General features: G+C 43.8%; 6 protein-coding genes and 1 pseudogene across 21 annotated transcripts; 3 read left to right on the top strand and 4 right to left on the bottom strand.

The window, feature by feature from the left end:
- Window positions 1-13,574: 13,574 nt before the first annotated feature.
- Window positions 13,575-16,954, bottom strand: LOC110495673 (deleted in lymphocytic leukemia 7). Its single transcript, XM_036952032.1, has 2 exons — window positions 16,133-16,954; window positions 13,575-14,127 (listed from the first exon to the last, which is right to left on the bottom strand). The coding sequence occupies exons 1-2, from the start codon at window positions 16,421-16,423 to the stop codon at window positions 13,921-13,923; spliced, it is 498 nt and encodes a 165-aa protein (XP_036807927.1). The 5' UTR covers window positions 16,424-16,954; the 3' UTR covers window positions 13,575-13,920.
- A 435-nt stretch (window positions 16,955-17,389) lies between these two features.
- On the bottom strand, window positions 17,390-22,683 carry gucy1b2 (guanylate cyclase 1, soluble, beta 2). Of its 3 annotated transcripts, none has more exons than XM_021571035.2 (15): window positions 22,002-22,683; window positions 21,820-21,914; window positions 21,236-21,396; window positions 21,025-21,124; window positions 20,750-20,955; window positions 20,424-20,538; window positions 20,207-20,310; window positions 19,887-20,103; window positions 19,593-19,789; window positions 19,387-19,510; window positions 19,068-19,216; window positions 18,786-18,932; window positions 18,514-18,668; window positions 18,228-18,415; window positions 17,390-18,048 (listed from the first exon to the last, which is right to left on the bottom strand). In XM_021571035.2, the coding sequence occupies exons 2-15, from the start codon at window positions 21,884-21,886 to the stop codon at window positions 17,876-17,878; spliced, it is 2,103 nt and encodes a 700-aa protein (XP_021426710.1). In that variant the 5' UTR covers window positions 21,887-21,914; window positions 22,002-22,683; the 3' UTR covers window positions 17,390-17,875. The 3 variants fall into 3 exon arrangements, with proteins under 3 accessions (XP_021426710.1, XP_021426711.1, XP_021426713.1); XM_021571036.2 differs by having other exon boundaries at window positions 20,783-20,955; XM_021571038.2 differs by lacking the exons at window positions 21,820-21,914; window positions 22,002-22,683 and having other exon boundaries at window positions 21,020-21,124; window positions 21,236-21,387.
- Window positions 22,684-33,418: 10,735 nt separating this feature from the next.
- Window positions 33,419-58,882, top strand: LOC110495671 (probable ubiquitin carboxyl-terminal hydrolase FAF-X). Of its 6 annotated transcripts, none has more exons than XM_021571030.2 (43): window positions 33,419-33,635; window positions 36,959-37,216; window positions 37,396-37,633; window positions 37,742-37,854; window positions 38,014-38,232; window positions 38,368-38,483; window positions 38,565-38,816; window positions 39,162-39,300; window positions 39,543-39,695; window positions 39,924-40,235; window positions 40,424-40,560; window positions 40,695-40,919; window positions 41,077-41,190; window positions 41,385-41,613; window positions 41,818-42,125; window positions 42,258-42,498; window positions 42,674-42,823; window positions 42,905-43,025; window positions 43,200-43,330; window positions 43,410-43,688; window positions 44,078-44,110; window positions 45,258-45,383; window positions 45,491-45,649; window positions 45,783-45,949; window positions 46,229-46,337; window positions 46,563-46,709; window positions 46,851-46,997; window positions 47,125-47,332; window positions 47,699-47,919; window positions 48,179-48,375; window positions 48,518-48,691; window positions 50,133-50,274; window positions 50,415-50,618; window positions 50,779-51,225; window positions 51,366-51,634; window positions 51,776-52,001; window positions 54,741-54,870; window positions 54,964-55,149; window positions 55,386-55,606; window positions 55,687-55,932; window positions 56,109-56,330; window positions 56,431-56,532; window positions 56,637-58,882. In XM_021571030.2, exons 2-43 carry the CDS (start codon window positions 37,118-37,120, stop codon window positions 56,796-56,798), a joined length of 7,821 nt encoding a protein of 2,606 aa, XP_021426705.2. In that variant the 5' UTR covers window positions 33,419-33,635; window positions 36,959-37,117; the 3' UTR covers window positions 56,799-58,882. The 6 variants fall into 6 exon arrangements, with proteins under 6 accessions (XP_021426705.2, XP_021426706.2, XP_021426704.2 ...); XM_021571031.2 differs by having other exon boundaries at window positions 37,390-37,633; window positions 56,109-56,321; XM_021571029.2 differs by having other exon boundaries at window positions 37,390-37,633.
- Window positions 58,883-61,606: 2,724 nt separating this feature from the next.
- Window positions 61,607-76,381, top strand: LOC110495669 (ATP-dependent RNA helicase DDX3X). 5 transcript variants are annotated; one of them, XM_021571020.2, is made up of 18 exons: window positions 61,607-61,938; window positions 65,745-65,796; window positions 66,506-66,556; window positions 67,130-67,177; window positions 68,204-68,528; window positions 68,664-68,771; window positions 68,960-69,059; window positions 69,300-69,435; window positions 69,576-69,772; window positions 70,106-70,266; window positions 70,725-70,869; window positions 71,114-71,258; window positions 72,256-72,306; window positions 73,157-73,338; window positions 73,568-73,685; window positions 73,796-73,949; window positions 74,052-74,182; window positions 74,344-76,381. In XM_021571020.2, the coding sequence occupies exons 1-18, from the start codon at window positions 61,894-61,896 to the stop codon at window positions 74,427-74,429; spliced, it is 2,235 nt and encodes a 744-aa protein (XP_021426695.1). In that variant the 5' UTR covers window positions 61,607-61,893; the 3' UTR covers window positions 74,430-76,381. The 5 variants fall into 5 exon arrangements, with proteins under 5 accessions (XP_021426695.1, XP_021426698.1, XP_021426696.1 ...); XM_021571023.2 differs by lacking the exon at window positions 67,130-67,177; XM_021571021.2 differs by lacking the exon at window positions 72,256-72,306.
- Window positions 76,382-77,045: 664 nt separating this feature from the next.
- LOC110495670 (dTDP-D-glucose 4,6-dehydratase) lies at window positions 77,046-92,095 on the bottom strand. Of its 4 annotated transcripts, XM_036952029.1 has the most exons (13): window positions 91,986-92,095; window positions 91,408-91,532; window positions 91,221-91,287; window positions 90,497-90,565; window positions 79,555-79,645; window positions 79,283-79,425; window positions 78,993-79,091; window positions 78,836-78,895; window positions 78,530-78,573; window positions 78,250-78,415; window positions 78,112-78,167; window positions 77,863-77,960; window positions 77,046-77,760 (listed from the first exon to the last, which is right to left on the bottom strand). In XM_036952029.1, exons 2-13 carry the CDS (start codon window positions 91,452-91,454, stop codon window positions 77,669-77,671), a joined length of 1,032 nt encoding a protein of 343 aa, XP_036807924.1. In that variant the 5' UTR covers window positions 91,455-91,532; window positions 91,986-92,095; the 3' UTR covers window positions 77,046-77,668. The 4 variants fall into 4 exon arrangements, with proteins under 4 accessions (XP_036807924.1, XP_021426701.1, XP_021426703.1 ...); XM_021571026.2 differs by lacking the exon at window positions 91,986-92,095 and having other exon boundaries at window positions 91,408-91,809; XM_021571028.2 differs by lacking the exons at window positions 78,836-78,895; window positions 91,986-92,095 and having other exon boundaries at window positions 91,408-91,809.
- On the top strand, window positions 91,961-97,392 carry LOC110497063 (integral membrane protein GPR180-like). Of its 2 annotated transcripts, none has more exons than XM_036952027.1 (9): window positions 91,961-92,203; window positions 92,838-92,987; window positions 93,272-93,472; window positions 94,114-94,294; window positions 94,458-94,507; window positions 94,619-94,776; window positions 95,014-95,205; window positions 95,319-95,396; window positions 95,515-97,392. In XM_036952027.1, exons 1-9 carry the CDS (start codon window positions 92,065-92,067, stop codon window positions 95,665-95,667), a joined length of 1,302 nt encoding a protein of 433 aa, XP_036807922.1. In that variant the 5' UTR covers window positions 91,961-92,064; the 3' UTR covers window positions 95,668-97,392. The 2 variants fall into 2 exon arrangements, with proteins under 2 accessions (XP_036807922.1, XP_036807923.1); XM_036952028.1 differs by having other exon boundaries at window positions 92,074-92,203; window positions 92,845-92,987.
- A 1,774-nt stretch (window positions 97,393-99,166) lies between these two features.
- On the bottom strand, window positions 99,167-106,603 carry LOC110495668 (annotated as a pseudogene).
- Window positions 106,604-111,491: the final 4,888 nt, after the last annotated feature.

The following is a 111,491-nucleotide window of genomic DNA, read 5'->3' as shown; positions in this document are numbered from 1 at the left end:
TTAGTGATTTCAGATATGAAGGGGCTGGATAGGTTTAAGCAATATGGTAAGGATTTTATTAGTCTTCCAAATGGACTTGGGTAACTTCCACCATGTTGCTTACAACTATCCACTTCCCTCAGATCTACAAACACCATACGGTGGAACTACAGATGTAGGATCTTAATTTGAGCCAGAAAATAATCTTGCAGCATCAGGACATTTGAATTATTATGTGGATTATAATTAATAGACATTTTTTTGTAGGGGTTGATACATTCATTGGAAGGGAAAATCAATTTAACAGTGTAAATGACAAACTTCAGAATACTTTTTAAACCTCAAATACACCACAAGTTTTAAATCCCCCCCTGCATTGCAGGAAAGTTCTCTTGCAACAGGCTGATCCATTTAAGATCCTACATCTGTAGGGAGAGAAGGTTCTAGAGATTATTTTAGGACTGGGCTTAACAGTATCTGTGCAGTAGCAGTAGCCCAACCCGTCAATGCAACACAAGACAGGACACAGAATCCAGATCCAGGGTTGTGATCACCAGACACCACAGCATAAACAAAAATGGCCGACAAACGCGATGTACAGAAATAAAGCCAGAACAAGTTGTCACCAGGTCTTAACTCTTTAAGTTTGGGGAATGCCCAGCAAGTGCAGTGTGGGGCTGTGAGAGGCGATATGGGGAATAACGTGTGTCTGTGTGTTGATACTGAGAACATTGTCAGGTTTTAAAAGTAGTCTCACATCTATGTAGTCCAAACCAAACCTTAGTTTTAATTATGGTTATAAACCTGTAGTTAGTCTGCAGGTATTCTGTTATGAGTACATTTTTATGGGCCAATTAGGTTAGTTTTTTCAGTACTAGTTTTCTGTTACTTCATGTGGAAATGTACGTAAATAATAACTCTATAAAACACAAAGATCAGTGGCTTAGGGTCAACATCGTCCTATCCCCATTCCTCCCTGTGTGGGAGTGGCTGTTTGATGCAGCAAGAGTGTTTCTCCCAGGCCGTTGGTAGGGAAAGACAAAGACACACACACACACACACACACACACACACACACACACACACACACACACACACACACACACACACACACACACACACACACACACACACACACACACACACACACACACACACACACACACAGACAGTACAGTGTCTGTAATGACAGCAGCTGCTCCCTGCCTGCATAACCAAGGTGCCGGAGCAAACGACAGCAAATGCCTGAAATTCTGACTTCTGGAATATTCCCTCGTTCAGCCAACGCTCCACCCTGTCGAAGTAATCTGACACATGGCGCAAGTTTGGGCATGCCTTAGTGGCATTAGTTGTGTGTGTGTGTGTATGTGTGTGTGTTGGTACATCAATACCTATGCAACCATACTGTGTGTCGACAGACATCCAAGAAGGATAACATGCCAGAGAGAGAGAAAGAGTATGTGAGAGAGAGGGAGAGAGAGAGAGAGAGAGAGAGCGAGAAAGAAAGAAAGAAAGAAAGAAAGAAAGAAAGAGAGAGTGAGAGAAAAAGAGACAGGAAGCAAAAGAAAGACAGGGAGAGAGTGTGGTTGAGAATAATAAGAGAGAGAAAAATCTTTATTGAGAGTGTAAGAGACAGAAAGAGACAGAGAGTCAGTCTAATGTTCTGTTAGCGTGTTCCATTTGCACCCAGTCCACAGTGCCCCTCTGTCCCCCTATAACCCATGCTCCCTATTAGCATGGTGGTCCTACAGAGGAGAAAGCTGGTTATTCAGAGATCCAGGCCACAGACAACATCAGAACAGGGCTCTGTATAAATAGAGGGGAGCCACTGGCCTCTGGAGAGGACCATTGCCACCATCGCGTGACTCTGAACACAGTCCTGAGAGGCCCAACAGTCACGATCTGCCCTCAGGGGTGAACCCCAACTTGTATGAATTGAGGAGAAGTATGAATCGTGGCTTGCCTGGTTTCCTGAGAGTCTTTTCCATTTCTGTTTGGGCCAACTCGTTGTTGAATGTAGAAGCAGTCAGGCAGCCTGGATAGGTAAATGGCTACACCGAATATAGACACTTAAAAAGAAAGAAAGAGAGAGAAAATTAAGAGATAGAAAGAGAGACTGATTGACAGAGGTAGTCTGTGTTGTCTTAAGAGAAATGGGTGCAGAGAGAGGAGAAAGAGAGAGATGAAAGCCTACCATCTCCTGGCTGCTGTCCAGACAATGATGTCATGTTTAATGACCTCACCATGCAGTGTCATCATCGCCCCCCTTGTGCACCACTTTAGGTGCACCACAGCCCAAAGTGTCTGTCTCTTAACCACCGATATTACTGTACTACCACACGTCTCCATTGCCCAACACCTTGTGTAATGCCCACTAATCTTAATGTCTTCAATGGCATGGCCTATTAACTTGGTGTGAGCTAATTTGCTTGTTTACCCCAAGGCTAGGGAAAGGCAACCATGTGATCAGGGTAGCTTTGAAGTAATTCTATTACAATATCTCTGAAGAGCACTAACACCATGGGTGAGTGGATCATTCACTGTACATGGAGGCGTAGGTGGACGCTCTCCACCTCTCTCTCTCTCTCTCTACCTCTCTATCTCTCTCTCTCTCTCTGACGCTGGCCCAATGTCTTCATCTTCAGGGAAAGCTAGTAACGCACCGTGACAGTAGCTGTCTGAGAGGAACTACTGGAGGCCTTCCTTTTCATATTCTCTTAAAAAAATTGCGTATTTTTTCTCTCTCTCTCTTTATGTCTGCGAGAGAACTAAGGGAGTCTTTATCCTGAGAGTCGGTTAGAGAGGCTGGGAACTCCAAATATAGAAATAGAACTAATAGAAGTGTACACAGTTCTAAAATCCATATGATTGTTAATTTAAGTGTTTTAAGCACCTTTTTAAATAGCAAATAAACCAAATTCATAGCAATATTATTATAGCCATATAGCCTACAGCTCAACTAGAAAACAAACCATTTCCACAGTACAGCAGTCTGTTGATCTGTGTAGCCAGCCTGATGCTGCTGCTGCTGCTGGTTTCTAGTGGATGATGGAGTTGTAGTAGAAGTTAATTAAAGGACAGGCGTCATTCCCTCCCTCCATCCCTCACACCGCTCAGTCCTGTGGGCGCCAGGGAAATAACAGGCCTCTCTCTCTCTTCACTGCTCTCAGAGCCCAGGGCCTCGTCTCAATCCCGAAAGTCACTCCCTTTCCTCCTATGCCCTCTATTCTCCGTCACTTCCCTTCAAGTAAGTTAGCGATAGGTCCACCTAGCTGAGGCTATATTGCAATTCACCTATTTGGTTTAGCCAGATCTGTGACAAGAAGTGAACAAGGGCAGAGAGCAGAGTAGAGGGGGAAACTCTTTGGCAATAAAAGGCATGCAGCCCTTGGGCGGCTCCATTGGCCAGTGCCCCAAAAAGTGGCAGACAGGTCACAAACTCCCCTAGACAACCCTCCCCACTGCCCACCCCGCAACAAAAGAGCCAGCATCACCATATTCCTCTGGGATTGGGCGTGTCCAGAGAAGGGAAAAACAACAGTTGAATCTGAGTGCTGTTAAACTCCACATTCACCCTGATTATAATCTCTGGTTTTGCTGTTTGTTTGTTTTCAAACCCACAAAGGTTTACATTAGGAGCTCTGAAGTGTGGAAAATGCCTGCCAAGACCAAGACAGAGCTAAAAGAATAACCCACCAAAACATCCCTGCACGGTTGATGACCTGTCTTCTTGAGATGCAAGTGGAAAAGCAACTTTGAATTGATAACCATTCAAATGAATGTCAGGTGGAAAAACATACAGATGTAGTTTACTTTTCTAAGTCCTCCTCTGGATTGTAAGCTCCCCTTTGGCAGGAGAAAGTCATGATGTCATCACAGGGTATTCCCTTCTTCACTCTACCAAATATAGGCAGGAAGAATGGCCTACTGTAGTTTTAGGAAAGTGTGTGTGTGTGCATTCATAACGATGGGCCCGTGGCTAATGTCACCTCAACATTCTGCCAAGGAATGAATGGAAAGCATGAATGGAATGTCTGGTATTCCCTAAATCATCACAGAGGTAGTTTCTCTCTCATACCTAAAGACTGGTATGTTTTTCTGACCCCCAACCTTCACAGTAATTGTTTTGTAGAACTGGCTGATGTTTGTGGAACTATTTCCATTATTTTTTATTTTGTTTCATGATGGATCAAAGGTATGTGACTTGTGACTTGTAGTAAAGAACAGAACACATTTCCTTTGATATTTCCTTGGGAAAAGCAGGCCAGCGTCAATTTGTGACTTACAAACAAAAAAGAAATGAATGCTGACATAAGCCCTCAGCACGTTTCCAAAAGGCTTGGTGAGTTACAGTACGTTAAGGTTTCCATGTTTCCTTAGCATTTAAAGTAACTGTGGAGGGAAAATCAAACTTATAAAAGTTCATATTCTGTTAATTCATTCCCAAATAATGTTGTTGACTTTTCCTATACTCATATTTGTGGCAAAAGCATAAATTGGAGAAAAAAACACTTAAAATCTCCACCTCAAACAGAACATTTAAAAAATGCTTGCTATTTCCTCATATAACATGATGTCATGTTGGCTCATTGGCTGAGCCGGCCAATCAGTGGTTTACTCGCGTAAGTATTATATAAATATTTAACGACCGGTATACGCCCACACCATTCTGTTGTTGGGGTACGCCCACACCATTCAAACACATAAAATCTTTAAACATACTTCATTCCAATTGTTTGAAAGGAAAACGATTTCACTCATATTGTAGTTCGTTGCATAGAAATCTGGAAACACTGAACAGTTACTTTATGGAGAGAACGTCATCAAAGATGGGCCTTGTTAGATGAACTATCTCACGCTACATTTTACAAACTGCCTCTGTAATTATTGTTTTCCACAAACTCTTCCATGTCTCTTCTTACATAAACTGTTCTCAACCGCAATTACAACTTGCAGCAAACATATCCAAAAGCCTCTGAGGAGAGCGGCAGGGAGAAATTAGAAACCTAGAATACGACACTGTTAGCAAACAGCCACATATAAAATAAAATCAGTAAGTAGTCTGGGCCTCTTGGAAGACATGTTACCGATTAAGTCTCACGTCACCTAAGAGCAACAGGTCACAACACCCTGTCTGTATATCAGTGGTGTGTGTGTGTGTGTGTGTGTGTGTGTGTGTGTGTGTGTGTGTGTGTGTGTGCGCACATGTGTGTATGAGTGGTTATTGGGGTCTCAGGGAGTCACATTAACCTGCAATGTCTAAATGAAACATGACCCACACATCCTGCCGTTCATTCCGACTGTCTCCATTTGCGTCGCAGTCTGGGGTCTTTAAGCCTGTATTTCTCCATTCATTCCTCAACCTCAAAATTCATTACTGACTGTCTCACGTTCCTGACCGCAAGAACGTAAGACAGTCAAACAAGAAAACAATCACCTCAGCATTCTGATGAGGTCATTCCCAACAAGTAACAGCTCCCGGTGTGATGACACAGAGCCACAAAGCATCCCAGGAATGTCCTCGCCCAAATAGACTGAACTAAAATGTAAACGCAACATGTAACCATTTCAAAGATTTTACTGAGTTACAGTTCATACGAGGAAATCAGTCAATTGAGAAAAAAAATGTTTTGGCTCTAATCTATGGATTTCACTTGACTGGGAATACAGATAGATACCTTAAATGAATGGTCCTCAGGATCTGGTCACAAGAGGCACCTGTGTAATGATCATGCTGTTTAATCAGCTTCTTGATATGCCACACCTGTCAGGTGGATGGATTCTCTTGGCAAAGTTTGAGAGAAATAAGGTTTTTGTGCGTATGGAACATTTCTGGGATCTTTTATTTCAGCTTATGAAACATGGGACCAACACTTTACATGCTGCGTTTATATTTTTGTTCAGTGTATACAGTGGGGCAAAAAAGTATTTAGTCAGCCACCAATTGTGCAAGTTCTCCCACTTAAAAAGATGAGAGAGGCCTGTAATATTCATCATAGATACACTTCAACTATGACAGACAAAATGAGAGAAAAAAAATCCAGAAAATCACATTGTAGGATTTTTTTATGAATTTATTTGCAAATTATGGTGGAAAATAAGTATTTGGTCAATAACAAAAGTTTATCTCAATACTTTGTTATATACCCTTTGTTGGCAATGACAGAGGTCAAATGTTTTCTGTAAGTCTTCACAAGGTTTTCACACACTGTTGCTGGTATTTTGGCCCATCCCTCCATGCAGATCACCTCTAGAGCAGTGATGTTTTGGGGCTGTTGCTGGGCAACACGGACTTTCAACTCCCTCCAAAGATTTTCTATGGGGTTGAGATCTGGAGACTGGCTAGGCCACTCCAGGACCTTGAAATGCTTCTTACGAAGCCACTCCTTCGTTGCCCGGGCAGTGTGTTTGAGATCATTGTCATGCTGAAAGACCCAGCCACGTTTAATCTTCAATGCCCTTGCTGATGGAAGGAGGTTGTCACTCAAAATCTCACCATACATGGCCCCATTCATTCTTTCCTTTACACGGATCAGTCGTCCTGGTCCCTTTGCAGAAAAACAGCCCCAAAGCATGATGTTTCCACCCCCATGCTTCACAGTAGGTATGGTGTTCTTTGGATGCAACTCAGCATTCTTTGTCCTCCAAACACGACGAGTTGAGTTTTTACCAAAAAGTTATATTTTGGTTTCATCTGACCATATGACATTCTCCCAATCTTCTTCTGGATCATCCAAATGCTCTCTAGCAAACTTCAGACGGGCCTGGACATGTACTGGCTTAAGCAGGGGGACACGTCTGGCACTGCAGGATTTGAGTCCCTGGCGGCGTAGTGTGTTACTGATGGTAGGCTTTGTTACTTTGGTCCCAGCTCTCTGCAGGTCATTTACTAGGTCCCCCCGTGTGGTTCTGAGATTTTTGCTCACCGTTCTTGTGATCATTTTGACACCACGGGGTGACATCTTGCGTGGAGCCCCAGATCGAGGGAGATTATCAGTGGTCTTGTATGTCTTCCATTTCCTAATAATTGCTCCCACAGTTGATTTCTTCAAACCAAGCTGCTTACCTATTGCAGATTCAGTCTTCCCAGCCTGGTGCAGGTCTACAATTTTGTTTCTGGTGTATTTTGACAGCTCTTTGGTCTTGGCCATAGTGGAGTTTGGAGTGTGACTGTTTGAGGTTGTGGACAGGTGTCTTTTATACTGATAACAAGTTCAAACAGGTGCCATTAATACAGGTAACGAGTGGAGGACAGAGGAGCCTCTTAAAGAAGAAGTTACAGGTCTGCGAGAGCCAGAAATCTTGCTTGTTTGTAGGTGACCAAATACTTATTTTCCACCATAATTTGCAAATACATTCATTAAAAATCCTACAATGTGATTTTCTAATTTTGTCTGTCATAGTTGAAGTGCACCTATGATGAAAATTACAGGCCTCTCTCATCTTTTTAAGTGGGAGAACTTGCACAATTGGTGGCTGACTAAATACTTTTTTGACCCACTGTATATGGTACAATTAAGCGTGGTTAGTTAGCACTGTTGTCTAAATTAGTTTAACTCACCCCTTCCTGGTGTATATACTGTGAATGTCTGAATGAGCATCCTTTGTGACAAACACACTGGGAGAGAAATTACATTCAGTCTGTGGCAGACAAAGAGAAGGGAAAATGTTTATCTGCTAATATAGGGTAGTAGTGTTGGTATGATGTCCCAAGCCGGGCTTCATACACATTGACTCAGGTTGACCTAAAAACCATGTGTGTGCGTGTGCATGTGCGTGTGTTTGTGTGTGTGTGTGTGTGTGTGTGTGTGTGTGTGTGCATTTGAAGGTTCTTTTGAGGTCTGAGGTTTTAATGGGAATGCCGCTGTAATTCACCCTGATCCCCAGAGTCTGAAATGATTCATGAGTCTAAAAACAGCTAATGAGATAAATACCGTCTATCAGTCTGCCTCAGTTTATCCTTCCCACTGCACTCTACAGAACAGGATGACATCATCACGTCTCAGACTGAGAGAACTGACATTGATTATCTCCCTGGATGGCTGCTCTTTTATTCCCCAGTCATACATTTCATTGGTTCCTTTTACAACAGTTCAACATGGTTTTCAAATCGATATGGGTGTTCTGAAGCAATTCAATGCTTATCAAAACAGAAGATGAGCCATGAGTGTATATTATAGAACTAATGTGATGAATACTGGACCTATATTGTCATAGCATTTATTCCACTCATTATATAGGATGATATCATCGCTTTGCAGACTGACTGAGTGATAAGAAAATGTATCATCTCACTGAATTTTAATCTGCTGAATGAGACAATGAGACTCTGATTGGAAAATTGGATCGTGTGACAGGCATTGTAGTGCAGAGAGTGAGTTTTCCCACAGGTGGACCGGGGTCTACTGGTGGACCGGGTCTGGTCTCCTGTGTCACAGATGTCTTTTGGGTCAGCATAGAAATCAATTATGTTGTAAGGTCACAAAGAAAATCAGGATTGCAGCAAAGGTTCATGATTGCAGCGACCTTAACGTTGCTGGATCCTTAAACACAGAGACACACATTGAGGCTTCTTGTCACGTATTCATCCGTTGACATGGAAATCTCTTGTAAGCGTATAACGTTGTCATGACAACACAGATACTAGGCTCAGTATCGGTAGGTAAGGATAGTGTTGAGAGAGCTGAGAGGTCAGAAGTGAAGTGACGAGTGATCGACTCATCATCTCGTCCCCAGTGGTGTGTTTTGTCTGTTGTGCAGTAGTAGACTAAACAAAGACTGAGACCAGCGAGTCCCTAGAGACATGGGGTGGGAGTTTGTTCAAGGCAGGGATCTGTTCTTGCAGTTGCTTTGGGAAAACAAAGTGCTATAAGAGTTCTAAAGTTTTGCTTGGCTAGCAATGGTAGTGTACTCGACTAAAAATAAGGAACTACTACTGTTAATACACTACAACAAAAGGAACCCCCCCACCCCCCAGTGAAACTTGACTCACTGATTCCCTTGTAGTCTATTCTAAATCCTCATCTAAATGTACCGTCTCTAGCTGATTCATGTCCATTAGATGTTTCCCCTCAACAGGGCCAAAGTCCTAAGCGATATAAGCATCAGCAGCATAAGCGGTTGCTCAGGGCCCCTGGGGTCTCCACTTACTATTGAATTGCATATCACCCTGCATACCACTGCTGGCTTGCTTTTGAAGCTAAGCAGGGTTGGTCCTGGTCAGTTCCTGGATTGGGAGACCAGATGCTGCTGGAAGTGGTGTTGGAGGGCCAGTAGGAGGCACTCTTTCCTCTGGTCTAAAAAAAATATCCCAATGCCCCAGGGCAGTGATTGGGGACACTGCCCTGTGTAGGTGCCGTCTTTCAGATGGGACGTTAAACGGGTGTCCTGACTCTCTGAGGTCATTAAAGATCCCATGGCACTTATCCTAAGAGATGGGGTGTTAACCCCGATGTCCTGGCTAAATTCCTAATCTGGCCCTCAAACCATCACGGTCACCTAATAATCCCCAGTTTACAATTGGCTCATTCATCCTCCTCCTCTCCCCTGTATCTATTCCCCAGGTCGTTGCTGCAAATGAGAACTTGTTCTCAGTCAACTTACCTGGTAAAATAATGGATAAATAAATAAAAAATATTCTAAGAATACTAGAATACAGCAGATGCAATTTTGAAATGTAGTTGTGCATCAGCAGTTTTTCTCTTGCTACTGTATGTCAGTCACTCCATTAGTCATGTCAGCTAACAATGATTTGAATGGTATCTGAACTTGTCGTAAGTCATGGCCGAATACCGACCGGGGACACAGGGCACGTGCCCATGGGCCCTGACCTCCAGGAGGCCCCATTCATTTTGTTAGTCATTCTCACTCAGATATCATGTTAACATGGCATAAGTCATTAAAAAAAATGTGGAATTGAAGGAAATTTGCTTTAAAACTGCAACCATTTCTTTCCACTTCATGGCAAATGGGTAGAATTGTATGAAATTTGTCATAAAAATGCTATGTTTTCTCTCCGCCCCATGGCAAATGGTTAGAATTGCATGTCATCTGTTATAAAACTGCAACATTTTCTCTACACCCATGGCAAAATGGGTAGAATTGCAAGAAATTAAATCTAAAACTTACCAAATCTCGCTTAGGGCCCACAAAAGGCTAGAGCCGGCCCTGCCCCTCAATAAGTGAAGGTGAGACTGACAGACTGATGACGTCAGGGTGTTCTGTATCTGTATGAGGTCATCATGAAACCTGGAGGCGGTTTGGGTTTTATGGATTTCTGCCCTGTCATGCTCCGTCCACTTCCATCTGACATGATCAATATCTAATGAGAATGAATGTGATTCCTTCCATCTGACATGATCAAGATCTAATGAGAATGAATGTGACTCTTTCCATCTGACATAATCCAGACCTAATGAGAATGAATGTGACTCTTTCCATTTGACATAATCCAGATCTAATGAGAATGAATGTGACTCTTTCCATCTGACATAATCCAGACCTAATGAGAATGAATGTGACTCTTTCCATTTGACATAATCCAGATCTAATGAGAATGAATGTGACTCCTTCCATCTGACATAATCCAGATCTAATGAGAATGAATGTGACTCCTTCCATTTGACATAATCCAGATCTAATGAGAATGAATGTGACTCCTTCCATTTGACCAAATCCAGATCTAATGAGAATGAATGTGACTCCTTCCTAAAAGTGTACACTGACTCTGTACTAGCCTTACTACCCTCTAGCTAGAGATAGGGAGAGAGGTGAGAGAGAGATGAAAAGAGAGCTAGATGAGAGAGAGAGATGGAAAGAGAGAGATGGAGGAAGAGAGACAGAGAGAGAGAGAAAGAGAGAGCGAGTGAGAGAGATTAGAAGAGACAGAGATGGAAAGAGATGGAGGGAGAGAGAGAGAGATGAAGAGATGGAGCCCTTTAAATTTAATTGAAAGACAACCCAATTCTGGTATTTTTTGCACTAATTGTGCAAAAAAACAGATATTTTCACATCAGCTCTTTTTCAGAGCTGATCTGATTAGTCAAAAGACCAATTAGTGAGAATTGAATTGGGTACCTTTGTGAACAGCACCTTAGAGGAGTGATGGAAGAAGGGGAGAGATGTCTGGGGGGTTGGGGTGTGCAGCTGATCAAATGACCATCTCTAGGTTATAAATCAAATCCTTATTAAGTCTCTCTGGAGGGTACACACAAGCAGGCACGTCATTTCTTTGACTGCTTCTGTGGGGTAAAGAGCAGATCCCAATCAGTCACATATTCACACATGCCAAAGTCACCCTGCTAGAATGACATCATGGACGAAAACCCACTAGTCAATTCAGTCCCCCACCCACGCATATATTTACACACACACACACACACACACACACACACACACACACACACACACACACACACACACACACACACACACACACACACACACACACACACACTCTGTGTGCAGCAACCATGGCAACCAACATCTAAGCCATGACATCACCCTTCCCACCCCAGGAGAGGAGAAGGTGACTCGTGACTTGTCTGATTTCACTCAGCTAGACGTAGAAACTCGATAACGGTACCAAAACTGTCAGGATGCTTCAACAACCCTCTATGTGGTTTACAGTGCTAACACTAAACTACCCAACCAATCAGCTGTCAGGGCCTACCTAGACCCATATCAGACCAAGGGGGGAAATTCCCTCTGACCACCACCTACCGCCAACTGTTTAGCACCTCCACAGTCCTATGCTGTTGTGGGACTGATTCTTGAACCTACAGTTTTCCCACAATGGTGAGTCACTGCATGGCTCTCCCGCTATCACACAGGTGCTGTCTGGAACCATTCAAATGGACATAGACACAGTATACACACATCACATCACTCCATACAGGTGCAGGGTTTAGAGAATATCATTTGAAAATAAAGGATCATTTTTGTAATACTCCAGAGTTGCAGTAAAGACTGGATCAGAGTTCAGAAGGCTGTCATAACCTATTAGTCAAATACATAGTGTACATAAAGACAACACACGTACACAGAACATTAACGTCATTTAGCAGACGCTCTTAATAACCAGAGCGATTAGGGTGAAGTGCCTTGCTCAAGGGCACATTGTTCACCCTGTTGATGGCTCGGGGATTCCAACCAGCAATCATTTGGTTACTGGCCCAATGCTCTTAACCACTAGGCTACCTGCCAGGCTACATTGTCTTCAATTAGCCACAACTGGTGATAAATGAAATTCAGATTACAGACGATGACTCAATGGATGAATTAATTATTGAATGAATCATCTTGCACTTTATCTAGAACTCCTAGGAAACAATGGAGACATGCTAGAGTGGAACGAGTGGGATGGGGGTCCATACATCCTGGGACAACCTCTAAAGCCAGACTGCAGACTGCTCCAGACACCCACGCACCACATGGTGGGCTCTGGCCCGAGCCCTGACTCCTGACTCAGCCGTCTAGGACCGTCTGAGACCCTGAGAACAGGATGTGTCACAAGCTTAGAGTTCTGTATGTGCCTGTGTAATGGAGTCCACCCGTGAACAGCCGACCCGGTATTAGAACTCGCGTTCACAACTATATTTGATAGGGCTGTCAACTAACTTGCTTTAATGCAGTATCTACAGTGGGGCAAAAAAAGTATTTAGTCAGCCACCAATTGTGCAAATTCTCCCACTTAAAAAGATGAGAGAGGCCTGTAATTTTCATCATAGGTACACTTCAACTATGACAGACAAAATGAGAAAAAAAATCCAGAAAATCACATTGTAGGATTGTTTATGAATTTATTTGTAAATTATGGTCTCCAGATCTCAACCCCATAGAAAATCTTTGGAGGGAGTTGAACTCCGTGTTGCCCAGCAACAGCCCCAAAACACCACTGCTCTAGAGGAGATCTGCATGGAGGAATGGGCCAAAATACCAGCAACAGTGTGTGAAAACCTTGTGAAGACTTACAGAAAACGTTTGACCTCTGTCATTGCCAACAAAGGGTATATAACAAAGTATTGAGATAAACTTTTGTTATTGACCAAATACTTATTTTCCACCATAATTTGCAAATAAATTCATTAAAAATCCTACAATGTGATTTTCTGGATTTTTTCTCTCTCATTTTGTCTGTCATAGTCCCTCTCTCCCGCTCATCTTTTTAAGGGGGAGAACTTGCACGATTGGTGGCTGACTAAATACTTTTTTGCCCCACTGTATCTACAGTGGTACTATAAAAAACCTGTCTAACTATAAAACATTTTAAAACATTTTACAACTTGTAGCCTCTTATTTCTTAAGAGCAATGCTCTTCAATCCTGGTCCTGGGATCCACAAAGTCTAAACAAGGGCTATAGGGCTTGATGTATAGTAAATGAGTTGAATCAGGTGCTTTAGTGCTGGGCTAGCACAAAATACCAAGATAATGGATTTGAACTACTTCCTTGATAAATACCGCCATCTGGTGACAACAGCTATAGTGTGCGGGCATGCCCATCCTTCTCATTCATCCACATAGCCCTTTTAGTCACGCCTTGTCTTAAAGGTCAGATCTAAACATATATCCACGGAAATGTGAAGTAACAACATCATACAACGATTCAATCAATGTTTATTACCCAATTAAACATAATTATACTTTGTAAAGGCCAACCCACCGTGGGCAGGTCTACAGTACACAACTGTTGGGAACTGGAATTACTGGTAGGTTTTTCAAACTGACAGAAACTTCAGGCCTTTAAGGAGGATTTGTATAAAACACTTTGCATAACACACATGTTTGTCCCAGTATCATTTCTTCTGACATTCCTTTTTACAAAGGAGGCCTACATAGTTGCACCTCCAATAATTTGAAATAAAATAAATTATTTAAAATGTACATTCAAGTAAACAATAGGCTATCAACCCTGAGATTAGGTAAAGTGAGATATTAGCTATTCAGATTTCAGGGAAGCTCAGATATATCTCTTCAAGCGTGCGTGATGTCTGAACGGCCACGGGATGGTTCACGTTGATGAGAGAAGACACCAGACTGTCCACCATGGCTTTTAAACAGTCCTGCAGATCTCTAAGGTCCCGGTCCTTCTGACAGTCAGAGTCCCTCACTGCCATGCGCACACAGATGTTCCTCAGCTCTATGCTTTCCTAGGTGGAGAGAGTAGAGGCACAGATAGAACAATTCCACTCAGTACCAAATATGGTGATGAGAGGAAACCCAGTGGCCGGCAGTGGGAGTAGATGGAGCGAGATGGATTTTGGCTGATGAAACCAAATCTCATACAATTTCCAAAACTAAAATCTATAACAAACAGAATGGATTGAGTTTTGTAGACTTTACACTTTGTCAAAGTTTTAAAAATGGTGTTGTTTAGGAGTGCAAGGGAGACTTGAGTTCTTGCACACGCACATTTCACAGAGTAGACATTCCCTAACGGAAATATGCAAATAAATGCTAGATTGAGCCAATAGGTTCTCACTAGCTCGTGCTTGGCTCTGTTCACCGCCTTGTTTGTTTTGCCCACTATAGTTTATTTGCTCCCATTGGAAACGACAGGCTCTGGTCTATCTTGTGTTAGTTATAAAACCTATTTGGTAGAGGCGTCCGCATACATAGGTTCGGTTTGCTCCTAGCAGAACTCGGCTAGGCGAACATCTCTGCTCGCATACTCCCGAAGACCTTTGTTTGAAAAAAATGAAAAAGCGGCAATATTACTATTGTTTGTCGCTCGTCTCATCATAGCAACAACAGAGCCAGTACAGTTCCTCAAAATAGCTTCAATTAATTAAGGTAAATCAAGAAATCTGTAACATATTGACATTTTTTTTAATGTCTATTTACATCTAGATGTTTGGTGCAGTACTTCTCTATTGAAGTAATGTGCATGAAAACTAGTCAGACTAGACTGATGGGCTCTTGCCACAGATGATTTGTTTACATCGCAGTTTAGGATAACTAATGTGGACTAATCCATATGAACATTTGTTAACTAATAAAGTAAGAGAAGCAATGTTTCCTCAAAATGTTTATTTCACTGAGCAAATTTCAACTTCCAGCTCGAGTTTACTGTGAACACTGAGGCTGTACCCGCTTTAAGTTACAGTTTCAGACAGTGTTCAAGTTGGCTACTGTGGCTATTTGATCATAATATAGGCCTACCAGTGTGGCCTACCATCAAAAACAACTCAGAAAATGCATTCCATAACATTTGAACCTGGAAATGGCTGTTCTATCATTCAGCCTACAGTAGTAGCCAATGTGTTGTGTTCAATGTAGGCCAACATTCCATGAGACCTTTGAAGAAGAAAAAAAATCTGGGTTTGACATTATCCTGTTTATCCACTTGTCCTTTAGACAAGGAGGTGACTGAAAATGTTCTTGTTGTTTGATGCAAGAAACCACTTTACAAAATGAAATGCATTATTATTACCATACCATTATTATTACAGAATCGGCTCTAGATTTGCTTTTAAATATGTCTAGAAATGTACACGTTTTGTGCTCTTGTAGGAAGCAATCACTTTGTGGCTGTGGTAACTAGTGACGACCGTTTAGAAACTCTGGTAAGAGCAGAAAAGGAATGTTGTTTGTACACTCTTTGTTTGTTCTTTCTATATTTGACATTTTGAATGGCTTTACAATACAAAACATAAAGGTTAGGATAACGTACGTGTCAGGTTAGGATTATTAACGGTTAAAGTTAAGAAAAGGGTTAGGCTTAGCTACAATTGTCAACAACTGTTGTCCCGACATAAAATAAACGGCCACAGACCAATGGCTAGCATCAATTGGTGTAACTTGATATCAAGAAACACCTATATCAGAAAACGCCCCTAATTGCGGTCTGCAATTATACCCTTCACGAAAAAAAAAAAAAAAACGTCACAAAAACGTCGTCATAATATATCCGTGAACTGTTTCGACTGGGAAGCTTTTACGTCTAGCCAACATGAGTCAGTCATAACAAATGCAGTTTCTTTTTAACATATACAAAATATTTTGATATTCATACAATATTGTTTTCTCATTCATAATCATTATTCTAATCTCTAGCCTATCAACCAAATAGAAAGATATCAAACTTTTTGTCAAATTATGCAAACCATCACTCACCAAAAAATTAGAATTTCATATAAGGGATAAAACACTCACTTTAGGGTGCAGAAATGTCCTCAGATCCTGAAACAAACTATGACTGATTTCTTCCTCGACTGTGAGTATTTGGGTTAGAATATCGATTAGCTGCGTAATGACACTTTCACGCGCCTTTTCTGCTATTGTGCGGGCCGCTGCTGACGAGTCGTGGATGGTTGTCACTTGTTTTTCTAGTCCAAGTTTACTGGGCCTACTGATCGCTGTTTGGTGAGAGCGCACATTCTGTAGCAACTTCAGTGCTTCTGTTTGGTGCTCCATGGGACTGTACTGCAACGTTGCTGTCTCCATTTGGGCCTCTCTCTGTGTCGCTGCCTGTAGCGCGATTGCACCTAGGTGCGCTTAAAAGTCACAAGAGTCTCCACCTCTCCCACTCACGCGTCAATTGTTGTGCTATCGCTGGTATTTGTGGTAATTAAAATGTTAATGACAGCCACTTTCCCAACATACACACACACACATAGACACACACACACCACATGACACTTTTTCTCAACTGTTATCTGTTTACTTTAGTCAGCGAAAAGGACCACAGGGAGTTGGAAAATTAGGAACCAGACCTAAACTAAACACGTCTAACTGTACAAGGTTTAGGCTATATAAGATCCCACATCAACACCTCCTTATGCAGATTACAGTTACTGTGTACTCATGATTAGCATCTGGAAAGGCTGAGAGGAGAGAAAGGAGATGTTCCTTGCTGTTGTCTAGCAGACCCCAAACTATAAAAAATGAAATGTAACCTTTATTTAACTAGGCAAGCCAGTTAAGAACAAATTCTTATTTACAATGACGGCCTACCCCGGCCAAACCCGGATGACGCTAGGCCAAATGTGCACCGCCCTATGGGACTCCCAATCACGCCGGATGTGATACAGCTTGGAATTGAACCAGGGACTGTAGTGACGCCACTTGCACTGAGCCTTAGACCGCTGTGCCACTCGGGATCCCAAAATGACAGCATCTCTATTCAATAGATCCGTCTCTCTGCTATCTTTCTGCTATCGAATACAAGCCTGGGGGGCATGTATTAGCTATGGCAGAGTTCTGGTGTTGACAGCAGCTGCACGTGAAGCTTGTCTTTTCTATAATGGCTGCTACCTTTCCTCGTCTCTTATTTCATTTACACTCATTTGAAGGCTCAGGAAAGTGCTAATGAGGGAAAGGCAATGATGCACCGACAAGGTGTCCCCACCCCATGGCAACCCCAGGTGTCCCCACCCCATGGCAACCCCAGGTGTCCCCACCCCATGGCAACCCCAGGTGTCACCACCCCATGGCAAACCCAGGTGTCCCCCAGCAGGCGGCAGTCACCACAACAACACAGAGCTCATCCAGGAGTCTCCCACAGATTGAATCAACCTAGTTAGAATATCTAAAGATCATCATGTTAATGTGGTTACAATGTTGCATCAACGTGGAGACCATTGGATCATCAACAAAAATTTGAGATACCGATTTATTACTTTCTGTCTACAGTATTTATAAAACTTCCCACTGGGCACACAGTGGTTGAATCAACGTTGTTTCCACGTCATTTCAATGAAATTACATTGAACCAGCATTGAATAGACATTGAATTGACATCTGTGCCCAGTGGGTTAGCAAGCATGTGTAGAAACATTGTTGATTCTTTGGAAACTGTCAGAACTAGCATGCCTTTGTGGAGTTCAACATTTCATTTCCTAAATGGTCTCAGATTTTCAAATGATATGCTTCCAAATGGAGTCCAACTCCACATACTTAGAGCAGTCGGCAGAATCGTGAGTTCACGTCGTTGAGGTGGCCCTTTTGAAAAGGTGTAGTGTCTCCCAGAAAAGGTGTGTCTTCGTTGGTGAGGTCACCCGAAGAAGAAGCAGATGCCATGGTTTGGCCATTCGTTTCTTCCTTTCTCACACTGTCTGGTTCTTCTGTGTCTAAATGGGACAAGAAAACCTCCTTTATCTGCCTGTATCGTATGAAAATTAATCTTTCATATCTTCTGATATGTAATGAAGGCTGTATAACTCGTCCAATAATAAACACATTTTGTTGTTTAATAACCTTTTTTTTCTCCCTACTAGCTAGCAATTTGAACAAACCCAAATTGCCTAACCTCTCTCGCTCTCTCCCGCCCCCTGCTGGTTGTCTCTGTACACGCAGGGCTCTCCTGTCCCTCTGGCCATGATGGTGTCCTCAGACACACACAGGTTCTGCAGCAGGAAGTAGGTGGTCATCAGGCCTTTCCCCTTCACCTGGATCTCTCCTCTTTCCAGGATGTCAAAGCCCTTATCTTCCAGCGCACTGCAGATAGGTATAGTTAGAGAGAATCAGAACCATTAGAACTAAGTTCTTCGGCCAACTATATTGGCAAATCTGAATGGGAGCCATGTTGGCACTACCTGTATGTGAAGGGGCTGAGGTGTATGTGGTCAGGCACTCCGTGACTCTCCATGCGGGAGGCAGTGTTGACCGTATCTCCAAACAGGCAGTATCGAGGCATCTTGTCCCCTACCACACCAGCCAGCACTGGACCTGTGTGCAGACCCACCCGAATCTAGCACACGCACACCACACACACACACACACACACACACACACACACACACAGTCACTTTAAATCACAATTCCATAGCTTCATTAAAGAACAGCTCATTTTGGACTATAAAGTCACCTGGATGGGTTGCCCAGTGATAGGGTTGGTCACCTCCCGGGCAGCGATACGCATACCCAGGGCAAAGTTGGCCACCCGCTCTGCATGACTGTCAGCTGGAATGGGAACCCCACCCACCACCATGTAGGCGTCTCCAATAGTCTCCACCTGGAAGAGCCGAGGCATTCATAGCACTCATTGAAAGGTTGGCTGCATCTCAAGAATTGTCCTTCCCTTATCTCCTCTCCTTCATTCAACCTTTCATTTACCCCTTCATGTACCTCTCTCCTTCTCTCTGTATACCTTGTACACGTCATGGACGCTGGTAAGGCGGTCGAACTTGGAGTACATAGAGTTGAGCATGTTGACGATCTGGATGGGCTCGCAGGCAGCACAGATATTGGTGAAGGTGACCACATCACTGAACAGGATGGTGCACACCTGGAACTCACCTGAAATAGAGGGAGAAAGGGGAAGCAGAGATGTTTGTAACGGCCACACTTTTCATCACACAGGTCTTCTAGCTCATTTGAACAGTAGAACAAAATGAAAGGCAGCAGATATGCTGGCCCTGTCTGGAGGACCAGGTAGATATGGAATTAGGCAGACATTGCCATCGTACCTGCTTCCACCCTCTTGCCCTCCTTCAGCTGGTTGGCTACGTGGCGAGGCAACATGGCGTAGAGCAGAGTCTCCGTCTTCTTCTTCTCCGCCTCGAGGTGACGTGAGAGGATCCTCAGCTCCTCCTATGAAATTAAAACATGATAGACAAAGAGGATGAGAAAACAGTGAGATGAGAAACAGACAAAGAAGGAGAGATGTATGTGCCTTTTTGCGCTCCAGCTGATTGGACAGCTCCATCTCGGCCAGACGCTGTTGGTTAAGCAGGATGAGGTCCCGGGTGGTGTCGTGCTGTGCGATGTCGGAGATGTGCAGACCCCTCTCCTCCAACTCCTGCAGGCTGCGCAGCTTCGGGGAGCACAGGTACACCATACAGCCCAGAGACTCCATCCACACCATCTGACCTGGGTACAGGGGAGTTATTCAGTGATACCATGGACACAATGCAGAGTCAACCTGCATAATCAGACATCGGATCCGAGAAGGGGAGTTTGACTGAACCTCTGAGTTTGAGCATGGACTGATGCTGAGAGGCCAGAGGCACCATCTCCCGTCTGGTCTTCAGGACAAACTGGCTGTTGATGAACTTCCTGATGCTCTCGATGTTGAAGGTCACCTGCGGATGGACAATGCTGAAGTACTCATCCAGACGGCTGTCCATCGTCTGCAGCCCAGGGACAAACTTCTGGATGTTAATCCCAGTCTGCTTCACCTTGAGCTGGGCACACATAGAGAAGAGTACTGGTAACAATGTACCAATAGGACTAATAGCTGCTTAATTATTGTTTTGCATAAACTTAGAAAGATACAAGTTGCCTTACCTGTTTATCAAAGACAATGTGGAAAGGGAAGGCATTGCAGAATGCTTGTTCCTCCATCCACAGCTTATCTGGGTAGCAGGGTGTGAACGACTTCAGAAGGTTCTCTGTGGCGGGGGCACAGAAGAATCGTTCTCATTAGATGTTCTCATATCTACATGAAAGCGTCCAACAAACTTTGCTTTTGGAGTGAACACTTCAAGTAGAGAAAGAGCCCGACCTTTTCCAAACATGACAACGCTCCTAACCATATCCCAGCGTGATCTTTTCCCAGCAGGGCAGTGGGGCAGACTGGCACACCTGGCTCTCATCCTCTCCAATGCCTCTGCCTGATGCTGTTACCAGACCAGAGGAATACACCAGAGATCTCACAATAAACCCATAGAGGCCACAGTGTCTGCTGGGTGTAGACTACTTTACTCTTATTTTTTTTACCCTCTAGACCTCATTCTACTTTCATTCCATTATAAACATCTAATACTTAAACACTGCTACTTGACTCTTGTTTTGAATCATGACAAATTTAAATAAAAATAAACTTCTCACCCTCCTATCAATCTCCTCATCCTCCTTGGTTACCTCCTTCTTTTCTCTTTGGGGCCGGAAATCCCTCTTTGATCCTCGGCTCCTCTGAGAGACCAGGAAGACCACATGCTCTTTCTTCCCTGTGCGCTCGTCCTCCTCTGATTGGTTAAGGATGGTCATGCTCACTTCGCTGTCAAAGAAGTCTTTGGCCACCGCCTCAATGATGCCTGCACAGAGAGAAAAGAGATAACCTCCTTAGATTAACGGTACACTTTAGGTATGGATGATTACCGTACCTGGCACAATGTGATATAGGCCTTTCCTGTCCGAGTAGTAATGAAGCAACATCCTCCCATCATCGTTCTTCTCCACACGGAACGAGGGAGCGTTCATCTCCTGGAAGAAGGATATTTATTGCCTACATCACCTTTTTTTAAATATCTGGGCTCTAATGGATTTAAATATGTAGTAGTTGATCCATTGTAGAGGCCGTAAAGAGAAGGTCACCTGGTAGGAGAGAGCCAGGTAGCTGTGAAGGGCATCCAGGTTCTCAATGAATTCCACCAGGTTCCCCCCTAGCGTACGCAGCATGGTGTCGTACCCCGCCATCTTACAGAAGCTGAAGAAGTACTCCCCGAAAAGCTTCAGCACCACCTCAGAAGGCATGTCTGTGGCCACAACACCACCACATCATCATCATTGTCATCACTATATCATCACCAACTGTCAAACTAAATGGTGCCTATCTCTCCCCTTAGTTTGGGACTGTAGACTGTCCCGTAATTCTAACCCTGACACCGTGTCATGTCCACAGGCTCTGGGGTGACCCCTCGGGTACAGGACACCTGGGCCACACTTGGGTCACCTGTGCCACACCTGGAGGGCCTCAGCAGGGACATTGTTAACACCTGACCTCACCTGGAGGGCCTCAGCAGGGACGTTGTTAACACCTGGCCAAACACACCCCCTTCCCCGAGGAGGTAGACACTCCTAACCACTGATATAAGGGTATCAAAAACACTGACCTGTGTTTCTGGTTCAAGATTAAACACTGTTATAGAATTGTAAAGAACGTAGAGACTGGTACTTACCCAGCATAGTACATGCTTCCTGCACCAGACGCAGAGTTATGACATCATCGTATATCTCATAAGTCATGAACGTGTCCTGGACCTCTGCCAGGGTCCTGAAGAGATAGAGAGAATTGGCATACTCATGTCCTGAATCGTTTCAAATTTACATCAATAGTTACTTAGTACACAAAATACCAGACCTCAGTTTCTCCCATGTTTCTTCACCAAATTTCTCAATTACCAGAGATTTCAGACAGGTGTTTATGAATCCGTACTGCGAACACAAACAGCGAAGAAGAAGAGAGCGATATGAGATATCATAGTTGTCTAAAGCAAAACTAGAATGACTTGATGTTAAAATCAACAGACATACTCACCATCTCTCTGGTATCTCTCTGTCCTCGTCCTCCTGGTTTGTACTCTCTATGTACAGAACCCCTAACTCCTCTCTCTCTCTCTCTCACACACACACACACACACACACACACACACACACACACACAAACACACACGATTACACTGCCACCATATGGTGAGAATTAGACATTACATGGCATCCAGTCCCATCTTCTTGTTGCATGAATCCTATCTTCAATTCTTCCAATTATTTTATTATTCTCAATGTGTATTCTTTCTCTTGGTAGTTGATCAAATCAGTAGAGGCTGCTGAGGGGAGGACAGCTCATAATAATGTCTGGAACTGAGTGAATGGAATGACATCAAACACATGGAAACCACACGTTTGATGTATTTGATACCATTCTGCCTATTTCTGCTCCAGCAATTACCACAAGCCTGTCTTCCCCAATTAAGGTGCCACCAACCTCCTGTGGATACAATATACACTGAGTGTACAACATATTACATAAAATGATCAAGTGAATCCAGGTGAAAGCTATGTTCTTTTCTTGACGTAATCTGTTAAATCCACTTCAATCAGTGTAGATGAAGGGGAGGAGACAGGTTAAAGAAGGATTTTTAAGCCTTGAGATAATTGAGACATGGATTGTGCATGTGTGCAAGACAAAAGATGTAAGTGCCTTTGAACGGGAGATGGTAGTAGGTGCCAGGCACACTGGTTTGTGTCATGATCTGCAACGATGCAGGGTTTTTCACGCCCAAAAGTTTACCATCTGTATCAGGAATGGTCCACTACCAGAAGGACATCCACCCAACTTAACCCAACTGTGGTAAGTATGAAGTCAACATGGGCCAGCATCCATGTAGAACGCTTTCGACACCTTGTAGAGTCCATACCCCGACAAATTGAGGCTGTTCTGAAGGCAAAAGGGGGTGCAACTCAATAGTATGTGTTCCTAATGTTTTGTAGGTCTGTATATCAGTAGTATAGAACACACACAGTTGCCTGAACTGTTATTGGTTGGAAGTCCTTGTCCATCGTCCTAAAATAGTGTCCAGGTCAATGTTACAGGCTGCATGTGAGATTAAGGGTTAACAGCCTCATTAGGAATTTGGTCTATTTTAAGTAAATAACTGCATTTCAGTCTTTGGATGCAAAAGGAAGCTATTTTATTTTTCTAATATATTATGACTTGACATAGTCTGCAAAAACCATAAACAGTTTAGACGTCTGTCTTTTCCGAGCGTTTCCATGACTGAACACACAGATTAGGCCCTGCATTTTGTAGTGTCAATATCAACTACACTGTTGTGTTTTGAATCCCAACGCTTTCAAATAAACAATTATGATTGCGCTGCCTATGCTTTCCCACGAGCTATAAATGCTGTTGTTCCCCCAATACATTTTTACAAGTGTCACAACACATCACGTGTAACACAAGACAAGACAAAACAAGACAAGACACTAAATTGTAAAAACTTCCTACTTCCTGGTGTGCTTTCCAAAAAACATATGGCTCCCTAAAATAAAGTGTGAACTGACGCAAAGTTACTTTGATCGTTGCTGTAAAAGGTGGATTAGTGCTCAGGATCAAAGTAACGTTCATGTTCAGTTTGTCGGGAAATTTCCAGACCCCTCAAGGAGGGTCAAATGTCAAGGTGATTTGGAATCAAACAAACATTGATTTTTAGTGAACCAACTCCTTTTTTTAAACTAACATAAAATTGCTCTGACATTACGTCACAGCAATTTTCATTTTACAATGATCATAACAGTTGGCAGTATTTCCTGTTCGTCTTTAATTCAATGTACTTTTCCAAAAGAAATCCCCTCCTTCAGTAAAGTGCTTATGCGCGGTGTGTAACCAGAGACAGTAGAGAAATCCTTCCCAGACCATCTCTGGTGTAACTCCAGGAAGTGAAGAACCAATAGCCTACAGCTGATTCAAGTGCAGCATTGCCAAAGGTGAAGCAGGTAAGACCTTGAACGTTTATTTCTTTAAATACTGAGTTTGTACGATCGACAACAAATCACAGCCATTCTCAACGCTTTTTGTGTTATATGGGTTTTGTAATCAGCGTGAGTCATTTGACATGGAGGGCAACGCAATGACAATGGTGTAACTGATAAGGTAGAGATACTAAAACACGGCGAAAATACAGTTTAGAGCATGGAGGCTTTTCAGTTGTAATTCGAGTAACACTTCAACTACAGCAGAACATACGGTATAAACTTATACTATATTTACTGTCTTGTTCTACACAGGGATGTTGTGTGAAAGCGCACTCTGGGGCATGGATCACCATGAAGACTTGGCGAGAGAACTCACTCCTGCTCACGCGTCCCTATCAGAGCCAACGTCAGACCGGGGTAGTTTCTACCCTCATCTCTCCGAATGCGCCAACATCGAGGTTGATGGCAGGGAAAATATGGAAAACCATACAATGAAAGAGGCGGTGAAACATAGATCGGCTCATCAAGAAAATGGACTGGTCCCAGGAGACCAACTAGTGAGGAATATGGCATCACCCCATTCTACAGAGCGATTTGGACCAACAGGGAGAGGGAAGTCATCGGGAGCCGGACGGACACTGGTACCCTGTCAGATTTCATCTCCCAAGTCTCTCGCAGAGTCGCACTAAAAACTATGTAGTGTAAAGCTTGCCTCTTCATTCTCCATGGACATATTTAACAGTGGCTTATGGAACAATGTTATTTATTTTGTATGTCATTTCACTATCCTTCATAACCTATGCTTTTTCGCTGACACGGTCGCCAGTTGTACGGTGTTTCCTCCGACACAATGGTGGGGCTGGCTTTCGGCGAGCAGTGTGTCAAGTAGCAGTGTGGCTTGTCAGGGTCGTGTTTCGGAGGACGCATAACTTTCGACCTTCGCCTCTCAGGAGTAGGTACGGGAGTTGTAGCGATGCGACAAGACTGTAACTACCAATTGGATATCACGAACATGTGGAGAACAAGTGGTAAAAAGTACAAAAAAAATTACAATAACCTGCGCTTGACATCCTGTTCAACCCTTCCTGTGAATTAAATAGCCCTATAGGCCTATTGCTTATTGCATTTGTTTGATTGAAGGATGTTCATTTATTGACTAAATGTGCAGTGTTTATACATTGTTCCTTCAACTATTTATTATTGATGGAGACGAAGCCAGCCTTAAAATTCACCATCACTGGAACACTGTAACAGAATGGCATGGAATGAATCCTGTACTCTATTCTGTGTTGATGTTATTAACCAATAGGGATAGAATAGGCCTGCACTTGTTTCTTATCATTATTCCTTTCCATTCAATGTAGGTCCATTCCAGATAGTGAAGATAGATATTTAGGTCTATGAAATATCTATCTAGGTCTATGAAAATACTGTAGATGTTAGTTACCATAACTGCCCTCAGATCCAGGTTCATAAGGAAGCACTTACGAGAGTAAAATGTAGTTGTACATTTATGTTCAGTCATTTTACTTAGAAACAGAACACCATATTTTGCTAAAATTTTCTGAAAGTAGCTGTTGTCACTCCACCAGAAAACAAGTCTCGACTATTCAATGATTACTACCATTCATATGGGCACAACATACAGTGCCTTCAGAAACTATTCATAGCCCTTGACTTATTTCCCATTTTGTTGTATTTCTATTTATTAGGGATCCCCATTAGCTGCTGTACTTTAAAGGGCCAGCCCTGCTGCCCTGTTCTGAGCCAACTGTCATTTTCACCTGACCACACGACTAAACAGTAGTCTAGGTGCGCCAAAACTAGAGCCTGTAGGACCTGCCTTGATGATAGTGTTGTTAAGAAGGCAGAGCAGTGCTTTATTATGGACAGACTTCTCCCCATTTTAGCTACTGTTGTAAACTGTTTTGACCATGACAGTTTACAATCCAGGGTTACTCCAAGCAGTTTAGTCACCTCAACTTGCTCAATTTCCACATTACTCATTACAAGACGTAGTTGAGGTTTAAGGTTTAGTGAATGATTTGTTCCAAATACAATGCTTTTAGTTTTAGAAATATTTAGGACTAGCTTATTCCTTGCTACAAATTTTAAAACTAACTGCAGCTCTTTGTTAAGTGTTGCAGTCATTTCAGTTGCTGTAGTAGCTGACGTGTATAGTGTTGAGTCATCCGCATACATAGACACACTGGCCTTACTCAAAGCCAGTGGCATGTCGTTAGTAAAGATTGAAAAAAGCAAGGGGCCTAAACAGCTACCCCGTGGAATTCATGATTCTACCTTGATTGTGCTTGAGAGGCTTCCATTAAAGAACACCCTCTGTGTTCTGTTAGACAAGTAACTCTTTATCCACATTATAGCAGGGGGTGTAAAGCCATAACACATACGCTTTTCCAGCAGCAGACTCAAAAGCTGCACTGAAGTCTAACAAGACAGCCCCCACGATCATTTTATCATCAATTTCTTTCAGCCAATCATCAGTAATTTGTGTAAGCAATGTGCTTGTTGAGTGTCCTTCCCTATAAGTGTGCTGAAAGTCTGCTGTCAAAGTCTGTTGCCTGAATTCAAAATTGATTAAATATATTTATATAATGACAAAGTGAAAACATGTTTTTAGAAATTCTTGAAAATTAAGTACAGAAATATCTAATTCACGTAAGTATTCACATCCTTGAGTCACCTTTGGCAGTGATTACAACTGTGAGTCTTTCTGGGTAAGTGTCAAATAGCTTTGCACACCTGGATTGTACAGTATTTGCCCATTATATTTTTTTTAATTCTTCAAGCTCTGTCAAGTTGGTTGTTGATCATTGTTAGACAGCCATTTTCAAGTCTTGCCATAGATTTTCAAGCCGATTTTAAGTCAAAACTGTAATTAGGCCACTTAGGATCATTCAATGTCATCTTGGTAAGCAACTCCAGCGTATATTTGGCCTTGTGTTTTAGGTTATCCATAAAACCATGCATGAAAATATGAAGATAATACTAAGTGGTGTGTTGTGTTGGATTTGCCCAAACATAACGCTTTGTATTCAAGACATAAAGTTAATGTATTTGCCACATTTTTTGCAGTTGTACTTTTTTGCCTTATTGCAAACAGGATGCATGTTTTGGAATATTTTTATTCTGTAATGGCTTCCATCTTTTCATTCTGTCATTTGGGTTAGTAGTGTAGAGTAACTACAATGTTGTTGATCCATTCTCAGATTTCTCCTATCACAGCCATTGAACTCTGTAACTACAGTGCCTTGCGAAAGTATTCGGCCCCCTTGAACTTTGCGACCTTTTGCCACATTTCAGGCTTCAAACATAAAGATATAAAACTGTATTTTTTTGTGAAGAATCAACAACAAGTGGGACACAATCATGAAGTGGAACGACATTTATTGGATATTTTAAACTTTTTTAACAAATCAAAAACTGAAAAATTGGGCGTGCAAAATTATTCAGCCCCTTTACTTTCAGTGCAGCAAACTCTCTCCAGAAGTTCAGTGAGGATCTCTGAATGATCCAATGTTGACCTAAATGACTAATGATGATAAATACAATCCACCTGTGTGTAATCAAGTCTCCGTATAATTGCACCTGCACTGTGATAGTCTCAGAGGTCTGTTAAAAGCACAGAGAGCATCAGGAAGAACAAGGAACACACCAGGCAGGTCCGAGATACTGTTGTGAAGAAGTTTAAAGCAGGATTTGGATACAAAAAGATTTCCCAAGCTTTAAACATCCCAAGGAGCACTGTGCAAGCGATAAAATTTAAATGGAAGGAGTATCAGACCACTGCAAATCTACCAAGACCTGGCCGTCCCTCTAAACTTTCAGCTCATACAAGGAGAAGACTGATCAGAGATGCAGCCAAGAGGCCCATGATCACTCTGGATGAACTGCAGAGATCTACAGCTGAGGTGGGAGACTCTGTCCATAGGACAACAATCAGTTGTATATTTCACAAATCTGGCCTTTATGGAAGAGTGGCAATAAGAAAGCCATTTCTTAAAGATATCCATAAAAAGTGTCGTTTAAAGTTTGCCACAAGCCACCTGGGAGACACACCAAACATGTGGAAGAAGGTGCTCTGGTCAGATGAAACCAAAATTGAACTTTTTGGCAACAATGCAAAACGTTATGTTTGGCGTAAAAGCAACACAGCTCATCACCCTGAACACACCATCCCCACTGTCAAACATGGTGGTGGCAGCATCATGGTTTGGGCCTGCTTTTCTTCAGCAGGGACAGGGAAGATGGTTAAAATTGATGGGAAGATGGATGGAGCCAAATACAGGACCATTCTGGAAGAAAACCTGATGGAGTCTGCAAAATACCTGAAACTGGGACGGAGATTTGTCTTCCAACAAGACAATGATCCAAAATATAAAGCAAAATCTACAATGGAATGGTTCAAAAATAAACATATCCAGGTGTTAGAATGGCCAAGTCAAAGTCCAGACCTGAATCCAATCGAGAATCTGTGGAAAGAACTGAAAACTGCTGTTCACAAATGCTCTCCATCCAACCTCACTGAGCTCGAGCTGTTTTGCAAGGAGGAATGGGAAAAAATGTCAGTCTCTCGATGTGCAAAACTGATAGAGACATACCCCAAGCGACTTACAGCTGTAATCGCAGCAAAAGGTGGCGCTACAAAGTATTAACTTAAGGGGGCTGAATAATTTTGCACGCCCAATTTTTCAGTTTTTGATTTGTTAAAAAAGTTTGAAATATCCAATAAATGTCGTTCCACTTCATGATTGTGTCCCACTTGTTGTTGATTCTTCACAAAAAAATACAGTTTTATATCTTTATGTTTGAAGCCTGAAATGTGGCAAAAGGTCGCAAAGTTCAAGGGGGCCGAATACTTTCGCAAGGCACTGTATTTTAATGTCACCATTAGCCTCATGGTCAGATCACTGAGAGATTTCTTTCCTCTCTGGCAACTGAGTTAGAAAGGAGTCCTGTATATTTGCAGTGACTGGATGTATTGATACAGCATCCAAAGTGTAATTAATAACTTCACCATGCTCAAAGGGATATTCAATGTCTGCTTTTTTAAATTTTTACCAATCTACCAATAGGTCAAATCAAATCCAATCAAGCTTTATTTATACAGCACATTTCAGACATGGAATGCAATGCAATGTGCTTTACAGGTAAAAAAAAAAAATAATGACACCCAACTGAACAACCAAAAAGAACCCTAAGGAAAAGCAAAGCTAAAAATATATATTTTAAATATGTCCACAGTTTTGCCCCCCCTCAGGTTCTCTGGCAGGCTATTCCAGTGGCTTGGGGCATAATAACTAAAGGCTGTCTCTCCATGCATCTTAGTCCAAGGATTTGGGATAGTTAAAAGGCCAGTGAAAGAGGACCTGAGGGACCAACTGGGTAAATAACTTAACAGCATGTCTGACATGTATTGGGGTGCACAACCGTGGATTGATTTAAAAACCACTGGAAGAATCTTAAAATGTACCCTAAAACTCACAGGCAGCCAGTGCAGAGACCTTAAAACCGGTGATATGTGTTCTCTCCATCTGGTCTTTGTCAGTACCCATGCTGTAGCATTCTGTATGTTTTGCAGTTGGCCAATGGCTTTTTTGGGTAGACCAGACAGAAGAGCATGAATTAAAATGTGCGACTAGATTCTCTCTTTGTGATTTGGCTCCAACAATAAGTACCTTGATCTTATGATGATTTAGCTGGAGGACGTTGTGAGCTATCCAAGTATTTAATCACTAATACAGTCTAATAATTTATCCTTGGAGCTAAAATCCTTTTGTGACACACAAAATAAAGTTGCATATCATCTGCGTAGCAGTGGAAATCAATGCTGTGCTTTCTGATAATGCTGCCAAGGGGTAACATATATAAACTGAACAGTACCGGACCCAAAATCAAACCATGTGGAAGGCACATGTGATATGAATTTTTATGTTACAAAAAAACACTTGACTGGTTAAATAGATCCTAAAACAATTTAGAACTGGACCGGAGAAGCCAACCCACCTCTCTAGTCTTTCCAGAAGAACATCATGGTCAACAGTGTCAAATGCAGCACCTTATTCTAAGAGTACAAGGACAGAAAGTTGTTTGGCATCTGTGTTGGCTCTCAGATCATTTACCACTTTAACTAAGACTGTCTCTGTGCTGTGGTGGGCATAAAAACACAGATTAGAATTGTTCAAAAATACAGTTGGCACTTAAAAAAGCATTTAGCTGTTCGAACACTAATTTCACCAGAATTTTGCTTAAGAATGGAAAGTTGGAGATTTGCCCCAAAATTGCTAAGAGTTGAATAATAGACAACTTTTCTTCAGAAGGGGTTTCACCCTAACAGTTTTTAGTGCAGTGGGGAAAGTGCCTGTGAACAGGGAGTGATTAACTATAGCTTGCACTTCTTCAGATATGCAATTGAAAACGGTTGTGAAGAAGGTGGTGGGGATAGGATCGAGAAGGCAGGTAGAAGGCTTAAGTTGTGATATCACTTTCCTGAGCATGTCTGTGTCAACCAGGGAAAATAAATCCATAGTGCCTTTGCTTGGTAGGCTAGGGCACGTCATCAAACTTCTAATCAGATCTTGCTTGACTGATACCAAGCCTAATGTTATCTAATCTTATCTCTGAAATACGCTGCAAACTCATTACATTTGGATGTGGAGGAAAGTGCTGCTCTTATTGAAGTCTCCCCCCGGACTACAGCTTTTCATGCTCTATCAGAAAAGGAAAAAGTGGAGGGGGACAGCCTCTATTTTCAGTAATGCTCTCAGCTGCTCTTATTGAAGTCTCCCCCCGGACTACAGCTTTTCATGCTCTATCAGTAAAGGAAAAAGTGGAGGGGGACAGCCTCTATTTTCAGTAATGCTCTCAGCTGCTCTTATTGAAGTCTCCCCCCGGACTACAGCTTTTCATGCTCTATCAGAAAAGGAAAAAGTGGAGGGGGACAGCCTCTATTTTCAGTAATGCTCTCAGCTGTAAGGACTTTTCGTTTGGCGACTTTGGGTTTTTTGAGCATCATGCTATACTGTTTAAATGTCAGCCACCATTGCTGGCCATAAGACTCAATAGGCCACCAAAGCACTGCCCCACTTTCTTTACTGATTTATCTGAACTCTTGTCTATTGGTCTTGAGAACTATGATAAAATCAATCAATTTTTTATTTTACCTTTATTTAACTAGGCAAGTCAGTTAAGAACAAATTCTTATTTTCAATGACAGCCTAGGAACAGTGTTCAGGGGCAGAACTTGGATGGGCTTACTCTGTGTGTAATAATATTGTTTAACATGATTTGTAAGAGACTGCATCTCAGTGCTAGAGGCGTCACTACATACACCCTGGTTCGAATGCAAGCTGTATCACAACCGGCCGTGATTGGGAGTCCCATAGGGCGGTGCACAATTGGCCGCACTGTCTGGGTTTGGCCGGTGTAGGCCATCATTGTAAATAAGAATTAGTTCTTAGCTGACTTGCCTAGTTAAATAAAACATACAATTATCTGTTTGGTCCCTCAGTCAAGCATTGAATTTTAAACACAGATTCAACCACAAAGACCAGGGAAGTTTTCCAATGCCTCGCAAAGAAGGGCACCTGGCCACTCTTCATCTATCAGCGAATATCTGTGGACCGACCAAGGTCCACTGTCACCCAGGAGCCTGTGTCCATGACATCGACTCCCTCCTGCCCACGGTTCTGGCCAACTACTCCAATATTGACACCATCGTCACTCACATAGGTTTTAACGACCTGGTAGTGCTCCAGTTCTCCTTGTCAGAATAAGCAACAGAGGACTTGGAAATCATATCATCCTTGGAAATCATCCTGCAGAAAAGGCACTATGGTTATTGTGAGTAACCTAACTGATGTTCCTTTAACTCTGCCTTCTAGTGAGTTGATACAAACTGTTATCTGATAAAATGTGGTTGTAATGTTAATAATTTGTTTTTTATTCCATTGGTCACCTCGAGGCAGGTGGCATGGTAGCCTAGTGGTTAGAGCGTTGGGGAGATTAGTACCTTGTCAGCTCGGGGGTTTGAACTTGCAACCTTCTGGTTACTAGTCCAACGCTCTAACCACTAGGCTACCCTGCCGCCCCAATGCCATCTGCCTCGAGGTGACCAATGGAATAAAAAACAAATTATTAACATTACAACCACGTTTTATCAGAATGGTAGGAGATAACAGTTTGTATCAACTCACTAGAAGGCGGAGTTAAAGGAACATCAATTAGGTTACTCACAATAACCATTGTGCCTTTTCTGCAGGAGTTGATATGATTTCCAAGTCCTCTGTTGCTTATTCTGACATGGAGAACTGGAGCACTACCAGGTCGTTAAAACCTATGTGAGTGACGATGGTGTCAATATTGGAGTAGTTGGCCAGAACCGTGGGCAGGAGGGAGTCGATGTCATGGACACAGGCTCCTGGGTGACAGTGGACCTTGGTCGGTCCACAGATACTCGCTGATAGATGAAGAGTGGCCAGGTGCCCTTCTTTGCGAGCCATTGGAAACTTCCCTGGTCTTTGTGGTTGAATCTGTGTTTAAAATTCAATGCTTGACTGAGGGACCAAACAGATAATTGTATGTTTTATTTAACTAGGCAAGTCAGCTAAGAACTAATTCTTATTTACAATGATGGCCTACACCGGCCAAACCCAGACAGCTCGGCCAATTGTGCACCGCCCTATGGGACTCCCAATCACGGCCGGTTGTGATACAGCTTGCATTCGAACCAGGGTGTATGTAGTGACGCCTCTAGCACTGAGATGCAGTGTCTTAAAAATCATGTTAAACAATATTATTACACACAGAGTAAGCCCATCCAAGTTATTATGTGACTTGTTAAGCACATTTTTACTCCTGAAATTATTTAGGCTTGCCATAACAAAGATGATGAATACTTATTGACTCAAGACATTTCAGCTTTTAAATTGTATTAATTAGTAAAATAAATTCTAATAACATAATTCCACGTGGACATGATTGGGTATTGTGTGTATGCCAGTGACACAAAATCTCAATTCAATACATTTTAAATTCAGGCTGTAACACAACAAAATGTGGGAAAAGTCAAGGGGTGTGAATCACTTTAATTGTTAAACGTTACCTTAATGGGCTTGTTCGACATTGGCGCTGACAGTGCAGGCGACTACAGACTGACTGATCTACAAGGAACTTTACATCGTAAATAACGGCTCATTATAATTTGTAGATCAGTCAGCAAGTCACAATTGTTGATCCTCTCGAACACGGCCTCGTCAGCTGCGCTTACCACGGACTGGCTGGGAAAACTGTGCTAGACTACAGTAGAGGGGGGGTTGATGGTGACGCAGGAAAAACACCCAAGTACAGACAAAAAAATAAGCAAGGAAGAGAGATCATATTAGCAGATCTGGATGCATGTATGAAAATAGTATGTAACACACGTTGACACTTAGCGGAACCCAGAATAGAAAGATTCATAGACAGGACAAGTCAACTCAAGGAAGTTGCATCAAATTTTGGGGTAAGTAACATTGGGTAGCTAGCAACAATGGTGCTAACTGGCTAGTATAGCTAGATAACGACATATCTGAGTAATCATTAACAATGCAACGTTATAGCGGTCTAGTTACAAGGTGTAACGTTACACATATGCTTTTCATTGGATAAAGAGGCGAGAGTAATAGCAAGCAAGGTGCCTGACATCGGCAGAATGAATGCTGAAATGCCGGTTTGTTTCTGTATGTAACGTTGGCTAGTTAAGTTGGCTGTTATTTTTGGCTGTGGCAAAATGGCTGACGTTTCCCATACCAACCTGTTAATTGTTTGGATTTTGAAATATAACGGTTTCCACATAGCTAGTTCAAGGTCAGTCTCAACCAGACAAGATGTTGGCTAACTTCTTGGACTAGTGGTGTTGACAGATATGGGCTGGTGTTTGATCAACAACCTACCAATGCACACAGACTGTTGATTGTTGTGGCGACGGCAGCGCCATTAGCTAACGTTAACTAGCATGTTAGCGCTACTACCGATGTTGAGTAAGAAGGCCCTTGCAATGCTTGTCAGTAGCTAACTAACATTACGGGCCTTGTCTAACGTTATGCATTAGTTATCGTCCAGGCTCCTGTTGCATTAAGTTATTTTTCACATCAATTAACCGTGTTCCAGGCAGTGTTTGCAGGCTTGTTATTTTCGCATTGTTTGAAATATTTGGCTAATGCTTTTTAAATCTAGCAAGTGTAGTTAGCTACGTTAGTTGTTGGCTGATGCTGGCTAGTTAGCGGTCTCTCATATCTAAAATACATCATACAATGTGTCAGTAACACTTATTTTGAGATTGAGTTTGCTGTAATTAAATCAAGTTTTCCTTATACTCCAGCCCCCAAATTACTTGATTTAATTAGTTAGCTGCACAATGTTACTCAATGACGTGTCCTCACAGAAAGAGGTTCTGGTGAGGATAGCGGATCGTGATAAGAATGATTAGCAAGCCTAGGACCAAGTACATTTTTATTCACACACATCATGCAAGCAACCTTGTCATTTGTCGTTACATAAATGTTTTCCTTTGTGCCAAGCTCCTTGTAAACCAACGGCTGTCACAAGGAATGTCTTGACAGTTTGATGCAGACAGACATGTCTCCAAAACTGAAGGTGTAGCCAAGGGTAGTCTTCAAAGCCCGACTGTAGTTGCCTCTGCCTAGTGTCGGTTTTTGAGACCAGCCAAGGTAGGGGCTGGCATTTTATCTATTGACAAAGAATCGATTTTAGTTATTTGCAAGCAAGGCATTGTCAATATGTAATTGTTGACGATTTTTAGGCCTGGTAATATGCTTACTTTGTGCATTTCCGTATACAAATGACTTCATTCCACCTAAAAGGTTTGCGTTTCCTCAGTCCTGCCCTAGCTAGGCTCACTTCAAGTTTTACTCAAGTCAGCAAAACTAAGCCTTGACCATGATGACCTGAATATTTGCCGCAAACACACTGCCATGGCAGCTGTACCAGGTGTAATTACTATATTTTCAGTAAGCTGAAAACCAGTGTTTCTCAACCCCTACATTTTAGTTTTAACCCTAAACGTGCACCACTGATTCAGTTATTCAACTAATCATCAAGCCTTTGACTAATTAAATCAGGTGTGCCGGTTTATGGTTAGAACACAAATGTGGAACGTCTGGGGGTGCTGAGGAGAGGGTTTACCCTGGTTTATGGCCCGGTCAGGTGCTTTCTCAAGACTCAAGGTTTCTTTTCATCTGATTGGTTCCTCAACCGTTCTTGCTCCTTGGGTCATTGATTCCGATTGGCTTGTTAACTTCCATTCACATTGTAGATGTCAGCTGTAGCCTACTCCTGCCGGCTTGCCTGATGATGCTTGAGGTAGAAGTCGGCCCAAACCACAGATCTAGGATCAGATTCCCCTTCCCTGATACTAACCTCTTCCATTAGATGGAAGCGGATACATCTGAAGACGGGAAACTGAAGACAGCCAATAATAAACCTGTAAACTGAGCCCAGAGGATCGTAACTCAGCTGGAGACTGTCTTAATGTGTCTCAAGACTTCCAGTGTCTCACAACTAGACACACAGAACTTTCCTACCCAGAAACCCTAGCCCCTTATCTTAATGTTACCTCATAGGCACTTGAGTGGATTGAAGGAGCCTCAGCCTAACAACAGGTTTAGGGCCTATCTCTTCCATCCTGACTCATAGTGATTTAAGATGTTTTGCTTTGTCACTCTGCTATTGTGTAAGGTCAATATTCTATACAGACTCACTTATGTTATAGTGCAGTGTTTCCCAACTCCAGTCCAGTACCCCCCAACATCGCACATTTTTCTTATAGGCCTGGATAAAATCCCCTGATTCCACTCATTGAGGGCTTGATGATTAGTTGACAAGTTGAATCAGGTGTGCATGTCTGGGGCTCCAACAAAAATGTGTTCTGTTGGGGCTACTGGAGGACTGGAGTTGTGAAACACTGTTATAGTACTGGGACACATTGTTGGACTACCACAACTTTATGTCAGTGGCACTGACAGCCAAGCATAGATGGCCTGATTTCAATCCAATATGCTATTATTAATCATTTTGGGCAATTATTAAGAATACATTGTTTGTCAGTAAGCACACAATGGCTTGTTCTCCTTGTTCAATTGTTCTTGTTTAGTTATTGTATTAGGCTTGGCTAATATAGCCAGGTGATATCTTGAAACCTCAATATCCCATGCATGTTTTGCTGTAGTGAGATGTGAGTAACCTAGGAGCTGCAGTTTGTTGGGGTAGGGTTAGGGTAGGGTCATGCTCTGTGTGACCAATCAACAGTTTGCCAGTAGCTGTATACTGTCTTGCACAGTCTAGATATCTCTGAACCAGTTCGACAGAGACTATTAATAGGCCAGTGTGGCGTATGGTTGATAGTCCTGTGCTGTCTGCAGCACAGCTAAACTGGAAATAGGAGAGGTGATGGCAGTGTGGGGCGGGGGGTTCTGTCTGTCGGTATTAGGGCTAGGGTGTGTGTGTCTGTATGTCATAATTCCACCCCGTTGTCAAGCATGTGTATTAGCATTTTAATGTCTAGACCCAGATAGTGGCAGAATGAGAGTCATTTGAATTGGTCTCGCTTAGTTGTCTTGCAAACATACTGTGGAATCATGGCCTTTGGATGCACCTGTGTTGTTTCTCAGCTATTTTTACACCTCAACAGTGGTCTGAAGTTGACCATGTGATGTTCACTAGATTGTACACAGATTAGCTGAAATGCACATGCCTCAGTCCCAAATGCATGTGAAAAATGGGGCATCAACCATTCTAAATCTCTCTCCCCCTGTCTCTGTCCCACAGGTTCTGCGATGGTCTCTGCAACCCTCCCTGAGCCTCAGCAGCCGGAGCGTTCCCTCTCAGCCGGCCTCTGGTTCTCCTTCCCTACCCAGGCAGTGATTCCCCTCCAGGCCAGGGCCTCCTAAAGTGGACAAGACTGCCAAGATCTGCCCCGTGTCGATCATGACGGTCACCACCCGTGGCTCCCCCGTGGGGGGCAATGATAGCCAGGGCCAGGCACCCGCTGATTCTCAGAGCCAGCCCCCACCCACACAGGCCCAGGTGAGTGTCGGGGTGATGTGTGTCTGTCTATGGATAGTTCCCCAATTATCAGTGAACAAGGTTACCTGCATATCACCTGTATGTCTGCGTGAAGTTGACTGACTAATATGGAGCGATCTGCAATGCCATATGCTTTCGTACTTACTTACTTTTAATATTAATGTGTGTGCTAGTTGCAGACGGTGTCCCCCAACCCGTCGACCACAGAGCCGTCTCCTGTGAGCCCACCGGCGGCGGAGGAGGAGCAGGGCCAAGGAGACTCTGCCCCTGCTCTGGAGGAGGAGGAGCCTGCCTTCCCTCACACTGACCTGGCCAAGCTGGACGACATGATCAACAGGCCCCGATGGGTAGTCCCAGTCCTGCCAAAGGGGGAATTAGAAGTTCTACTTGAAGCTGCTATAGACTTATGTAAAAAAGGTGTGTCCATCATCGTATACAATATACATCCATATAGGACATCTTTTTCATTTGTCTTCTATTGATCTCTCTTTGTTTTCTGCCTTTAATCGTTGCCTCTTTCTGCAGGGCTTGATGTGAAGTGTGAGGCGTGCCAGAGGTTTTTCAGGGACGGCCTGACCATCTCCTTCACTAAGATCCTCACAGACGAGGCTGTCAGCGGGTGGAAGTTTGAGATCCATGTAAGGGCCTCGTGTGTGTGTGTGTGTGTGTGTGTGTGTGTGTGTGTGTGTGTGTGTGTGTGTGTGTGTGTGTGTGTGTGTGTGTGTGTGTGTGTGTGTGTGCGCACACACACTAGCACTTCCTGTTTGAACTACAACTGATTGTCCTTCCTTCCACAGAGGTGTATCATCACCAACACACACCGGCTGGTGGAGCTGTGTGTGACCAAGCTTCCTCAGGACTGGTTCCCCTTACTGGAGCTACTAGCCACAGCCACCAACCCCCACTGCAAGTTCCACATCTACAACGGCACGCGGCCCTCTGAGACCATCCCCGCCGGGGCCACGCTGGCCGACGACGAGCTCTTCGCCCGCCCACCCGACCCTCGCTCACCCAAGGTAGGCCCCAACTCACCCTCGCTCACTCAGGATTCCTCGCTTGATACAGTATATCCAAGTTTTCAACATGAATAAAGCTGTCGCCAGTGATTAGCCGTTCATTGTTTTCTCTCTCCCTCTTCCTCTCTCTCTCAGGGCTGGTTGGTGGACCTGATTAATAAGTTTGGCACGCTGAACGGGTTTCAGACTCTACACGACCGCTTCATGAGCGGACAGGCACTCAACGTGCAGATCATCGCTGCCCTCATCAAGTATGTTAGCGCAGATGGACCAATGTAAGGGACTTGTAAGGGACGTGTGCATGTCCTAACCCATGTATGTCTTCCCTCCAGGCCGTTCGGCCAGTGCTATGAGTTCCTGACCTTGCACACAGTGAAGAAGTACTTCCTGCCAGTGATCGAGATGGTTCCTCAGTTCCTGGAGAATCTGACGGACGAGGAGCTGAAGAAGGAGGCCAAGAACGAGGCCAAGAACGATGCCTTGTCCATGATCATCAAGTCCCTGAAGAACCTGGCCTCCAGGGTGCCTGGTCAGGAGGAGACCGTCAAGAACTTGGAGATATTTAGGTTGAAAATGATCCTTAGGTGAGATTCCTTCAGTTGTTTTCTTTTTAGGTTGTTATTGTATAGAATTAAAATTCACATTGGGGTTTGAGCACCTCGTGTGATGAGTGTTTTGGCCAGTCAACTGCTGTTTTATTATTATGGGAAAACTCCACCCAAAAACTGTTTTGATATTTCTTTCATTAGTCCATTGTTGACATGCAAAACATTTTTCAAGATGTGTAACTTTCAAAATACAGCTGGTATTTTTCTGACATGTAAAACATTTTGGGACTCTGTCAACAATGGACTAATGAAATAAATACCAAAAAATAGCTTTTGGGTGGAATTTTCAATAAGATGGTTATGCTTTTAATTTGTCCCCAGGTTATTGCAGATTTCCTCGTTCAACGGCAAGATGAACGCTCTGAATGAGGTCAACAAGGTCATCTCCAGCGTGTCCTACTATACGCATCGGCATGGCAACCCCGAGGAGGAGGAGTGGCTGACGGCAGAACGCATGGCGGTGAGTCACCACAGTTACTCCTTATGAATGATAATGGACTGGATTTGTATAGAGCTTTTAAATTGCTCATCAGAGTTTAATAGTCAATTCCAGTTCAATTCCTGTCAGTGGAATTGGACATGGAATTTCTCCACAGGAATGCTAATTTATTTTGATTTATTTAGCCAGGTAGGCAAGTTGAGAACAAGTTCTCATTTACACCTGCTATGCCTGATGTTTGTCTTCCTCTCCCTTTCTCTCAGGAGTGGATCCAGCAGAACCACATCCTGTCCATCGTGCTGAGGGACAGCCTCCACCAGCCTCAGTACGTAGAGAAACTAGAGAAGATACTCCGCTTCGTCATCAAAGAGAAAGCCCTCACCATGCAGGACCTGGACAACATCTGGGCAGCGCAGGTACTGAATTAAAGTGTCATGGGAAAATGGGTCTCAGCAATATGGGGATGGATCCATCTTGAATTTTAATGTAATTCCTATTCATTGAACCTATACAGGTTATTCTCATTTGTGAAAAATATATATTTTGCAAGAGAGACCTTTTCCTTTATAAAAAAGGAATGCGTAGGGGAAGGGGTTGTTTTTAGAACCATGCCTAAGTGTCTTCTGTGTCCGTTTCTATGTCAGGCTGGTAAGCACGAAGCCATAGTGAAGAACGTCCATGACCTTCTGGCCAAACTGGCCTGGGACTTCTCTCCAGAGCAGCTCGACCATCTCTTTGATTGCTTCAAGGAGAGTTGGACGAATGCGAGTAAGAAGCAGCGTGAGAAGCTGCTGGAGCTGATCCGTCGTCTGGCGGAGGACGATAAGGATGGAGTGATGGCCCACAAGGTGCTCAACCTGCTGTGGAACCTGGCTCACAGTGACGACGTCCCCGTGGACATCATGGACCAGGCCCTCAGCGCACACATCAAGATACTGGACTACAGCTGCTCTCAGGTAAAACTACTGTTACTGCTACTGGGTTGTATTAGGCACCGAACGAAAGAAAACAGACGGAAACTGGGACGTTCTTCCTGAACTTGTCAAATGAGAATCTCTTGTTTTTTGTTTTCTGTTGCAAAATGTTTTGCTTACGATGGTCCCTAATGACTAGGACCCTGCTCTGTGCTTCTGTGTTCCAACAGGACAGAGACACCCAGAAGATCCAGTGGATAGACCGCTTCATCGAGGAGCTGCGCACCAACGACAAGTGGGTCATACCAGCCCTGAAGCAGATCAGAGAGATCTGCAGCCTGTTTGGGGAAGCTCCTCAGAACCTCAGGTAACGAAAGACTCTCTCCACCTCCCTGTCTCTCTCCCTTTCTCTCTCGCTCTCCTCATCTCTTTTTCCCATTGAGTCATAGCTTGTGATGAAATATTACACTTCTCTCCTTCCCTTTCCTCTTCCCCATACAGTCAGACCCAGAGGAGTCCTCATGTGTTCTATCGTCATGACCTGATCAACCAGCTGCAGCACAACCATGCCCTGGTCACTCTGGTGGCTGAGAACCTGTCTGCCTACATGGAGACCATGAGACCGTTCTCCAAAGCTGAACACGCAGACTTTGACCCTCAGACGGTCAGAGTGGGAAGTCGCTACAGTCATGTTCAGGAGGTCCAGGAGAGGCTCAACTTCCTGAGGTAAGGCAGGCGGCTGCCTCCAGGCATCTCTGGATGAAAACAATGACCCTTGACTGCTTTTCTGGGCGGCGAGGCATTTCTCAGTCTGTGGGAATGAAAGTGGCCATTCTGAGTCGTCTGTTAGTGTCTAACTGCTGTGAACCATCTTGTTCTCCAGGTTCCTGTTGAAGGACGGACAGTTGTGGCTATGTGCTCCTCAGGCCAAGCAGATCTGGAGGTGTCTGGCTGAGAGCGCTGTCTTCCTGTGTGACCGGGAGGCGTGCTTCAAATGGTACGTACACATTTGTTTAGACCAGCCTTTGATGTATATTAAATATGATTTCCCTTTTTAATTATTCCAGGTTAGTTCAACTCAAATGTTATTGGTAGCACTTCACTTAAAGCATGCTGGGATCATACTTTATCATTTGTTATAAGCAAGTATGAGCCTTTATAATGTCTTTATACTGTCTTTTCCAACTCTAGGTACTCTAAGCTAATGGGAGATGAGCCAGACCTGGACCCGGACATCAACAAGGACTTCTTTGAGAACAATGTTCTGCAGCTGGACCCGTCCCTGCTCACGGAGAACGGCATGAAGTGCTTCGAGAGGTTCTTCAAGGCTGTCAACTGCCGCGAGGGCAAACTGGTGGCCAAACGCAGGGCCTACATGATGGATGACCTGGAGCTCATAGGACTGGACTACCTCTGGAGGGTGAGTGTTAAACAGCTTATCAGTGTTCGAAAGCTTTCTGAACACACTGTATAACCTGGAGCTCATAGGACTGGACTACCTTGGGAGGCATTTGAGTTAAAACTCCTCTTATCGCTGTTAAAAGCTTTTATAGACACCAATCTGGTTCCTGAATTAACCCTGGAGGAGGATAGTGCACAAAACCGCTTTGCATTGTTCTACCAGGTGGTGATCCAGGGTACTGATGACATCGCCAGCCGAGCCATCGACCTGCTGAAGGAGATCTACACCAACCTGGGGCCCAAGCTGCAGGTCAACCAGGTGGAGATCCACGAGGACTTCATCCAGTTGTGTTTTGACCGTCTGAAGGCGTCGTATGACACGCTGTGTGTCCTGGACGGGGACAAGGACAGCATCAACTGTGCCCGGCAGGAGGCCATCCGCATGGTTCGCGTGCTCACCGTGCTCAAGGAGTACATCAACGAATGTGACAGTGACTACCACGAGGAGAGGTCCATACTGCCCATGTCCAGGTAGGAGAGAGGCTCACACAGACTCACACCAACACACACTTGTGAAAGCGAGGTCTAACTAAGTTTGTCAGAGTCTCAGCGCCAATATTTTGACTGACCAATCCCTCTCTTTCTCCCCTTTCTCTCTCTCAGGGCGTTCCGGGGGAAGCACATCACGTTGATCGTGCGTTTCCCTAACCAGGGTCGTCAGGTGGATGACCTGGACATCTGGTCTCACACCAATGACACCATCGGCTCGGTGCGCCGCGGCATCCTCACACGCATCAAGGCCAACGCCACGCACACCAAGATAGAGCTCTTCATTGGCGGGGAGGTTGTCGACCCAGCGGATGACAGGAAGCTGATTGGACAGCTCAACCTCAAGGACAAAGCAGTGAGCTAGTCATTTCGTAATCAATGGCCCATGCACTGGTTTTGAATTAGGGCTTAGTTCCGATGTGTTTAAATACAATTTGACTCCCTCCTGGAATCACTAATCTACTAGGATTAGATGATGAAAGCACAGTGTATCTGTTAGCGTTTGGTTCAAATCGGTATTTTGTGTGTAGTTGATCACAGCCAAGCTGACCCAGGTGAGTGCCACCGTGCCCTCCAGTCCTGACAGCTCCTCAGACTCCTCCACCGGCTCACCCAGTAACCATGGCAACCACTTCAGCGAAGGGCCCAACCCAGAGGTGGAGGGCTGCCTGCCTGGAGTGGTAAGACACACACACACCTTTCCTCACGTGAGAAATGTCAAATGTGTCATCTTCTCCTGAGTAACGTCTTGCTCTCTGTAGATCATGTCTCTCCACCTGCGCTACATCTCGTTCCTGTGGCAGGTAGCAGACCTGGGCTGTACCCTCAACATGCCTCTGCTGCGAGATGGAGCCAGGCTCCTCATGAAGCTTATGCCTCCAGGTACACTGTCTTTCTCTCTCACGCTCTCATTCTTTCTCATTATAGCTTGCTGTCCTTCTGTGGCCCCAAAACAGCATCTCTCATCCTTCCTCTGCGTCTCTCTCTTTCTCTCTCTTATTGTGGTTTGAAATGATTTGTCCTGACTGACTGATGTTCTGGTTGAGCTGTGTGTAGACAACGGTACCGTGGAGAACCTGCGCGCTATCTGTCTGGATCATGCCAAGCTGGGAGAGAACAGCCTGAGCCCCACACTGGACTCCCGCTTCTTTGGCCCCTCGCCCTCACAAGTCCTCTACCTCACTGAGGTTGGTAACACGTGATCGATTCATTACCCCTTACACTCTTCACATCCTCCTGCCACGTTTGATTGGATTGATTCCCCAGGTGGTGTATGCATTGGTGATGCCGGCCAGCGGCACCCTCGGCGAGGACGCCAGCGACTTCCAGTACAACTTCCTGAAGAGCGGCGGCCTCCCACTCGTACTGAGTATGCTCACCAGGAACAACTTCCTGCCGTCGGCCGACATGGAGACGCGGCGGGGGGCGTACCTCAATGCCCTGAAGATCGCCAAGCTACTGCTGACCGCCGTGGGGTTCGGACACGTCAAAGCTGTGGCCGAGGCCTGCCAGCCCGTAGTGGAGGGGACCAGCCCCGCATCGCCGGTAAATAATATGCGGGGAAAACCTTGTATTACTACAGCTTAGACGAGTGCAGAACAATGACAGGACTAGAGGTCGACCGATTAATCGGAATGGCCGATTAATTAGGGCCGATTTCAAGTTTTCATAACAATCGGAAATCTGTATTTTTGAGCAACGATTTTGCCAATTAAATTTTTATACATTTAATTTAAAAAAACATTTTTTATACCTTTTATTTAACTAGGCAAGTCAGTTAAGAACACATTCCTAGGAACGGTGGGTTAACTGCCTTGTTCAGGGGCAGAACGACAGATTTTCACCTTGTCGGCTCGGGGTATCCAATCTTGCAACCTTAGAGTTAACTAGTTCAACGCTCTAACCACATGTCTCTCATTGCACTCCACGAGGAGGCTGCCTGTTACGCGAATGCAGTAGAAGCCAAGGTAAGTTGCAAGCTAGCATTAAACTTATCTTATAAAAAACAACCAATCATAATGACTAGTTATAACTACACATGGTTGATGATATTACTAGTTTATCTAGTGAGTCCTGCGTTGCATATAATCGATGCAACGCTGGGGGATGATTTAACAAAAGCGCATTTGCGAAAAAAGAACAATCGTTGGACGACTGTACCTAACCATAAACACCAATGCCTTTCTTAAAATCAATACACAGAAGTATATATTTTTAAACCTGCATATTTAGCTAAAAGAAATCCAGGTTAGCAGGCAATATTAACCAGGTGAAATTGTGTCACTTCTCTTGCGTTCATTGCATGCAGAGTCAGGGTATATGCAACAGTTTGGGCAGCCTGGCTCATTGCGAACTAATTTGCCAGAATTTTACGTAATTATGACATAACATTGAAGGTTGTGCAATGTAACAGGAATATTTAGACTTAGGGATGCCACCCGTTAGATAAAATACCGAACGGTTCCGTATTTCACTGAAATAATAAACCTTTTGTTTTCGAAATGATCGTTTCCGGATTCGACCATATTAATGACCAGAGGCTCGTATTTCAGTGTGTTATGTTATAATTAAGTCTATGATTTGATTGAGCAGTCTGACTGAGCGGTGGTAGGCAGCAGCAGGCTCGTAAGCATTCATTCTAACAGCACTTTCGTGCGTTTTGCCAGCAGCTCTTCACAAGCACAGCGCTGTTTATGACTTCAAGCCTATCAGCCTAATGGCTGGTGTAACTGATGTGAAATGGCTAGCTAGTTAGCGGGGTAGTTATTACACTTTGTTTTTGCATTATTTAAACCAATTTGAACATGTTTCATTATTTATTTGAGGCTAAATAGATTTTTATTGATGTACTATATTAAGTTAAAATAAGTGTTCATTCAGTATTGTTTTTAAAAAAATTGTCAGATTAATCGGTATCTGCTTTTTTTTGTTCCTCCAATAATCGGTATCGGCGTTGAAAAATCCTAATCGGTCGACCTCTAAGCAGGACCCTTGTTACCAGACCCTGTATGGACAGACCATGATCACCTCAACGTACCTTCATTGTGTATTTGAATGAGTCTGAATATGACTGGTGTTCTCAATCCACTGTTTTTTGATTTTGTTCCTCTCTAGATCAACCAGGCGACCCACGACCAGGCCCTGGTCCTCCAGAGTGCTCTACAGAATATCCCGAACCCCGCCTCTGAGTGCATGCTCCGCAACGTGGCCATACGACTGGCCCAACAGATCTCTGACGAGGTGAGACGGCCCGTCTATTGAGACGAGTGCTTACACGTGTTCAACCGGGAAACAACGGCAAGTCAAAAAGAGTAAGACCGTAAACGTCTGCTCACTTTTTTTGGCAGTCTCTGCCCCCGAACTCCCAGAACTTCTTCCAAGCATCCAAGTACATCCCAGACCTCTGTGTGATCCGGGCGGTGCAGAAGATTGTGTGGGCTTCAGGCTGTGGCACGGTACAGCTGGTCTTCAGCTCTAATGAAGAGATCAGTCAGATCTATGAGAAGGTAAAACCATTTCTAAACTGAGATGGTGTGTGCTTGGTTCTTAAAGTGTGTATCGCAGACTTCTAGGGGTTTGTATGGAGAGTTTCTGTGTCTTCTATAAACTCACAGCGGTGTGTGTTCATCACCTCTACAGACGAACGCGGGTAAGGAGCCGGACGGGGAGGATGAGATGGTGTGCTGTGAGGCACTGGAGATCATGACCCTGTGTTTTGCCCTGCTGCCCACCGCTCTGGACACTCTCAGTAAGGAGAAGGCCTGGCAGACTTACATCATAGACCTGCTACTGCACTGCCACAGCAAGTATGTCTGCATCTGGCTGTTAATCTATGTCTGTGTTGTGGATCTGTTCATTCAGGGCATTTCCTGGACACAGACTAATCCTGGACTGAAAAGCATTTTCAATGGATTCTCCATTGAGTTTAGTATAGGACTAGGCTTAATCTGTGTCGGGAAAACCGCCTCTTGGTGTTCAAACTTAATCTCACAAAAACAAGCCGATATAAAACTGTCATCAGACTATGTTAAAAGCACCTTTTGACAGAGAAATCAACCTGTTGTCATCTTCCTGTCTGTCTCCAGGTCAGTTCGTCAGATGGCTCAGGAACAGTTCTTCCTCATGGCCACTAGGTGCTGTATGGGACACAGACCCCTCCTCTTCTTCATCACCCTCCTCTTCACCGTTTTAGGGGTGCGTATCCTTCCATCTCCCATCTCTTCCCTCTCCCCTACTGACACAATAGTTATTCTTCAGCTCTGGGTAGAAGTTGCCCTTAAGGACAGACCTCGGATCAGTTTACCATCTCTCAATCCCAGCTTTCATAATTAGAAGAGGAAATGTAACCCACTGAAACCTTCACCCCACTCCATTGGGACCCCTTGTTGTTGTAACACGTATCCTTCCTCTCTCCTCCAGAGCACGGCAAAGGAGAGGGCGAAGCACGCAGGGGACTACTTTACGCTGCTGAGGCACCTGCTGAACTACGCCTACAACAGCAACATCAACCTGCCCAACGCTGAGGCGCTGCTCAACAATGAGATCGACTGGCTCAAGAAGATCAGGGTATTGGACAAGAGAAGTCTTTTCATTGTTAGAAAATTAAATGCAGTTTAATATGATGTAGTTTAGAGAAGACCTAAGATGGGCTTTCATATCTCTCATAAATATTACCGCTAAATGGCAGTTTGGTGTTTTTACCGTTAGGATGAGGTGAAGCGGACAGGAGAGACGGGGGTGGAGGAGACCATTCTAGAAGGTCACCTGGGGGTCACCAAGGAGCTGCTGGCCTTCCAGACACCAGAGAAGAAGTACTACATTGGCTGTGAGAATGGCGGTGCCAACCTCATAAAAGTGGGTCATTATGTTGTTTATGAAATCCAGTATGGTTGCCAAATAGTTCACTCAATATAGTCACAGGACAAGCCACCATAAGATTATGCTTTGTCCATTCTGTTAATTCACCCCACTCTTTCTCCAGGAGTTGATAGATGACTTCATCTTCCCGGCGTCTAATGTGTACCTGCAGTACGTGAAGAGTGGGGAGTTCCCAACGGAGCAGGCCATCCCTGTCTGTAGCAGCCCCGCCTCCATCAACGCCGGCTTCGAGTTGCTGGTGGCTCTGCCGGTCGGCTGTGTCCGGAACCTCAAGCAGATCGTTGATACACTCACAGATATGTACTACCTAGGTACAACAACTATACACTCACATATGTACTACCTAGGTACAACAACTATACACTCATAGATATGTACTACCTAGGTACAACAACTATACACTCACAGATATGTACTACATAGTCACACCAACTATACACTCACAGATATGTACTACCTAGGTACAACTACTATACACTCACAGATATGTACTACATAGTCACTTAATCTGAAATTCCTAATTATTATTTATCTCATATATTCCTCTCTATACTGGTAAATTGTACCTCTCCCCAATGAATTATACATGTTTTTCTGATATTCATTGTTGTGTTGATCATATATGTGGAATGGATAAACGTTGAACAACTCCCTCTCCTTCTCTCCCTGTCTCTCAGGTTGTGAGGCTCTGACAGAGTGGGAATACCTCCCCCCAGTGGGGCCGCGGCCCACCAAAGGCTTTGTGGGGCTGAAGAATGCGGGGGCCACCTGCTACATGAACTCGGTCATCCAGCAGCTCTACATGATCCCGCCCATCCGTAACGGTGTCCTGGCCGTGGAGGGCACCGGCACCGACGTGGACGATGAACTGTCCGGGGACGAGAAGCAGGAGAACGAGGTGACTGGACTGACTGGGAATCAATCGAAACTATATTCACTCTTCAGATTGAATAATTGCAAAATGGCTCGCTTAAAGCTACAATCTGAGATGCTTTTTATGGCAGCCCCAACCCTTGGTATAGAGCTAAGGGACTAGGGAAATGAAATCCCTCTGAAGTTCATATTACCAAGTGTTTACGGATGTTGTGTAGAGGATCCAAGATGTACAATTTGAACTTAAATAATCCATCCGGTGTATTGTTACTTTCCCTCCTCAGACTAATGCAGACGGAACGGTGCGGGACGAGGTGTTCCCCTACCAACACCAGTTTGACGACAAGCCCTCGCTGAGTAAGTCGGAGGACAGGAAGGAGTACAACATTGGGGTGCTACGCCACCTACAGGTCATCTTTGGTCACCTGGCCTCCTCCCGACTGCAGTACTACGTACCCCGAGGCTTCTGGAAACAGTTCAGGTGAGCTAACGATAGCAGGCTGAGGTAAAACAATGAAATGTCAAGGAATGTAGTGGTATACAGATTACAAGCTGTTTATTTTGAAACCAATTTCACACAAACGGTCTTGGAAGAGCTATCTCTATTGATCTCTCTCCTGTAGGTTATGGGGTGAGCCGGTGAATCTGCGAGAGCAGCACGATGCCCTGGAGTTCTTCAACTCTTTAGTGGACAGTCTGGATGAGGCTCTGAAGGCCATGGGCCACTCCTCCATGCTCAGCAAGGTGCTGGGAGGCTCCTTTGCCGACCAGAAAATCTGCCGTGACTGCCCACACAGGTGAGTGATTTTCATCCACTTACTAACACTGGTGGAACCGAATGAACGACCACTCATCCTCCAGATTTTATTATGCAAATATTCTAAAACCTGCATAAAGAAAATATGTGCATTTTCCCACCAGTGTGGTATTCTCACCAGTGTGGTATTCTCACCAGTGTGGTATTCTCACCAGTGTGGTATTCTCACCAGTGTGGTATTCTCACCAGTGTGGTATTCCCACCAGTGTGGTATTCTCACCAGTGTGGTATTCTCACCAGTGTGGTATTCTCACCAGTGTGGTATTCTCACCAGTGTGGTATTCTCACCAGTGTGGTATTCCCACCAGTGTGGTATTCCCACCAGTGTGGTATTCCCACCAGTGTGGTATTCTCACCAGTGTGGTATTCTCACCAGTGTGGTATTCCCACCAGTGTGGTATTCCCACCAGTGTGGTATTCCCACCAGTGTGGTATTCCCACCAGTGTGGTATTCCCACCAGTGTGGTATTCCCACCAGTGTGGTATTCCCACCAGTGTGGTATTCTCACCAGTGTGGTATTCTCACCAGTGTGGTATTCCCACCAGTGTGGTATTCCCACCAGTGTGGTATTCCCACCAGTGTGGTATTCTCACCAGTGTGGTATTCTCACCAGTGTGGTATTCTCACCAGTGTGGTATTCCCACCAGTGTGGTATTCCCACCAGTGTGGTATTCCCACCAAATGGACTTAAAAATATAAAAAATGAGTGCGCGATGACGTAGTGCACACAAAATGTACTTTTTCGCATAACTTCTCGTGTATCGAATAAAAATCTGAAGTGCAATGTGTTTCTATTGGATTTTCCACTCAACCAATAGTTTTGTCACAAAAACGGTTGTGTTAAGTAGACAATGTGCCTACTCTGGTCTTAACATGTGCGCTCTAGCTAACATCTGAGTCAGTGTGGGTCGGCTAGTCTACATGATGACATTATTATGGATTTTTTTAATTTGTCAAACAGCAGTCATGTATTGATCATCATGTCACCAGAATAAGACCCATGATATTTATTGGAAAGGAGCGTCAAGCTCTCCACCTTTAATCTGTAGCCTAATAAACTGCATGGTTTCCTGAACTGTAGTGGGAGGACCCACACCGTGTCATCGCATGACTCCAAGTTTACTTCCATATGATGATTATTATATAAATGTTTGCGCATAAAAGCGTTTCCACCGCCATTTCTCGCATAATACATTTTTAACAAAGATCCCACCATGTTAAACGAACAAATGATCTGTGTCTCCTTTTATAAAATTGTACTGAAACTAGCTGTTGTGATCATTTAAAAAAAAAAAGTCTATATATAAGATATGACTACTCTCGGAAACGTGGTTAGTGACACAAAATGGCACCACATAGTTCTCAGTTATCACAGGCCTGAAATCTAATAAGTGAAACTGTTCCACCATCTTGTTCCCAGGTATGAATGTGAGGAGTCCTTCACCACGTTGAACGTGGACATCAGGAACCACCAGAACCTGCTGGACTCTATGGAGCAGTACGTCAAAGGAGACCTGCTGGAGGGAGCCAACGCATACCACTGTGAGAAGTGTAACAAGAAGGTACCTCACTCTTCTCCTGTCCTTCATCATTCCTGTTGAGTACTCAGTCCTTTGTTTTCATTCCATTGCAAAATAGCAGTGTCGATATGGATAGATACTTTAGGATGACATTTCTTACTGTTTTGTTTTATCCACTACAGGTGGACACAGTGAAGCGTCTGCTGATCAAGAAGCTTCCTCCAGTGCTGGCCATCCAGCTGAAAAGGTTTGACTACGACTGGGAGAGGGAGTGTGCCATCAAGTTCAACGACTACTTTGAGTTCCCCAGGGAGCTGGACATGGAGCCCTACACTGTGGCCGGGGTGGCCAAGCTGGAGGGAGATGACGGCAACCCGGAGAGCCAGGTAGATTACTTTTATATCAAATTTTATTTGTGTATTAGAGCTCTATAACCATGGCCTGAACCCTGAAAGAGTAAACAGAAGCAGCATTGGCAAGGAAACTCATCATTAGTCCAAACATTGTCTCTAGTCAGTCACTCCTCCCTCCTTCTTTCCCTCTCAGATGATCATGCAGAACGAACCATCGGAACCCGACCCGCCAGGCTGCAGTTCTAAGTACCGCCTGGTGGGGGTGCTGGTGCATTCGGGCCAGGCCAGCGGCGGCCACTACTACTCCTATATCAGCCAGCGAGACGGTGGCACCGGCGGTAGCGCCGACAGCGGGCAGAAGGAGCGCTGGTACAAGTTTGACGACGGTGACGTGACGGAGTGCAAGATGGACGACGACGAGGAGATGAAGAGCCAGTGCTTCGGGGGGGAGTACATGGGAGAGGTGTTTGACCACATGATGAAGAAGATGTCCTACAGGAGGCAGAAGAGATGGTGGAACGCCTACATCCTGTTCTATGAGAGGATGGACGCGGCAGGGGGAGGGGCCGCAGTGGAGGCAGACGGAGAGCTGGCCAGGTGCATCTCAGAGCTGACTGTGTCTCCCACTACACCACGACAGGTGGGGATCAGGACTGTGTGTGTGTGATAGTGTGTATTTGTGATAAAGTGCAGAGGCGAGAACCTGTGGGTGTGAATGAGTCTGTTTGTGTGTATAATGACGTAATGCTCATAACCGTACTAATGAATTCCCCCTCCCAGGTGACGATGCCGGGGGCCATTGAATGCAGTGTGAGGAAGCAGAACGTCCAGTTCATGCACAGCCGTATGCAGTACAGCTTGGAGTACTTCCAGTTCGTCAAGAAGCTGCTGACCTGCAACAGCGTCTACCTCAACCCTCCCCCGGGTCAGGACCACCTGCTGCCAGAGGCAGAGGAGATAGCCATGATCAGCATCCAGCTAGCAGCTAGGTTCCTCTTCAGCACTGGGTTTCACACCAAGAAAGTAGTCCGGGGGCCCGCCGGTGACTGGTGAGTGGGTTGTCTGTGAGAGGGAGAAAGTGTGTGCCTTCTTTATACTGCAAGACAGCCTTGTAACTCTCTTTCCCTCGTCTCTCTCCTTTTCCCTCTTTCTGTCTCCTCCCTCCCTCACCTTCTCTCCCTCTCTCTCAGGTATGACGCCCTGTGCATCCTGCTGCGCCACAGTAAGAACGTCCGCTGCTGGTTTGCCCACAACGTTCTGTTTGCGTACCCCACGCGCTTCTCTGAGTACCTGCTGGAGTGTCCCAGTGCTGAGGTCCGGGGGGCCTTCGCCAAACTCATCGTCTTCATCGCCCATTTCTCCCTGGCGGACGGGCCATGCCCCGCCCCCGCCAGCTCCCCTGACGGGTCCACACAGGTATGGAGGGAGTGAGAGATGGAGGGAAAGAGTAGAGAAGGTGTGTGTGTGTGTGGTGTGATGTAATACTAATTACCATACTTGGTATTCACATCTCAAAAAATATAAATGAACTTACCACAATCAATTTCAATAGAAAGTTAGCAAAAAATAAGATTCTGCATCCATGTAGAGGTAAATACTTGTCTATTTATGGAAAAATCACATTGATTAACTCTTTGGTCCTATCACAGTTTACTTACTTACTAATGGCACTGCCTACTCCAGATGACTAGTTTTTAAAAATCATATGAGCAAATATTTAATTTTATTTGGAATGCTAAGCCAGACACAATTAAACGTACCTATTTATGTAATGAATATCACTTTGGGGGGCTAAAATGATTTAAATATTAACACTTTAAACCTCTCTTCACTTATGTATAAGTTATACTTAAACCCAAAATGGTTCTCCAGTAGATTAAGGCTCATCCTTTGTTAAAAAATTGATACAGATTTATACAGATTACACATTTTATTTTTGTATGAATTGAAAATTAAATTTTGTTTAAAGTATTGCCCTTTGTTAAACAAGCCATTAGAGGTCGACCAATTAATCGGAATGGCCGATTAATTGGGGCTGATTTCAAGTTTTCATAACAATTTTTGGGCGCCGATTTGCCAATGTTAATTTAAAAAAAAAAATTATATACCTTTTATTTAACTAGGCAAGTCAGTTAAGAACACGTTCTTATTTTCAATGACGGCCTAGGAACGGTGGGTTAACGGCCTCGTTCAGGGGCAGAACGACAGATTTTTACATTGTCAGCTCGGGGGATCCAATCTTGCAACCTTACAGTTAACTAGTCCAACGCAATAACGACCTGCCTCTCTCTCGTTGCACTCCACAAGGAGACTTGCCTGTTACGCGAATGCAGTAAGCCAAGATAAGTTGCTAGCTAGCATTACATTTATCTTATAAAAAACAATCAATCATAATCACTAGTTAACTACACATGGTTGATGATATTACTAGATATTATCTAGCGTGTCCTGCGTTGCATATAATCTGACTGAGCATACAAGCATATGTATCTGACTGAGCGGTGGTAGGCAGAAGCAGGCGCGTAAACATTCATTCAAACAGCACTTTCGTGCGTTTTGCCAGCAGCTCTTCGTTGTGCGTCAAGCATTGCGCTGTTTATGACTTCAAGCCTATCAACTCCCGAGATGAGGCTGGTGTAACCGAAGTGAAATGGCTAGCTAGTTAACGCGCGCTAATAGCATTTCAAACGTCACTCGCTCTGAGCCTTCTAGTAGTTGTTCCCCTTGCTCTGCATGGGTAACGCTGCTTCGAGGGTGGCTGTTGTGTTGCTGGTTCGAGCCCAAGGAGGAGCGAGGAGAGGGACGGAAACTATACTGTTACACTGGCAATACTAAAGTGCCTATAAGAACATCTAATAGTCAAAGGTTAATGAAATACAAATGGTATAGAGGGAAATAGTCCTATAAGTGCTATAATAACTACAATCTAAAACGTCTTACCTGGGAATATTGAAGACTCATGTTAAAAGGAACTACCAGCTTTCATATGTTCTGAGCAAGGAACTGAAACGTTAGCTTTCTTACATGGCACATATTGCACTTTTACTTTCTTCTCCAACACTTTGTTTTTGCAATATTTAAACCAAATTGAACATGTTTCATTATTTATTTGAGGCTAAATGTATTTTAACTTAATATAATACATCAATAAAATCAGTGTTCATTCAGTATTGTTGTAATTGTCATTATTACAAATAGTTTTTTTTTTTAATCGGCCGATTTATCGGTATCGGCTTTTTTGGTCCTCCAATAATCGGTATCGACGTTGAAAAATCATAATCGTTCGACCTCTAAGCCATGCAAAGCTAGTTACAATTTCAGTTTTATCCTCCAGAAAAGATAGAACAAATGTTATGGTTAAACAAATATTCTGATTATTAAAAAAATAAATAATAATCTTTATGGAAAAAATGAAATGTTTAAAAATGGTGTTATATTTATTAATGATATTATGATTAGAAACAGAACACTTAATTGTTTTTACATTTAAATGTATATAAAATTCTTGCCACCAACAGAATGCTATAAATATGGGGCATACAACAATCTCAGCTCTGTAGATTTTGCTGCGAACAGTTAATTTTATTCTGGTATTTCCCCAATGTAGCTTGTTTCTGGTCACAGGTTCACGGAATGGTTAAAAAATCATAACGTGCAATTAAAATTAACTTTACAAATAGCAGTGTTTGGCGATTTGGAAAGCCGTAGTCACTAAATAATATAATACTTGTGGGAAAGGTTTTCATCTTTAGCTCACAATCTGTGGATACTATACGTTTTAGAAAGGTTAAAAAACGTATGTAAAACAGCACAATTCAAAAATATATGGCATATGGAAACCAAACGAGGATGGTCTAGGGTGATAGGTGGGATGGGCTGAGAGTGGCTGAGGAGCGGGATTAAAGAGTTTATGGTTGGTAATGTATCGTTATGTGACTGCTTTATATAAAAGTCCCATGGATGCTAAGTGTATGTACATATATGTAGCAGAAAAGCTGTAAAAAAAAAAAATATATATATATATATATATGTGTGTGTGTGTGTGTGTGTATATATGTGTGTGTGTATATATATATATATATATATATATATATATATATATATATATATATATATATATATATATGACCTGTAACCTTTGACCTCCTGCATCAGGGCTGTGATAACCTGAGTCTGAGTGATCACCTGTTGAGGGCAGTGTTGAACCTGCTCAGGAGAGAGGTGTCAGAGCACGGCCGACACCTGCAGCAGTTCTTCAACCTCTTCGTCATGTACGCCAACCTGGGTAAGACGACGTGCGTGTGCAGGAGAAACGCTGTTGGTTTGTTTCTTGCTGGAATAAAACATGGTTTCTCTTCCTCCCTCCCTCTCCCCCCAGGTCTGGCAGAGAAGACCCAGTTGTTGAAGCTGAGTGTCCCTGCTACCTTCATGCTGGTGGCTCTAGACGAGGGGCCTGGCCCTCCCATAAAGTACCAGTATGCAGAACTGACCAAGCTCTACGCTGTGGTCTCCCAGCTACTGCGCTGCTGTGACGTCTCCACACGCATGCAGTCGTCCATCAATGGTATGTTTCACTCTCTCTGTTACCGCCTTGTGGTTGCTGTCTCTTCTGCTCTCCTTTCTTTCTCTCTCATTCGCTCTATCTCTGTGTTTCATTCATTCTCTAATGGTTCCAATCTCTCTCTCGGGTTCACTGTCTGTCATTCTCTCTCTCTCTCTACTGTTTCTTTACTCTTATTTGCGTTCTTAGAATGAAGCGAAGTGTCCAAATAGATATAAATGTATCTCACTATCCTCTAGGTAACCCGTCCCTGGCCAACCCGTACGGAGACGCCAACCTGACCACCCCCATCATGCCCCTGCAACAGCTGGTGTCAGAGATCCTCTTCGTTAGGACCAGCTATGTGAAGAAGATCATCGAGGACTGCAGCAACTCTGAGGAGACGGTCAAGCTGCTGCGCTTCAGCTGCTGGGAAAACCCCCAGTTCTCCTCTACCGTGCTGTCTGAGCTGCTCTGGCAGGTAAGGGGTTAACACGGATGACTCTCACTCACACACGGCGTTTTTGTTTCCCTCACCCACCTACCTGTCTCAACCCCTAGGTGGCGTACTCCTACACGTATGAGCTGAGGCCTTACCTGGACCTGCTGCTGCAGATACTGCTGATAGAGGACTCCTGGCAGACCCACAGGATCCACAACGTGCTGAAGGGTATACCAGACGACAGGGACGGCCTGTTTGACACCATTCAGCGCTCTAAGAACCACTACCAGAAACGGGCCTACCAGTGTATCAAGTGCATGGTGGCTCTGTTCAGCAACTGTACTGTGGCCTACCAGATACTACAGGTAAACATGACAATAGTAGACTAGATATGGTAGTCACCTCTCGCTCCTCTCTGCCTACCAGATCAGTCATTTTAGAATGGTGTTTCAAGTATGTACAGTATGTTTGTGTCTGGATATCTATCAGGAATAGAACTGTGTTAACATTAGAACTGTCTCTCTCTCTGTTGTGCTCCCAGAGTAACGGGGACCTGAAGCGTAAGTGGACGTGGGCGGTGGAGTGGCTGGGGGACGAGCTGGAGAGGAGGCCCTACACAGGGAACCCCCAGTACACCTACAACAACTGGTCTCCCCCCGTCCAGAGCAACGAGACCTCCAACGGGTACTTCCTGGAGCGCTCACATTCCGCACGCATGACCCTGGCCAAGGCCTGTGAACTTTGCCCCGAGGAGGTACGGAAGGTGTGTGCGCGTGGGATGGGTGTTTGCATGTTTTGTCGGTGTGTGTGGTAATGTAACAGAGCTCTCCTTGGCTAATTCCATTGTCTGTATTTTCTTTCAGGAGCCAGATGATCAGGAGGCAACAGAAGATCACGACTCCTCCCCTCCCGAGGACACAGCGCTGTACCCCCATAACCCTGCTCCTGCCACGCAGTTTCAGCAGGTAACACACACACACACACACTGTGTGGCACTGCTCCAGAATTTACAGAATGCTCATATTGAATGCTGACACCTCTTTCTCCCTGTTTCCATGTCTCTCTGCAGCAGAACAACCACCCCCACGCCCAGCCCTATACAGGTCCGGCTGCCCAGCACATGAACACGCCCCAGCGGCCCCCACAGAGAGCACAGGAGAGCTGGGAGAGCACCACAGAGGAGGTGGGGCCCGTGGCGCCCCCACCCGCTGTCCAGTCGACAAAAGAGTAACAACATGACACGAGGGCAACCAACCTCTTTAACCTGCAACTCACCTCCCCAAATCTCCTTGCACACTATCACTCAATACCTTCAAGACACCCAGTTTATTGATCGGCTGATCAAACAGTCGATTTAAGACTAGACCCAGGCCGGAGCGCTCTCTTCTCTCCAGGAGGAACAGCGTCCTTTGTCACCCTTGACTCCTGCCCTCTGGATCGGGCCAATTAAGCTCTTCAAGTGTCTCTGTTTCTATCGTAGAATTGGAATTCTATGATTTCTAGAACTTTGAGTGGGAAGAATCTCGACCTTCTCTTTCTCTCTGCCCCATAGAGACACGTCACTGCTGACAGAGAAAAAAAACATACTCCTGTCTGCAGGGTTGTGTGTACAGTGTTTTTGAGAAACTGAGATGAAAGACAATGATGTGTGTGCAATGTGTGTACAGGAAGTGAAACAGAATGGTGAAGGGAAGGTGTACATAGTTTGTTAATGTTTTGGAATCGTTAAAACCTTCCTTCCCTCGACCTCCCTCCCAACCTACAGCAATGATGCAGCAAGGCTGTCCTGGTTTGGCCTGTCACTGGCTGACCGGGTCTTGGTTGATGCAGTTCCACCACTCTACTATAGTAGGTTTCAAACGCCTCTCGCAGTGAGGACATGTTGAATAGAGAATTAAAACCTGTATCACCCCGTGTGCACCAGTTGACAATGGCAGGACGGGTGAAGGCTTGTTTGATCTCTGCTCACTTGAAGTGAAAAGAACTCTCTGCTTCTTGGTTTTCTTACCTTTTTTCCCTTCCACATTTTGTCCTACTTGAACACAGCTACAGTCTTACAAATGTCTGCCCGTTGAGAATAACAAAAGAAGCATTCTAAAGCAGGGTCATGATCTACAGTAACTGCTGGTAAACAAGCTAACTGACTCGCCCAGCGTTTCTGATTGTTCTTCTAGGATTCTATCTGCAACGAAAGTAGATGGCTGTGTTTCAGTTGGTAACATGAATGTGTGGTTTGTTGTAAATTGTTTTTTGTTTTACTGGGAGAATTGTCTGAAATGAGCAAAATCCCTGCAAAAAAAGAAGACCTTGATATGAAGAATCGTAGGCTATTTTATTTGAATTTCCTAGATGTTGTTTTGCTGATTTGAAAGGAAGTAGGAAGTAATTGAAGAGGAACTTTCTGGTCCAATTCTTTTCTTTTTTTAAATACTTTGTTAATAATTGTTTTGAGTTCCATCTGCCCTGAACCATTTTTGCTAACAATAGTTTTGGCCATGGTGTGATTTTGAATTCTGGAGCTACAGTTCACACTTCGAAGTTGTTGTTTTTGTCTGTACAGCAGTGTGCCCACTACCAAGAATACATGGAAAATGCCATCTTTACATTTTAGTGGTTTCATATTTCATCTATGATACATTGTAAATACCCAATGCACGCAAAAAAAAAATCATCAGGACATACAACGTGACAGTGACGAAACAATATCTCGTTGAGGGAATTTGCCAACAGTAAATGGCATTGCCCCAAGGGACTGGGTTGAAACTGCAATGGATTAGACACAAAATGTCTGCTAAAACTGTGGCCTTTACAGACGAGCTGTGGAGGAGCAAAGTGAGGAGGGAACGGCCCCCCCCCCCCATCCCCCCCAAACAAAAAGCATACTGGGGAGCAAAAAAGTGGCAACCCGGAACCTCCTGAGAGGACAAGACTGTGGATGGTTCTAGATTAGAACCTAATGGGGGTGTGTGGTTAGAATACTGTATGGACTGATGTCATCCTTCCAGGCCCTGCCCTAAAGTACTACAGGTCATGTCTCCTCTCACTTCTTCCATAATATTTTTTAGACTGCAAGGTCTTAGATTGTTTTTGTTTTTTTTGTTTATTTTGGCATCTTCTTTGTGTAAGGTGTTATTTCAGGATCAGAACTGCCTTCTTATTTTGTTTGAATAATTATAGTTTTTTTGTTGTTGTGAAACATGCATGGATGGTTATTTACCCCCCCCCCCCCAAATCTGCCTTGGAGCACTCTACAAACACACCACACTGTAAAATTATACTTTAAGAAAAGGACAAATAAATGGTCTTTTGAATTATTATGCGCTGTATGCAAGGAGGAACCTGCATTCACCTGTCTTTTTTTTTTTTAGATTGGCATGGATGAAGGGGAGGAGTCAAGGGAGAGGAAATGACTTTATATTATTTCTTATGCCCCCTTTTAACCTTGTACTTGTCAATCTAACAAACCAAACAGACAAGCCTTACAACACAGCTTATAAACCCCACTTTGAGCAGACACTCTGAAGGGATGAGCTGGTCTGCCACAGTAGGCTTCCAGCCTGGATCAGTCAGCCAACTTTACCCCAGCCCTATCCTCCTTCTGTAGGTGAAAACTGACACTAGATCTGCTTTTGAAGCAATAATGTCTGGCATCTTCTCTCAGGAGGCACTCTTTATTCCAGCTCATTCTCACCCGCAGGAGGAATGTCAAGGGGAGAATCTCAATTGCTTTACACCTCGCTTCCTTTCTCCCCACCGCCTCCTCAGATGAGAAAGCCAGAGGTCCCTCCCCTCTGACCATCTCCTCCAATGGGTTTTGAGGAAGCGAGGAGTTGCAATTGAGATTCTCCCAAGGACTGTTAGAAATGCATTCACATAACAAGGAGTGTCAGTACAGTAATCACAATGTGAAACGCCTGGATTAACAGCAGGGGAATACTACAAAAAGAGTAGGTTGGTGATTGATTAAAAGGCTTCCTTAAAAAAAAAATATTTACAAATATAACACACCTACTCATTTCAGGGTTTTTATTTTGACTGTTTTCTACATTTTAGAATAATAGTGAAGACATCAAAACTATGATATAACATGGAATCATGTAGTAAAAGTGTTAATTCTTCAAATTGCCACCCTTTGCCTTGATGACAGCTTTACATACTCTCTCAACCAGCTTCACGAGGTAGTCACCTGGAATGCATTTCAATTAACTGGTGTGCCTTGTTAAAAATATATATTTAACCTTTATTTAACTAGGCAAGTCAGTTATGAACAAATTCTTAGTTACAATGAAGGTCTAACACGACCAAACCCGGACGACGCTGGACCAATTGTGTGCCGCCCAATGGGATGCCCAATCATGGCCGGATATGATGCAGTCTGAAGATAAACTTTTGTTAAAAGTTCATTTGTGGAATTTCTTTCCTTAATGCTTTTGAGCCAATCAGTTGTGTTGTGACAAGGTTGGGGGGTATACAGAAGATAGCCCTATTTGGCAAAAGATAGCCCTATTATGGCAAGAACAGCTCAAATTAGCATAGAGAAATGACAGTCCATCATTACTTTAAGACTTGAAAGTCAGTCAATACGGAACATTTCAGGAACTTTTAAAGTTCCTTCAAGAGCAGTCTCAAAAAACATCAAGCACTATGATGAAACTGTCTCTCATGAGGACCGCCACAGGAAAGGAAGACCCAGAGTTACCTCTGCTGCAGAGGATAAGTTTGTTTGAGTTACCAGCCTCAGAAATTGCAGCCTAAATATATGCTTCACAGAGTTCAAGTAACATACACATCTCAACATCAACTGTTCAGAGGAGACTGCCTGAATGAGGCCTTCATGGTCTAATTGCTGCCAATAAACTACTACTAAAGGACACCAATAATAAGAGACTTGCTTGGTCCAAGAAACATGAGCAATGGACATTAGACCGGTGGAAATCTCTCCTCTGGTCCGCATGTGAATTCCCACTATGAAGCATGGAGGAGGAGGTGTGGGGGTGCTTTGCTGGTGACACTGTCAGTGATTTAGAATTCAAGGCAGACTTAACCAGAATGGCTACCACAGCATTCTGCAGCTATACGCCATCCTATCTGGTTTGCGCTTCGTGGGACTATCATTTGTTGTTCAACAGGACAATGACAAAACTCACCTCCAGGCTGTGTAAGAGCTATTTGACCAAGAAGGAGAGTGATGGAGTTCTGCATCAGATAACCTGGCCTACACAATCACCTGACCTTAACCCAATTGAGATGGTTTAGGATGAGTTGGACCGCAGAGTGAAGGAAAAGCGTCCAACAAGTGCTCAGCATATGTGGGAACTCCTTCAAGACTGTTGGAAAAGCATTCCAGTTGAAGCTGGTTGAGAGAATGCCAAGCGTGTGCAAAGCTGTCATCAAGGCAAAGGATGGCTACTTTAAAAAGTCTCACTACTATCATTGGTTACACTAACTGCAGTGTGTCTACATAACCTGGTTCAATAATTCATGACATTACCCTGAGGAGGTCACAGTGATGCCGAAACGTTGGTAAATACACATTAAATTGCTGGGAGATTATACATGTAGTGTGCGACTATTTTGATAGTTTATAGTTTATTCGCCGTTAGTCAGCACCTCCACACAAATTATTATTCTGGGTGTGCGCCAGCTCATGTTTTTTTATATATCTACTTTAAAAATCTAAAATATATTTTGAGTTGTTTTAACACTTTTCCACATGATTCCATTATTTCATAGTTTTGATGATTTCAGTATTTTTCTAAATGGACAAAATACGAAAAAATGAAGGACTTGAATGAATGAGTATGTTAGGTATGTCCAAACTTTTGACTGATACTGTATGAGGTATTGACTGTCACATACTACTGAATATCAACTATGACGCTGTCGATTTTTACAACATCACAATTGAATATTAAATAGTAAAGCAAATTATACAAATGTCGCCAGACTTTTAAAAACTTTTTGGAAAGGGTTATAAAATGTCGCGATATGCGCAATGTCCTCCTCTGCTCTTTGTGGTTGTCTCAACCAATAAAATCACGCTCTGGGTTCCTGCTTCTAGCTTCCATTACACCACGACACGCACCACCACCACCAGTTAGTAAACGGTGTCGGTTTAAAGGCTTTAGACCACCTAACTATAGTGCCATGAACATAAGCAAAAAATAATTTACAGTAATATAATATATCAACTGTATCTTTAAGGTTCATTCATTCGGAAATTGACAAAATAAGAAAAGACGAGCGAAACCTAAGGGACGTCGACAACCCGGCAAACAAAGAGATCCCTTCTCGACGACAACATTTTTCCTCAATATTCTTTAGTTATGAGTCATGTGGCCGTCGAAAATTTACACGGTCTAGAACAGCAGGTGAGTTTTCTGTATTTCTTTTTATTTGTGTTCATATCTATAACACGTAGAACGAGTCTGAAAATGCAGTCGTGGATATCAAGCTAGCTGGTTAGCTTTGCTCGCTAGCTACGTTAGCTGTAACTGCGTGTGTTGTCTAATCTCTGGGTAAAATGGAGGCCGGTGGGTGATAATGGTTGGTGACGATGGCGGTGCTTCACGTTCAACAATTCAGTATTTCTCACAATTGGATTGATCCTTAACTATACCTCAAAGACATGCAATCTAAACCCTATGTTCAATGTTGGTGACTTTCACTTTATCTTGCTTTTATTCACTTGAGCTGATTGTTAGCCTGCTTGCTAGTTTGGCCTCTAGTTAGCGTTAGGTACGCTAACATGAAAGCTAGGTGCCTACATTTTCTTCTGCGTCACTGTGACATTGTTTTAATCCCGAATGAACAAAGCGTGTTTATGCTTTGCACAGTTCCTGGCTAGCAACGACTGCATTGTTTGGTTTTATGTTGTGCTATAGATTTGGTTGCCATGTTAAAGAACCTGTCATTGTTAAATCATCCAGTTGTTTTTGTCACCTGTAATGTTAGTCCAACCGACAGTATCCAGGAAAACACCCATTAATTTGGTATGGAAGCATTATAAAATTAGTCTTGCTGTAACTGCATTTGCAAATGCAATATTTGTCTGTTAAATATGGTCAAACGTGGAAGATGAAACCTAACATAATTAGTAAACTGTCATGACATTTTCTGATAGTCAGCAGATGCTTATTTGACATGTGCTTGGAGGTGTGAAAGGATGTTGGGTTGGTGGGGGGGCAATTTATTTTGACACAGGAAATAAGACCCCCTTTGAGCCATGTTGGTCACGCTCCTTGATAACCTGTATTTGTCTGTTAAAGCAAAGGACTCGAGGGGAAGAACTTCGGTAGCAGTATATACATTTGAGCAGAGAATAATCCAGTCCAGCTCTGTAACGTTAATTGGAGTGTTTTGGTAGGGTGTTAGGCAATGAAATCAAGCTATGGTTCTGGTGTTACACTTTATATTCCATGTTATTAGAGAAGCTTCTCATGACCACACAATACTTTATTTCCTGATGATAGGATTTACCATTGCTGATATCAAATGTTCAAGTGATCTAAAAGGTCGTGACAGGTCACTGTCAATCCCTAGTCAATGATGGCACCAAATCACGTTTCTGAATTCTAAAATTAAACACATATTGTCCAATATTTCAAGGACATTTTCGGGTCTGATGTAGAACAGAGATTATGAAAATAAAATAAATGATTAACTTAAAATGCTATGTTATGCAAATTAGGCACTTCAAATGCAAACCAGGCAGTACAGAATACATCATTACTGTAATTTACACACACACACACACACACAGTCTAATGGCGTGCTTCCCATCCGCAATAATTTGGAACAGTTTGTGCAATTATTATAACATTGTTACGTTTTTGTTCAGTTTTTTTAATCGGCAGTTCACGCCCCATAGTTTGAATGGTCAGCAGTATGGATTCTTCAATGAAGTGGGTTGACATTCCAACGAGAGTAATATTTTTCACTTTAGAAATAATGCACCAATAATCTTTGTTAGATTAAAAAAAAAGTATTTGGCAACAACCTCAATGATTTACAGATTTCTTGAGTTGTCTAATTTGACCAAGTGGCTACGGCGTCTCAAGATGGACAAAAAGTACTATTGCATCTTTTTTATAGTTTTTCAAGCTGCCTTTTAAGGGAGTATACGAGCACACTCATTCGGTTTGCGACGCATGCGGAAGGCTTAAGACACGTCTCAGCATCCGGACACACACACCACATCACACACTTCTCACTAAGTCTGAACTGTAACATGGAAAGCTACTGGTCTAATAACGTACACTACATGGCCAAAAGTATGTGGACACATGCTTGTAGAACATCTCATTTCAAAATCATAGGCATTAATATGGAGTTGGTCGGTCCCCCCCTTGCTGCTACAACAGCCTCCACTCTTCTGGGAAGGCTTTCCACTACATTTGAGAACATAGCTGCAGGGACTTGCTGCCATTCAGCCACACGCATTAGTGAGGCCGGGCACTGATGGTGGGTGATTAGGCCTGGATTGCAGTCGGCGTTCCAATTCATTCCAAAGGTATTCGATGGGGTTGAGGTCAGGGCTCTTTGCAGGCCAGTCAAGTTCTTCCACACCGTTCACCACAAACCATTGATGTATGGGCCTCGCTTTGTGTACGGGGGCATTGTCACGCTGAAACAGGAAAGGGCTTTCCCCAAACTGTTGCCACAAAGGTGGAAGCACAGAATCATCTAGAATGTCATTGCATGCTGTAGCATTAAGACCTCCCTTCACTAGAAATAAGGGGCCTATCCCAAGCAGTTAAAAACAGCCCCAGACCATTATTTCTCCTCCACCAAATCTTTACAGTTGGCACTACGCAAACCCAGATTTGTCCATCGGACAGCCAGATGGTGAAACATGATTCATCAAACCAAAGCACGTGTTTCCACTGCTCCAGAGTCCAAAGGAGGCAAGCGCTACACCACTCCAGCCAATGCGTTGTGCATGGGGATCTTAGGCTTGTGTGCGGCTGATCGGCCATGGAAACCCTTTTCATGAAGCTCCCGACTAACAGGTCTTGTGCTGATGCTTCCAGAGGCAGTTTGGAACTCGGTAGTGAGTGTTGCAACCGAGGACAGATTTGTACGTGCTTCAGCAGTCCCGTTCTGTTAACCAAATGACTTGACAGAAAGGTGGCATCTTATGACAGTGCCATGTTGAAAGTCGTTGATCTCTTCGGTGAGGCCATTCTACTGCCAATGTGTTTGTCTATGGAGATTGCATGGTTGTGTGTTCGATTTTATACACCTGTCAGCAACGGGTGTGGCTGAAATCCACTAATTTGAAAGGGTGTCCACGTACTTTTGTATTATAATGTTTCATAAAGTACAGTATTGGGATTTTTGGACATTGGGTAACAGCTGATACTTTGTTTAAAGAAAGTTATGTTTTTTCTTTTAGTGATAACAGATTTGTTTACAGCATTTAAAATTAAAACATTTTTTTTTATACCTTGGTCCATTATTTCTCCCACACCGAACACCCTAGTTTTGGGTCTGTATTCCTGTAGGCCAGGGCTGCCCAACTTTCTTCCTGGAGATCTCCTGTCCTGTATGTTTTCAGTCCAACCCAAATTTAGCATATCTGATTCAGCTAGTTAATAAGGTCTTGTTGAGCAGCTAAATGGTAGAATCAGGTGTGTTAAATTAGAGTTGGACGGTAGAGGGTTGTGCAGCCCTGATCTAGCCTATTGGCAGTTTTGAGTGTCTGCCTTGTAAGAAAGTATCTTTTGTTGCTTGCAAAGGTACACCCACGGTAGACTGCTCTGCAAAACGTACAATTGAAACTTACGGTATGGATTGTGGTGGTGGGGGGCAACAACACTAGACAGGGGAGTTCCCTGCTTCACATATGAATAATGGGGGAAGCACTGTAGTATAAGGGATATTCATGTCTTTCTGCTTTCTGGAGATCAACAGTTTGTCACACTTTATTTGGATAGTGTGACCATCTGTTGGTAAGCAACTGCCGGCGTAGGTTAGGGAAAGGGTTGGGATAAGTGTTAGGGTTAGTAGATTGGTAGTTGAAATGTTACTGTATAGCTTCTATAGATGGCGTGTTACCCAGTTTTTGTCACCCTTTGTCTTGCAGCTTACTGTCCTATGTGCATGTTTAGAATGACATTTATCCATAACAGTGTTTACAGTAGTACTTAACTATCCGTTTCATTTTCTATTTCAGCTTGCTGTCCTAGGCTTGAACAATGCTGACGGGCAGGGCGGAGGCACTGGCAGTAAGTGATCTCTACTCTTTGAGCCAAAGGACATCTAGCTTGTGTTATGGTGATCCTTTTCTTTTTGATCACTTGGTCTGAAGCAGCCCTCACTCTTATCCTTTCCTTCAGGGCCATTGTGTGGTTCAAGGACTGAATATAACCCAAGGTTGCCTTTTTAATACATAGTTCATACCCCAAAGTCAAAAACTTGTCAGATGTTTTCAGACCTTAGAGGTGGTCTGAAGTTGAGCTGAGTCAGTGTTCTGCAGGAATCTGCAGATAAATTATTGGTACCGTCCAATCACGGGCCCACGAAACATCCCAGTCCTGACATCACTGGCCTTTGTGGGAAAGAGACTAGAGTATGGAGCTTTAAACTATTGGGACTGACTCACATTTCCATCAGTATTACTAGGTTCATTTAGGTGTAAGATGCCATCAAGTGATTTTAATTTCACTTGTTTATTTTTAGCCAAATCATGCTCTTATCATTTATGAAATAGCATAAACGCCATTAAGTTTTCAGTTTCCTTATTTGGGGTACAAGACAGTTTACATTTTTTATTTTATTATTTGTTTAATCAAACAGGCCAGAGGCTACTTAATACCTATTAAATTAAAGGGATTGAGACATCCCTAGAATAAGGCTAGGAACCCATTAGACCTGTGACGTGTTTGTCCGTTTGTGTACAGTACTGCCCTTGTGTTCACAAGTCTGTCTCTCTAGGGACCTGTTACATTCCACCTCATTTACGGAACCAAGAGGCTTCCAAAAATGGTAAGTGTCGTCCCCCCATCAACACTACCACCTCTATGAGGTATGCCAGTTGGACACTGTAAAAATGCCCTGGCCCCCTAGTGGTGAAGAATGCCATAATGCATTCTAGTGGACCATAATAAACATTTCACTAAATTGATTGAGCAAGCAACAATGCTGTGAAATTCCCTCAACTAAAAAGCAGACAATTAGCTTTAGTTTTATCTTGACCATTTATTCTCGCTGGGCTGGGACATGGTCAGCTAGAGGGTGACTGACCTGGATGTATTGATTTTCTCCACTAGTTGGAAACAATGGCGTAAAGGTTGCGTTAGAATCCCCATCTTATATAGCCAGCCGCTTGTTTTTATTTCATCCCAAAAGTCACTACAGGAAGACGGACACAACCGTGCATATCCAGTGACCCGGAGTCCATTTTGTGACAGCATCTGGGAACTGCGTTGACAAACCATCAACCACTCCATTTCCCTGCTCTTACTGGCCAACATTTGCAGTACATCATGTTTGCATGGCAGCATGTTTTCATCATGAAGCCCCCCCCCCCCCCCCCCATGACATTTTATTTTTTTGCAGCAGATGCTTTCTCTAGACCGAGCGCTTTGTCAATGGCATCAGGAAGCTGTAAGTCCCTTTACTGTCCTCTCTTTGGCTGAGGGAAGCTCTGGCGTTTTTCATTGTAAATGTTATCTTTATTTTATTCTGCATGTTTTAATTAAATTGCCTACCAGAACAGTGGTCTCACTCAATTCGATTAGAAAACAAGGCCACGTGCATTTCGACAAGGGAACTGGGGGCTCTCAAATTACATCTTTAAAACCACATTCCCATGGGTGAAACGAAGACACGACTGGCTTTTTCCTGCATTAAGGGTGTTGGCATCCTCTCACATGCTTACATTTTGTTCAAATGCAAAACAGCCTCCATTAGTTATGTCATTCCAACATACTGCTTAATTGCAAGGTTTCCATTTATTTGTGTGGAATTTAAAGTGGTAGGTTTTAGCAAATTAATGCTGCTTGCATAACAAATGTTCCTTAATCAGGACCCTAGTTAATGAGCCAAATGATTGACTTGTGTAGACTGTTTTATTGTATGGATTGCACATTGTTTACCGGGAAAATAAGCCAGGTCCTTTTTAATTGAAGTATTTCCCTTTTCAGAGGCATCCATGAGGTAACAAGTGGTGGGTATCTGGGATGTTAAAGCCAAAGGAACCAAGAAGGGCGTGGTTCCATTGTGCCCCTAACTCCTACTAGCTCTAAAGGACCTCAACACATTTCTTACAGCCATCCAGGTCGTTCTAATCTGTTAACATAGAAAGGCTAAGTGGAAGTAGCTAGAGGCTGAAATGGAACTAGGCCTACTTGGTCCAAATGTCTCTTCCTATAGGGTCCGTTACTGCCGTTGTGCCCTTGAGTAAGGCACTACCTCTAAGTGCTCTAGGGGTGCTGCTCTGCCGCTGCCCCTGTGTTGCTCCCAGCCTGTGGTGTCTGTGAGATTGGGTACTGTGACAGCAACAACTAAAGAATATCTGTGCAAATGGACCAATAAACAAAGTATTGTATTGACTGCGTATGAGGAGGAAACCCTCTTGTACTATGGGAGTCACCATGTCTCCCCTCTATTTCCTTTCTGTTTTTACCCAAGATATGCCTGGCGGTTGGGACGGCGGACGCAGCAACGGCTTCGTGCAGAACGGTTACCACGACAACCGCATGAATGGGGGCAACCGGTACAACAGTGGCCCGCCTCGCATGGAGAGGGGCAGGGGGGGTGGAGGTTTCCGTGGTGGCAGGGGCGCGTCCTACAACCCGGTTCAGCCTATGCAGAATGTCGGCATGTTTGGAGTCTACGACAACAAAGATGGCGGCGGCTGGAACACGACTAAAGATGCCTACACCAGCTTCGGCGCGCGTCCTGATAGGGGGAAGTCTGCTTTTTTCAACAATGGCGGGAGTGCACCCCGAGGAAGGTGAGAACTAGAGAATTCACTCCCAAGCCCTTAGCCAACAGTTATCAGGTTCCTCAAAGTCCGGGGCTGTACCATGAGGCAACTCATTAGCAAGCTAGCCCTTCCTGACCCCTGTGGTTATGTTATACTTGACAGTTACCCGCGTGGAGGGTTTGGAGGCAGTGGAAACAGCCGCTGGGTGGAGGAGTCCAGGGATGACGAGGACTGGTCCAAACCCACTCAGGCCAATGAGCGCCTGGAACAGTGAGTAGTAACCTAACCTACCCCTCTTTCTGCATACTAATGGTATTTCAATAATGAGGAGTTAACAATGTCATTTTACAATACATCACTATCCGCTGTCCCTGTCCTTTATCAATATCCCCTCTAGTTAAAATGGTCAGGTAGACCTTTCTGTCACTTTCCTGACCTGTGTTTCTGCTTCTCCCCAGGGAGCTGTTCGCTGGTGGCAACACAGGGATTAACTTTGACAATTACGACGACATTCCTGTTGAGGCCACTGGCCAAAACTGCCCCCATCACATTGACAGCGTGAGTCCCTAAGTATTCTAGCCAAATAACCCTGTCTCAGATCCAGTAACCCTCATGTCCTATTAGTCAGCATTTTGTTAGTATTCTTCAAAACCAGAAGTGTTTCCCATGGGCTCTACTGAGCAGCTTGTGTGGCGCTGTTGATCCCGCTGCACATTTCCTCCCCCTTCCCCCTGAAACAGAGTTGCGTGAAAGCTGTTTGGTGCTCATTTGAGTGACTGGTTCGTCTTCGTATTTCAGTTCCAAGACGTAGAGATGGGAGAGATCATAATGAGTAACATCGCCCTGACCCGCTACACTCGGCCCACTCCGGTCCAGAAGTACGCCATTCCAATCATCAAGAACAAGAGGGACCTGATGGCCTGCGCCCAGACAGGTTAGAACCAGAGTGAACTAGAACCACTTCAAATTGGATTGGTCTGGAGAGCTATATGCAGATATGACTTACGACAACTGTATTGTACTGTAGTTGATTTAAGTATAGGTATATGACTAATATAAACTGTGGTCTCTCAGGTTCCGGTAAGACTGCTGCGTTCCTGTTGCCTGTACTGAGTCAGATCTACACTGAAGGTCCAGGAGAAGCCCTCGCTGCCCAGAAGTCTGGAGGACAGGACAACGGAAAGTATGGTCGCCGTAAGCAGTACCCCCTCGCTCTGGTCCTGGCCCCCACCAGAGAACTGGCCCTGCAGATCTATGAAGAGGCCAGAAAGGTAAGCAACTGCCCCCCCCTCTCACCTGTGATGTTATTTGCGGGTGTAGCAAAATGCTTGACACATCCACACAATGTGACCACACACACAGAGAGGACAGCCATCCCATCAGCATCAATACCAGCTAGGTTGGTAGTGGTTTGCCAGTGGGCCTCTGTCTCTTTGTCTCTGTTTTTGTGTTGATGGCCAACCAGCCAAGGTTGTAATTAGGGAACTGCAGTGAAACACACAACCATTGTTTGTGCTCTCCTTTCTCTCTCCTCTCGTCCCTTTCCCTGCCTTCTCTCTCTGTACCCTGTATTCACCCTCTTCCACCCCTCTCTCCTGCTGTAGTTTGCATACCGGTCCCGTGTGCGTCCTTGTGTGGTGTACGGAGGGGCTGACATTGGCCAGCAGATCAGAGACCTGGAGCGAGGCTGTCACCTGCTGGTGGCTACACCTGGACGCCTGGTGGACATGATGGAGAGGGGCAAGATCGGCCTCGACTACTGCAAGTGAGTAGACTTCCAACATGCTGGACTGCTGGCAGACTGAGCTGTCTGAGATATAACTTCTGGTTCTTGACTTCATTGTTTTTGAAGAGGTGCAGACAAGTTACAATGCCCCAGGACCCAGTCACTGGGCACTTTACCTAGATGAATAACCTAAGCCTTATTCACATTGGATTAGTTTTACTGGGGGAGATGGGAGTTATCTAATTATGTGAACAAATCACCACATCTGTAATTTAAGTCCTGTCCAAATCTTCCATGTCAGTCATTTTTAAGTAGCAGGAGAGTAATAAATCCAGCTGGAAAAACCTATCATTTTTCGACTATCTCCTGATGCAGCTTATTAGACCATTGATTAGTTGAATTGGCCTGCTGGACAGGAAAGGAATACTACATGCCCATGAGTCTCTGACTGATGGGGAAACAGGTCTACAGACAATCCCTGACCCTGTCTCTGTTAGTTACCTGGTGCTGGATGAGGCTGACCGGATGTTGGACATGGGTTTTGAGCCCCAGATCAGACGCATCGTGGAGCAGGACACCATGCCCCCTAAAGGCATCCGTCAGACCATGATGTTCAGCGCTACCTTCCCCAAGGAGATCCAGGTACTCACACCCACATGGTGTTCAACTCCCTTTACTAAAGAGATCATGGTACAATGACAATAATTGTTACTCTCCAGTCCCCACAATTGCTTCTGTATTTGTCAAAAGTATTGTGCTTAATGAGGAAAGAAGGTGTTATTTGCCATATGTCCTCTCTATGGTGTATTAACCCACCTTTCTACACACATTTAATAAACTGTCCTCCATATTGGCTCCACAACAATAACATAAACCCCTCGGTCAGATCCTGGCGCGTGACTTCCTGGAGGAGTACATCTTCCTGGCGGTGGGACGTGTGGGCTCCACCTCCGAGAACATCACCCAGAAGGTGGTGTGGGTGGAGGACGGTGATAAGAGATCCTTCCTCCTGGACTTGCTCAATGCTACAGGTAACTAACTACCTGGACTATACCTGTCACTGGCTCAACCCCCTCTCCTGTCCCTGTCTGTTAGTCTTACTTACTGGAACTTTTACTTGTAGTGCAGGGTTTCTCAAAGCTCATCCTGGGGACTCGCTCACTGTGTTCTGGATTTTACTCCAATTGAGCAACAATTGTATATACATTGATATGTGGTTGGTAAGGGCATTCAGTTATCTGAAGGAAGCTTTGATTGGTTGAAATTCAGTTGAAATGAAAACCTTCGTGGACAGTGGGTGTTTGAGGACTGGAGTTGAGAAACCCTGTGTTTAAGTAGCCCCTCTGTCTTATGAATATGTTGACTTGATCAGTTGGGCTCGGTGGAATCTGCAACGGCATTATTTCCCAACATCAGCTAACTAAAATCTAACTAAATCCTGAAGCTAATCATTGTTTGAATATGCGGACATGTCTTTGATAGGACAACTTCCCAGCAGATTCCACCTGCTCCTAACACTAGGCTAGTTCCTGATTTTTAAAGCTTGTCAGATATATATAGATAGATCTTAGAAGATGGGTAACCATTCAGCTGTGAGGGTCTAGTATTGATTGCATTAGGTATTCTGTTCTTTCAGATGGTCATAAGCCTGGGTTGTGTTCAGTGGGCAGTTTGTGTGTTGAACGTGACCCAGTGTTGGTAATGTCATAGGGTCAGATGTGAGGTGAAGACTTGTACTCTAGCTTAGGCATGTTGGCTATCATAAACTGACCCTGCCTAGTATCCCCAACCCCCAGTTACTCCTATGCAGAGCCATGTACACAGAGTTCAGGAAACCATACTCCATGTTGGCACCAAATGTTCCTCAACAATAACATTCTAATAGAGGTCGTATTGGAACTTGTTGGTACCATTAATGGCGGCCATTGGGTTTTCTGAACTCTGTTGGCTAACCTCCCCCTTTTTAATGTCACTTATGAACTGTTGAAACTGCAATGAGTTTATCATCGGGTTTGGTTTTATCCAAAGTCATTCCGAGCGAAGTTCAGGACAATGCAGGTGAAAACATAGAGAAACCTGGTAAGTAGGAATTTATTATTACTAAAGTGGATGTAGAAGCTTGTATCTCATTTCATATTTCAGTTTATTGATTTATTGCTTGGCCTGTATTGGTTACCCATATTAGTCATCCATTTGTGTCCAGACGAGAAGGTCCCGTTGGTTCGGATCAGCCATCTAGTGTGGTTGTCATTGTGAGGTCATTCGCTGTTTTGAAGGGTGTTGTCTCCTTTGTGTGTGTGGGGGGGTTGATTTGGGAATCTGTGACTGTTGATTTGCTTTGCCCACACCCTGCTTGCTACTGCAATCATATGCCATTTCTTACACGTATGCTTTTGTTATGATGGCCACGGCAGCTTGCAAAACGTTCACTGCAGGTAGAAAAATCAATAACATGATCCACTATTCTACCAGACGGAGAAACATGTTCAAACATATCTCATCTGAATGGGCTGTAACATTTTAAACATTTTGAAGAAGCCCTCTGGTCATCATGCATCACGACTCACTGTAGAGTAGCCCGACACAGCTTTAGATATGCAGCTTTTCTTTGCCAGAGCCGCCATTTCTTAGCAACACTGGATGTTTCTCCTCTCTAAACACCCGTGGTGATTCAGCCCCCTCCTTTCCTCTCAGATCCACAACCACAGGGGGTAGTGGGTAGATGCTGTTTCCATACCTGTAATGTCTCCCCTGGGGCTTGTTTAAGAGGGTTCTGAGCAAGCACTGAACGTTGCAGATAGAAATTCCACGAATAGACCTGACGCTAACCCTCCCATGTCGGAAACCGAGGCCATGTTTGTTATACAGAATCTATTTCTATCTGAACATTTTTAAGCAGTGACTCACCGGTCATCCTTCTCCTCCTCAGGTAAGAACTCTCTGACGCTGGTGTTTGTGGAAACCAAGAAGGGAGCGGATGCCCTGGAGGACTTCCTGTACCGTGAGGGTTACGCCTGCACCAGTATCCATGGCGACCGCTCCCAGAGGGACCGAGAGGAGGCTCTGCACCAGTTCCGCTCGGGACGCTGCCCCATCCTGGTTGCCACAGCGGTGAGTCTGCAAGCTGACATTTTGGTTTGACTTCTACAGCTCTGTTACAGGTTAAATATATTGGTGGACAAATGATAAAGCGAAACACACTAGATCTTTGGCCTCAAACTGTTCAAGGCCTGGTCTTTGTTTTGCAATATGGTTGCATGTTGGGGTCATTTAAAAAGGGAGCTAACATGCTTCTGTTCAAACAAGAAGGCCAATAGTTGTATTCGGTCTCGTGTACCAGGTGGCTGCCCGTGGCCTGGACATCTCCAATGTCAAGCACGTTATCAACTTTGACCTGCCCAGCGATATAGAGGAGTACGTCCACCGTATTGGCCGTACTGGACGTGTAGGCAACCTGGGTAAGCCTCTACAACATTCAAGAACTCGCCACTCAGCGACATGTAATGCACATTTTTTTTTATTTAGATAACTATTTGACTGTAACATGGTGAACCCTCTCCTCTCCCAGGTCTGGCCACGTCGTTCTTCAACGATAAGAACGGCAACATCACCAAGGACCTTCTGGACATCCTAGTGGAGGCCAAACAGGAAGTACCCTCCTGGCTGGAGAGCCTGGCCTATGAACACCAGCACAAGAGCAACACCCGCGGACGCTCCAAGAGGTACACACACATGCTTACATACACAGTCCTACATAAAGGAGCAGAAGTACAAGGGTTTAGAGACTTATCACTCTCTTAATCACTGACTCATCCTCTGTTTAGGTTCACCTCTGGTGGCTTCGGAGCCAGGGACTACCGTCAGACCAGTGGCGGCGGCAGCACTGGAGGGTTCGGGGGTCGTGGTGGACGCCAGCCCAGTGGGCATGGAGGAAACCGTGGATTTGGTGGCGGCGGTAAATATCCATTAAAACAACAGTAAATATTACTGTTGGTCTGTGTCATAAGAATTGTGGGATAGACCAAGTCCAAGAGTTGGTGTTTTAATTCCAACCATGCTCCAACACAGTCCTTATTCTCCTTCTAACACTGTCCTGATTCCCACCCCACATCACAGGTGGTTTTGGAGGCAACTTCTACAGCAGTGACGGCTATGGAGGAAACTACTCTCATCAGGGGGGAGTGGACTGGTGGGGCAACTAAACATCCCTCTAACCCTATCTCCCTACACCTCCTTCCTCCTCCCCCCACCATCGCAGTGGGTCGCACCACGCCAAACTCACTGATAAGGAAACCACATGTGTAACCTAAGCCAGACTATATAAACCCCGTGTAGCTTCCAAACAGACTGCAGTACATTACCAGCTGTGATTCTCTGACCGCTTTTCCAAAAAATGGAGCTGAGAGACGGGGGACCGAGTGGACAGCTGACCAAGAGGAAAGCTGGAGCCACTGAGCGATTCCTAAAGAAACATGGCACCGCCAGGCTCTGGAATCATCGTGTGGCCGCCCGTAGTGACTATAGCGTATTTAGGATCTTGGGACTTGCAGTTCTTTTTTTTCTTTCACTACAACTGCTTTTTCTTTCTTTGTAACAAAACAAACTGAGGATCATTTGTTTGTAAATGTACTGTGCCTTTAACAATTAGATTTGTTTTATCTGTATTTTCTTTTAAGTGTCATAACTGGCTAAAACCTGGCCAACAAGAACTAAATGATATATTTTTTGTTTTGGGGTTTAAATGTGGTTTTGTTATTTTATTCGGAAGGAAAACAAAATAAGCTTGAACTAAATATCAAACCTTGGCAAACACTGAGATGACATGACTTTTGAGTGAGTCATTTGTCCATTTGAGATTCAAATTTGTCACAGGGTAATCTGATGGCTCAAACTAGCTCCGACCGCATGTTGCAGCCATCCTATGAGAATTCCACTATAGGTTTTCAAACCCTTGTGTGACAAAAGTGCACTTCAAGGAAAAAAAGAGTTCAAAATATTTTTCGCTCACTCTATCCTGGAGAGGAATATGGTAGTCTTCACTAAATGAGCCATTCCAGTTGTACGATTTTAAAATTGAATATTTAAATGGTATGTCCATACATACAAGCTATTTGAGCAAGTCGATGCTCAAAAGTTCAGTTCCCCACTAACAAATTGTCTTGGCATTGTGGCACCTAGTGAAGCAACTTCTTCTAGCTGCCTGGTGGGTGAATTTAGTTTTTGATTGAGCTTTTTTACTTAAACATTTTGGAGGATGGAAATGGACAAATATCCATCCTTCTGAGAGAATGTTTCTTAAACTGGTCAATTCTAAAACGGCGCTTGCCATATAGAAAGTGAAGTTCGAATGGTTGCCATAGGACCACACAGTAACCTGGGTGGCTTTGCTTTTTTGTCAAGGCCATCCTGGGATGAAATACGCATGCAAGTGTTGTTGTTTTTTGGTCAAGGAGTTTAAAAAAATAATGCAAAAGGAAATTCTGCAGCAGGCTTTTATTTCATTACAAAATGTCGTTCTCTTACACCTTTTAATTTAGTTCTCTTTTTCAAGCTGCGTTCGAATCCGAAGGACATTCTCGGGTTAACTGTTTAAAGACACAAGCTCTTCCTCCTCAGAGAGCGTAGGAAGGTCAGAAGTTACGGGTTAAGGGTCAGCAATGTACAGACGAGCAAACTGAACTGCACACGTAGCAAAGGGTGATGGGAAGTGCAGTTTATTTACCAGTGCACCATTTTAAGAGGCAATGGGGTTTTCCTGTGTATGCTGGCTGGTGAATCTAGCCCACGCGACCCGGCCAAAGACGGGGGTGCTTTAACTATCCTTGATTTCTGACACAGAACCAATGCAGCTATTCTTCCCTTTGTAGGGTTGGGCCGCCTTGATGTATTATGTAAAACCACTGGCCAGTTTACTACTATAGCTGGCATCCAGGCTTCCTCCTTATATAGGAGGGAGGCCCAACGTTGGCTAGAAAATGGCATTTTAAGTGCAATAGGTATATATTCTCAGTGTGTCTGTCGTGCCTTGACATTTTGAATTAATAAGTGGTTATGAAGCAGATGCACTGACAGTATTGTGTTAATTTAAGATTGAATGGTGCTACCTAAGTTAGGTCTAGGCCCCTTTGTGATGTTACTTAATGGCCATCAAGTTTTCCAAAAAACATTTTATTGCACATCTAGAGTTTTATATAAATGTCTTGAGTGTGTGTCCTTAAAGCTTCCGAATTTTGTGTGTGAGGAGATTGTGAAAAACGCAGCTTGTTTACGAAAGGGGAAGGGTTATCACTATTTAAACCAGGATTTATTTGGGACCAGGGGTTAGTTCAGTAGCAGTCTGAGAATTGAGCTATTTGCACACAGATTACTAGATTCTACTTTCGCTGCTAGTTTGTGTAATTTATTAAGCATTTTTGAGAAATATTTATTTTTATAAGCCTAAAGTGATAGTTTAAGAAACTTGACCAAAAGACAGTACAAAAACACTGGCACTTGAATGTTGAATGTCACCGGTATGCGTGGAAATTTATATTTTTCGGGGTAGTGTGAGCTTTTTAATGTCAGTCATATTGGACTCAAATCAAAATCCACACCTGTTACTTATAGTAGTACTGGCCACATGGCCACACCGTCTAATCAACCTTAACGTTTAATTGGCGAACAAAATTCGAAACAAACAACCAATGCCAAGGTTTGGATAAAAGTGATAACATTTTCTAAAAAATATTGTACCAGTGCAAGAAGTGTCCAGATTCTCTCCAATTCAATTTTGCTTTTCCTTGTTTTTGAGTTGTTTTTTTTCCTCCCCCAGCGAATGTCTGGCACATGGTAATCTTAAGGAAAAAAAACATGTGGTTCTGCTCTGTTGTATTTGCATATTTGGGCCTCCGTGTGTGTTCTGTGGAGTGTGTGGTGAGTCTTACAGTAACATTGACTGACTGAGTCTGAAAAGTAAAGGTTTGGATGAAACGTATGAATGGAAATGTGAAGCTGCAGAGAGGAGAGGTTGGAGAGCTTTCGGCTGGCCAGACACTCTCCTGAATGCCACTGAGTCGCCCACTAGTTTGTATTTGCTTTATGTACTAGTTTAGAGGCTGTGCACTGCACGAGAAAACACCTGTGCATTTATTGTATGATTTTACCAAAATTAAAAGTTTTGACTTGCAAATAGTTAACCAACTTTTGTATTTTGTCTTTGCATATCCGGAGTTTAATATTCAACATTCAAGCCTGCGTTATAAAGTTATTTATTGACTATGATGAATATTACATTCGACCTTCATTAGTAAAACATTTACAAAAATAAGTGTTCCCTTGCACACCCACAGTGATTGAGCTGACTAGTGGAGGTCAACAACCCTAATTAAGACTGATTAATTGAACCAGGTCTGGAACAAAATCCAGCACACCCTGTTGCTCTCCAGGAACACAATCTATGTGCTTATTGGTCTCTGGTATTGGGCTCAAAGGTAATTGGTTGGTCTTCTGGTTTGACATCTGGCCAGAAGTCTGGATTCTCTTGGTACCATTTGACTGAAAAACAAATGAAGGAGAGGATACTTTAGAGATTCACCCCTTGTGCTAAACTATATGAAAGTCAATCTAAGGAATCCATAGAGTAATGTGTTCATGTACCTGTCCTTCTGATGCCCTCTGCCCATGACACTGCAGGCTTCCAGCCCAGCCTCCACAGCTTCTCACAGTTCACAGGGTACCTCAGGTCAACCACTGGCCTTGGGTGGGTGAGAGGTTCAACAATGTCAGTGTCTTAGGAGCCAATCACACAGCCTGCCTTTCTCACACTGGTTTCCATGGCAAAGACATGCTCAAAGGAAGTAAAGGCTCTGAAAAGTGTTTAGTGGGATCCCCTTCTACTTCACTCACCGGTCAGGCACAAACTCCAGCCAGTCGTCCAGTTCTGCATCAGGTACATGCCTGACCTGTAACATACACTATTAGCAGATGTCTTTCAGTGGCTCAGTAAAGAGGACTACAGTGTGACCAGGCACACACTTCACCTACCATCTTGATAAGTTCTCTGGCTAGTTGAATGATGGATATTTCGAAGTCGGTCCCGATGTTGTAGGTTTCTCCCACTGTCCCCCTCTCCAGGATGGTGTGGAATGCTTCAATGGCATCATCCACGTACAGGAAGTGGCGAGATTGAGGGCTGGTCCCTTGGATGGTACTGTGGCAGAGAGGAGCATGGGATATGTAGGCTTTATTTGAAACAATAACATATGAAGTAAAATATGCCCAGTCTGGGATGATGTCAGTGCTCTCTTAAAGTTGAAGTATTTACCATTTTTTGTTCAGCTGAAGGAAGGACACGAATTTTGGAATGACCTGGGGGTAAAAAAAAAGAAGTTTGTTGAGACATCTTAAAAGACCAGACACACAACAGAAATATATAGAACTGTGGTTCACAGCCAGGGGTGCTAGGACCACTAGGGGTACTTGAGAAGACTCATGAAACCATAGGGTTACTGGTAGAATGCACATTAGAGGGTACTTCAGAGGTACTCCGGGCAGAGTAAAATTCAGTTGGTGGTACAGTAACCGAAAAAGGTTGGGAACCACTGATATAGAATATAGATACTATATTGACCTTCTCCAAGTACTGTCTGGGTCCATATACATTATTGCTCCTTGTTATTATAACAGGAAACTGAAAGAAAAAAACAAATATTACTACAAAAATGTGTACATTCCTCACAGAAAAACGTGGTTATAACTGTGGTATGTCTGGTGACAGTATTTACTACCTTGTGTCTCTCCCTGTAGGACAATACAAGACACTCAGCAGCTGATTTAGACACAGAGTATGGGTTGTTGGGTCTTCTTGGGCTGGTTTCATCTAATTCCTACATGGTGGTAAAAGCGACTGCATTTAACACCAGGGACCGACAGTACTGCAGACAAAGAACCTTAAGTGGCAAAATAAGTTGAGAAGTGGCACTCAACTTGGAGTTCAAATGTAAATGTGGCATACACCTTACAACAAGTTATGATATTTATGTCAGGATAACAGTGAAAATGATATGAGTGGACTGACCTTATACAGACTCTCTCCATACACCTCATCTGTACTAATGTAAATAAACTTCTCCACCTTGGCCTCAAAAGCTTCTTTCAGTAGCACCCTTGTCCCCTCCACGTTCACCATGTGGTATCTGGACGGCCATACGAAGGACGTCTCTGAAAAAGGGGCAAAGAAACATATGGATGAATGTCTTGCTCTATGGGTCACTGAGTGTTGTCAACAATGCCTTTGATTGTTTTGGCATGGTAACAACACAATCTAAATAGTAAAATGTCATTTCTTACCAACATGTGTTTGAGCTGCAAAGTGAAAGATGATATCGATGTTTTCTGTGGCAAACATGTGTTTTAACAAGCATGGATTGCATATATCCCCCTGTTAAAGAAAAGGCACAAGCCATGACACCTACAGTGCCTTGCGAAAGTATTCGGCCCCCTTGAACTTTGCGACCTTTTGCCACATTTCAGGCTTCAAACATAAAGATATAAAACTGTATTTTTTTGTGAAGAATCAACAACAAGTGGGACACAATCATGAAGTGGAACAACATTTATTGGATATTTCAAACTTTTTTAACAAATCAAAAACTGAAAAATTGGGCGTGCAAAATTATTCAGCCCCTTTACTTTCAGTGCAGCAAACTCTCTCCAGAAGTTCAGTGAGGATCTCTGAATGATCCAATGTTGACCTAAATGACTATTGATGATAAATACAATCCACCTGTGTGTAATCAAGTCTCCGTATAAATGCACCTGCACTGTGATAGTCTCAGAGGTCCGTTAAAAGCGCAGAGAGCATCATGAAGAACAAGGAACACACCAGGCAGGTCCGAGATACTGTTGTGAAGAAGTTTAAAGCCGGATTTGGATACAAAAAGATTTCCCAAGCTTTAAACATCCCAAGGAACACTGTGCAAGCGATAATATTGAAATGGAAGGAGTATCAGACCACTGCAAATCTACCAAGACCTGGCCGTCCCTCTAAACTTTCAGCTCATACAAGGAGAAGACTGATCAGAGATGCAGCCAAGAGGCCCATGATCACTCTGGATGAACTGCAGAGATCTACAGCTGAGGTGGGAGACTCTGTCCATAGGACAACAATCAGTCGTATATTGCACAAATCTGGCCTTTATGGAAGAGTGGCAAGAAGAAAGCCATTTCTTAAAGATATCCATAAAAAGTGTTGTTTAAAGTTTGCCACAAGCCACCTGGGAGACACACCAAACAAGTGGAAGAAGGTGCTCTGGTCAGATGAAACCAAAATTGAACTTTTTGGCAACAATGCAAAACGTTATGTTTGGCGTAAAAGCAACACAGCTGAACACACCATCCCCACTGTCAAACATGGTGGTGGCAGCATCATGGTTTGGGCCTGCTTTTCTTCAGCAGGGACAGGGAAGACGGTTAAAATTGATGGGAAGATGGATGGAGCCAAATACAGGACCATTCTGGAAGAAAACCTGATGGAGTCTGCAAAAGACCTGAGACTGGGACGGAGATTTGTCTTCCAACAAGACAATGATCCAAAACATAAAGCAAAATCTACAATGGAATGGTTCAAAAATAAACATATCCAGGTGTTAGAATGGCCAAGTCAAAGTCCAGACCTGAATCCAATCGAGAATCTGTGGAAAGAACTGAAAACTGCTGTTCACAAATGCTCTCCATCCAACCTCACTGAGCTCGAGCTGTTTTGCAAGGAGGAATGGGAAAACGTTTCAGTCTCTCGATGTGCAAAACTGATAGAGACATACCCCAAGCGACTTACAGCTGTAATCGCAGCAAAAGGTGGCTTTACAAATTATTAACTTAAGGTGGCTGAATAATTTTGCACGCCCAATTTTTCAGTTTTTGATTTGTTAAAGTTTGAAATATCCAATAAATGTTGTTCCACTTCATGATTGTGTCCCACTTGTTGTTGATTCTTCACAAAAAAATACAGTTTTATATCTTTATGTTTGAAGCCTGAAATGTGGCAAAAGGTCGCAAAGTTCAAGGGGGCCGAATACTTTCGCAAGGCACTGTATTCAAGGTAACAGCCTTTATGAATTTTTAAATATATTTTTTTACAATAAACATAAACAATGGACAAAAAACAATAAACAACTTAACATTCCCCAAACATTAATCACACCATACTCAGACCCAAATGTTCCCACCGTAACCACACAATATGTTGCTTGTATCGCTTTTAAGACTTTGCCCCATATGACTTCAAATTGTGTTCTTTTGTTTCTGTCCTAGACAGATTTTTTCAATATTTAAATAATAAAGTATTTGATTCTTCCATTCTCTTAACGTTGGAGTATCATTATACTGGCAGTATTTAAGTAATAGTTTATTCAATATAATTGTCCAACCCATTCGGTATCTGACCGCACCCCTATATGCCATGTCTTGAAATATGCAGAAAGACGGATTAAAAGTAAACTTACATTGTACAACTTCTGACAACTATCTTTCCAACTCCACCCATAACTTTTGAACCATAGCACTCCTAGAATTCATGAATTATTGAGTCATTGTTAGTTCTACACTTAAGACATTACTCTGCCGTTGTGCTGTAGAATTTGTGAATTTCGTCTCTTGTATTGTATACATTAGTTTATACTGGATTAAGCGTATATTGTCAATAACTGTAATTTTGTTTGTTATGTTCCAACACTCCATCTTGTGCCAATATCAGTTATTTTTAAGTCTTGGTTCCAATAGTTTATATATATTTTTTTCTAAGACATTGTTAGTTCAATAGGCTTTTTGTATATATTACCTTTCATATGAGTATCTTTTCTTGAATCAAATAGGATTCCCTCAATATTGCTCAGATGTCCAAAAGCTTTCAGGTCAAAATTTTGAGATATTAAATATATATATATATATTATATATATATATATATATATATATATATATATATATATAATATATATATATATCACCTTTATTTAACCAGGTAGGCAAGTTGAGAACAAGTTCTAATTTACAACTGCGACCTGGCCAAGATAAAGCAAAGCAGTTCGACACATACAACAACACAGTCTGTTGTTTGTTTACTCAACACATGGAGTAAACAAGCATACCGTCAATAATACAGTAGAAAAACAAGTCTATATACAGTGTGTGCAAATGAGGTGAGATAAGGGAGGTAAGGCAATATATAGGCCATGGTGGTGAAGTAAATACAATATAGCAATTAAACACTGGAATGGTAGATGTGCAGTAGATTCATGTGCAAAGTAGAAATACTGGGGTGCAAAGGAGCAAGATAAATAAATAAATACAGTAGGGGATGAGGTAGTTGTTTGGGCTATTTACAGATGGGCTATGTACAGGTGCAGTGATCTGTGAGCTGCGCTTAAAGCTAGTGAGGGAGATAAGTGTCTCCAGTTTCAGGGATTTTTGTAGTCTGTTCCAGTCATTGGCAGTAGAGAACTGGAAGGAGAAGCGGCCAAAGGAGGAATTGGCTTTGGGGGTGACCAGTGAGATATACCTGCTGGAGCGCGTGCTACGGGTGGGTGCTGCTATGGTGACCAGCGAACTGAGATAAGGCAGGGCTTTACCTAGCAGGGTCTGGTAGATGACCTAGAGCCAGTGGGTTTGGCGACGAGTATGAAGCGAGGGCCAGCCAACGAGAGCGTACAGGTTGCAGTGGTGGGTAATATATGGGGCTGTGATGACAAAAACGGATGGCACTGTGATAGACTGCATCCAATTTGTTGAGTAGAGTGTTTGAGACTATTTTGTAAATGACATCACCGAAGTCAAGGATCGGTAGGATGGTCAGTTTCACGAGGGTGTGTTTGGCAGCATGAGTGAAGGATGCTTTGTTTTTGCGAAATAGGAAGCCAATTCTAGACTTAATTTTGGATTGGAGATGTTTGATGTGAGTCTGGAAGGAGCGTTTACAGTCTAACCAGACACCTAGGTATTTGTAGTTGTCCACATATTCTAAATCAGAACCATCCAGAGTAGAGATGCTGGATGGGCGGGCAGGTGCGGGCAGCGATCGGTTGAAGAGCATGCATTAGTTTTACTTGTATTTAAGAGCAGTTGGAGGCCACGGAAGGAGAGTTGTATGGCATTGAAGCTCGTCTGGAGGGTTGTTAACACAGTGTCCAAAGAAGGCCCAGAAGTATACAGAATGGTGTCGTCTGCGTAGAGGTGGATCAGAGACTCACCAGCAGCAAGAGCGACATCATTGATGTATACAGAGAAGAGAGTCGGCCCAAGAATTGAACCCTGTGGCACCCCCATAGAGACTGCCAGAGGCCCGGATAACAGACCCTCCGATTTGACACACTGAACTCTATCGGAGAAGTAGTTGGTGAACCAGGCGAGGCAATCATTTGAGAAACCAAGGCTGTTGAGTCTGCCGATAAGGATGTGGTGATTGACAGAGTCGAAAGCCTTAGCCAGGTTGATGAAAACGGCTGCACAGTATTGTTTTTTATCGATGGCGGTTATGATATCATTTAGGACCTTGAACATGGCTGAGGTACACCCATGACCAGCTCTGAAACCAGATTGCATAGCGGAGAAGGTACGGTAGGCTTCGAAATGGTTGGTAATCTGTTTGTTAACTTGGCTTTAAAATACCTTAGAAAGGCAGGGTAGGATAGATATAGGTCTGTAGCAGTTTGGGTCAAGAGTTTCCCCCCCTTTGAAAAGGGGGTTGACCACAGCTGCTTTCCAATCTTGGGGAATCTCAGACAACACGAAACAGAGGTTGAACAGGCTAGTAATAGGGGTTGCAACAATTTTGGCAGATCATTTTAGAAAGAGAGGGTCCAGATTGTCTAGCCCGGCTGATTTGTAGGGGTCCAAATTTTGCAGCTCTTTCAGAACATCAGCTAACTGGATTTGAGAGAAGGAGAAATGGGGGAGGCTTGGGCGAGTTGCTGTGGGGGGTGCAGGGCTGTTGACCGGGGTAGGGGTAGCCGGGTGGAAAGCATGGCCAGCCGTAGAGAAATGCTTATTGAAGTTCTCAATTATAGTGGATTTATCGGTGGTGACAGAGTTTCCTATCCTCAGGGCAGTCAGGTCTGGAGAGAACCAAGGGCTATACAGTGGGGCAAAAAAGTATTTAGTCAGCCACCAATTGTGCAAGTTCTCCCACTTAAAAAGATGAGAGAGGCCTGTAATTTTACACTTCAACTATGACAGACAAAATGAGAAGAAAAAAAATCCTGGGCAACACGGACTTTCAACTCCCTCCAAAGATTTTCTATGGGGTTGAGATCTGGAGACTGGCTAGGCCACTCCAGGACCTTGAAATGCTTCTTACGAAGCCCCTCCTTCGTTGCCCGGGTGGTGGGTTTGGGATCATTGTCATGCTGAAAGACCCAGCCACGTTTCATCTTCAATGCCCTTGCTGATGGAAAGAGGTTTTCACTCAAAATCGATACATGGTACATGGCCCCATTCATTCTTTCCTTTACACGGATCAGTCGTCCTGGTCCCTTTGCAGAAAAACAGCCCCAAAGCATGATGTTTCCACCCCCATGCTTCACAGTAGGTATGGTGTTCTTTGGATGCAACTCAGCATTCTTTGTCCTCCAAACACGACGAGTTGAGTTTTTACCCAAAAGTTATATTTTGGTTTCATCTGACCATATGACATTCTCCCAATCTTCTTCTGGATCATCCAAATGCTCTCTAGCAAACTTCAGACGGGCCTGGACATGTACTGGCTTAAGCAGGGGGACACGTCTGGCACTGCAGGATTTGAGTCCCTGGCGGCGTAGTGTGTTACTGATGGTAGGCTTTGTTACTTTGGTCCCAGCTCTCTGCAGGTCATTCACTAGGTCCCCCCGTGTGGTTCTGTGATTTTTGCTCACCGTTCTTGCGATCATTTTGACCCCACGGGGTGAGATCTTGCGTGGAGCCCCAGATCGAGGGAGATTATCAGTGGTCTTGTATGTCTTCCATTTCCTAATAATTGCTCCCACAGTTGATTTCTTCAAACCAAGCTGCTTACCTATTGCAGATTCAGTCTTCCCAGCCTGGTGCAGGTCTACAATTTTGTTTCTGGTGTCCTTTGACAGCTCTTTGGTCTTGGCCATAGTGGAGTTTGGAGTGTGACTGACTGTTTGAGGTTGTGGACAGGTGTCTTTTATACTGATAACAAGTTCAAACAGGTGCCATTAATACAGGTAACGAGTGGAGGACAGAGGAGCCTATTAAAGAAGAAGTTACAGGTCTGTGAGAGCCAGAAATCTTGCTTGTTTGTAGGTGACCAAATACTTATTTTCCACCATAATTTGCAAATAAATTCATTAAAAATCCTACAATGTGATTTTCTGGATTTTTAAGTGTACCTATGATGAAAATTGCAGGTCTCTCTCATATTTTTAAGTGGGAGAACTTGCACAATTGGTGGCTGACTAAATACTTTTTTTCCCCACTGTATCCGTTCCTGGTTCTAAATTTCTTGAATGGGGCATGCTTTTAAAACAGACAAGTAAAAAGATTCTGGGGATGAGCATGACAATATGTACCCATTGTTCCTCTTTAGTGTATTTAACAACATGTTGCAAGTAAAAGCCTTGGGTGGCGAGTTGATACCATTCCAAATCTGGAAAGTTATAAAACACCCTCAGACTTAGGAAGATGTTATAAACTATCCTTTTTATTCAGTGGTATTTTCCCACATGAAGTCTGTTATGGCCGAGTATACATTTGTAAATAATGTCTTCATTGGGGTAATTGGTATATAACTGGAAATGCACAGAACAAAAAAATGTATGTATGTAAAGTGTTGGTCCCATGCTTCATGAGCTGAAATAAAAGATCAGAGAAATTTTCCATACCCACAAAAAGCTTTTTTCTCTTGAATGTTGTGCACACATTTGTTTACATCCCTGTTAGAGAGCATTTCTCCTTTGCCAAGATAATCCACCTGACATGTGTGACATTTTAAGAAGCTGATTAAACAGCATGGTTATTACACAGGTGCACCTTGTGCTGGAGACAATTAAAAGCCACTCTAAATTGTGCAGTTTTGTCACACAACACAATGCCACAGATGTTGAGGGAGCATGCAATTGGCAGGCTGACTGCAGGACTGTCCACCAGAGCTGTTGCCAGATTATTGAATGTTCATTTCTCTATGCTAAGTCGCCTCTAATGTTATTTTAGAGAATTTGTCAATACGTCCAACTGGCCTCAACTGCAGACCACATGTATGGAGTCGTGTGGGTGAGTGGTTTGCTGATGTCAACATTGTGAACAGAGTGCCCCATGGGTGGCGGTGGGATTATGGCATGGGCAGGCATAAACTACAAACAAAATAGCATTTTATTAATGGCAATTTTAATGCACAGAGACACCATGACAAGATCTTGAGGCCCATTGTCGTGCCATTCATCCGCCGCCATCACCTCATATTTCAGTAGGATCATTTTGATTTTATTTGTACCTTTATTTAACTAGGCAAGTCAGTCAGGAACAAATTCTTATTTACAATTAACGGCCTACCCCGGCCAAACCCGGACGACGCTGGGAATATTGTCAAATCAATCAAATCAAATTTTTATTTGTCACATACACATGGTTAGCAGATGTTAATGCGAGTGTAGCGAAATGCTTGTGCTTCTAGTTCCGACAATGCAGTAATAACCAACAAGTAATCTAGCTAACAATTCCAAAACTACTACCTTATACACACAAGTGTAAGGGGATAAAGAATATGTACATAAAGATATATGAATGAGTGATGGTACAGAGCGGCATAGGCAAGATACAGTAGATGGTATTGAGTACAGTATATACATATGAGATGAGTATGTAAACAAAGTGGCATAGTTAGTGGCTAGTGATACATGTATTACATAAAGATGCAGTAGATGATATAGAGTACAGTATATACGTATACATATGAGATGAATAATGTAGGGTATGTAAACATTATATTAGGTAGCATTGTTTAAAGTGGCTAGTGATATATTTTACATAATTTCCCATTATTAAAGTGGCTGGAGTTGAGTCAGTGTGTTGACAGCAGCCACTCAATGTTAGTGGTGGCTGTTTAACAGTCTGATGGCCTTGAGATAGAAGCTGTTTTTCAGTCTCTCGGTCCCTGCTTTGATGCACTTGTACTTGTACTTGTACTGGCCTCGCCTTCTGGATGATAGGGGGTGAACAGGCAGTGGTTGTTGTCCTTGATGATCTTTATGGCCTTCCTGTGACATCGGGTGGTGTAGGTGTCCTGGAGGGCAGGTAGTTTGACCCCGGTGATGCGTTGTGCAGACCTCACTACCCTCTGGAGAGCCTTACGGTTGTGGGCGGAGCAGTTGCCGTACCAGGCGGTGATACAGCCCGACAGGATGCTCTCGATTGTGCATCTGTAGAAGTTTGTGAGTGCTTTTGGTGACAAGCCAAATTTCTTCAGCCTCCTGAGGTTGAAGAGGCGCTGCTGCGCCTTCTTCACGATGCTGTCTGTGTGGGTGGACCAATTCAGTTTGTCTGTGATGTGTACGCAGAGGAACTTAAAACTTACTACCCTCTCCACTACTGTTCCATCGATGTGGATAGGGGGGTGTTCCCTCTGCTGTTTCCTGAAGTCCACAATCATCTCCTTAGTTTTGTTGACGTTGAGTGTGAGGTTATTTTCCTGACACCACACTCCGAGGGCCCTCACCTCCTCCCTGTAGGCCGTCTCGTCGTTGTTGGTAATCAAGCCTACCACTGTTGTGTCGTCCGCAAACTTGATGATTGAGTTGGAGGCGTGAATGGCCACGCAGTCTTGGGTGAACAGGGAGTACAGGAGAGGGCTCAGAACGCACCCTTGTGGGGCCCCAGTGTTGAGGATCAGCGGGGTGGAGATGTTGTTGCCTACCCTCACCACCTGGGGGCGGCCCGTCAGGAAGTCCAGTACCCAGTTGCACAGGGCGGGGTCGAGACCCAGGGTCTCGAGCTTGATGACGAGCTTGGAGGGCACTATGGTGTTAAATGCTGAGCTATAGTCGATGAACAGCATTCTCACATAGGTATTCCTCTTGTCCAGATGGGTTAGGGCAGTGTGCAGTGTGGTTGAGATTGCATCGTCTGTGGACCTATTTGGGCGGTAAGCAAATTGGAGTGGGTCTAGGGTGTCAGGTAGGGTGGAGGTGATATGGTCCTTGACTCGTCTCTCAAAGCACTTCATGATGACGGAAGTGAGTGTTACGGGGCGGTAGTCGTTTAGCTCAGTTACCTTAGCTTTCTTGGGAACAGGAACAATGGTGGCCCTCTTGAAGCATGTGGGAACAACAGACTGGGATAGGGATTGATTTAATATGTCCGTAAACACTCCAGCCAGCTGGTCTGCGCATGCTCTGAGGGCGCGGCTGGGGATTCCGTCTGGGCCTGCAGCCTTGCGAGGGTTAACACGTTTAAATGTTTTCCTCACGTCGGCTGCAGTGAAGGAGAATCCGCATGTTTTGGTTGCGGGCCGTGTCAGTGGCACTGTATTGTCCTCAAAGCGGGCAAAAAAGTTATTTAGTCTGCCTGGGAGCAAGACATCCTGGTCCGCGACGGGGCTGGTTTTCTTTTTGTAATCCGTGATTGACTGTAGACCCTGCCACATACCTCTTGTGTCTGAGCCGTTGAATTGAGATTCTACTTTGTCTCTATACTGACGCTTAGCTTGTTTGATTGCCTTGTGGAGGGAATAGCTACACTGTTTGTATTCGGTCATGTTTCCGGTCACCTTGCCCTGATTAAAAGCAGTGGTTCGCGCTTTCAGTGTCACGCGAATGCTGCCATTAATCCACGGTTTCTGGTTTGGGAATGTTTTAATCGTTGCTATGGGAACAACATCTTCAACGCACGTTCTAATATACTCGCTCACAGAATCAGCGTATTCGTCAATGTTGTTGTCTGACGCAATACGAAACATATCCCAGTCCACGTGATGGAAGCAGTCTTGGAGTGTGGAATCAGATTGGTCGGACCAGCGTTGAACAGACCTCAGCGCGGGAGCTTCTTGTTTTAGTTTCTGTCTGTACGCCGGGATCAACAAAATGGAGTCGTGGTTAGCTTTTCCGAAAGGAGAGCGGGGCAGGGCCTTATATGCGTCGCGGAAGTTAGAATAGCAATGATCCAAGGTTGTGCATATCCTGAGATATGGGACTCCCAATCACGGCCAGATGTGATACAGCCTGTATTCGAACCAGGGACTGCCTCTTGCACTGAGATGCAGTGCCTTAGACCACTGCACCACTATGGAGTCCAATGCATGGCCCCATGTCGCAAGGATCTGTACAAAATTCCAGGAAGCAAAACATTTCCAAGTTCTTCCATGGCCTGCATGGTATGCAGAGTATGTTTGCATGTTTGGGTACTCTGGATCGACGTGTGCGACAGCATGTTCCAGTTGTCGCCAATATCCAGCAACTTCACACAGCCATTGAAGAGGAGTGGGACAACATTCCACAGGCTAAAATCAACAGCCTGATCAACTCTTTGTGAAGACTTTGTGTCATGCTGCATGAGGCAAATGATGGTCACACATGATACTGACTGGTTTTCTGATCCACACCCCTACCTTTTTTAAGGCATCTGTGACCAACAGAGGCATATCTGTACTCACAGTCATGTGAAATCCATAGATTAGGGTCTAATGAATTCATTTCAATTGAATGATTTCCTTACATGAACTCTAACTCAGCAAAATCTTTGAAGTTGTTGCGTTCATATTTTTGTTCAGTAAAATATAAAAACTTTGGGAGCCATGCCATTTTAGAGGGTTATTCTATCTGTAAGATTTATGGGGAGATTGTTCCATTTAATTAGATCTGCTTTCATGTTATTGAGTAATGGAATAAAGTGAACTTTATATATTTGTTGTTTTTTGTCACTTATTAAGTATCCTAAGTATTTCATATTTTTTTGTGGTCCACAAAGTATTGCTGTAGTTCATGAGTTATTATTTTTCTAATTGCCATTATTGCATTTTTTTCAACGTTAATTTCATATCCTGAGATTTTTGAGTATTCCAAAAAATATTTTGAACAAGGGGGACATTGAGATTAAAATATTAGTCAGGTATATCAGAAGATCGTCAGCAAATTAGTTCATATTCATGCTTATCAATACCGATACCTGTTACATTTGAGTCCTGTCTAATTATTTCAGCAAGCAGTTCAATTGCCAGTGCAAACAGGAGGGGAGAGAGGACATCCCTGTCTCGTGACACTGGCACTCCATATACAGTGATGTAACAGCAGGACTTGGCAGTTCTCTCACCCTGATAAAGGTGTAGTTCTCATTCTCCTCTACAGACTCCAGGTTCCTGAGATTGGAACAGTAGTCCAGCTGTATGGGACCAGGAAAAGTTAGACAGTCACTCCCAGGAAATGATGACAAATTGGAATTCTGCAGTCACATAATGTAGTAGTTAGCGTGTATAAGCTTCACTTTGGGTTTTTTTTTATTTAAATTTTTTATTTTGTTGTCACATACACCGGATATGTGCAGTGAAATGTGCTGTCAAATCAAATCAAATTGTATTGGTCACATACACATATTTAGCAGATGTTATTGCGGGTGTAGTGAAATCCTTGTGCTCCTAGCTCCAACAGTGCAGTAATATCTAACAATACACACAAGTCTAAAAAGTAAAAGAATGGTATTAAAAAATATAGAAATATTAGGACAAGCAATGTCGGAGTCCGGAGTATAAATATATATGGACAGCTGGACTACTGTGGACAGTATATGGATAGAATATGCAGTATATCTGAAGAATACGTAGGATAGAATAGTTTATGTACAGCAATAGTTGAATAGGATGGCCTTAACTAGAATACAGTATATACATATGAAATGGGTAAAACAGTATATAAACATTATTAAAGTGACCAGTGTCAAATGTCTATGTTGCATCTTGGCTGCAAAGGGAACGAGAGGCCCCAGCTTGAACAGGGCTTGAATCTGTCGTTACAGGAAAGCACATTTAGCTCCTACTTACATTGTCAAAGTTGATGATACGCCAATCTGGGTGCCTGTTGACTAGGGAGCAGACAAAATGGGACCCACTGTATTGGGAAAGAGTTACAGATGAAAAATGTATAGTATGCAATAAAATCTCATATTTTACATACATTGTAGATTCAACTACTGATCGTCATGATGATGATTTTCTAACTGTTACTTACATGAAACCTGCCCCTCCAGTCACCAGGACCGTTTTGACAAAGTCCATCCTCGCACAACCTGTTGATGTCTCCTCACAACTCTTCTCCTGGATCTTCAGTTTTCATTGAAGCCCAAAGGCACTCTCCTAGTGACATAAATTATGCCCAATTTAGCTAGCTAACTAGTTTACCTGTGCTGGAGTGTTTTATAGTTGAGCAAACAAGAGATAATCTCATAAACTATATGCGGGAACTGATTTTAAGTGATTGAGGCCATTCTAAAGCGAAGCACATCGACAACACGTTAACGAACAGTTAGATAACATTACTCAGATGTTTGTGTTGTCACTAGTTCATGTCAGAAGCAGCTGATACTGTACAAACCACACCAGCTAAATGTAATGTGCAACTTTTGCGACAGTTATTTGTCGCTTTATGGCAATGTTGACACGTAACAGAGGCCTGCGTTGAGTTGGTCCGTTTTGGTGCCCACCCTTTAATCGCTCTCTGATTGGCTTACAGATTTAACGTAGGCAGAGGTCCTTTTATGATTAGGTAAAACCTAAATCAATCAAACTTTCAGTGCAGATGGAACTCACCCTTTTTGACAAGACCATTCATTGTTGTCGTACAATCATCTTCTTTATATATAATTTGAGAAGTCGCTTTTAGGAGACAATGTATCCGTTAATGTTCACACTTACAGCCTATTTACTATGCATTCCAGCTACATTTGGAAAAACTGTGTCGGGAGTTTTCAAGAGCGATGCAGCCAGAGAGCAGAATGGACAGTACATCACACAATTCATGTACAACGGTAGGTGTAGCAGTCTGAAGCTAGCGACAAATTCTGGAGGGAGGCTTGTGTGGATGGTTACCAACGCACCAAGATGACGTGATGCGTTTTATTATTGGATGTTTTATATAGACTATAGTTGCAATGCTAATGTACATACGGAAGCAACATATCATGTTCTCTTAGTCTGGAAAGTGTTAATCTCTTGCATGGTGTTATGCATCATTGTCTCAAAGTATTTTTCTGTGTGCATCGCAATCTTAAACGGGAAATCGTGGGAATATGTTGAGTTGGGTTCAAAGATCAAATCACATAGGTCTATGCAGTATCTTGATAATAGGTTGGTTCAGTCTTACATTATTCCAGACCCATGAGCATCGGCAATGTTGTACCCGGGAACAGAATGACATGTTGCCAAATGTGATAGCCAGGCAGTACATTAGAATCAATAGATCTCCTTCCTTTATCACAGACGGTCTGCATATTCTGTAGGTTCGAATGAAACCCAATCCTCTGAAAGGTGGATTTAGTGTCCTGTCAGATCTCTTCCCTCATTCCCCCTTTCTCTCTCTCCTCCCCTCTACTTCCACTACCTCTTATTCTCTCACACCCTCTCTTGTCTCTCTCTCCCTCCCTCTGTCTGCCTCTTCCCCAGTGGGTAGGGGTCTGGTGGTGTGCAGGCTGGAGAATGCTCCCCTGGCCACGGAGAAGGAGTCCAGACTGCTATTCTTCCCGGAGATGGAGGACGGCTTCGACATCGACAACCTCAGCTGCCACGAGCGCCTCTCCAAGGCACAGCTCTCCAGTGAGTGTGTCTCTGTGACTGTCACATATATTGTTGTTTGCATTCATGTCCCGCTGGCTCGTAGTAAACATGCATTCATAAACAAGAGGCATTTGGTTAAGTGACATAAATACCATCATTTACAGGACATATTCTGAATGTACTTGCAGTATGTTGCATCTGCATATGTAACCAACTGGTTATCAAACCTTTGGTCGTTTGCATGACTTAAGGCCACATTAGCCCTCTGAGCGAAAGCTTAGGCCTTGTCTCTCTCCTAACGTTGTTTCCCTCTCTCTGCTCAGTCCGTCTGAGTGAGGAGGAGCACAACCAGAGCATCCCCCACCTTCACTCCCCCACGGCCTGGATGGCGCTGTATGTAGACCGCTACACCTGTGGGGAGGGGGGCATCATCCCTGCCCACGGGGACCTGACCTTCACCATCCTGCTGTTCAACCCTGACTCGGCAGGCAACCCCCTGGAACACTTCAGCGCTGAGGAGGCAGGTCAGTACATGCACATACTTTAATATATGCATTTGGTGCACTGTAAATCGCTTTGGATGAAAGCGTCTGCTAGTCATAACACATCATTTTATACTTCTGAATTTAAGATATGACTAGGGCTCCAGACAGGACTGCACTGAATGCTTGACTGATTGTGTCCTCCCCACCCCTGGCACCCTGACCCACCCTCCCCCTTACCCCTGCCCCCCTGACCCACCCTCCCCCTTACCCCTGCCCCCCTCTCCCCCTTACCCCTGCCCCCCTCTCCCTCCTACACCTGCCCCCCTCCTTCCTACCCCTGCCCCCTTGACCCACCCTCCTTTCCCACCCTCCTCCCTACCCCTGCCCCCCCTCATACCTACCCCCCTAACCCACCCTCATACCTACCCCTGCTCCACCCTCCTCCCTACCCCGCCCTCCTCCCTACCCCTGCCCCGCCCTCCTCCCTACCCCTGCCCCACCCTCCTTCCTACCCCGCCCTCCTCCCTACCCCACCCTCCTTCCTACCCCCCTGACCCACCCTCCTTCCTACCCCTGCCACCCTGACCCACCCTACTCCCTTCCCCGTTCCTCCCTGACCCACCCTCCTACCTACCCCTGCCCCCCTACCCCACCCTCCTACCTACCCCTGCTCCTACCAGGCCTGCATAGTTTCTACTGTCTGCTGATCCTGGCCTACTTTGTGGCATCCTGTATCTACATTCAGCCTCTGTGGATGGCCCTGAGAAAGGGTGGGCCCATGCAAACTGTGCTGAAGGTGCTCTCCACAGCCTTGGCCCTACAGGGGATCTCTGCCCTCTTCAACTACATCCACCTGGCCAGGTGAGTGAGACTCTGTCTCAGTCATTGTTAGTCACCTTTCAGCAGCCCTGCTCAGGTTTACATCAGTTACTGTATTACTGTATTATCCTGTATTGCAGAATATTTGGATGAGTGAATATCAGTCTTGCTGTGTAAAAACACACACCGGTCTCTCGTTCCACAGGTATGCCAGGGATGGAGTGGGCATTCCTATCATGGGCAGCTTGGCAGAGTGTGAGTGTTGTATTCTCACTCTGTCGCTCTTGCTTCTTTCTTCGTACTGTCGTTCGTTCTTCCTTTGTGACTGTGCTGACTGTTGCCTGTTGTTGTTCTCCCATGCTGCAGTCTGTGACATGGTATCCCAGGTGTCCATGCTGTACATGCTGCTGAGTCTGTGTGTGGGCTGGACCCTGAGCAAGAACAGGAAGCCCCAGAGCAGACCTCTCCAGTGGGACTCCTCTCCCGCCTCCAAAGCCCTCGCTATGGGAGGGGTCGCCACACAGGTCAGAGCCTCATCAGCCTATCCATTACCTTTAATCTCTTACCCCAAAATACTAAGCCCTGACTTCCAACTCACTGGATACAGTAGCCCATACTACTTGCACTAACCTCTACCTTGCCCACACCATCCCCTATCCTGACCAATACTGTAACCCCCTATTAACTCTCAATTTCCCTTTTGGGATCAGTCAATAAAAACACATTCACATTCAATGTCTGTGTCGCTGCCCGGCCACTAGGGGGCGCTACTGCTGTGGGAGCAGTATGAGGAGACGGAGCACCACAGCTACCATGCCCAGCGCAGCATAGCGGGTCTGTTACTCATATCTCTACGTATCATCCTGGCCTTGTTGCTAGCCTCTGTGCTCTACACCATCATCAGCACAGAGAGGAGCGCCCTCAAGAGAGACTTCTATCTCAGCTTCGCCAAGGTAGGCGTAGAAATACAACACAGAATAGCTGGTAACCCTTTCCATGCGTTTATAGTGCCATCTACAGTGCATTATAAGATTGGTTATTCCAGTCTCACTAGTTTGTTTCTCAGGGTTGTTTTATCTGGTTCCTGTGCCACCCTGTGCTGGTCCTACTCTCTGTGGTCTTCAACGAGCATCAGAGAGAAAAGGTGAGAGGACGACACTCATATATATATATATATATATATATATATATATATATATATATATATTGTACTGACTCATTCGGAAGGTTTTTGGTGCTGATGTTTGTGTGTCTGTTTGTAGGTTGTGACAATCGGTGTGATTCTATGCCAGGCTATCTCGGTGGTGATCCTCTACCAGCTTTTCCTGTCTCGTAGCTTATACTGGGAAGTATCTTCTCTCTCCTCTGTCTCACTACCCCTCACCATGTCCAGAGGGGGCCGGGGACGCTACTGACCCTGCGTGCAGGGGGAACACTTTCACTGTGACACATGCCGAGGGCGAAGGGATACGCTGTGACACCTGCAATTAAAGGGACAATACTTCCACTCCTCTCCACCCACTCACGGCAAAGGTGCCCCCACAGATGGGTGAGGAAAGAGAGGTGGGTGGGATGAAGAGTAGGAAGTTCACCCACAAATATAGAAGAGAAGAGGAATGATGGCCTGCTCATGTAGCTGGATAGCACACCTATTTAATAGCCTCCCAAACAGGATGAGAGTGAGTCCTGGGTTTAAGCGCACATAAAGTATGTATGTAAATGAGACTAATTTGTTAGTATACAACAGATGTGGACACAGGTAACTGCCAAAATAATGGAAACGCGAGTAAAAGAGGGATCCAAAGTATATTAAAAGCAGGTGCTTCCACCCAGGTGTGGTTCCTGGGTTAAGCAATTCACATCCCATCATGCTTTGCTTAGGGTCACGTATAAAAATGCTGTCTGCCATGGCTGTGGCCCTACAGGATTACAATGCCCCCATTCACAGGGCACGGGTGGTCCCTGAATGGTTTGATGAGCATGAAAACTATGTAAACCATATGGCCGTCTCAGTCACCAGATCTCAACCGGGGACAGTGTTTTTCACCACCATCAACAAAACATCAAATGATGGAATTTCTCGTGGAAGAATGATGTCGCATCCCTCCAATAGAGTTCCAGAATCTATGCCAAGGTGCATTGAAGCTGTTCTGCCTCGTGGCACAACGCCCTATTAAGACTCTTTATGTTGGTGTTTTCTTTATTTTGGCAGTTACCTGTATGTTAGTCTTATTTGTAGTATGTATGTGTGAACTTGTGCTTCACCGTTTTATTTTGAATGTCAAACTTGGGCTGGATTTGATGTCTCTTTTTCATTTTCTGACAGAGTATAAGACTCCCAAAATAGGTTTATAATAGATTACAACGAAAGGTTACTGTTTGTCAAATTCCCTGTTAAGTCTTATTCATTGCCGATAAAGATATCCAGGCGCGGACTGAAATACCGTTGATCCATAGAGATATGGATCCATGTTCAGTGTGGTAAATCTCAAACCAAAAATATAGTCTGATCTTAACTCTGTCAGAAATAGAAAGTTGGGTCGTTTTTAAAAGTTTTTTTTTTTTTTAAACAAGAGTTGCTTCACACTGTTTTACTGCCGTTTCATTCTATTGTCGTCAATTGATCGTTCTTTCTGCGAGCTTCAGGTTTAGGGTGTGCTGAAGCTATTACAGAAATCACATGGAACTCATGGAATCTTTGTGTCATCCCCAGCACTCCAACACTGCAGCTAGTTGCATGTGTGAGAATCGTACCACTATTTTTAGTTGTGTACTTATTGAATTATACTTGAATATGAACACTTGGTATTGTTTTGTCTGACATTGGAGCTAGACATGTGCAATGTTTAAATGTAGCTTTATTTTCTTTCTCAATCGTTGCAAGTGCCTGAGAAGACAATCCCTTTGCTAGTAGAAGGTACCTGTGTTTGTCTATGAAAAGATAGGTTTCACATTGACATACATGACCAGTCTGATAGTTAAGTTATGCGGAGATATTGGGGGGAAAATGGTCAACAGAGCAGTGACTGTGTAATGTTCCTATTAAGCATGTTTATAAGGCTGTTTTAAATTCATTACTGTATACTTTTGTAAAATAAGTCTTTATTAGATGCTGATGCAAATACAAGAAAATGTCTGCAGGGGGCAGCAGTTCTCTTGATCTGTTACAGTAGCTTATGTTGACCAGCGTTTCTCAACCCTGGTCCTCCAGTATCCCCAACGGTGAACATTTGTATTGTAACCCTGGACAAGCACACCTGATTCAACTCGTCAACTAATCATCAAGCCCTCAATGAGTTGAATGAGGTGTGTTTGTCAAGGGCAACAACGAAACGGTCTATTTTTGAGCAAAGACACTGCTGTAGACTACTCTCAACCAATGCACGCTCAAACTGCCTGCATTCTCATTCAACAATTAAACGCATGATAATTCAAACATGGAAGGAGAAACCACGAAATGTCACGGTTGCTAGGAAATGCCACCACGATGCTCCACATTGAGTACATAAACAGTTTTCCACTCTCCACTTCCTCAAACGGATCTGAGAGGCTAATATCAAACACTAACATCAGAGCTAAGCCAAGTCAGTCTCACTTTATTTGGGTAGTTGCTTGCAGATAGATAATCATCTTTGGTTGGTCATTGTTTTCGGTCCATCTGCTATGGATTCCAGTATGTGACACTAAATAGGCCAATATAACTAGTAGCCTACACAACACAGTCAAAGTTGTGGAAACATGTCGTGGAATGTGGTTAAACTAACCCCAGACTTCTAAACAGTCAACAGTCAAAAGGGGAAGAGTCGTGTTACTGATGTTTCTCCACTACCTGCCTGTTGGCCTGTTTTCTGGTTTGGTGGTTTCAGAGTCACTGTTAGTTAGCTGGTTATAATCCTTGTTTTCTGGATGCTCTTCTTTCACTCATTTTACCTTCATGTTGCAAAAGATCAAGAACACACCATAAAGTATGATGGCTGTGTTTACACAGGCAGCCCAATTCTGTTTTTTTTTTTTTGTCTTTTGACCAATCAGATCAGCTATGAAAAAGATCTGATGTGATTGGTCAAAATACCAATTAGTGGGGGAAAAAAAAGATCAGAATTGGTCTGCCTGTGTAAATGCAGCCTATATGGCGTTGAACCCTAGATGAATTAAAACTATTTGAGAGTGGTGGGCTATTAGTGACAATGAGGACTAGGCCAGCAGAAAAGTAGTGCTCACTCCCACCCCAATCCCATACTGCTGTTTAACCAGGTGCTCCTGTGCTGGTTTACACACATCAGTGGCTCCCTACAGACCAGACCATGGCGTCCATCTTGGGTCTTTTCAGGACACCGGTTACCCACTGGGCTATTTCTGACCTCAGGCACACCAGGACACTGTGGGCTGAGGGGGATGAATACACACAGGACTTATTTTCCTGCAATACCACCATTAACTCCTTTTCTTGTATTACGCAAATAGTCTGACAACAGGAACGTGCTTGGGCTAATACTGTAACATTCATTTGCACCTTTTTTGACTCTACCACAGAAAGTAGTACCAATTCAGGCAGTACTATTCCATTTAGATAAGGGGGTTTCTATGTATTCTATATCTAGGTTTAGGTAGAGTGTAGCGTAGGTGGCAGCCTGAAACCACAGGCAAAGATGGACAGTTTCTGTTAGATGTATTTAAAATACTTATTTGAATTCTGAGTATTTTGTAATTTGACTTACACTTGGCTGAACTACAATCCAATGTATTTTGTATTTTCAAAATACTGTAATTTGGATTTACAAAATACTTTTCTATACCATTTTTTGATAGCGGTTCACATTTTGTGGCCCTTCCTTCACCCTGCATTGGTATCAGAAGTCTGATAGCACTATGGTGTGATAAAATTGCTAAATTAATGAATGTGTGTTTGTCATCGGCAAGAACTTGGGAGTTTTATTTGGGATTAAAAGAAAGGGAATAGAGCTAAGCACAGGCATAGTCCTAAAGGAAAACCCGGTTGTCTGCTTTCCAACAGACACAGAGACAAATCCACCTTTCAGCAGGACAATAGCCTAAAACGCAAGGCCAAATATACACTGGAGTTACTTATCAAGACGATATTGAATGTTTGAGTGGCCTAGTTACAGTTTTGACTTAAAAATTGACTTGAAAATGGCTTTTTAACAATGATCAACAACCAACTTGACAGAGCTTGAAGAATTTTTGAAAGAATAAATGGGCAAATATTATACAATCCAGGTTTGCAAAGCTCTTCGAGACTTACCCAGAAAGCTATAATTGCTTCCAAAGGTAATTCTAACACGTATTGACTCAGGGGGTTGAATACTTATCTAATGAAGATATTAGTGTTTTATTTTCCATTTAATTTGTTGCGAATTTTTTTCCACTTTGACATGAGTATGTAGTGTAAATCGTTGACAAAAAATGACAATTACATCTATTTTAATCGCACTTTGTAACAACATTTTGAAAAAGTCAAGCGGTGTGAATACTTTAAGGCACTGTACCATACGAAATGTAACATTACATACTAGATTTACGTTTGCTATGTTACATCTACCCCTGAATCCATGTTGGAGGACCACCAAGGTTGGACATTTTTGTTCTAGCCAAGCTCAAGCACACCTGATTCACTGGGCTTGAACTTTTGGGGTGGTGTAGGAAACACAAGTTAAGAAACACTTCTTTAGATGTCACATGTAGACATATTACATATAAACTATATTGTGTATGTCACAGGTTGAGATCCCCTCCTACAGAGAGAAGTAGATGAAGAGGAACACCCCCACAGAGCAGACCAGCACCAGGCCCATGTTGAGGATGAGTCTGGTTCTGGGGGTCTCCTGGAGCATCTCCTGCAAAAGTCTCTCTTCCTCCTCAGCTGATCTGGGCCGGGTCTTAGCCGGTTCCTCCTTAAACCCACAGAACCACTCTAGAACCCTCACACACCTCCCCTTCTCCCCTTCTACTCCTCCACAGCAGACCACCCAAGGCTTCTCTTGGTTTACCGCCATTCCGGTGCTTGAAAAGGTCGGGTGGCCACCATTTTGGAGATTAGATGGAGACTCCATATAGGATAAAGCCTCCACCCCATTATGGAGGTCTTTGGTCGTCTCCTTGTCCATGCAGCCGTTCCCATTGACATGGGTCTTAGTTTGGGGGTTCAGCTTGCTCATCTCCTCGTCTCTCTCTATGTTTAGGGTTGTGTTTCTTTGGCGTAGCCCCCAGAAGGTAGTGGTGCGGACCTGCTCTATGCTCGGTGGAGGGGTGCAGAGACTAACCACCACAGCCACCAGGCCTGAGATCCAGAACAGCCCGGCTGCCACGTACATGAAATGAACGTCCTTGACAAAAGACGGCCGCTCGTCCGGCTCGTCGCAGTGGGGCTCTCTGTAGACGAACGCAAGCACCAGTCTCGTGGCGCCCAACGCGAACCCCACTATGCCACCCCAGAACGCACCAGTCTCATTGCAGCGCCGCCATAGGACGCCCAGCAGGAATAGGGCAGCGATGGGTGGGGTCAGGTAGTCAGACACTTCCTGGATGTAGTAGAACATCTGGCCTCCCTGCATCTCGATGATGACTGGAACCCAGGCGATGCTGATAACCACCATGAACACCACGAACACACGTCCCACCACCATCAGCTCCCTCGACGAAGCCCGCTCCCGCGCCATTTTGTAAATGTCCAAGGTGAAGATGGTGCTGGCAGAGTTGAAGATGGAGTCCAGGTCGCTCATGAGCGCTGCGATCATCACCGCCATCATCAGGCCACGCAGACCCACCGGCATGACGGACATCACCAGGCGGGGGTAGGCGATGTTTGAGCACCCGGCCCTGGATCCACACACCTCCATGCAGTGTTCTGGGCTGATACACGCCAGCTCATCTGCAAACAGTATGCGGGAGATCATCCCGGGAATGACGATGATGAACATGGGCAGGATCTTGAGGAAGCCGGCCATCAGTGTGGCGCCTTTAGCGTGGGAGATGCTCCGTGCGGCTAGCACCCGCTGGACGATGACCTGGTCGGCACACCAGTACCAGATGGAGGCCGGGGTCTGGCCAAGGAGGAAGCCCGGCCAGGGGAGGTCCTTGTCCAGCGGGCCCCTTAGGATGCGCAGGGAGTCGGGCTTGGGCTCCACGTGGCAGGAGGGGATGTAGGTGAAGTTGGAGGATGCTAATATTGCTGTGATGTTCGGTCTGGCTTCCATGTACTTGGTCCGCACCCCTTCCAGGCCACCCACTTTTACCAGGCTAATGGCGGTTAGGCATAGCGCGCCACCAATCATCAGGAATGCCTGGAGGGTGTCGGTGTAGATGACTGCAACTAGGCCCCCTGTGACGGTCAGCAACGCGGTCACGGTGATGAGGAGGATGATGGACAGATAGAGATTCCAGCCCAGTGACTCCTGGATGAAGAGCGCTCCGGAGTACAGGTCCACAGAGAGCTTGGTGAAGATGTAGAGCAGCAGAGAGAGAGCAGCGAAGTAGACCTTGAGCCGTCGGCCGCCGAAGCGCTTGGCCAGGTACTCTGGCATTGTGTAGACCCCAGAGTGGATGTAAACAGGGATGAACACCCAGCCCAGGAGCTGGAGGAGCAGGAGGGCATTGAACTCCCATGCGGCGACTCCGAACCCGCTGGCCGCCCGGACCCTGCAAGGCCAATGAAATGCTCGCTGCCAATGTTGCTGACGAACAGAGAGGCACCAATCATAGCCCAGTTCATTGATCGGCCGGCCAGGAAGTAACCGCTCACAGTGCTCCGATTGGCTTTCATCATGGCGAAGAAGCCAATGGCAAGGACCAGGATGAAGTACATTACCACAACAACGATGTCCGCCGCCTCCATGGTGGTGGGAGCCATCTTGGATAATACTTCTAAAGACAGTTATTGAGGAGTTAGGTGATATGGTTGCTAGTGATATGGTGATATGGTTGCTAGTGATATGGTGATATGGTTGCTAGTGATATGGTGATATGGTTGCTAGTGATATGGTGATATGGTTGCTAGTGATATGGTGATATGGTTGCTAGTGATATGGTGATATGGTTGCTTTAGTGATCAGTATCCTTTCAATTTAAGTACCAGTCTTTCAGTTGATTATGAGAGATTCTAAGACACTGAATGCTTGGATGTTGCAGGCGAGTCAGGTGCAGTTTAGGTCTTGGTGAGGTATTCCCACAGAAAGGCACCCTAAGGGTTGACAGGGAACACTGTAGGTTGGAGGTAGCAGCTCATCTGTATCGACACTCCTACAACAGAGCACAAAAACACACAACAGATCAGGGTTGGAAAAACCTTTTTTAAATAAACAGAGGTTAAATAAATAAGAAGATATACAGTACATCTAAAACTGTGTTTCCCCAAAGAAATAGCGGGTCAAGAAACTGGTTTTGAGTTGTGGCAAAAGTATTTTAATTAAGTCGTGGCTGGGTCCTGGCCAGGAACATTGGTTTCGCTGACTTGGTTGGCCACTAAAAAACCTCAAAAGATATAAAAGGCTAACGGTGAAAAAGGCATGTGAACCACTGATCTATAACACATAGCTAACAGTATAGTAGTACTAGTCTTGTATGAGTTTTGCACAGTTCAATGGGTGCATGCATACTTACCCCTACCAGTCCCACCCTCACGCTGTATTTCTCAGTTTAACGGACTCCCCTTATAGCTGTGTAAACAGTCATCCAATTTTAACATGCAGTAGCTGGATCTTCGTGTGTCAGATGGGTGTACATATTTGTGGTCGTCAGGTTTGACTCAGATTTATGTCAAATAGTTCCATAGGGTGTCGTTTGCTCATCTGGGTTATTTTGAAGAGATGCATGTCACAAAGGGATGGATGTGTCTGAGTTATTGTACGCCCAAATGTGTGCTCCTTCCAGACTCAATAGCTCTGGTGTGTGTGATTCTAACACAGTGTTTATGAGACAGTCAAAGCCTCGCAGGGCTATGGACATAGGGATGTGTCTGTTACTGACATTAATTCTAAATGTGTCCAGGAAAAGCCTCGCAGGGATATGGACATAGGGATGTGTCTGTTACTGACATTCATTCTAAATGTGTCCAGGCAAAGCCTCGCAGGGCTATGGACATAGGGATGTGTCTGTTACTGACATTCATTCTAAATGTGTCCAGGCAAAGCCTCGCAGGGCTACCACACCACATTCAAATTGGAGGATAACCCTAAGCGAAAGACTTGACAGACAGTAACGATGAATAAGTTAAGGACATTTTTGAACAATCACTAATTCTGATCCAAACTTTACAAAAGTGTCATTAAGGTTAATCTTTCTCTCTGGCTTTATCTGGTGACTCCATAATTATAGATAGACAGAATATATGATTGATTAGCAGTAAACTACACATAGTTCTACTAGTAATTGAACTACATTTACTATATAGTAATTTAACTACATTTTGCAGGAGCGTAGTGGTAGTTGAACTTAATTCAAATGTTGGTAGGGTTTTCAGTAGCTAACTACTGAAACTACACTACTTTTTAAAATGGGTGAAGTAGGCAAGAATTTCCTTTCTTTTTCTGCATCAGACCTGCCTAATTCTTACTTGAAACATAGTTTAAGTGTTTAATAGTGATGGATTCTGGGTTCTGACTCCTAAACTTGGAATAGTGCTATAGTCTAGGTTCTACACCAGAAGTTAATTGTTATCTGAAGGAAAAATGTATATGGTGGAGGCTAAGCTTGGAATGTACTGAGTAAGGGAAGGATAATCACATGTGGCAGGCACTGATAAGGGTGGTGAGATGTGGATTAGTGACGAAGGGGGCCGAGGTCAGCTCAGATCACATTAAGGGAGATGGAACAGTTTATTGCCCACATCACTTAATTTCCTGCCTAGCAATAAAGATGTAATGTTTAAAGAGAAGGAGGACGTCACCCAAATTGGGGTTTATATACTACCACTGGTGGAAGCATGTCTTTGTCTTATGCAGCTGTATGACCCAGTGGGTGAATGAACTTGGTTTACTCTTTACTAATCGTCCGTGAGTTTTACTAGGTCAATTTAGAACCTAACACCATTCCCACAGTGAAGCATGGTGGTGACAGCATCATGCTGTGGGGATGTTTTTCATAGGCAGGGACTGGGAAACTGGTCAGAATTGAAGGAATGATGGATGGCGCTAAATACAAGGAAATTCTTGAGGGGAAACCTGTTTCAGTCTTCCAGAGATTTGAGACTGAGACGGAGGATCACCTTCCAGCAGGACAATGACCCTAAGCATACTGCTAAAGCAACACTCGAGTGGTTTAAGGGGAAACATTTCAATGTCTTGGAATGGCCTAGTCAAAGCCCAGACCTCAATCCAATTGAGAATCTGTGGTATGACTTAAAGATTGCTGACCACCAGCGGAACCCATCCAACTTGAGGGAGCTGGAGCAGTTTTGCCTTGAAGAATGGGCAAAAATCCCAGTGGCTAGATGTGCCAGGCTTATAGAGACATACCCCAAGAGACTTGCAGCAGCTGTAATTGCTGCAAAGGTGGCTCTACAAAGTATTGACTTGGGGGGGGGGGGGTGTATAGCTATGCACGCTCAGATTCTTAATTGCTTTGTCTTATTTCAGGTTTGTTTCACCACAAAAAAAATATTTTGCATGGTATGTGGTATGCATGTTATGTAAATCAAATGATACAAACCCTAAAAAAGATTTCATTTTAATTCCAGGTTGTAAGGCAACAAAATAGGAAAAATGCCAAGGGGGGGGTGAATACTTTCGCAAGCCACTGTATCGTGGATAAATTGGGACTGACTGATCTTCAAATAATATGAAGTAGATATTTATGAGTAGTTATTTTTATCGATCAGTCTGCAGCCGCCCACAGGAAGTGATCCAGTCCAGAGGCATGTTGGATCACTGTTTGTGATCAGGCCTCTCTCATCTTTTTAAGTGGGAGAACTTGCACAATTGGTGGCTGACTAAATTCTTTTTTGCCCCACTGTGTGTCTTAGCACTGAAGACGGACACCTGTTTTCTGGGTTGCGTCGCTTCCTGTGCCCCTTTTTGTTTAATTTGGTTGTGTCTGATTTTAAGTAGCATGTTAAATTCCATATACAATTTAACTGAACAGAGTACCACAGTATGAGTCATACCACAGTATGTGCCCTCCTAGGTTTTGCAGTCTCTCCCATGGGTGGTTCTGAGCGCAGGTGAGAAAGCCAGTCTCTCCCGTTCTTGTCCGAGAGACACTAACTGGCCTGGGGCATATCAAGGTGCCTTGTGGGTGAAGGCTAAATGGAACTGGTTGGAGGTGTGTGGTCTGGTGATCTGAGGGCAATGTGCCAGCAATAGGGCAGGTCAACACCGCTATGGGAGCCCTGGCTGCCTCAGAACACCATGTGGTAGAGTTGCTAGCAGGTATTGGAGGTCTATTTTTCCGTGGGGACTTTGTTGTATAGTTAGAGTTTCAGGGAGTTTATCTTTGAGTGCAATTTGTGTGTTCTAACCCGTGTGTAAAACCTATTATTGCACATGTACTTTTGCAGAGTTTCAATATTAAGTGCAAGGAAACACTCATTTTAAGTGGGTGAGAATGTCACCTGTGATTTATTGGCATGTTTAATCTGAGTAGCATTTTCTTTTGGTTAAATGCCTGGTAATGAGCTAAATGATAGTATTTAAAACTCTTTTTTTCCAGGCAGCTGCCCACAGGAAGTGACGCTGTCCCGAGGCATGGTGGATCATTGTTCGCTGAAAGCTTATTATGACAGGCTGATATGTTTGGTGAGAGTACAAATGGAGACTGTGCTGCGAGGTTTGCTACACTGACTAAATCTAGATGATGGACACCTACCTGATGGGCTTGCTGTGCCCCTTTGTTTGCGTCTGATTTTAAAGTAACGGTAACGACATCGAAATGAACATAACTGAATTGTGAAACCAAATTGAGAATGCGCCGGTACTGAGACTGTGTTGAAACTGATAAAAGCATGCCTTACAAAATAATTGTTAGTCATTTTTGTCTGCCTCTTACTTCACGCTGCCTGCTCAACTAAGACCTAGAACCTGTCACTTTCCACGTGACAAACGCACCACTGTTTAGGATGTTTCTTCAGCCTGACTCCATACATTTAATTATGACTTTTGTAACGCTTGTACTTACCATTTCCAACAGCCCTTCTGACTAATCTCTCCAACACCGGACTCGCGGCATCAATCACGCTCCTTCCTAGTAGGCAGGTAGATTAGGTGCAACTTTTTTCACAGGTTGCGTTCCAATTTTGGTTTGACAGCATAGTGCCATTTCTATGAACACGCCCCCCATCTTTGCCTATGGCGTAGATGCACGCTCTAGCCTCACGTTTTAGCATAATTGGTGACGAAAAGGGTAAGAATGTTAAAATAATTTAAAGAAATTTTAAAATTCCCATTTCCGGAATAAAAAAAATACAATTTAATTAGGTTTCCATTGAATTTTCAACTCTACTGATGGTCTTGCAACCGAATGTGTATTGGGACGTGCGCGCTAGCCACCAGCTCATTCCGACATTTCTTGATTCCTTTTCAGGTGTATATATAGATAATTTACTGCAAGGTCAGGACTTAACATAGCATTTTGCTGCACCCGCTATAACATATTCTAAACCGTTTACTTGTCTTAACGTTGATTTGATGAAATGTTCTGCAAGCACCTTATACGTCTATATGACTTGGAAGTGTGTTTGTGCTCTGGAGGTCATGTGCACACTCCAGGGGTGCAACACCTTTGGCAAAGATGCATGAAATTAAAACACTTTCAGGGGTAGGCTACATCATTCTCCAGTTAATCCTGTACATTACATCCTACTTGATGTTTCATAGCCAGCGATGACAAAACAGCCCATGTTGTTGCCCGATTAGTTAAAAGTTCCCGTGGAACACCCTCATTCCCCCAAAGGGCTTAATCACTAAACCAAACATCCTTTTAATGACGTTTTAGTCATTTAGCCGACACTCTTATCCAGAACGATTTATAGGATCAATTAGGGTTAAGTGCCATGCTCAAGGACACATCAACAGATTCTTCACCTAGTTGGCTCAGGATTTTGAACCGTGACCTTTCAGTTGCTGGCCCAAAGCTCTTATAGGCTACCTGCAGCCCAAATTGTCTGAATAACACACTGAGGACTGGACACTGTCATAATGGTGTGGACTGTCACTGATGAAACCCCCAGAAGCACTCACTCCCTGAGTGACAGGCATGTAAATATATTATTAGGCTGCACATTACCCTGATGTGGACCAGGGATGTGGCAGTCGTCTTCTGCAAAGACACCATGAATGTGCATTTTTCATCCCTTAAATCACTGCTAGCGGTATAAAGAAGGCTACTTAATTAAAACATACTTTGAAGTATAGCATTTGCTCAAGTTTGACAATCCACAACATTTTAACCACCACTTAAGTAGGCTACATTTATTTTACATTATAGCAGAAGCTCTTATTCAGAGCAATTACAGTTAAGTGCCTTTTCTCAAGGGCACATCAACATATTTGTCACCTGGTCATCTCAGGGATTTGAACCAGTAACCTTTCAGTTACTGGTCCACCACTCTTAACCACTAGGCTATCCCTATCTGCCAGATACTGGGTGACTTTCACGTGAGTCATTTTCTATTAAGGTATCTTTACTTTTACTCAAGTATGACAATTTGGTATTTTTTCCCGATTATCTCTTTGGAAATCTTCTTTCTTTGAGCTTTCTGTCCGTCAAGCATTGTATTTGCTTTATCTTACAGTTCTCACCAGTCTTGTTGATTTTGCAACATTCTATTCTAAATTGCAGATAGCAACCCTAAACCTGGTTATGAGTTAATCTATGTAATGAAGGTCTGATGTAGTGTCTAGATAGACACTTGGTGGCAATGTTGCATTTCTAACAGTATAAAATACCGATGTCAAACCTTGAATGTCAAACCTTAAATCACTAAGAAATGAGAACACTTTGAATGGGGCAGACAGGAAGCACAAACCACAAACAGGAAGATACTTTTTTTTTTACTTAACAAGGTTATTCGGTTTAGGAAGCTAAATGTCTGTGGAATCGATAGAGATCTATCTCTAAGGTGAAGAATAGGAGCCAGGTGTTAAAGGTTGCTCCAGTCCATAGAATTAGAATACTAGACTGTACATCAACCTTCTTATGATGGTCCAAAGGTCAGCCATGTTGGTGAGGGAGTCGGTCAACCATGGTTTGCCAGTGCTGTGATAAGATAGTGTAAAATAATGAATTTGAATAATTTATCTGCACTGTATGTTTATTAGCTAGCTAGCCAGCCAATATTAGAGGAATGATTCCATAAATGTTTCAAATTAACTGCCAATATGCCAACAGTCCATTCAAACAATGCAGTCAATCCACAGACATACACTGTCTTAAATCAGTTGATGATAGAACTTAGAAAAAAATGTAAATGCAACAAGTACTAATATTGCATCATATAATAGAACTCACAGCTTTCCAAAAAAACACCTGTTTAGATATATTTTTTATTTATACAGAAAATGTGTATAAAACCCCTATAAAATAAATTTCTAATTATATAACAATATTTTAGGTTGACAGTTCTATTACACAATTTCTGATATCACATGCCTTACTTTTATTTTCCTGCATAAGTCAAATCAGGATTATGCCTCTACTGCCATTCAATCCAATTGGACTGGTTTGTTTTTCTCCCTGACCAATATGGCTGCAATTTTAACCCCATTCTGAAACTTTTATGACATAGCCCGTCTAGTAATTTAATAGGATCTCTATGCTCCAGTCACTCTCCAGCCCTAACAACTGATTCCAGATCAGAGCTGTTCATTTCAAGGCTATTGTCAAGGTAACAGGTCACGTCTCCACTGCAGACAATAGAAATAGAATACCTATGATCTTCTAGAATGGTAGACGATTATAGCTAGAATAGAGTGATTCTAATTGCTACATACGTTTTCCAAACTCTGACAGGCAAAGAAAAAGATCAACCAAAAGGTCTGTCACAGAGCTCTAAAGTGCCCAATTGTAACCATGGAGATACGAATATTTACATTCTACCCCGACCTCTGCCCTCAATGGCAGGAAGAGGAACGAGGAGGCCTATGGGAAAAGTGAAGGAAGAGAAGAAGGAAAGAAAGAACAGAAAAGTTGATTCAACATGGGCTGTATTGATTCTCAGTCTGGGAGAGGAAGAGAAAGGCTTTTGACCTGAATGAAGCCAGTCCAGAAGTCATTTCCTACACCGTTAGGAATCTTCTTTAGCCTCGTTTGTGTCACAGACCAGTTGATTCTGATAACTGATTGATTTTTAGAAGACACACAGCCTACAGTACAGTACTGTATTCTTAAGGACAAAGTTCTAAAATGTACAATTAGCTGGGCATTTTAGCCATTCATTTGACTTGTGTTAGCCAGAGGGACTTAACACAAGTTTATTTAAATAAGGAGCCTGAAACCCATCGTCAATACTAACATCCTAAATCCCTCTTCACAATGGCAGCGCTAGACTATAAGATTCTCCAGGATAAGCATTCCTAATGCATGCATGTGGTGAAACAGGAGACTGATGAGGTTGGAAATAACTTTGTCCTCCCTCATTCTGTTCCTTAAGCCAGGCAGAGTAGTTCTACAAATGGTGGGGGGATTGAGTCAGGCAGAGTAGCTGTGTGTGTAACAGAGGCGGGACTGAGGGCGTCTTATTGTCTGGAGACATCTGATCTGTTCACTGACCTAAGGAACATAAAGCTAAGACACAGCTGTTTTAACAGAGAGAAAGAGACTGCCGTAACCAGAGAGAGAGATCGAGGGATAGAGAGAGAGAGAATGGGACAAAGAGGGAGGGAGAAGGAGATTACATGAGTTACATATATATATATCCTGATGGAAGTTCTTTACCCTTTAGGTCAACAAACAAAAACAGCCATTAGATTGCAGCACTGAATTATTGAAAGCACATTCCTGGTAGGCATCCATCCACCATATTGCTTTCAATCACCCTGTGTTTTCAGACCAGAACACGAGGGAGAGCAGAGGAGACGAGAGGAAGCCACTTTAGGCTATTGAGATGCAGCCTTTAGGCTCTCGCCGGTCACAGCGTCAGATGAGTGGTTGTTGAGGAAAGGAGAAAAGCCAAGGTATCTATGACAGTGGAATGGAATACGACCACAGAGGCCCTGCTGTGTGTGTAGGATGTATGGGTATGGGGTTAATTCAATATTCGGCCATTCTTCACTGAGCCATCCTGAGCATCTAGGAGATGCAACACCACAATGCCAGCAGCTGTATGGCAATGCGAGGGAACCTGACCTAAATAGCCCCATGGGGCTAGCATGCATAACAATGGACTAGATCAGGGTTACCCAAACTGGGTTCTGGGGCCCCCCATGGGTGCACGTTTAGTTTGACGTAGCACTACACAGCTGATTCAAATAACCAACTCATCAAGCTGGGAGGCCCCAGGACCGAGTTTTGGAATCCCTAGATTAGATGACCGCAGGCAGGGCCTTAATGTAGGCTGATTGAAGGCTAATAAAATCTGTTCTGCGTTGGCAGAAGTCTCTGTGGCTCCGTCCTGTGTTTATTATAGTGTCTGTATGGCTGTGCTAAATCAACATGAGCAGAGCTAATAGGCATTACAATGTTAGTCACTCAGAAAGATGGCTGTGCCAGCATGGATGGACAAACAGGGTGATGCAGTCAGAGCTGATGGGATATGTGTTCTTTATTAAAGGTTAGAGGTCAGGGGTCAGGGCTACTTAGTGATTAGAAGCATATTGGTGGTTAGAAAGGGTCAGGTTTCAGTCCCCTCTAGAATGATACAACAGACAGAATAACTAAAGGGCTTCAATGTAGCTTCCTGCAGGCTGTGAACATTCATAGAGCATACATAACAGCCGTATGAACGGATCTATAAACAGCCTTAGAAGCACACCCGCAGCCGTAGTGGCAGAGGTTAAAGAACTGCAATCAGTAAAGATGTATATGGATTATGGGAGGGAGATATTGAACAAAATGGCCATGTGACTGAAATCCAATCAAATTTCATATCCATGGGTGGTGTTTGTTTTATTGATTTCATTTCTATGAGCCAGGGCCTCCTGAGTGCTGTGACAGTGATGGGTGAGGACACAGGAAGTTGGCACAGGGGGATGGTCGCCCTGAAGAACACACACAGCCTTACAAGGACAAGGCATGCTCCAACCAACTCCCAGAGTATGACACTACTGGAGGTGTGTGTATAGTATTCTGTGTG

Source organism: Oncorhynchus mykiss, chromosome 18, assembly GCF_013265735.2.
Source record: "Oncorhynchus mykiss isolate Arlee chromosome 18, USDA_OmykA_1.1, whole genome shotgun sequence".
NCBI lineage: Eukaryota > Metazoa > Chordata > Actinopteri > Salmoniformes > Salmonidae > Oncorhynchus > Oncorhynchus mykiss.
The sequence above is the reverse complement of the archived record's forward strand: the minus strand, read 5'-3'. Positions and strand labels throughout refer to the sequence as shown.

Bases quoted from the DNA above. Each gene is read 5' to 3' on its own strand.
- LOC110495673 (XM_036952032.1), bottom strand. From the start codon at position 16,423: ATGGAGACAGCAACGTTGCAGTACAGTCCCATGGAGCACCAAACAGAA. The intron at 14,128-16,132 runs GTGAGTGTTTTA...CTCTCCACCTAG, and splicing joins GGACATTTCTGCACCCTAAA to GAAAGCATAGAGCTGAGGAA.
- LOC110495670 (XM_036952029.1), bottom strand. From the start codon at position 91,454: ATGGACTTTGTCAAAACGGTCCTGGTGACTGGAGGGGCAGGTTTCAT. The intron at 90,566-91,220 runs GTAAGTAGGAGC...GGTCCCATACAG, and splicing joins GTATCATCAACTTTGACAAT to CTGGACTACTGTTCCAATCT. The intron at 79,426-79,554 runs GTAAGAAATGAC...CCCCTTTTTCAG, and splicing joins TGCAGCTCAAACACATGTTG to AGACGTCCTTCGTATGGCCG.
- LOC110497063 (XM_036952027.1), top strand. From the start codon at position 92,065: ATGTATCCGTTAATGTTCACACTTACAGCCTATTTACTATGCATTCCA. The intron at 92,988-93,271 runs GTGAGTGTGTCT...CTCTCTGCTCAG, and splicing joins CTCCAAGGCACAGCTCTCCA to TCCGTCTGAGTGAGGAGGAG. The intron at 95,397-95,514 runs GTGAGAGGACGA...GTCTGTTTGTAG, and splicing joins ACGAGCATCAGAGAGAAAAG to GTTGTGACAATCGGTGTGAT.
- LOC110495671 (XM_021571029.2), top strand. From the start codon at position 37,118: ATGACGGTCACCACCCGTGGCTCCCCCGTGGGGGGCAATGATAGCCAG. The intron at 42,499-42,673 runs GTGAGCTAGTCA...TTTTGTGTGTAG, and splicing joins TCAACCTCAAGGACAAAGCA to TTGATCACAGCCAAGCTGAC. The intron at 46,710-46,850 runs GTATTGGACAAG...TTTTACCGTTAG, and splicing joins ACTGGCTCAAGAAGATCAGG to GATGAGGTGAAGCGGACAGG.
- LOC110495669 (XM_021571020.2), top strand. From the start codon at position 61,894: ATGAGTCATGTGGCCGTCGAAAATTTACACGGTCTAGAACAGCAG. The intron at 61,939-65,744 runs GTGAGTTTTCTG...TTTCTATTTCAG, and splicing joins TACACGGTCTAGAACAGCAG to CTTGCTGTCCTAGGCTTGAA. The intron at 68,529-68,663 runs GTGAGAACTAGA...TATACTTGACAG, and splicing joins GGGAGTGCACCCCGAGGAAG to TTACCCGCGTGGAGGGTTTG.
- gucy1b2 (XM_021571035.2), bottom strand. From the start codon at position 21,886: ATGACTTATGAGATATACGATGATGTCATAACTCTGCGTCTGGTGCAG. The intron at 21,397-21,819 runs GTAAGTACCAGT...TTGTGGCCACAG, and splicing joins GGAAGCATGTACTATGCTGG to ACATGCCTTCTGAGGTGGTG. The intron at 18,416-18,513 runs GTAGTGCCAACA...ACCTATCTGCAG, and splicing joins CTCAGCCCCTTCACATACAG to TGCGCTGGAAGATAAGGGCT.